This window comes from Theropithecus gelada, chromosome 17 (genome assembly GCF_003255815.1).
Source record: "Theropithecus gelada isolate Dixy chromosome 17, Tgel_1.0, whole genome shotgun sequence".
Classification (NCBI taxonomy): domain Eukaryota; kingdom Metazoa; phylum Chordata; class Mammalia; order Primates; family Cercopithecidae; genus Theropithecus; species Theropithecus gelada.
Genome location: NC_037685.1, coordinates 37,042,901 through 37,187,079, shown reverse-complemented (window position 1 = coordinate 37,187,079; position 144,179 = coordinate 37,042,901). Strand labels below are relative to the sequence as shown.

At 41.5% G+C, this 144,179-nt stretch overlaps 1 protein-coding gene across 3 annotated transcripts; it reads right to left on the bottom strand.

Moving 5' to 3' along the window:
* Positions 1 to 39,368: 39,368 nt before the first annotated feature.
* IPO5 (importin 5) lies at positions 39,369 to 109,972 on the bottom strand. Of its 3 annotated transcripts, XM_025364802.1 has the most exons (29): positions 109,881 to 109,972; positions 109,400 to 109,479; positions 94,739 to 94,849; positions 87,474 to 87,567; positions 81,245 to 81,325; positions 78,197 to 78,389; positions 74,660 to 74,762; positions 73,605 to 73,701; positions 72,972 to 73,076; positions 70,455 to 70,577; positions 70,244 to 70,364; positions 66,143 to 66,230; positions 63,430 to 63,536; positions 60,833 to 60,957; positions 60,648 to 60,737; positions 60,384 to 60,557; positions 57,071 to 57,289; positions 55,603 to 55,686; positions 53,734 to 53,866; positions 53,523 to 53,644; positions 51,313 to 51,409; positions 49,451 to 49,623; positions 48,031 to 48,142; positions 47,890 to 47,945; positions 46,819 to 46,941; positions 44,929 to 45,148; positions 43,810 to 44,038; positions 42,516 to 42,657; positions 39,369 to 41,904 (listed from the first exon to the last, which is right to left on the bottom strand). In XM_025364802.1, the coding sequence occupies exons 3-29, from the start codon at positions 94,786 to 94,788 to the stop codon at positions 41,818 to 41,820; spliced, it is 3,348 nt and encodes a 1,115-aa protein (XP_025220587.1). In that variant the 5' UTR covers positions 94,789 to 94,849; positions 109,400 to 109,479; positions 109,881 to 109,972; the 3' UTR covers positions 39,369 to 41,817. The 3 variants fall into 3 exon arrangements, with proteins under 3 accessions (XP_025220587.1, XP_025220585.1, XP_025220588.1); XM_025364800.1 differs by lacking the exon at positions 109,400 to 109,479 and having other exon boundaries at positions 109,670 to 109,883; XM_025364803.1 differs by lacking the exons at positions 87,474 to 87,567; positions 94,739 to 94,849; positions 109,400 to 109,479; positions 109,881 to 109,972 and adding an exon at positions 87,200 to 87,291 and having other exon boundaries at positions 41,758 to 41,904.
* Positions 109,973 to 144,179: the final 34,207 nt, after the last annotated feature.

Sequence of the window (144,179 nt, the reverse complement as noted above, 5' to 3'; positions counted from 1 at the left end):
GACATGTGCCCAAGGTGGTCGGGGTACAGGTTGGTTTTATATATTTTAGGGAGGCATAAGATATCAATCAAATACATTTAAGAAATACATTGGTTTGGTTCAGAAAGGCAGGACAACTCAAAGCCGGGGGGGTCGGGGGGCTTTCAGGCTGTAGATAAATTTAAACATTTTCTGGTTGAGTTTGTCTAAAGTCCTGGGATCTATAGAAAGGAAATGTTCAGGGTAAGATGAAAGATTGTGGAGACCAAGGTTCTTCTGAAGTTTTATAGTGGCTGCCCTTAGAGACAAGAGAAGACAAATGTTTCCTATTCAGATATTTAAAAGGTGCTAGACTTTTAGTTCATTTCTTCAGGATTGGGAGGGCCTGGAAGAAAAAGATCTAGCTATGTTAATAGAGATTCTTTACAGATGCAGATTTTCCCCCCACAAAGGACGGCTTTGCAGGGCCATTTCAAGATACGGCAGAGAAACATGTTTTGGGGTTAAATATTTTGATTTTTTTTCCTTGTCTCATAATGTATTTCCAGAGTCAGATTGGAAAGTAGGTCACGATATAACGGGTCAAATAAAACCCATCTGATGAGAATTTATGGTTTGTAGGGCATGACTCCCCCAGACCCCGTAGGTAGGAATTTGGGGAAGATAAAAAAATTGGAGCTTAGTCCTCAGAAGCAAGATTTTGCCTTTCATTGCTTTAGGGATTCATGAAAGGCTTTGGGGACCCTGAGCCAAGAGCAGAAATCCGGTGTCATGGTTGGGAAAGCCAAAGGCTCCCAAAAGATGGCAGTGAGCGGAGTGAGAAAGGGGTTCTGAGGCTTGGGAGAGCCAGAAGCTAGAGACGTGCCTTGGGATTCCCCTGAGACAGGGTAGCGTGGAGGTTTGCGGATTTCTGCCTTTAGCAGACAGCCGAGTAGCACCAGCATCACAGGATGGGACTCCACGTGACAGCAGTGTGATGCCAAAGGCAGTGATCTGGGTGGTGGTGAAGGCCTCTCACCCCAGGCCCTTGGCCAGTGAGCACAGCTGTGTCGCTGTGTGGACCGAGCTGAGCTGTTTCCATCCTCTGAGATTTGAGTACTCCGATTTATCATTCCTGGCAGGTTTCTTTAGCCGGGCACTAAAAAGAAAGACCCACAAAAAACAAAGGAATTAGCTGGTAAGAAGCAAAGATACAGTGAGGCTTAAGGATACACAGATTTAATAAATGTGTAATTTAAGCATTTAAGCACAGCTAATCCACACATTCGTATTACACAGTTGTGGGCTTAGGTTTACTGCCAGTTTCCTCTCTTGTGGAATTAATTACCTTCTCACTTTCTTAATTTTTTTCCTGTCTTTTTAAAAAGTTGATTCGATTATTTATTATTTTGCTTGATCTTTTTGTTTATGTTTTTCTATTTTTTGTTAGTTTCTATTTCGTTCAATGCTATTCTGTTGAACAACAACCATTACTTTGTTCCTTTTCTAAATCTTGTAATGAGATCTAGTTTATATCCTCCCTTTACCTTCTTATCAGTATATGTATCTAGCGAAACCTATTTTCTTCTAGATAAAACCTTGCATTCAGGAATTTTGATAGGTGGAGTTTGCTTCTTAAATGGTATGTTATTAATGTTTGTGAATATTCTCTGTGATTTCATTACTATTGGGGAAGTGTTTTTAAATTCAGTGTGGGTATTAAGGCTTTTTGGGTCACTGGGTAACTTAGGCAAAACTAGGAAGTATTGGAAGGATCCCTGGGCAGCTTCCAACAGTAAAGGAAGAGCCCAACAATGGCTCTCAGGACGCAGGTGTCTGGCAGCCCGAGGCCTGAGTCCACTAGAGCCTGTGGCTTTCATGGGGCTCAGCTGGAGACTTGTCAAGCCTCAGGGGCTCTCTGGGCCAGGGTTAAGCTCCTGGAGATGAAATATGATTGGCCCAGCTTGGGTCAGACGTCCACTTCTGGGTCCAGTGGAAAGAGAGAGTCTTACAACACAGACATGGCCCGCCTCTGAGAGTCACCGGGGTCACAGGGTGGAGCACTGTGAACTGGGCGGCTACACCTGTTCACCATGTAGTGACTGTCACTTTCCCAGGGAGGCCTCTGAACAGTTAACTTCTGTCTGCTTCTGTTCTCTCACCTCTAAAATGAGGCTAGTAAAAATAGTACCTACTTTGTGAGGTTATAGTGAAGATGAAATGAGTTAATATTTGTAAACACAGAAAAGAATGCCTGTTACATGATGTGCTCCTTGTGTTTGCTATTCTGTTTCTAATTTGATCAACATATGGCCTGTCTGTATATTCTGTTTTATTTTCTTGACTTTTTTTTTTTTTTTTTTTTTTTTGCAACAGCATCTCACTCCGTTGCCCAGGCTGGAGTGCAGTGGTGTGATCACAGCATATTGCAGCCTTGATCTCCTGGGTTCAAGTGATCTTCTTGCCTCAGCCACTTGAGTAGCTGGGACTACAGACATCTGCCACCACACTGGGCTAATTTTTAAAAATTTTTTGTAAAGGTGGAATCTCACTTTGTTGCCCAGGCTGGTCTCAAATCCTGGGTTCAATCTAAAATCAAGCAATCCTCCTGCCTCAGCCTCCTAAAGTGCTGGGATTACAGGCGTGAGCCACTGTGTCCAGCCCCTTGAAAATTCTTAACCTAAAATACAATTATTTGGGGGGTGAGAGTGTACATTTTAAAAGGGTACATTCTCTAATTATTTATTTTTTTAATTTTTATTATTTATTTATTTATTGAGACAGAGTCTTGCTTTGTTGCCCAGGCTGGAGTGCGGTGGCTTGATCTTGGCTCACTGCAACCTCCGCCTCCCAGGTTCAAGCTATTCTCCTGCCTCAGCCTCCCGAGTAGCTGGAATTACAGATGCGTGCCACCATGCCCGGCTAATTTTTTGTATTTTTAGTAGAGACGGAGTTTCACCATGTTGGCCAGACTGGTCTTGAACTCCTGACCTTAAGTGATCCACCTGTCTTGGCCTCTCAAAGTGCTGGGATTACAAACATGAGCCGCCATGCCCGGCCATTCTCTGATTTTTAAAATGGAATTCTCTGTAGCTGTTAATTCTACCTTATTAATGATGGTGTTCAGCTCTGTAATTTTTTACCATTCTTTTATTTGATTTGCTATATTCTGAAGGCAGGGTACTAAGGAATCCAAGTAGAGTTTAATTCTATTTCTTCTCAGATATCTGTCATCTTTTCATCATTTTTTCTTTTTTTTGCTACCAAATGTGTGGCACTTAATGCTGTGTTTTCATTACTTGCTGTGCCTTTGATCATTCTGATGTGTCATTGTTGATAGCTCCCCACGCTTTAGTGTTAAGTCTGTTATGTCAAAGATCATGATTAAACCTCCTCTTAGGAAAGTCAAATACTGCACTTATAAGTGGGAGCTAAACAATGGGGTACACATGGACACACAGAGTGAAATAATAGACATTGGAGACTCCAGAAGGTGGGAGGGAGGTGAGGGTTCAAAAACTACCTATTGCGTACAGTGTTCACTGTTCGGACGATGGGAACACTAAAAGCTCAGACTTCTCCATGATGCGATATATGCTTGTAAGAAACGTGCACTTGGCTGGGCACAGTGGCTCACGCCTGTAATCCCAGCACTTTGGGAAGCCGAGGCAGGCGGATCATGAGGTCAGGAGATCGAGACCATCCTGGCTAACATGGTGAAACCCCATCTCTACCAAAAACACAAAAAATTAGCTGGGGAATTGTGGCAGGCACCTGTAGTCCCAGCTACTCAGCAGGAGAATGGAGTGAACCCGGGAGGCGGAGGTTGCAGTGAGTCGAGATCGCACCACTGCACTCCAGCCTGGGCGACAGATCGAGACTCCATCTCAAAAAAAAAAAAAAAAAACACCTGCACTTGTACTGCCTAAATATGTACAAACAAAAATTCAATTGTAAAAACTACTGTTTCTTACATTTGCTCGGGGTAACTTTAGTCTGCCTTTTTTTTTTTTAAACTTGTCTTTGGATCCATCATATCCTTGGGTTTGGGTTTTAAAGTCACTCAGGGACTCTTCCTTTTCAGAGAATTTGGTTCCTGTGTAACTGTGACATGGTGCTATCCATCACCATCAAGGATGTTTTGCTTTGTTGAGATGTTCTTTATGGAACTCAGAGGTCACCGGGCCCTTTGTCCCTGTTGCTGGATCTGTGTTTGGCTGTGCACTACCTGGATGCAGAACTCAGCCTTGCCTCAAACACACACACATGCACACACATGCACACACTCATGCACATACATAAACACGCAGACACTCATGCACACATATGCACACACACAATCATGCACATGCACACACATGTCCCCCGTCTCCCCACCACCCAACAAGACCACTAGATATCCATGCATCCTCCCTGATGATCAGGAGAATGCGAGGATGGCCCCCAGGCTCTGCCCACAGCACCACACCACCGTACTCCCCTTTCCTGGTGGGCGTCCCCCAGCAAAGCCTGCGCCCCACACTTCTTTACCTGCTTCTTCTAGACTCACCTCCCACCCCAAGCATTTATGGAACCATTTCTCCCAAAGCAATTCTTTGAGTTTATTCTTCTTCATCTCATTTTATCTCTATTACATTTCAGATGTTATAAATTAGGTATCTACTCATGTCTTTCAGGTGAGATCAAGAAGCACATACAAGTTTGAGAACCACTGGTCTAGTGAACTTTTTAGCACTTCCAAGTTTAATAAACTCAGCACATGACAAATACAATTTAACCATCTTCTTTGCTCCCTCAAACCTCAGCTACCCAAGTAAAAAAAACTTTGGAACAATCTTCCTCCACCCCTGTCGGGCCCCACCTTTCACGTCTAGCCAATGACCATGTCTTGTTGCATCTCTTTCCTTAAAACAACTCATCTCTGTCCCATTGTCTGGTCTCCAACCACTCTGCCTCCAGACCCTGAGATCTTTTTTTCTAGACTGCTACATCGTCTTCCTATTTGCCCTCCCTGCCCCTCTCAATGAAGCTGGAGGACTTTTCCAAAACTCCAAATCTGATCCCATCTCCCCCTGCTGAGAATCCTTCCATGCTCCTCATTGCCTTCAGAATTGGATCCAAAGTCTTCCCATGAAATGCAAGATCCTTCTTATGCAAACCCTGCCCACCTGCCCAGCCACACCCTCCTTCTGTGCTAAGCCCCAGCCACTCGCCTCACTTCCCATGTCCCTGAATGTTGACCTTCCTCCCTTTGCCAGGAATTCCCTTCCCCTCTTTCATTGCCTTGAAATTTTGGTTAAAATCTCCTCCACCCCACTGAGATGTCTTTTTTTCCTGACCGCTTCCTCACCTCTTCCTATAGCTCAAGTAGAGCCCTATGGCACCTGTTACCTGTAACGTCTGTTTGCTGGTTCATCTTCCCTGTAAGTCCTGCGAGCCACCTGAGGGTCAGGATTGTAAACTCGACCTCTGAATGCCAGCTCCTAGAAAGAACACTGGCTGCTAGAAGGCACTCAATAAATGGTTGCTGAATAAATAAATGAATGAGACATTCGTGTTGCTATGTACGGATTTTAAAAAATGGTTTGAAGTTCCTTTTGAGGGATAGTTGGTTTCATTGTCTTCTCCCTGATCTTTGTTAAATCATTAAGGTGGGTGCTTTTAAATCTTTTCAGTTCCCTTTCTATATCTTTGTTGCTATATACCATATTTTCCATGAAGACGAAAGACAATTTGCGCCATGAAACTTTTCCCATTAGTCATACTGACAAATTTATCTTTTCTGAGTCTACTTTTGAAATGCAAATTAAATTGTCCATTTTTAATGATCCTTGAAATGAATGATTTTTAATGGTAGCCCTTTCTGTTCCTGAGGATTTATAAAGGTTGCTCTTCTACTTTCAAAGCAGAACAGCTTGACAAGGGAGCTGACCTGGGATGGCAATGCTTGGTCCTAATTGCTCCGTAAATATCTTCTCTGATTTTTCAGCTGTAAAACTGAGGTTTTCTTGTCTTCGTGTCTCTGAATGGTAGCTGCTTTACTCTGCAGCCTGTGTTAACCTTTTAAAAATATTGTTTAGCTACGGAACATAACAGTAAAAACAACCTCTTTTATAAAGCTGCAAATAAGAGAAACAACTTAGGAATAAATTTAACAAGACATTGCATGTAGGACTGCAATTCCACACTGCCTTGAGATCTTTGGTTCTCAAGGGCCTCAAAGGCTCCAGCATGAGTTCCCCTTATCTTGCAAAGGCTCCCCATCTTCACCCAAACAAGCTGATCACACCCTCCCGTGGGAACCAGGGGGCACCTCCACCCTTTGTCACTATGAAGTCTGCCTCCCACAGTCTCTGCTGGTTCGCTGTTCCTGCGGGCAGCTCCTGGTGACTCTGCATGGCAGGCAGTGTCCTCTTTCCCTGGGCTGTGAGCGTAGGTGACTAATAAGCTGCTCCTCTGTCCAGTGTCAGGGTGGCATGTTTGGTGATCACAGGCTATTTAAGGCAGCGAATCCCTTCTTCACCAATGGGGTAAACAGGAGGAGAGCAGAACAGATATGTGCATAGCTTATATGACAAAATTTTTAAAATACTCCCGAAAGACACAGAAATAGATGAACAAAAAGAAAGATGTCCCCTGTGCTTGGATAGGATGACTCAACATTTTTAAAACGTCAGTTCTGCCTAATTTACAAATTCAATGCAAGCCCTCCCAATAAAAATACCAACAAGCTATGTTATAGAGTTGAACGATGTGATTCGAGTTCTATGGAAAACAAACATGCAAGAATAGCAGGAAATCAGTGCCAAATAAAGGATAGATTCACTCTATCAGACATTAAAGTATACGTTAAAGCCTCTATAATTAAAACAGTGTGGTGCTGATGCATAAATAGGTAAGTAGACAACTGGAATAGAATGGAAAGTCCAGAATTAGTCTCAAATACACAGGGAAATTTAGTGTACGACAAAGGTGGCATCTCAAATCATGGGGGGAAGAATGGACTTTTCAACAAATGGTGCTGGGACTATTACATAACCATTTGGAGGAAGAAAAAATTAAGCTTGTATTTCACTCCATACACAAACACAAACTCCAAATGGGTCAGGACTCTAAATGTAAAATATGAAAACATATAAAGTCTAGGTGAAAAAAATGGAGTGAATTTCTCTTTAAATTTGGTATAAGGAAAGACTTTCTAATTATGACCCCAAATCCAGAGGCAATGAGTAAAGATTAATAAACTTGGCTATATTTTTAAAAATTGAATAACAATAATAACAAAACATAAACAAAGTCAAAAGCCAACTGACAAGGCTGGGTGCCGTGGCTCACACCTGTAATCCCAGCACTTTGGGAGGTCAAGGCAGGAGGGCTGCTTGAGCCCAGGAGTTCAGGCCCAGCCTGGGCAACATGGTGAGGCTCAGTCTCTATGAAAAATACAAAAATTAACCAGGCATGGTGGTGTGCGCCTGTGGTCCCAGCTACTTGGGAGGCAGGCTGAGGTGGGAGGATCGCTTGAGCCCAGGAGGTAGAGGCTGCAGTAAGCCATGTTCTCACCATTGTACTTCAGCCTGGGTGATGGAGCGAGACCCTATCTCAAAAAAAGCAAAACGAAACAAAACAAAAAACAAGCAAAAAAAAAAAAAAAAAAAAAAAAGACTGCTGACCAACTGGGAGAAAGTATTTGTAACATATTACAGAAAAGGCCAATATCCCAATATATTATACTAAAAACAACTTAACAATTAAGGGACAAAGGACTGAAAACACAACAGAAAGAAGTGGAAAGGATACGTGCAGACAATCCACAAAAAAAGGGATATACATTTTTCCCTCAAGCATATGAAAAAATGTCCAAATTCACTCAAATTAAAATAACACTGAAATATTACTTCTTAGCTATCCAAGTGATAAAAATCTTAAAATGTAGCAACATATTCTATTATGAAGGTTGTGGAGAAAGAGGGACCCTTACTTATTGCTGGTGGGCCTGCACTCGGGCATTCTCCTTCTGTCTGACAGTATCTGACAAAACTACATATGCATTTCTACTTTCTTAACCCAGTGATCCAGCAACTCCACTCCTAGGAACCCACACTGCAGATACACCTCCAACAGTGTGAAAATACATATGCCCATGATTATTCACTGCAGCACTGTTTGTAACTGTAAAACCTCAGAAACAACCTAAGTACCCATCCACGGAGGAGCAGTTGAGTACAGTAGATTACATATGGAGTACTGTACAGCTGTGAAAAAGACAGCGGAAGCTCTCTATGAACTGGTAGGGAGTAACTTCCAGGACATATTGTCAAGTGGAAAAATCAAAGAGTAAAAGAATACCTTTGGAATGCTACACTTCATGCAAGAAAGAAGAGAATATGGCCAGGCGCAGTGGGTCACACCTGTAATCCCAGCACTTTGGGAGGCCGAGACAGGCGGATCGCCTGAGGTCAGGAGTTCAAGACCAGCCTGGCCAACATGGTGAAACCCCGTCTCTACTAAAAAAACCAAAATACAAAAATTACCTAGGTGTGGTGGCAGGCGCCTGTAATCCCAGCTACTCGGGAGGCTGAGGTAGGAGAATCACTTGAACCTGGGAGGAGGAGGTGGCAGTGAGCTAAGATCACGCCGTTGCACTCCAGCCTGAGTGACAGAGCAAGACTCTGTCTCAAAAAAAAAAAAAAAAAAAAAAAGAAAAGGGAATACAAGAAAGTACATACATATCTGCTCATTTGTTCAAGGGAAATATAAGAGGAATAAATTACTAAAGACACTGCCTGATGACCTATGAGGGAGAAGGGTGGGATAGGAAAAAGGGGTAAATGAAATGGGGATATCAAGAATAAAAAATGAGTGACATTTCTCGGAGTATATTTTCTGTAGGTCTGACTCTTAGAACTATAGTAATATTTCACACATCCTTCAAATACCCCAAATGAAGTATGAACACCAACAAATGAACCTTAACTGGGTCACTAATTAGTTACTTAACAACACTAATGGGGATGGTTGGGCAAGAAAAGAACTAACCCGTGTAGCTTTGGTAAATAAATCATATCCTTACTGGTTACCACAAGAATCGCACACGTAAATGCTGTGCTCTCGGCCGGGCGCGGTGGCTCAAGCCTGTAATCCCAGCACTTTGGGAGGCCAAGACTGGCGGATCACGAGGTCAGGAGATCGACACCATCCTGGCTAACACGGTGAAACCCCGTCTCTACTAAAAAATACAAAAAACTAGCTGGGCGAGGTGGCGGGCGCCTGTAGTCCCAGCTGCACGGGAGGCTGAGGCAGGAGAATGGCGTAAACCTGGGAGGCGGAGCTTGCAGTGAGCTGAGATCCGGCCACTGCACTCCAGCCCGGGCGACAGAGCAAGACTCCGTCTCAAAAAAAAAAAAAAAAAAATGCTGTGCTCTCATTAGTAAATGTAAAATATGAAAACATACAAAGTCTAAGAAAAGAATGGAGTTAATTTCTCTTTAAATTTGGTACAAGGACTTTCTAATTATGACCCCAAATCCAGAGGCAATAAGTAAAGATTAATATACTTAACTATGTTAAAAAAAACTGAATAACAACAACAACAAAAATGTAAAAAAAGTCAAAAGATAACTGACAAAGTGGGATACAGTGGCTCACATCTGTAATCCCAGCACTTTGGGAGGCCGAGGTAGGATTGCTTGAGCCCAGGAGTTCAAGCCTAGCCTGGGCAACACGGTGACACCTCATCTGTACAAAAAATTAAGAAATTAGCTGGGTTTGGTTGAACACATAATAAATGTGTTCTCACAGGGCTAGAACTTCTGAAATTACTAAGGGTGTACTAGGATTGAGCAAATAAGCAGGTTTACTGCAGATAATGAAAGCCAGGTTTCTCCCTGTTAGAGAAAGAATTTCCAAATAAAAGAAAGGTTAAAATGAACCCATTTTAACCTAGAAGTAGGTTATCATCTTGTGTTTTCCCTGCCCCAGCCTTGGGACTAACCAATTCTCCAAGAAGCCCTGGTTTTTATCAGAGAAAGGTGTTTAGAAACCAAGATCTAGATGCTAGGTGTGCTCTTTGTTACGGAAGTGCCATTGCTTCTAAGTACTCTAAATAGATGGAACTAGGAAATGTGTGTATACAAATCCACACGTTCACACACACACCACATACACACACACACACACACACACCTGTGTCTGTGAACATATTTAAAACCATAAATTTTTAACTGGTGTCTCTGATTCTAATCCATTACCCTACTAAAAAATACAAAAAACTAGCCGGGCGAGGTGGCGGGCGCCTGTAGTCCCAGCTACTCGGAGGCTGAGGCAGGAGAATGGCGTAAACCCGGGAGGCAGCTTGCAGTGAGCCAAGATTGCGCCACTGCACTCCAGCCTGGGCAACAGAGCAAGACTTTGTCTCAACAACAACAACAACATCCACATTAGCAATCCTCTCGAGCCTAATTTATGTGAACGTTCCATTTTGGATCTGGGTCCACTCTTGGATTACATCATTCTGGATCATGCACAGCCCTGAGCAGAGGGAAATCCTTTGCCCTCCAGGTGCCAATGCCCTCTCTGATTCCCAAGCACCAAATTGACAGTGGGGTGTGGGATGGTGTTTCCTAGCCTTGCCCCACTCATCTGCTGCTAGCTGTGTGACCTTACAGGCTTTTTCTGTCCATCGTGCATCGCTTTAGTTGCTCTACGGCAGCTGCTCATGTCTTCACGGTCCATCTCTACCAAGCCCTCCATGCCGTCCACTTGACATGGGCAGTGACTTGTATCTTCTGGTTCCCAGGACCTGGCACAGTGCCAGCACACAGCAGTCACGGAAAACAGTATTTGATGCTTAAATAAATATCCTGCCAGGGTTACAGTCCAACACAGATTGGATCTGTCTGTATGTCAAGGCTTCACTTTGTATCTTGTGTTTGTTTTTGGTGACCCACTTTTGCCACTAATCGGTAAATATTTATCCTCAAAGAAGAAAAGCAATCTCTCAAGAATGACTCTTTAATGGTGTGATGTACTAAAGTATTACAAGTAAAATGTTTCATCTCTGGGATTTGCTTTTGAATACTCAAGAAAAAGTGGGGGGAAAACAAAGTGGCAGAATGTTGATAATTGTGGAATCTGGGTGGCAGTTACACAGGGGTTTATTAGCCTCTTTTCTCTATTTCGGGGAGTCTTTGAATTCTCTATTTTGGGGAGTCTTTGAAATTTTCTATAATAAAAAGTTAAATGCAGCCAGGTGCGGTGGCTCATGCCTGTAATCCCAACACTTTGGGAGGGCAAGGTGGGTGGATCACTTGAGGTCAGGAGTTCGAGACCAACCTGGCCAACGTGGTGAAACTCTGTCTCTACTAAAAACACAAAAATTAGCTGGGTGTGGTGGCACATACCTGTAGCCTGAGCTACTCAGGAGGCTGAGACAGGAGAATTGTTTGAACCCAGGAGGTGGAGGTTGCAGTGAGCTGAGATTGTGCCACTGGACTTCTGCCTTGGCAACAGAGCAGGACTCCATCTCAAAAAAAAAAAAAAAAGTTAAATGCAGGCAGGGCACAATGGCTCACACCTGTAATCCCAGCACTGTGGGAGGCTGAGGCAGGTGGATCACTTGAGGTCAGGAGTCGAGACCAGCTTGGCCAACATGGTGAAACCCCATCTCTACTAAAAATTAGCCAGGCGTGGTGGTGCAGGCCTGTAGTCCCAGCTACTCGGGAGGTGGAGGCAGGAGAATCCCTTAAGCCTGGGAAGGTTGAGGCTGCAGTAAACTGGGACGGTGCCAATCTACTCCAGCCTGGGTGACAAAGTGAGACCCTGTCTCAAAAAACAACAAACAACAAACAAACAAACAAACAACAGATATATTGCCAGGCACGGTGGCTCACGCCTGTAATCCCAGCACTTTGGGAGGCTGAGGTGGGTGGATCGCTTGAGTCCAGGAGTTTGAGACCAGCCTGGGCAACATACTGAGACCTAGTCTCTACTTAAAAAAAAAAAAAGAAAGAAAGAAAGAAAGAACAGTTCCCAGGCGGGGTGGCAGCCGGGCGGGGGCTCTCCTCACTTCCCGGAGGATGTGGGGGCCAGGCGAGGTGCTCCTCACTTCCCAGACGGTTGGGCAGCCGGGCAGAGGCTCTCTTCACTTCCCAGAAGAATCCAGGCAACTTACTGTGAGCAAGTCCATGCAGCCATGCAGGGAGACCCGCGTAAGGAGGGACTGAGGACCCAAAGTCCCTGGCTCACAGACTCAATTGAACTCCAAGTCAGCTCCAACTTGCCAGACAATTGATTGAACAACTTGAAGTGGAAGATTACAGTTCAAATCCAATATTAAATAAGTCAAAGATTGGATAAAATGACTTTAAATTTTGTATGAAAGAGTAAACATCTGGGAATAATCGTTATTTTTCAAAAAGCTGCACTTATTTCCAAACAATGAAAGAGAATGTATATAGTTTCTGAGTTTAAAAAAGCTAACATTTATTTTTAATAATTAAACTATGAAAATTGTGGATAGTATTTATCAGTTACAGTGATGGACATTATTACCATTCACAAACACGTGGTTTTCTACATCCTGGCACACAGGAGTATTGAACCCATCCAACTGAAGTTAGACATGGCCAGGTGAACAGCTTCAGCCAATGATGTTTGAGAGTTCATTGTCCAGTAGAAGTAGTTAATTGCTTTTACTCGACTCCCCACCTTGTCCTTCCACTACCCTGGTGACTATGGAAACGCCTGTAGAGCTGGAAATGTCATAAGATTAAGGAAACTTGTTATGGTAGGACAATATTTAGCAAAGCATTGCCCTGGAGAGTCATCGGGACCCTCAGTAGACTTGGTGTGTTTTAAGCTGCTAAGATACTAGGATTGTTGGTTCACTGAGCTTGACCTAGCCTTACTTGACTATTCCAATAACATTACATCTTGGAAATAAAGTTACTTTTATCTAGTATAATTTATTTTCTCTCTCACATTTTTGTGAGAAATGCTTGGCTTTAAATATTAACTTTTTGAACAATTGGCTCTGAAAAAAAGATGCAAAATGCTTTTTAGTCTTCATACTGGCAAAGGTACAAAGACAAAAAGAATTTGTATATAGAAAGTATACTTTAGACTGTTAAGTAATTATAAAATTGACACCAATTCAAAAGCATAAGTTGAAAAATGTCAATGTTTTAGAAGCAGAAATATAGAATAAAATTAAGAAGAAAAGATGTGACAATATTATAAACATAGTAAATTGAAACAGATAAAAGAACTATCAAAATACAATGTTTTTAGCACTTGGCTACCACATAAATTACATGTGTTATTTAGTACAGAAGTAATTCATGAAAACTAGTATTGTTTGGAATTTTAGGTAGTTTTCTTTCCTTTTTTATGTATTAAAATAAAAATTATACGTATTTAAAAAAAGAAAAAAAAAGAAAATTCAAATAATTCATAAAAATATAAAGAAGAAGAGAAAGTGAAAAAAAAAGTGAGTAATTTTCTCAACACCCTGAAAACAAGGAAGTGCTAATACCAACATCACAAGATTGCTGGACGAGTGTGATGAAGTACACGTGAAAATCTTTAGCACATAGTAGGTCCTCAAAAGCCAGGGTGCATTTACACTAAAGACTATGGAGCATAAGCGACAGGGGTCCCTCCCAGCAGTTCTTTCCAAGACCCCTGCCAATGTGTTCCCCTGTCATCAATTTTTGTAAAATCTGCAAAGGCAATATATTTTTGTATTTTATTTTAAAAAGATCCCCCTTGAATTGTGTAACTTGAAAACCCCAGAAAATCTGGAAGTTCTCCTGCTAAAACATTGTCGTTACTTTCCTGCCTTTGATAAACAGCAACATCATGTTTTCCATCTACTGGGAGAAGCCTGTGGAACATCTGAGGCCGAGGTGACTTTGCAAGGCTCAGCCTGAGGCCACATCTCATTTTTATCTCCCCCTTGAGGATGACAGACTTAACTGGCACATGGCTCCATCTTCATTAGTGAAGACCACTCATTTATTCCTCGGAGCAATCACCACGGCTGGCACCTTCCTGGGATGAAGGCAGCCCGCTGTGCTGGATGCGCTCTGAGAATCTAAGAAGAAAGCATCCCGGCTTGCCTTCTCTGTGCCTGCAGAAAGGAAGTGAAAACGGTTTCCACCGACAGCAAGTCAAACGACAAAATCAGGGATTCTTTCTTCTGTTTTTTTTTTTTTCTTTTTTTCTAAACCACCTGTGCGACTAACCTAAGCAATCCTTATTAGTAAGTCTTATATTGGAGGAAGCTGAGGAAAATAATTCCATTCCAACACAGAAAAAGAATCTGAGTTTGCTTTGTTTCCTTCAGAAGATTGTTTTGGTTATTACAGACCCATGGGAAGAGAGAGGCTGCACCACAAATTATTTTCAGCCACTGACTGTTTCCTTAGCTCAAGCATGGCAATAATGAGGCAGAAGTCCTGGGTTCAGTCCCTGTGTAGACAAGTGACCTTTGCTCCTGACACAAACTGTACCTCGACCTTGGTCATCTTGAAAATGTATGTTGGCCGGGTGCAGTGGCTCATGCCTGTAATTCTAGCACTTTGGGAGGCCAAGACGGGCAGATCACCTGAGGTCAGGAGTTTGAAACCAGCCTGGCCAACATGAAGAAACCCCGCCTCTACTAAATATACAAAAATTAGCCGGGGTGGTGGTGGGTGCCTGAAATCCCAACTACTCAGGAAGCTGAGGCAGGAGAATCACTTGAAACCCGGAGGCGGAGGCTGCAGGGAGCCAAGATTGCGCCACTGCACTCCAGCCTGGGAGACAGAGCAAGACTCGGTCTCTAAATAAATAAATAAATAAATAAATAAATAAATAAATAAAGCCTGTCTAGCTGGACGTAGTGGCGTCTGCTGTAATCCCAGCTACTTGGGAGGCTGAGGCAGGAGAATTGCTTGAACCTAGGAGGCAGAGGTTATAGTGAGCCAAGATCGTGCCGCTGCATTCCAGCCTGGGGACATAGTGAGACTCTGTTTAAAAAAAAAAAAAATGCATGTCACCGGTCCCCTGAGGGCCAGAATGGGACACCATGGGCATGTTCATTGCACGATCAGAAAACCAGTTTACAAGAACATGGCTCATTGATCTTGGGTTTTCAGAGCCCTTTTGTAGATGTGCGAGATTAGATGACTTTTAAGGAGCTGCGAGGGGAGAATAAAATAAGGACTAACAGTAAACACTTGATTGGATGGGGGTCTTAAATGTTTGTTAGAAAGGCAATATACAGCCATTAAAAAGAGCAAATTAGGCAGAGGCTGAAGTGGGCAGATCACTTGGAGGGCTGGAGTTTAAAACCAGCCTAACCAAGATGGTGAAACCGCATCTCTACAAAAGATAAAATAATTAGCTGGGTGTGGTGCCGCACACCTGTAGGTACTGGGAGGCCTGCAGCTATTGGGAGGCTAAGGTGGAAGGAAGGCTTAAACCCAGGAATTCCAGGCAGCAGTGAGCTATGATTGCATCACTGCATTCCAGCTTGGGGCGACAGAGTGAGATTCTATCTTTAAAATAAAATAAAAGGTCAAAGGCCAGGTGTGGTGGCCCACACCTATAATCCCAGAGCTTTGGGAGGCCAAAGTGAGTGGATCACTTGAGCCCAGGAGTTGGAGACCAGTCTGGGTAACATAGTGAGCACTGCCTCTACAGAAGGTACAAAGAATTTGCAGGGTGTGGTGGTGTACACTGTGATCCCAGCTACTCAGGAGGCTGAGGAACAAGAATCGCTTGAATCCTGGAGGCAGAGGTTGCAGTGAGCCGAGATCATGTCAATGCATTCCAGCCTGGGCAACAGAGCAAGACTGTTTCAAAAAACAAAAACAAAACAAACAAAAGAGGATGGGCATAGAAATTTTGGTGAGATCCAATTTAAAAAATGTTTCTTTTATGGTCAATATTTTTGATGTCATGTCAAAGAGCTCTTTGCCTAGCCCTAAGTCCTAAACACATTTTCCTATGCCTTCTTCTAAACGTGTTTTATGTATTCCATTAACATTCATGACTTTTTTTTTTTTTTTTGAGACAAGGTGTCCTTACGTTGTCTAGTAGGCTGGCCTAGAACTCCTGAACTCAAGGGATCCTCTTGCCTGAGTATCCCCAGTAGCTGCTCAAAGCCACCATGCCTGACCATGGCCTATTTTAAAATTAATTTTTTTAAATTTTATTTTATTATTTTTTTGAGACGGAGTCTGGCTCAGTCGCCCAGGCTGGAGTGCAGTGGTGCGATCTCAGCTCACTGCAAGCTCCACCTCCGGGGTTCACGCCATTCTCCTGCATCAGTCTCCCGAGTAGCTGGGACTACAGGTGCCCACCACGCCCAGCTAATTTTTTTGATTTTAGTAGAGACGGGTTTCACCATGTTAGCCAGGATGGTCTCGATCTCCTGACCTCGTGATCTGCCCACCTCGGCCTCCCAAAGTGCTGGGATTATAGGCGTGAACCACCGTGCCCGGCCTAAAATTTATTTTTGAATCCACTATGAGGTTTGAGTCAAATTTCACTTTATACCTACAGATGTTCAATTTTCTGGCATCATTTGTTGAGATATCTTTCCTCTATTGAATTGATTTGCACCTTTCCTAGAAATTCGTTGGGCCTATTGCACTGGTCTGTTTCCAGGTTCTCCATTCTGTTCCACTGACCAATGTTCTGTTCCTCTTCTGCTGCCATGCTGTTTTGTTTTTGAAACAGAGTCTTGCTCTGTTGCCCTGGCTGGAGTACAGTGGCTCACCATCTCGGCTTATGCAACCTCCATCCCCCGGGTTCAAACGATTCTCCTGCCTTAGCCTCCTAAGTAGTTGGGATTATAGGCGCATGCCACCATGCCTGGCTAATTTTTGTATTTTTAGTAGAGTTGGGGTCTCACCATGTTGGCCAGGCTGGTCTTAAACTCCTGACTCAAGTGATCCACCCGCCTCGGCCTCCCAAAGTGCTAGGATCACAGGTGTGAGCCACCACGCCCGGCCATGCGGTCTTCATTACTATAGCTATATTAGGAGTCTTAATATCAGGTAGTATTTCTTCTCATTTAATTCTTCTTTCTCAAAATTATTTTAGCTATTCTAGTTCCTTTGCCTTTCTATATAAATTTTAGAATGTCTATATCTACAAAAAATCTTGCCGGGATTTTGATAGGAACTGTGTTGGATCTATAGATCAATTTGAGAAAAACTGGCATCATTACTATATTGAGTCTTCCAATTCATGAGCACAGAAGCTGTCTCCATTTATTTAGATCTTTGATTTATTTCATCAGTTTGTTGTGCTTTTCAGCATACAGAGCCTGTAGTGTTTTGGGTTGCACAAGATCCTGGTAAGAGGATGAAAAGACACGCTACCAACTGAGAAAGTATTTGCAAATCATGTATCTGACAATGACTTTATATCTCTAATATATAAAGAATTTTCAAAACCTGACACTAAAACATAAAAACAAAGACAAAAAAACTAGCAATTCAAATGCAAAATGGGCAAAAGATATGAGCAGATACCTCACCAAACAAGAGACACAGAGGGCAAATTTGCATATGAAAAGATGTTCAACATAATTAATCACCCCGGCAATGAAGTTAAAACCACAATATTACTACACAATTACTAGAACAGCTAAAATAAAAACCAGTGATGACACCAAATGCTGGTGAGGATGCTGAGAAACCGGATCTTTCTTTTTTTTTTTTTTTTTTTTTTGAGACGGAGTCTCGCTGTGTCTCCCAGGCTGGAGTGCAGTGGCGTGATCTCGGCTCACTGCAAGCTCCGCCTCCCGGGTTCACGCCATTCTCCCGCCTCAGCCTCCGATCTTTCATGCTTTGCTGTTGGGAGCATGAAATAGCCCAGCTGCTTGGAAACAATTTGATAGTTCGTAATACAGCGACACGTGCACTTCCCCTGCACCCTGGCCACCACATTATTGAGCATGTTCTTTTCTGGAGAAGTAAAGACTTAGGTTTACTAAAAATCCTGTACATGGGTGGTCACATCAGCCTCACTCATTATAGCCAACAACTCAAGTGTCCTTCCGTGGATGAGTGGTTAAACCAACTCTGTTACATCCCTACCACAGAACACTAGGGGATGAACCAGCGGCAACCTGGATAGACTTGAGGACATTATGCTTCGTGAAAAAAGTCAGTTTCAAAAGGTTACTAACTGTATGATTTTATTTCTACAACATTCTTGAAATGACAATACTATATATATAAATTTTTTTGGGGGGTGGCGGATAGAGTCTCCGTCACCCACGCTAGAGTGCAGTGGTGCCATCTTGACTTGCTGCAGCCTCCGCCTCCCGGGTTTAAGCGATTCTCGTACCTTAGCCTCCCACCTAGCTGGGACTAAAGGCACGCGCCAATACATCGGCTAATTTTTGTATTTTTAGTAGAGATGGGGTTTTGCCACATTGGCCAGGCTGGTCTCGAACTCCTGACCTCAAGTGATCCACCCACCTTGGCCTCCCAAAGTTCTGGGATTACAGGTGTGAGCCACCATACCCGGGCAAATTAAAATACTATAGAGATGAAAAACAGATTACTGGTTGCCAGGGGTTATGGGGCTGAGCAGAGGCTAGTGTGAATACAAAGAGGGGGCCCAAGGGAGTTCCTCCGTGCTGATGGAATGTTCAGAATGGATTATGGTTGTAGTTAAGCCACAACCTACGCATGTACAAAATTGCATAGCCTACATACACAAATGAAGATTATTTTTGAAGAAGGTGAAGACTGAATAAGGTCTAGTTACTAGCAGTGCACCCATGTCAATTTCTAGGTTTTGATATTGTCCTGTAGATACGTAAGGCATCACCATCGCGAGCAGCTGGGTGAAAGCTGCCTGTATTGGAAAATGCCCCCATCTAGGGGCAAGTGTGCACAGCAATGAGGAGGATAAGGTACAGCCAACTGGCTGGAAAGGAGAGGGTGAGAAACCCCTACAGGTGGTCTAGGGCTATTGACATGGGGAGAACCATGAGGATGAGCTCCTGGGGGCAAGAAGGGAACCAAGGGCTTTGGGACAAAGAGGACAAGAGAAGAAGGTGGTTAAAGGCTGGTGTGCATGAGAATTTCACTGAACCCAGCGGAAGAAGGGAATTCAGTTAGAGGGACTTCTCAGGTTTGGTTTTTTTTGTTTTGTTTGTTTTTGAGACAGAGTCTCACCTCTATAGCCCAGGCTGGAGTGCAGTGTCACAATCTCGGCTCATTTCAGCCTCTGTCTCCCAGGTTCAGGTGATTCTCCAGCCTCAGCCTTCGGAGTAGCTGGGACTATAGGTGCCCACCACCATACCCAGCTAATTTTTTTCCTATTTTTAGTAGAGATGGGGTTTCACCATGTTGGCCTGGCTGGTCTCCAACTCCTTAGCTCAAGTGATCTGCCCACCTCAGCCTCCCAAAGTACTGGGATTATAGGTGGGAGCCACTGTGCCCAGCCCAGAGGTAACCACTTTAGTTTATTATTATTATTATTTTTGAGATGGAGTCTTGCTCTTGTCACCCAGACTGGAGTGCAATGGTGTGATCTCGGCTCACTGCCACCTCCATCTACTGGGTTCAAGCAATTCTCTGCCTCAGCCTCCTAAGAAGCTGGGATTACAGCCTCCCGCCACCATGCCCAGCTAATTTTTGTATTTTTAGTAGAGACGGGGTTTCACCATCTTGGCCAGGCTGGTCTTGAACTCCTGACCTCGTGATCCACCCACCTTGGCCTCCCAAAGTGCTGGGATTACAGGTGTGAGTCACCACATCTAGCCCGGAGGTAACCACTTTAAACAAATTACTTTGAATTTTGTTTAGGTAGAATAAGGCACTCAAAAATAGCACTGTCCAATAGAACTATAATGTTAGGGCTGTGTGTGGTGGCTCATGCCTATAATCCCAATACTTTGGGAGGCCGAGGTGGGCAGATCACTTGAGGTCAGGATTTTGAGACCAGCCTGGCCAACATGGTGAAACCCTGTTTGTACTAAAATTACAAAAATTAGCTGGGCGTGTTGGTACATGCTTGTAATCCCAGCTACTTGGGATGCTGAGGTAGAAGGATCACTTGAACCTGGGAGGTGGAGGTTGCAGTGAGCTGAGATTGCATCACTGCACTCCAACCTGGGCAACAGAGTGAGATTCCATCTCAAAAAAAAAAAAAAAAGAAATATAATGTTAGCCATGTGTGTAATTAAAAACGTTCTGGTAGCCACACTTAAAAAGGTAAGAAGAGGCCGGGCGCGGTGGCTCAAGCCTGTAATCCCAGCACTTTGGGAGGCCGAGACGGGCGGATCACGAGGTCAGGAGATCAAGACCATCCTGGCTAACACGGTGAAACCCCGTCTCTACTAAAAATACAAGAAAATTAGCCGGGCGAGGTGGTGGGCGCCTGTAGTCCCAGCTACTTGGGAGGCTGAGGCAGGAGAATGGCGTGAACCCGGGGGGGCGGAGCTTGCAGTGAGCCGAGATCGCGCCATTGCACTCCAGCCTGGGGCACAGAGCAAGACTCCGTCTCAAAAAAAAAAAAAAAAAAGGTAAGAAGAAAGGGGTAAAATTAATTTTAACAATATATTTTGTTGAATTGAATATATTCAAAATAGTATCATTTCAACATGGAATCTATATATTCCATTATTACTGAGATTCCTTTTTTTCCCATGCTCTGTCTCCTGCAGTCAGATATGTATTTCACACCTGCAGCACATCCCATCCAAAGTGCTGGCCACGTCTCAAGCTCAAGGCCAAATATGCTGGTGGCTGCCGGGTTGGACAGCTCAGCTCTAGAACCTCACCTTCACATTAGAAACCTTTCAAGGGGCTCCCCCTCTTTGAAGAGAGAGAAGCTATCCATTGTCTCTCAATTTGTTAGCTTTCCCCTCTGCATGGAGGTCATTTTTCACTCACTCTGTAAATATTAAAATACCAAGCTTGCCACAGTTTCTCAGCTACTGAATCTATCTCAAAGAGAAAAACCATCACGTCTTTTGAATCTCCCTACCCATGACTTCTCTTTGTCCAGCTGGAAACAGAAACACTGCCCTGACGTTACTGTTCTGTCCAGCTCCTACGCCAGTTCAGCTCTTGGAGCACACCACGTGGTTCCACTGCCAGGCCTCTGCCTGTGCAGTTCCTTCCACCTGCAGCACCCTCCCCACCTGCCTTAGTCCATTCTGGCTGCTGTATCAAAACTACTATAGGCCAGGCGCGGTGGCTCACGCCTGTAATCCAAGCACTTTGGAAGGCCAAGGCGGGCAAATCACTTGAGGTCAGGACTTCCAGACCAGCCTGGGCAACACAGTGAAACCCTGTCTCTACTAAAATACAAAAATTAGCTGGGCATGGTGGTGGGCGCCTATAATCCCAGCTACTCGGGAGGATGAGGTGGGAGAATCACTTCAACCATCTATGAGGGCTCTGTCCTCGTGACCTAGTCATCTCCTGAAGGCCACACCTCCAATACCATCACATTTGAGATTAGGTTTCAACATGAATTTTTGGGAGACATAAACAGCCAGCCTATAGCACAACCTCAGGCCTAGATGTAGGTCTTTTTTTTTTTTTTTTTTTTGAGACAGAGCCTCACTCTGTCGCCCAGGCTGGAGTGCAGTGGCATGATCTCAGCTCACTACAACCTCCACGTCCCAGGTTCAAGCAATTCTCCTGCCTCAGTCTCCTAAGTAGCTGGGATTACAGGCATGTGCCACCATGCCCAGCTAATTTTTGTACTTTTAGTAGAGATGGGGTCTTGCTACATTGCCCAGGCTGGTCTTGAACTCCTGGCCTCAAAGATCCATCCCCCTCAGCCTCCCAAAGGGCTGGGATTATAGGCGTGAGCCACTGCGCCCAGCCACAGCTAGGTTTTCAGATGGAACTTGGGTTCTACCAATCTGATGCCTTCACACTGGGTTTGAACTGAGAGTGGAAGCTAGTGGGGTGAGAGGCAGCAGCAGGCCAGGTCCACACTTTGTGGGGGCAGAATCTGAATGCAGAACAAGTCTGGAGAGAGCAGCCAGGCTCTCAATATTGCCTTAAGGCTGGGTGCGGTGGCTCATGCCGATAATTCTAGCACTTTGGGGGGCTGAGGTGGGAGTATTGCTTGAGGCCAGGAGTTTGAGACCAATCTGGACAACACAGCGAGATTCCATCTCTACAAAAAACGAAAATATTATCTGGGTGTGGTGCTACACACCTGTAATCCTCGCTACTGGGAGGCTGAGGTGGAAAATGGCTTGAACCCAGGAGTTTGAGGCTGCAGTGAGCTATAATTGCACCACTCCAGCCTTGGGTGACAGAGTGAGATCCTATCTCTTAAAAAAAAAAAAAAAGGCCGGGCGCAGTGGCTCAAGCCTGTAATCCCAGCACTTTGGGAGGCTGAGGCGGGCGGATCACGAGGTCAGGAGATCGTGACCATCCTGGCGAACACGGTGAAACCCCGTCTCTACTAAAAAAAAAAAAAAACTAGCCGGGCGAGGTGGTGGGCGCCTGTAGTCCCAGCCACTCGGGAGGCTGAGGCAGGAGAATGGCGTGAGCCCGGGAGGTGGAGCTTGTAGTGAGCAGAGATCCGGCCACTGCACTCCAGCCTGGGCGACAGAGCGAGACTCCGTCTCAATAAAAAAAAAAAAAAAAAAACCAGTCCGGGTGTGGTGGCTCACGGCCGCAATCTCAGCACCTTGGGAGGCCAAAATAGGCAGATCACTTGAGTCCAGGAGTTCGAGACCAGCCCGGGTAATATAGTGAGAAACCCTGTCTCTACAGAAAGTACAAAAAATTAGCAGGGCGTGGTGGTGCACCTGTAGTCTCAGCTATCTGGGAGGCTGAGGTGGGAAGATTACCTGGGCCTGGGAAGTGGAGGCTGCAATGAGCTGTGTTCATGCTACTGCACACCAGCCTGGCTGATAGGAGTGAGACCCTGTCTCAGAAGAAAAAAAAGGCATTTAAACAATAACACTAGATAATCAAATAGCAATTATTTGTCATATATTAATGATGGTGTGTATCCGGCACTGAATGTATACAAAGGGTTTGTAAAATATCTCCCAATTAAAAACACTTTCAGGCCAGGTGTGGTGGCTCATGCCTGTAATTCCAGCACTTTGGGAGGCTGAGGCGGGTGTATCGCTTGAGCCCAGGAGTTCAAGACCAGCCCGAGCAACATACTGAGATACCCCGTCTCTACAAAAAATAAAAAGAAATTAGACTGGTGCTGTGGCCACGCCTGTAGTCCCAGCTACTTGGGAAGCTGAGGTGGGAGGACAGCTTGAGCCCAGGCTGCAGAGGCTGCAGTGAGCAGAGGTCATGCCACTGCACTCCAGCCTGGGTGACAGTGAGACCCTGTTTCAAAAAAACAACAATAAAAATTTCAAAATAACTTTAATTAAATAATAGCTCTGACCTCAAGCCTTACCAATTTCATGTTGTTAGTGAGACTATTTTCCCCAACAAGGGAGGGGGATCAGAAGAGACGGTACAAACACGCTAATAATTAACCCAGGACTGCTTCGTGGGAGACACACTAATAATTAACCCAGAATAGCTCCGTTAGAGAATCACTTGTACCTTTCTTGCCCCTAGGGTTCCACTGTCCATGAGGAGCTGCATTCTCGCCTATCTGTCCTCTGAACTCAGGTGAGCATGGAAGGATGAAGGCAGGGCCCTGACCAGCAGCTGAAACAGCAGCCGCGCAGTACACCTGAAGAGAAGTCCTCAGCTTTGACATATTTCTCATATAATTGGTATATTCTTTAGAAATGCTTCTACATAAGCATTTTTCCCTCAAATGGTGAAGCTCCAGAAGCCGTCGTTCTCTAACTTTTTAAAGCAGTAAGTGATGCTCCTCTGCTGCCCCCTCAAGGTTCTCAGTTTTCTCCATAGAGAAGCTTATTTATTTATTTATTTATTTATTTTTGAGACAGAGTCTCGCTCTGTTGCCCAGGCTGGAATGCAGTGGCACCATCTCAGCTCACTGCAACCTCCAGTTCCTGGGGTTCAAGCAATTCACCTGCCTCAGCCTCCTGAGTAGCTGGGATTACAGGTGGATGGCACCACGCACAGCTAATTTTTGTAGTTTTAGTAGAGATGGGGTTTCACCATGTTGGCCAGGCTGGTCTCAAACTTCTGGGCTCAAGTGATCTGCCCGCCTCAGCCTCCCAAAGTGCTGGGATTACAGGCGTGAGCCACTGCGCCTGGCCAGAGAGACACATTTTAAAATAACCTAAAAGGCCATCCAAAACACAATATGAAAACCATACATAAGCTGCTCAGAATGCAAACTCTTGATAGTCTAACTTGTGAAAATAACCCAGTAATAAGACTTTCCACATACTGATTTTGTGGGGTGGCCATTTCCTTTCCTATAGCATAATTCAGGGATGATGAATCCTTAAAATATATAATAAAAAACACATTTTGCATGCATTTTCTGATAAAAGAGCAAAACTTTTAAAATATAATGTTATTAGGCTTTAAGATAATCACAGTATAAATCAGTCACCACAAATTCCATTTTATTACTTTACTGTGTACACCATCAACCTTTCTGTTACATTTCTGTTCCAAGATAAAATAATTTCGTAGACACCGTAGACGTTAATTTTTAGAAATGGTGAAACTCTCCTTTTCTTAAGGGAATGGAGATGTGAGGCGCAAGGGCCAGGCAGGCCTGCTGCTGGCACAGCACAGCACAAGGGCACCTGCCCGTGGTTCCCAGGCCTTCTGCATTCCTGCCCGCACTCAATTCCCTCAGCAACCACACCAAGGAGGTGTTCCCCCATTTCCCAATGAGCAAACTGAGGCAGAAAATGATGTTAAGTTCACTTTCCAAATCCAGAGATTTGAAAATATAGAGAATCTACATGCAATTCAAATTCAGGCTGGGGCCAGGCGCGGTGGCTCACGCCTATAATCTACAATCTATAATCCTAGCACTCTGGGAGGCCGAGGTGGACAGATAGCCTGAGCTCAGAAGTTCAAGACCAGCCTGGGCAACATGGTGAAACCCCGTCTCTACTAAAATATAAAAAATAAGCTGGGCGTGACGGCATGTGCTTGTAGTTCCAGCTACTCGGAAGGCTGAGGCAGGAGAATCACTTGAACCTGGAAGGCGGAGGTTGCAGTGAGCCAAGATTGTGTCACTGCACTCCAGCCTGGGTGACAGAGCAAGACTCTGTCTCAAAAAATAATAAAATAAAATAAAATAACTAATTCAATAGTTTTACTTGCTGTAGATTTATTCATATTTTCTATTTCTTCATGAATCACTCTTGATTTGCATTCTAGAAATGTGTCCATTTCCTCTAGGGTATCTAATTTGTTAGCACACAATTGTGTAGAGTATTCTCTTATAAGTTTTTCTATTTCTGAAAGCTGGGTAGTGATGTCTCCTCTTTCATTCCTGATTTTAGTATTTGAGTCTCCCCTTTTTTTCCTTGGTCAGTACAGCCAAAAGTTTGCAAATTTTGTTGATCTTCTCAAAGAAACAATTTTCGGTTATTTTTAGTTTCTCTTTTTAAATTTTCTATTTCATTTATTTCCTTTTTAGTCTTCTTTCTCTTTCTTCCTGGCTTTCTTTCTTTCTGCTTGTTGTAGATTTAGTTTGCCCTTCTTTCTTTAGTATCTAAGAAAGTAGGTTATTGATTTCTTCTTTTCTAATTCATAGGGACAGCTCAAAACGTCCCTATAAGCATTGCTATCACTGCTATCCCATACGTTTTGGTACCTTATATTTTCATTTTCATTCATCTCAAAGTATTTTCTAATTTCTCTTGTGATTTTTTTTTTCAATATAGAGAAGGGGTCTCACTCTGTCTGTCACCCAGATTGGAATGCAGTGGTGCGATCGTTGCTCACTGTAACTTTTAATTCCTGGGCGCAAAGGATCCTCCCACCTCAGCCTTCCAAAGCACTGTGATTAGAGACACGAGGCGCTGTGCCAGGTCATCTTGTGATTTCTTCTTTGACCCACTTGTTATTTAGGAGTATGCAGTTTAATCTCTTGTGAATTTCTCAAATTTCCTTTTGTTCTTGATTTCTAATGTTATTCTGTTGTGGTCAGAGAACATACTTTGTATGGTTTCAATCCTTTAACATTGACTGAAGTTTGTTTTACGGCCTAACATATGGTCTATCCTGGAGAATGTTTCATATTCACTTGAGGAAAATGTTTACTCTGCTGCTTTTGGGTGGTGTCTTACGCTTGTCTTTTAGGTGTAGTTGGTTTATCTTGTTCTTTGTCTTCCATTTATCATTGATCTATCCAGTTATCCTATGAGTTATTGAAAGGTGGGAACTGAAGTCTCAAACTATTTTTGGTGGCTTATCTATTTCTTATCTATTCTGTCAGGTTTTGCTTTATGTATTTTGGTGCTGTTAGGCACATGTGTTTAAAACTGTTCTATCTTCCTGATTGACTTTTTTATTATAAAAATGTCCTCTTTATCTCTAATGACATTTTTTGTCTTAAAATTTATTTTGTCTAAAATTAAGAGAGCCATTCCGCCTGCTTTTGTTTTTTGTCTTTTTGAGATGGAGTCTTGCTCTGTCACCCAGGCTGGAGTGCAGTGGCACCATCTCAGCTCATTACAGCCTCTGCCTCCCAAATTCAAACAATTCTCATACCTCAGCCTCCTGAGTAGCTGAGAGTACAGTCGCCTGCCACTATGCCCAGCTAACTAACATTTGTATTTTTAGTAGAGACGGGATTTCACCATGTTGGACAGACTGGTCTTAAACTCCCGACCTCAAGTGATCCACCCACCCCGGCCTCCCAAAGTGCTGGGATTACAGGCGCCTGCCACTACGCCTAGCAACGTTTGTATTTTTAGTAGAGATGGGTTTTCGCTATGTTGTCTGGGCTGTGTATCTGCTTTTGAATACTGTTTGCATGGTGTGTCTTTTTCTATCCTTTTACTTTCAACCTATTTGTGCTCTAAGAAAAAACAGCTAACAGAAATGAAATATTTCTGCTAAGTGTGTATATATATATATATATATTTTTTTTTTTTTTTTTTTTTTTTTGAGACGGAGTCTTGCTCTGTCACCCAGGCTGGAGTGCCGTGGCACCATCTCAGCTCACTTCAAGCTCTGCCTCCCAGATTCACACCATTCTCCTGCCTCAGCCTCCCGAGTAGCTGGGACTACAGGCACCTGCCACCACACCAGGCTAATTTTTTTTGTATTTTTAGTAGAAACGGGGTTTCACCATGTTAGCCAGGATGGTCTTGATCTCCTGACCTCGTGATCCACCCGCCTCAGCCTCCCAAAGTGTTGGGATTACAGGCAAGAGCCACCGCATCTGGCCTCTGCTAAGTATATTTTTATTTCAGGTTTTAAAATGCAACAAATGATTTTTAAAAATCCACTTAATGAAATGAAAACAATTAACATCAAGAAAATAAAAGATACTTTTGTTTTCTCCAACTCTCAACCAGTCTTTGATTTAACTTATAAGGATTTATTCTTCAAAATCAGATGTGGTTTTTAAGAATATCATCTTCAAAATTAAGTAGCATCTAATGGTCTGCCATTCTTTTTCTGTCAAACCAGCAGAGGAAAGAAATTCCTAAGCAAGGAACACTACTCAGAAAGTACTGTACCATGTCTTCAAATGCCTGAGGATCAAGTTGGAAAACTGGAAGCAACAGAAAACACAGTAAGGTAACTGATTTCACCTGGGGAAAAGTCACTTCCTGTTTTGTTTTTGTTTTTGTTTTTAAAGAGACAAGTTCTCACCATGTTGCCCAGGCTGGTCTCGAACTCCTGGCCTCAGGCAATCCTCCCACCTCAGCCTCCCAAAGTGCTGGGATTACAGGTGTGAGTCATCACACCCACCCAAAAGTCACTTCCTACATGTCAATGTACAAAATATGTAGGACACGTATGTGTAGCTAGTTGGCTATTTCAGCAAAGCACCGCCCAATCGAAATATAATACTAGCCACAAATACAAATCACATATGCAATTTTAAAGTTTCTAGTAGCCATATTTTAACAAGTAAAAAAAAAGATGAAATTAATACATTTAACAATAGTTTATTAATAAATATAACTAATATATTTTATTTAACCCAATATATTAACATTTCTACATGTGACCAATATAAAATTGTTATTCCTAATTTCCTACTAAGTCTTTGAAATTTACTGTGTATTTTACACTTAAAGTATATCTCAGGCCAGGCAGAGAGGCTCACACCTGTAATCCCAGCACTTTGGGAGGCTGAGGCGGGTGGATTGCGAAGTCAGGAGTTCGAGACAAGGCTGGCCAAGATGGTGAACCCCCATCTCTACTAAAAAAAAAAAAAAAAAAAATTAGCCAGGCATGGTGGCGAGCGCCTGTAATCCCAGCTACTCAGGAGGCTGAGGCAGGAGAATCGTTTGAACCCAGGAGGCAGAGGTTGCAGTGAGCCAAGATTGTGCCACTGCACTCCAGCCTGGGCGACAGAGTGGCACTCCATCTCAAAAAAAAAAAAAAGCATATCTCAGCTCGAACACGCCATATTTCAATTGGTCAACAGTCATAATGGCTAGTGGATACCATAATGGGCATTGCAACTGTAGTACTGAAAGTCGGAAAGAGCCTTTAAATGCTATGTGATAATCAAATCAAACTTGATCTTTTTCTTAACCACAATTATTATGCATTCCTGTGACATGATCACTTATATAATGGAAATATAAAAATGCAATAGTCTAACAGGTAGATGTCCAATCAAAATTAAAGTTACAAATTTTAGAGGTTGCAATCCGTATTAGCAATGACAGCCACTATTTATTAAGCATTTACTCTGTGCCCGGCACTACTGCCAGGTATTTTAGTCAGTAGTAAAAAATACTTCTATTGGCCGGGCGCGGTGGCTCAAGCCTGTAATCCCAGCACTTTGGGAGGCCGAGACGGGCGGATCACGAGGTCAGGAGATTGAGACCATNGGCACAGCACAGCACAAGGGCACCTGCCCGTGGTTCCCAGGCCTTCTGCATTCCTGCCCGCACTCAATTCCCTCAGCAACCACACCAAGGAGGTGTTCCCCCATTTCCCAATGAGCAAACTGAGGCAGAAAATGATGTTAAGTTCACTTTCCAAATCCAGAGATTTGAAAATATAGAGAATCTACATGCAATTCAAATTCAGGCTGGGGCCAGGCGCGGTGGCTCACGCCTATAATCTACAATCTATAATCCTAGCACTCTGGGAGGCCGAGGTGGACAGATAGCCTGAGCTCAGAAGTTCAAGACCAGCCTGGGCAACATGGTGAAACCCCGTCTCTACTAAAATATAAAAAATAAGCTGGGCGTGACGGCATGTGCTTGTAGTTCCAGCTACTCGGAAGGCTGAGGCAGGAGAATCACTTGAACCTGGAAGGCGGAGGTTGCAGTGAGCCAAGATTGTGTCACTGCACTCCAGCCTGGGTGACAGAGCAAGACTCTGTCTCAAAAAAAAAAAAAAAAAAAAAAAAAAAAAAGAGGAACAACAACAAAAGGAATGACTTTTAAGCCAGGCTGGGGTGAAGGAGAATAGTGGGACAAATTTACCAAAAATGAATTTGCCAAAAGCCATGTTACTAAAAGATCGATTTGCCCACTATCCATGATCTGAATTTACCAAATGAACTGATTAACTAAAACTCGTTATAATGAATGCATTTCTTGAAAATATTTTTTTTTTTTTTTTTTTTTTTTTTTTTTTTGAGACGGAGTTTCGCTCTGTCGCCCAGGCTGGAGTGCAGTGGCCGGATCTCAGCTCACTACAAGCTCCGCCTCCCGGGTTCACGCCATTCTCCTGCCTCAGCCTCCCGAGTAGCTGGGACTACAGGCGCCTGCCACCTCGCCCGGCTAGTTTTTTGTACTTTTTTAGTAGAGACGGGGTTTCACCATATTAACCAGGATGGTCTCGATCTCCTGACCTCGTGATCCGCCCGTCTCGGCCTCCCAAAGTGCTGGGATTACAGGCTTGAGCCACCGCGCCCGGCCTTCTTGAAAATATTAAATGAACATTTCCTTCTTGAATACATTGGCTGTTTTCTTCTTACCAATATGTAAAGGAATGTTTAACTTGTCAAAACCGAGGATCACAGGGTAAAAAATGTATTTTTCTTATTAATTTAGTCATAAAAATATATACATCGCATACACTAAATAAATTGTTGTGTACATTTAGTATCTGTCAAGATTTAATCAGAAAAACAGAAACCATACTAGGTATTTCGAACAGGGATTTAATAGAGCAAACTGGTCATATAGATGTTAGAAGGAGGAGAGAGAGAGAGAGAAAAAAAGAGACAACATATTCAGCCTTAAAAAGGAAGTTCTGACCCATCCTGTAACAGGATGAACCTTGAGGACTTAACGCTGTGCGAAATAAGGCAGACAGAAAGAGACAAATGCTGTATGCTTCCACCTAACGTGAGGTATCTGGAGGAGGCAAACTCATAGAGACAAAGTAGAATGGGGGCTGCCAGGGGCCTGGGTGGAGCAGGGAGGTTACTGTTTAATGGGGAGAGTTGGCTGAGCCAGATTCTGCTTGCTGACTGAGCCTTGTTCATCCAATCCCACAGAATCATTGTATTTCTTTAAACTAAGTAGAACAAAACTTCTCAAAGATATATTTACATGGCTACCCTCTGCAAGAAAAAGGATTTCCTGAACTTCCATCATCAGTACCATCTGCATGATTTTTGCCACATCCTCAGAACAACTGTAACTCTGTTTACCTTAACATTAAAAAGAAATCAACTCACTGACTTTTAGTTTTTGAAGTGTTTGAAAAGAAAATTTTAAATCATTACTACAAATGAAAAACTGGTATTTGTTTTGTTTTTGTTTTGGAGACAGTCTCACTCTGTCACCTAGGCTGGAGTGCAGTGGTACAATCATAGCTTACTATAGCCTGGAACTCCTGGGCTCAAGCAATCCTTCCACCCCAGCCTCCCAAAATGCTGGGACTACAGGGATGAGCCACCGAGCCTGACCCATTTGTCATAAATAGAAGGTAACCATAAAACAAATGTTAAAAACAGAATAATGTTATTAAATTTTAAAAGATGTGATCGTTATAATTTACAAAAATGCATACTTGAAAATATGCTCCCCAATGAGAATAGAACTTCATAGGCTGAATTGTAGTAAAGGAGACTTAGTCCAATGCCACTTAGTTTAAGATGAAATGAGGTTCTAATTCAGTATGGTGATGCTGTTTTTAACATTTTGATGATAACCAGCACCGGGCATACTAATTTATAGGTTGTCATTTATTGAAAAGGGCAAAGGGTATTTAACTTTCTTTTCTTTTTTTGGTATTTTTTTTAGTAGAGATGGAGTTTCACCGTGTTAGCCAGGATGGTCTCGATCTCCTGACCTTGTGATCCACCCGCCTGGGCTTCCCAAAGTGTTGGGATTACAGACGTGAGCCACCGCGCCCAGCCAACTTTCATCTTTAACAGGGTTAAATTTTGAGAATTCCCAGCAAAAATGATTTAACTTTTATTCTGAAAAGTCTCCTAAATATTTATAATCCTGGAGTGATAGATAAGAATTGATCATCTTTCCTTCTGGTTTTTTTTTTTTTTTTTTTTAAACCCTTTTCAGATAATATAGCTATGAGTGTTATAAATTTACTTACAGTAAGTTTCAAAAACTTCTTTTATTGTAGAGATATTTTAGAGGCAAAAAATAAATGTAGTTAATCATTGTTGACTTTTTTTTTTTTTTTTTGAGATGGAGTCTTGCTCTGTCGCCCAGGCTGGAGTGCAGTGGCACGATCTCGGCTCACTGCAAGCTCTGCCTCTCGGGTTCATGCCATTCTCCTACCTCAGCCTCCAGAGTAGCTGGGATTACAAGTGCCCCCCACCACGCCCGGCTAATTTCTTGTATTTTTAGTAGAGATGAGGTTTCACTGTGTTAGCCAGGATGGTCCCGATCTCCTGACCTTGTGATCCGCCCACCTTGGCCTCCCAAAGTGCTGGGATTACAGGCATGAGCCACCACGCCTGGCCTCACTGTTGACTTATATGTTTGGTTAAAGAATTCAGGTTGGGTTACCAGGTGGGCAGGTGGTTTCTTAGAATAGTTCCTACCCATCAGAAAGACATGTAGGCATTTCATTCATTTCCTTCCAGAAGGAGGTTATGAATTACATTAAGCAAAAAGGTTCTGTCAGGATCGAGTTTGTGGACTTTTCCTTTATAAGAGGAGGAAGCTGGGTGGGGATGGCTGAGGAGTAAGAGAAGAGACTTTTCACTGAATAATAATGTTTTAAAAGTCTTGAATTTTGAACTACGTACAGGTGGCCTATTGGGTAAAAAAGTAAAACAATTGAAAAAAAAACCCAAAAAACCCACAAACCGGCAGGGCACAGTGGCTCACGCCTGTAATCCCAGCACTTTGGGAGGCCGACGTGGGTGGATTGCCTGAGCTCAGGAGTTTGAAACCAGTCTTGGCAACATGGCAAAACCCCATCCCTACTAAAAATACAAAAAATTAGCCAGGCGTGGTGGCGGGCGCCTGTAATCCCAGCTACTCAGGAGGCTGAGGCAGGAGAATCGCTTGAACCCGGGAGACGGAGGTTGCAGTGAGCCGAGATGGTGCCACTGGTGCCACTGGTGCCACTGCAGTCCAGCCTGGGCAACAAAGAAGACTCTGTCTCAAACAAAACAAAACAAAAACAAAAACAAAACCCACAAACCAACCAATTACCGCTCTCCCGAATTTATCTTAAAATACTCATATATAGGCTGGTACAGTGGCTCATGCCTGTAGTCCCAGGACTTCGGGAGGCCGAGGTGGGAGGATCTCTTGAGGCTAGCAATTTGAAACCCGCCTGGGCAACAAAGTAACACACTGTCTCTACCAAAGTGTGTGTGTGTGTGTGTGTGAGAGAGAGAGACAGAGAGACAGAGAGAGAAAGAGAATACCCCTACAGTTTATAACATGAAAACAAAAGGAAGATGCATTCCTTCTCTAGACACCCCTAGCAGTGGATTTGAGAAATCTTTTCTCATCTGTTCTCAAGTGATTACAATATTTCCTGCAAAATTTTCAGATGAGTTTAGACATGGGAAGCTCAGATTTCCAGCAGGTTCTCAATCTTGGTTGGCTTTGAGAATGTTTGAATGATTGGGGGCTGGTCCCCGGGATCTGAGCATAGCTGTCACTGTAGCCACTGCCAGTGCTGAGCAGGCACTGCCCTGAGCACGTCAGTTACATCTTTCCATTTAATTCTCACTGGCACCCTCCACCACACATGTAGCAGAGGAAACCAGAGGGACGCCCAGAAGACACTATTTACAAATAATGCATTCTCTTCTATATCACTCCCTCGCTGAAGGCAGTGCTGCTAGGACAGCATGTTTTCAAGGGAAACAGGCCTGAGGAAGGGGCAAATGTTTTCCTGGTGCCATGAAGCGTAAGCAAGGATCAGGAAAACAGCACCTTACCTGAAGGCCGAGGCAGCAGCTCTGGAAGCAGCAGAAAGCCTGCGGGGGCAGTCTGTTGGGGAGTTTGGGCGGGAGAGGCTTCAAGTAATGAGTTGGATGACAGGGGATGGAATCAGCCCTGCTTCTGGGAATAGCCTCTTGGTGTTTCCCACTGCATGGGCGGATTGCTGGGGAAAGACAGCAGCTTTGGCCGAGTGGCCGCTCTGAAGGCCAGCGAGGGCCCCTCACGCACCGTGCCACTAAAGTAACTGGACAGATGATTGCAGCCCCGACAACACGGTCCGAAGACTCTTGAGGATCATATCCCTGGAGCAAAGGGCAATCCATTCTATGAAACAGACAGATCCTCCACGAGGCCTGTCTTGGGATCCTTTGTCATTGCCGCTTGGGCCAGTCATTGCACTAAAGACCCGACTGCAGTCATCGTCTCTGCCCATCACCAGTCTCCACATTAGTGTTGCTGTTTCGTATTTGCACTCTTCTTGAAATATCAGCTACAATGTGAGCCTTTGTCTTTTGGGTTATTGACCATTTGTAGTAATGGCAGCCTTTTCCCGTGAGAACCAATTGGAGAACGCTCAAGATAGTGACGGGCTATATTTTTCTTCAAACACAACTATCTTCTTTCACCCTTCAGCAATAAACTGTAGATTCTTTTTTAAATTAGAAAATGCAATAGGGTCCTAACTGCTTAAATATTTTCACTTTCAGCTGGGCGCGGTGGCTCACGCCTGTAATCCCAGCACTTTGGGAGGCCAAGGCGGGTGGATCACGAGGTCAGCAGATCGAGACCATCCTGGCTAACAGAGTGAAACCCGTCTCTACTAAAAAATGCAAAAAATTAGCCGGGCGTGGCGGCGGGCGCCTGTAGTCCCAGCTACTCAGGAGGCTAAGGCAGGAGAATGGCGTGAACCCGGGAGGCAGAGCTTGCAGTGAGCTGAGATCACACCAGTGCACTCCAGCCTGGGAGACAGAGCGAGACTCTGTCTCAAAAAAAAAAAAAAAAAAAAAAAAATTTCACTTTCAATATTTCCTAATCAGAAGGGACTTTATTTTATTGGCTTTTTTTTTTTTTTTTTTTTTTTTGAGACAGGGTCTCACTCTGTTACCCAGGCTGGAATGCAGTGATGCAATCATGGCTCACTGCAGCTTCAGCCTCCTAGGCTGAAGCTATCCTCCCACCTTAGCCTCCCAAGTAGCTGGGACTACACACCTGAACCACTATGCCTATTTTTTTGCATTTTTAGTAGAGATGGGGTTTCTCCATGTTGCCTAGGCTGGTCTTGAACTCCTGGGCTCAAACGATTCACCTACCTCAGCTTCCCAAAATGTTGCGATTACAGGTGTGAGCCCAGTCTCAATGGCTAAATTCTTTTTTTTTGTTTTGAGACAGGGTCTCGCTCTGTTGTCCAGGCTGGAGTGCAGTGGTGTGATCTTGGCTCACTGCAACCTCCGCCTCCCAGGTTCAAGAAATTCTCTTGCCTTGGCCTCCCGAGTAGCGGGACTACAAGTGCCTGCCACTGCGCCTGGCTAATTTGTTTATTTTCAGTAGAGATGGGGTTTCACCATATTGGCCAGGCTGGTCTCAAACTCTTGACCTTGTGATCCATCCACCTTGGTCTCCCAAAGTGCTGGGATTATAGGTGTTAGCCACTGTGCCGGCTGGCTAAATTCTTAAAACTAGATAAAACATGCCAGTTAATCCCTAAATCATAGAAGGTTTGAGAAAATTCAGGAGTGTGATTAAGCAGCAACAGCACACTTGGGACAGAAACAGACACACCAAAAAGGACCACACACCCCATTAGGAGAGTTCTAGGAAGGATGAAACAAGACAGTAACTGCTTTGGGGTTTGGGGCCAACTTTCTAAATGGCTACCGATAATCTGGCAGGTTCTTTCTTCATTGCCAACCCAATTGTCAGTTGATTGAAAGGGGACTATCTCACAGCAATACTGCCCCTAGGAAGGATCTGGGGTTGGCTGTAAGGCAGTTTGGGAGATCAAAACTTCCTGTTTGCCTGTCTGGCTCCCTCACCTTCCAAGGGAGCACATATTGTGAACTGTCTGGTCACAAATGCCACACTCTGGGTCACCTCTGCAGCAGCCCAAGACCAACCAATTGCGAGTAGCAAGGCTGGAAAATGCATCACCTAGGGAGGGATTTCTCAATGACCAGGAGCATGTCTGTTTTTATCTTTGGTGCAGTTTGCTATAATGCTGAAATTGAAGCAGCTCAACGCACATCCTATTTGCAATATTAAGTGAATTTACTTTGATTTCTTCATCAAAGGGTACACCCAGTGCACCCTTTACTTTTCCTTAATGATGTGCCTCCTGTAGCACAGACCATGTGTTTTACTTGGCCCTTTATCATGCAAGCCTAACACAGTTTTGGTCACATAGCTTAACAAAAGTCAATCAAATTCTTGGTTAGCAAGTACTTCCATTTTCCATGGTTTGCATGTTTTATGACATAGGTAACTAATTTGAAAATTGTCAGAATCAAAATGGAGTCACTAGGCCAGACTCGGTGGCTCACCCTGTACTCCCAGCACTTTGGGAGGCCGAGGTGGGTGGATCACCTGAGGTTGGAAGTTCAAGATCAGCCTGGCCATCATAGTGAAGCCCCATCTCTACTAAAAATACAAAAATCAGCCAGGCATGGCGGTACATGCCTGTAATCCCAGCTACTCAGGAGGCTGGGGCAGGAGAATCGCTTGAACCCGGGAGGTGGGGGTTGCAGTGAGCCAAGATCGCGCCACTGCATTCCAGGCTGGGTGACAGAGCAAGACTCCTCAAAAAAAAAAAAAAAAAAAAAAAAAAGGAATCACTAATGTTAAGAACACCCAGACAAACAGCTGGAGAAGGTCATAGAGAGAGGGTTCTCATATTTGTATGCATGACAAAGATCACAAAAATCATGACTTTGCACAAAGGCCATTGCAGTCTCACAAAAAATACTTCTGCAAGCACACACATCCAACTGTTTGTCAACCTTGGACTGACATCACCCTTGTTACTGACCTGTGCAGTCAGGGATAATTATCTCAAAACAATGATGTAATCCTCATTTCTTCCTTTATAAACCTTTCTCTCCTCGCCTGTAATCTCAGCACTTTGGGAAGCTGAAGCAGGAAGACTACTTAAGCCCAGGAGTTCAAGAGCAGTCTGGGTAACATAGGAACACTCTGTCATCACAAAAGTAAACAAAACCAAAAAAACCCCACAAAAACCTTTTTCTTCCTGAATATACTCATCACCTATGATGGCATGCACATTCCCATTGCAATGCTCTACTCCCAAATAAACATCTTTTCTTCTTAGGGATCCTCTTTTAGGTTGACACTAACAAGAAATGCTATCCAAATGTACTTCCATCTCTTCAGCATGTGTACTCATAATAGCAAATCTACAATGCTAGGCACTGCTCTAGGTGCTTATACATATATTAAGCCTTACAACAACCCTGTGTGGTAGCTGTTAACTTTGTTTTACATAAGAGATTAAGGAGCTCCCGCAAGGGGCCACAGCCAGGCAGGAAGTGTGACCCAGGGGGCAAAGCCTTCCAGCTGTCTACTCCTGTACAATGGCCTCGACAGTGATCTCATCCTACAGATGCCAGATCCATGTCAGCATGGGGGCAAAAGTCCCTGGTGACCTATAGTTCAGTGTACTGAACAAACCAGCTCTTGCAGCAAACTGTCTGAATGTCTTCTCCAAACAGGGACAGACTGCTGCTTTTTAGGGTGGAGCTCCAGATGAGGCAATGGGTGCATTTAGGGCCATGTCTTATGCAGATCAGGCATCTTCAAACACCACAATCACAGTGTCAAGAAAGTAAAATAGTCCACACACACCACATTTATGGTACAACTTCACTGACTTTGCAAAGTTTCCCGGTATTTTCCACAACTTTCTAGGCTTCCTCCCAATGCCAAGGCTGATTAGAGAATTTGAAAAAAAAAAAAAAAAGCTTGCGGCCGGGTGCCCTGGCTCACACCTGTAATCCCATCACTTTAGGGGGCCGAAGCAGGCAGATCACGAGGTCAAGAGACAGAGACCATTTTCGCCAACATGGTGAAACCCTGTCTCTATGAAAAATACAAAAATTAGCTGGACATGGTGGCTCACACCTGTAGTCCCAGCTACTCAGGAAGCTGTGGCACGAGAATCACTTGAACCTGGGAGGTGGAGGTCGCAGTGATCGGAGATCGTGCCACTGCACTCCAGCCTGGCAACAGAGGGAGACTCCATCTCAAAAAAAAAAGTTTGCCTAAATTATCTGGAAGTATTAATAGAACTGAGGTGTAATTCTGATAGCCCATGCTTAATGTGCCTGGCTTCTAAATCCGTTTCAATCCTCTATAAGGTATGTACTATTATTGTTCCCATTTTACAGAGAAGGAAACTAAGGCATATACAGCGTTTAGGTAAGCTGAGTACATGGCAGACTGGGATTTTTTAACCGACGCAGTGATTTTATTCAGAGTTCCACAGCTATGGCTAGCCTGTCTTGGTCAAGTTTCACTGGGATACAGCCAAACCCATTTGTTTACTATGGTCCACAGCTGCTTTCGTACTGCAACGGCTATGCAATGGCTAAGTGGTTTGTGAGACCCTATGGCTCGCAAACACATACTGTTCGGTGATGAGCGCTAAAATATTTACTATCTCGAACTTAGAGAACACATTTGCCAACCTCTGGTCATAAGCACATAGCACCATGATCTTTTAAGGTGTACCTTAAGATCACAGGAGCAAGTTGTCGGGCTGATCCAAACTCTTACATTTTCTACCCATGTGTTACAAAACTTCTAAGGAAACAGGGGAACAAATTTCTGATTCATAGCAAGTGGCACTATTCTGGTTTCCATTACAATCTGAATGCTAGTCAAGAGGACAGAAATGATAGATCAAGAGGAAATACACAATGAAAGATCCTGAATTATGAAAGAACACATTTCAGAATTATACTCTGCTGCCTTAGTGGAATTTAGAAAAAAAAATTTTGTAATGTTTTACCAAAAAATTATTGTACCACTTCTGGATTCATTTTGAGAAGTGAGTAATTTAGCTACAATTTATCTTTAAAATGTTTGTATTCATCCATTCAAATATAATAAATACATAGAAATAATCAGCCCAAATGTTGTCCTGGCATACACTGGAAGGATTACAGCCGTGTGGGGAAAAAGGGTGCAAGTCTAGGGTGGGATGTTGTTAGAATTAACCCCTACTCCCCAGCATCACCCTTCAGAAGTTCCAAGTGCTGGAAGTAAATATCCAAGCTTCCTCCCAAGTGTGATGAGCATACATTGCGGGTCATTCATTTTCTTCTTCTAATATAGTGGTACTCATACTTTCAGGGCTGAGAAAGAAAATCTGCTTAGGAATAGCAAACATGGCAGGTTTTGGCTGTTAATCTTTTGTGGCAAAGAAGGTTAAGAGAAGCAAAGTAATTTCCTTTTTTTTTTTTTTTAAATTTTTATTTGAGATGGGAGTCTCACCCAGTTGCCCAGGCTGGAGTGCAGTGGCACAATCTGGGCTCACTGCATGCCTCCCGGGTTCAAGTGATTCTCCTGCCTCAGCCTCCCGAGTAGCTGGGATTACAGGCACCTGCCACCACACCAGGCTACTTTTTGTATTTTTAGTAGAGATGGGGTTTCACCATGTTGGCCAGGCTGGTCTCCAACTCCTGACCTCAGGTGATCCACCTGCCTTGGCCTCCCAAAGTGCTGGGATTACAGGTGTGAGCCACCGACCCCGGCCCGCAAGGTGATTTCTGTGCAACACAGAAAACTGATGCAACAATACTCCTAGGCAGAATGAAGCAATTAAGTAAAACATTTACCTAGCTCCTGAGCCTTTCAAGTTGCTTAAACAGGCACCCACTCAAAAGATTAGATTATAAAAATATAATGCTTGCAAGATTGTAAGTAAGCTCCCCCCTTTTTTATCATCAGACCAGGTGCACCAAGACCATTTATTTGGTTATGTCTTTACTGATGGTTCTGTCAAACTATAACTCCAGAATTATAAGGTTGCCTCTGATTACAGAAGTGTCAAATTAGCTTTAAGACAATTTTACTTTTCTTTAAAGATACAGCATTTAAAAAATACTCCAAATTGAGTTATGCGAAAGAGTCTAACACTTGTGCGTGTAACTTGTTACAAAATTCCCAGAAAATCTAAGAGCCACACACATTTTTTTCCCTCCAGAAACAGCTTGCATTTATAAACAATATATATCACTTGCTGACATCAAGACCCCTAAATTTGGTACAAAAGCCAAGAAAAAAACTCCACGAATTTTCATCTTGCATAGACACAATGAGGTATTAAAAATGCTTCTCCAAGTCCTTTCAAAGACTTGTTAGTTCATGGTACATCTTGCAGTTAGTTCTGAGCTCTGGATTTCAGAATCATGTCACACTAACAGCATTTACTACCAACCTTCCCTATTAACTTGATTCAACTACAATTACCTCTTTGCTTTTCTGCTTTTATCAAGGAGGATGTTGCCAGTCTGCATCGAACAGAGCACTTCTTTCAGAGCTCTTAGAACCTTGCTCTAAGTCCATCTCAGGTGTGAGCGGCTGACAATAATACCACTAGTGTTTAAACTGGAAGGTAGGAAGTTCTTGCTCCCAAAGCACTTAGCGCGGTGCCCAGCAAACACTAGCTTCTCCCAAACACATCCTCTGACCACACTGTCATCTCAACTCCTGCAGGTATGCCATGTTTTCAACATGTTTCTTTTCTGAAAGTGTAGTAATAAAGTGTAGTCATAATTTAAATTTTAAAAACCTACATTGCTCTAGCTGACTGGCATCAGTATATGAATCGGCTTTGCAGATGCTACATAAGAAAGCAGAAATGGGTTGTCTTGACACATTTTTTACTCCAATTCCCATCTTTTTCTCCCAAGGAATACAGGCTATAAAGCTCCAAATATTACCACACACATTACAAGAGCCCACAGGTATCCATCCACTGAAACCAAGGACTGCGCAGGTGAAGTCATTTAATATTTTGTTTTGCTAGATTTGGAAGCCTCCAGGCAATGGTGTTGTGCTGCAAACGGAAAATATATTTGAAGGGCATCTGCTAACAAGTAAACCATCTGTATGTAATCCATTCTATTTTCTATTCCATTTCAGATTTAGTTTTAATAAAGTAATACAAATCATTTAAAGAAAAAACCTTTAATTTAAAATTCTGATCTATGCATAAAATTCATTTTTATATCACGGTTAAATTTAGTACAAACTATAAAAATGTTAACACTGAAGTTTTCAACAGAAGTCTATTAAGATGCCTTAGAAAAATTAAACAACAGCAAGTCATTTACTGCTATGAGGTTAATACATAAAGAAACATTCACACATTTTACTGAAATTTTCAGCAAATAACTTTAGCCATAATACTTATAAGTTCAAAAGTTGTGTGTGGCTCTACAGCAATTATAATTTGCAATGAAAACAATAAGCCAAATCTTTTTGAGCTAATCAGAACAATCCTAGCTACAAAATTGGCTGAAATTTGCAAACCTTAAAAAGAACACCAATTGTGAATGGAATAGGTATCATAACTTAGCTTACAGTGGAAGATGGTAAAAACTCGATGCTTAAGACTGAATTGCACAAGGAAAATATTAGGGGAAAAAACACTCAGCTATTACTGATAGCTATTACTTTAAAAAAATATTAGATCATTCTTATAGTAAAAACATGAAATGAATCCAAGCCAGACAGTACTGAGTTTTTACACAAGCCTCTTTTGTATTCAATGTTGTTTATTGAGGAGTGAATAAGAGACTACTGCCAGACATGCCAATGACACTTCACATTCAAGGGCTGGAAGCTGGAAAGCTTCCCGACTGAGTCACTGTATAAGCCTTCTGGGAAAAAGAACCAAAGTGACATCAAATATGCCATCTTCATGCTTGTTGTCTGTCATCAGTTTTTTTCAACTTTTGGGTCTAGTGGTTTGCTGGGTAGTAGGCTTCTTTCTACCCTACAGAAAGACTCACACTCCAATTAACAATGAACACTGAGTGCAGAGCAATCTGTGTGAACACACACCTACGCTGAGTAACTGTTCTTAAAGCTGTTTTTCCTTAAATTTCCTTACGTCTAACGAGAAAAATTAATTTGATTTCCCTTTCCCCTTCAGGTGGGTGGGTTATACCAATAGAAAAATACTCTTCAGTGCTACTGCAGGGCTTCCAGGAACTCCTTCACTGGTCTGGTAGAAATCCATGGAAACTCCATTCTGCAACACAGCGCTGCTCTTCCTGCTCATGGCTCTCCAGAATGGCCTACACACAACACTACCGCTCTCTTTTGCTCAAAAACAAAACAAAGAAACCTAAACGAAAGGGTAAGCGTTTATTTGGAGTTAGTTTTCCGGTGGGTGACATTAAGGCCCTTCACGCAGAGTTCAGGAGCTCCTGAATGGCGGCCTGCTGCTCAGGACTGAGCTGTGCTATGCACTCAGTCCACAGTCCTCCAGAAGTCTAGGGAAAGAAACATGTTCAGAGACTTAGACATGGCAAAATGCTCATTTGGAAGGATTTTAATCATCATCATAGGTAGACTGTAATAATGCCAAAATACCTTCTCCCTAGGTAGTTTATTTTGATGAGTATCATTGTAAAAGCAAGAAATCTGTTCATTTTTTTAAAGTTCATTTCATTTACAGTAAGGTTTCTTCATTTTTGCATTGATAAAGCTACACAAAGCAGGTAACATCTTAAAGTAACCCATATACCACATGAATATAGGAAGTAAAAATCATCTATAAAGTTTCTTGGCAGGTGCCAAGTTATTATTACATCTCAGTTTTTTTTCTTCAGATAGGCAGAAAAACTACACATAATAAGCTTGTGTTAAGCACCAACTGGTAGGCTCAAAAGGTCCTAAGCTGAAGGTTTTAATTCTAATAAATAATAAGAACATATGGATGGATTACATTAAGTATAATCCATTTGAGGCTTACAGACAAGAGACTATGAAAATATAAAAATAAAATTCCCTTAGCTATTAGATTTCTAGTTTCTTCTCATAGAGGAATATAAAGACAAAAAGGCTTTATCTCCCCTTTCCCAATTCAACCAAATCAGCTTACCTGTACTTGGCGAACGACATTGGCCAGACGTTTGGCACAAGGATCTTCATGTTTAATTGCCTCATGCATTTCTCCTTCCGCAATTATACTAAATATTTTGGGCAGATTGGTATTGTTTGGGCCAAGAACAATTGGATGATTACTGACAAACAAGAAGAAAACCTTAGTAAGTGAAATTTATAAGGAGAAATATGATTATGTGTTCACTAAGAAAACCAGCCATTCTTACATATGAACTCTTTAGTTTCTTCCTAAATAAGAAAAAAAAAAAAAATACTGGACTCATCTCTCAGGATTGTTTTAAGGGCCAAACACAACAGAATGCTCCAAATACCTTATAAATAATTTGTGATGTCTTAAAAAAATGTATTGTATTACTAAGTTTCTTAACACAAATTTTATTTTGCTACTACAAAATTGCTTCTAAAATAACTCTGAAGTTCAAAAAAATTATATAAACATTTCAAGAACAAACTGGGAAATAAACTCAGGCAAGTTTAACAGGAAAAAACCTAACAGTGAATTTAAGAATTCTAGTCTTTGTCACTAAGAGAATTTCAGAGTAGTCGTTTTCAAGGGAGATGATCAAATAGCATAATTAAGACCTGGTCATTTCAGATGCAGGAGCAGGTCAGGAGCACATAGTCTGCAGGATGGCTGTTACATTCCTTAATGATGTACTCAGTGGAAGACTCAAACCCATTTCTTATGTGAACTTAAACTTAAAACAAGCATGGAGAATATGCCTGTTGGCCTATTGCTACAAACTCCACTGGTTGTAGCCCTTAAATTTATTCATAACCTAAAAATAATAATCAATAGTGACAGAGCTTAGATCTGATTATATTTGGGGGGAACTTGGACTTAGAAAACAGACACTAAACAACATGCCCTTAGGCCAGGTTTGGTGGCTCATGCCTGTAATCCCAGCACTTTGGGAGGCTGAGGTGGGAGAATATCTTGAGGCCAAGAGTTTGAGACCTGCCTGGGCAAAACAGTTAAGACCTTGTCACTACCAAAAAAATTTAAAAATACAGAAATAAATAATTAAAGTGCCTCATCTGTTGAATCTAATTTCATAAAGAATAACTCAAAATTAGACCTTATTATAAGGGCAATGTTAACCGTGATATGGTTTCTTAATATGACTTATAAAGACAGCACTGTTATAAACCTATCCAACTGAGGACTGTGCAGAGATCATCGGTTAAACCTTAAAAGACTGATGTTAAACAAGAAAAATCAGGAAGCACTGTGGAGGGGAAGGAAATAAGATCACAGTCTGCTTTCTTACCTTTCAATCAGGTCACACAGATAATTGAAAGTCTGAACAGCTTCTTCTTTATCTTCATGTAGTGGAAGCCAAGACAACCAGTGTGGAAGGACCTCTTCAACATTTACACAGTCAGGCTTGAACTTCATGATTTTCCCTACTGCTGAGATGCAGTTCTCTGTAGCATTGACATTTTCTTTGGTCTTAGAATCCGCAGACTGAATAACTCTTACCAGCAGGGGAAGTGCTTCTAAAATAAGCATTTCAAAGAAGTTCAGCTAAAATCTCACATTTTCATGCAAATGAATATACATATTTTTGTTTTTGGTCCAGATATTGATTATGGTAAAGAAATGTTAAAATGTATGGCAAGTGTTGTCTTCTTGGCTATGTCATTACAGAATGGTAACAGGGGGGACTGCCACAGCATGGACAGGAGCACTAGTCCTCTACTAACTTAGAGACCCAGAGAGATTAGTGGCCTCCAGATTTACAGTACTCACCACATCACGCGAGGGTACTTCAGCTTTAAAAGCTGCTTAACTATATTCCCCAATAAGTTTTAAAAGTCCTACTCTGCCAGGCATGGTGGCTCATGCCTCTAATTCCAGCACTTTGGGAGGCTGAGGTGGGCCGATCACAAGGTCAGGAGATCGAGACCATCCTGGCTAACACGGTGAAACCCCGTCTCTACTAAAAACAGAAAAAATTAGCCAGCTGTGGTGGCGGGTGCCTGTAGTCCCAGCTACTCGGGAGGCTGAAGCAGGAGAACTGCTTGAACCCGGGAGGCAGAGGTTGCAGTGAGCCGAGATTGCGCCACTGCACTCCAGGCTGGATGACAGAGCAAGACTCCGTCTCAATTAAAAAAAAAAAAAAAATTCCTATTCTAAGGTGATTGTATATCACCAAAACGCAAAGAGAAATGCACCCCGGAAGGCTGGGGGCAGGGGATGCCTTTGATTCTATTTCTATGAGAATAAATCATATCTTTTTATCATCTAAAATCCTAAATGCTACAGATGAGATGTTTGAAAACAGACTACAGCAGAAATAGGCAAATAATGTTTGGGAGTGTGGTAAAGAGTAAAGTAGGGATACACAGGATGTCTGGAATGCACGTAACTGAATAAGCAAAGGTACCTGTACAAAAAGGGCGATAATTATCTCCACCATACTGTGCCATGACTCCCAGGCCATATGCAGCTGCTTGCCTGACTTCTGGGCTGTTGTCACATACATATTGGAGCATTGGTCTTAGGAAATATTCTGCATATTTAAATGAGGCTGGACTACAGTGTTCTATGACATCATCAAAGATGCATAATCCCCATTGTCTGTCTGGCCATGGTCTATGTGGACACTACAAAAGAAATTCTCTTTTAAGCTTCAAATACTGGTGTACACAAAGAATGTAAAGAAATATTCACTATAGACTATCTGCTTACATTGATATTCCTGATATAGGCAAAAGAAAAAAGAAAACATAGTAACAACCACTTCTTGTGACCAATGATATTCAATCAAATACACAGATTTAATAAAATTTAGGTTTCAAAGACATGTGTGATTTGTTACAGAACTCTACAATCTGACACTATCACACAGAAGAACTGACAGTGGCAGCACTGTATATAAATCTACTTTCTAAAAAAGATAATGGTAATGCTACATTAAAAAAATACAATAATAATAAAAGCTGCAAAGATCTTAACATATAGCATTTATTCAACAGGCTAAGTCATGTGTGCCTGAATCTTTTTAAAAATGTAATGTACTATTTAATATAATAAAATGCAAAATTGAAAGCCAAAAAGAAAAATTCCAAATATCTGATGACAGCTGCTAATTTATAATATATTTTTAAAAAACCCAATACACGGCTGGGTGCGGTGGCTCACGCCTGTAATCCCAGCACTTTGGGAGGCCAAGGCGGGCGGATCACAAGGTCAGGAGTTTGAGACCGGTCTGGCCGATACGATGAAACCCCGTCTCTACTAAAAACCAACAAAAAAACACAACTAAGGATACAAAAAAAAAACCCCCCAAAAACTGAATAGGCCATTATATGATGTGTTGATGTAGGCCCATAAATGGAAACACATGTATCTACTACCGTGATGGGGGGTGTTAATGGTGCTGAGGCCATACATGCATGGGGGCACAGGCACGTGGGAAATCTCTGTACCTCCTGTTCAATTTGGTTGTAAATCTAAAACTGCTTTAAAATAGGAAGTCTAGAGCTGGGAGCAGTGGCTCATGCCTATAATCCTAGCACTTCGGGAGGCCAAGGTGGGTGGATCACGAGGTCAGGAGTTGGTGACCAGCCTGGTCAACATGGTGAAACCCCATCTCTACTAAAAATACAAAAAATTCGCTGGGCGTGGTGGCGTGCGCCTGTAATCCCAGCTACTCGGGAGGTGGAGGCAGGAGAAGTGCTTGAACCCAGAAGTCGGAGGCTGCAGTGAGCTGAGATCGCGCCACTGCACTCCAGCCTGGGCGACAGAGCAAGACTCTATCTTGTGAAAAACAAATAAACAAAAGTCTATAAAACATTTTTTAAAACATCAAATATATGGGTGAGAGAAGGTTTAAAAAAAAATATATATATATATATATATATATATATATATATATATATGCCCATTATCCATAATCCATGATTGCTGGTAGTACATAACAAAGATAATTGAACTATCTATGGTCCACTAAAAAAGAAGTAACCATTCTGTTTCCTTTTATTAATTTAGGAGGGCATATATAATCTGAAATAATAAAAAAAAAATCACTTGTATGTCTTTCAGATGTGTTAGAACTGAATTGGCCTATGGAAAACTAAGGTAGGAATCTTCAAGCATACAATGAATGAGAAAATATCCAGGGTAATGCAGTCAACCTGATAAAATCAAAGATGTACAATGGAAACAATCATTTCTGAGACCCATTTTAACTTCAAGCATTAGATTTTATGCTGCAATGAAAACAATTCTAGGTTAACTATCCAAAACAACTACTAAGAAAGGTAACACTTACAATGAGGTTGACAATTAACGGAAGCAGCTGTTCAAACCATGGTAATACCTTTTCTTTGTAGCTACTGAATATTGAATGTAAAATATCTGACACTTTGGTCAGAATATAAACATCATTATCATCCTAGAAAAAAAAACACACACATACATACACACCCATATGGATTAAAAAGTGTATTTTCTATCATCAATAGTAACATTTATAAAAACCTTAAAAAATGCAGAAAATCAATTTCTCATTCCTGAATTAAGGGTAAATCATGAGTCTAGAGACTGAAGTCAAGGGTGGGTTATCATGTCTCTTACTAATCAAAGGCCAGTCTTACTTGGAAAGACAAAGGTGTGTGGCAAGAACTGTATTTACTGCAAAGATTTTCCTCAGAACATAATTAAAATAGATGGGTTGAAAAATTATCTCTAATTTCTACATTCTGAAATGAAGGTGTTTTTACTATTTTTACTTTGTTTTCAGCAGAATAATCCTCATTTCGGGGTGGATGGTGGGGAGAATGGGGTCTCGCTGTTAGTGGCAATTTGGGCCTACAAGCATGTGGGCACCTTCAGGAAGCTGGTACTACCTACATGGTAGCACTGGCCCACCAAGCGGCCACAGATGAGATGCTGGACTCTAAACACACAATGAAGTATGCTTGACAGTCCTAGGTGGTTTGATGAGAGAACTAAGTAACCTGGTGAAAAAGGCCCCAGATGGTCAATAGTGTGACTCTGGGCAATCATTTCACACTGGAATTTTAGGTTACTCATCTTTAAAACAGTGAAAGCACCACAAAATACAAATGGTTGTTGTGATCAGTATGTAAATGAACTAGGAAAACCTCAAGGTGTTTTGCTGAGTGAGGTATTACAACAAAATGCACATAGCACCAAAAGACATATCAGTTTAATTTCAGATTACTCATTCATAAATTAAGAGGGGAAATATATCCAATTCCTCTGCTAAAGACTGATAATTACATCAGAATGACAAGTCACATAAATCAGAAACTGAGGCATTTACAAGTCTTTCAGATGCAAGTGGTCATGGAGGTAAGTTCCAAAGGGAAAAATTTACCTCATCTTGTAGTGACTCTTCGACCTGTTCATCATAGTCTTCATCTTGTCTTTTAACTAAAACACACCCAAATAAATGTTTTTAAATGATCACCAAAATGGTCAAGGATTGTATTCAGAAATAAAAGCATGGAAAACTTACCTTGTCGTAATTCTTGATTTTTAAAATGTTCTTCAAGCTTTGCTTTCAATATACCTCCTAGTTCTTCAAAGTGTTCATTATTAAGGCATCCATCTCCCATTACTTCAATGCACTAATGAGGTTGAGAAAAGAAAACAATCCATAAGATTAGGGGTGTTGAAAGTCTAAAGTTAAACTTCACTAAGAATCATACGGAAAAATGAACACAGTTCAGTATCCTGGAAGATTAGTTATTTACATATGCTTAGCTTGTATTTGTTAGAATGACAGCATTGTAGAGATTGGAGTTAGAAAAAAACATTTTCTTTTAAACATTACTGAGCACACCTAGGTGCCAGGCATCATGCCAGGTACTGACGATTCAAAGATGGAACACACACATGCATACACACACACCAGCTCCTAAGGAACACAACTGCTATATCCATACTCGGTACACACAACATACAAGAACACTGAAGGAAGGGTATTAGAGGTAGAAGAAATAATATAGGCAAAGGTATGGAAGCATGCTTTCTTCGGAAAAACAGAAGGAATTCTGAATTACAAGAGTGTAAATAAGGATACATAAAGATGCTGAGAAATTGTAAATCATCTTCAATCAAGATTGGAGCAAACTACAAGGTGTGCAAAATGGGATGACACTGTATGAGAAAGGAAGTGACTCAATGAAGAGCAAGGCAGTGCTTGAGGAAAGCAGAACGAACTGAGAGCAAAAGAAAGGAGAGATCTGGAGCAGACCAAGGGGGCTATTTCAACGGCATGAAAAAGAGATGGGGCAATGAAAAAAAAACAGAGAGGAACTGAGGAAAGTAGAAAGAACAGAAACTAGAGATGATACCCAAGCTTCTGTAGTTGGATTATTAAGTACAAGACTAAAATACTATTCAGAATTTCTTCTCTTTTTCCAAAGAATGCATGCTTTCGTGCCGTTGTCTGTATCATTCCCTCTACCTATACTGCCCTTCCAAGGCAAATTTACCCTCTTTAAAAGAAACATAATAATACCAAAATATTAAAACAAAAAATTTAACATTTTTATTTTTTAAAAAATCATACACTACAGCATATACAAATTTATTTAGCTGGCCTACACCTGTAATCCCAGCACTCTGGGAGGCCGAGGAGGATCACCTGAGGCCAGGAGATAGAGACCAGCCTGGGGAACATCTACCAAAAATACGAAAAGTAGCAGGTGTGGTGGCACATCCCTGTAATCCCGACTACTTGGAAGGATGACGCATGAGAATTGCCTGAACCCAGGAGGCGAAGGTTCAAGTGAGCTGCGACTGTGCCACTGCACTCCAGCCTGGGTAACAGAGTAATACTCTGTCTCAAAAAAAATTTTTTTTAAACTTTTAGCAAGACTAATAAATGAACATACTACCTTATACATATTTTTTAAGAGAAAAATATTCACCTTTGCAAAAGAATGCATTATTTCTGAGAGGACGTCTGAATCTGGTTCTGTACCAATGGCCTTAATTAGAGCATCACACATAAAATGCCACATCTGTGTGAGATACTCAGGACCACGGACTCTTGCACACTCCAGGAGAAGAGGCATGGATTCTGCTGCTGCCACTCGAACACGTTTCATTGTTAAGGAACCTCAAAAGACTGTTTATTATTTCACTTAAATGTTAAAGGGTTCAATGCATTAATAGGAGTGCTAGGCAACTTCTGTTTATCTAAGATATCCAAGAGCTTGTGTTAAATATAAAGCATGTATAAAAATAGAAAAGACATACCTCCCGTCTCCTGTCACCTATAATAGTGGCAGGAATAAGTCCAGCAGCAGTGAAGGGCTGCCTACTGCTCAAATGTAAACCAAAATACAAAAATGACTATGAAAGGACCCATGACCATTAGCATGCCTCAAGGTGTACCCACCTGAAAACCTCAGGTAGTATGTTTCTAATAAATGCAACTGAAGCATTTCCCTGAAAAAAACTACCGAGGACCTCTTCCTATGCTGGCCTTTTCAGTTTTCAATAAAGATTAAATTGTCTTTCCCTATCTAATCTCATTTACAAAATAAGGTCTTGATAACTTCCTCTTAAAAGCAATTTCACTTTGTCCTCTGGCATCCTGGGAAGTAAGTCTTTGTGGGGTAAAAGCTGTCTTCTGTAAAGGACACCACTATAGGATATCGTAAGAGGAATGATGACAAAGGGGCTTTGGAGTCAGAGAGATCGGGGTTTGTGTCTGGGCTCTAACATTCTCTTGTGTGTAAAGACATAAAAATGTACCAGAAAATATTAATTATGACTACTATTATGTTAAGAAGGATATTGGAATGCAGATGAGGGTGGATCACCTGAGGTCAGGAGTTCGAGACCTGCCTGGCCAACGTGGTGAAAACCCGTCTCTACTAAAAACAAAAAACAAACAAACAAAAAAAACAAAAAACAAAAGTTAGCTGGGCATGGTAGCACATGTCTGTGATCCCAGCTACTCAGGAGGCTGAGGCAGAAGAATCACTTGAACTTGGGAGGTGGCGGTTGCAGTGAGCTGAGATCGTGCCACTGCACTCCAGCCTGGGCAACAGAGTGAGAGACTGTCTCAAAAGAGAATGCAGATGTACCAAGCGACGTTTCCCCCTAAAGGTGCTATCCACATTGGAAATGGAGGATTCTCACTGCTACAGAAAGTTGACTATCTATCGCTGGTTCTCTAATCTATTAAGACAGGTCTTTGCCAGGCACAGTGGCTCACGCCTTTAATCCCGTAACTTTGTGGGGCCAAGGCAGGAGGATTGCTTGAGCCTAGGAGTTTGAGACCAGCCTGGGCAACACAGGGAGACCTTATCTCTACAAAATAATAATAAAAATATAGCTGGGCACGGTGTTGTGCACGTAGGTCCCAGCTACTTGGGAGGTTGTGGTTTCAGTGAGTCCTGATCACTCCACTGCACTCCAGCCTAGGTGACAGAGTGAGACACCATCTTTTAAAATAAAAGTCTTATTTTCTTAACGTTTACCAAAAGATATTTGGGGAAAGTAGCAACTATATATAATTGTAATCATTTGCTAATTATTTATCCTTAAATCCTTAAGTGGGCCACAGAAAGCTGACAAACAGAGGATAGGTGACATTTTCTTTTTCATCTTTTGGCACAAGTGGAAACAAAGGCACACGCAGAGGACCGAGTTTATCACCCTGAAGCACAGTTAGTGCAAATACAATCATGGTGATGTCTACTTCAGTGAACACTGTCTAATACTCCAAGAAACAACTTTACTAAATCTACACGTTTTGTATTCAAAGGTTGTAGGATATCATCGTGGAAATAAAACTTCAGTAAAGGGACCATCAGTTTGACAACCTGTTCGGTGTACTCCACAAAGCCTTCCTTTAACTCCTTAGCATAGCAAACCTGTAACCAAAGTATTGGGAGGAAATAAAGATTCATGTTAGTTTTCAAGCATTAATATTAACAAACAGCAAAATTATTAAGGACCATAGGAGGTTGTACTTTGACTAGAACTACATTTAAAGCTGCATGTAGAACTGTCAAATTAGTCTTCCAACTAAAAAGAGTATTAAAAGGGTCATGAAATGATTGTAGTATTGGTGAGTGACAAAAAGAAAAAAAAAAGGAAATTATTGTCGTATACATTGTCTTTCCAAGGCTGGAATCATTCATATTCTATTCAGCAAGTTTTAGCCAATACATCGAACAAAATGTATCACTTATTAGAGGAAAAATCATTCTAAAAGATACATCACCCCTTCCCCAACCCATCAGTTAATTGTAGCATTTACTTTGTAAATGTGTAGCAAACAGGCTTCTGTTATTTTGTATTTTTAAAAAATCATGGCTGGGCCCGCTGGCTCATGCTTGTAATCCCAGCACTTTGGGAGGCCGAGGCGGGTAGATCACGAGGTCAGGAGTTCAAGACCAGCCTGGCCAACACAGTGAAACCCCATCTCTACTAAAAATAAAAAAATTAGCCAGGCATGGTGGCGGCTGCCTGTAACGCCAGCTACTTGGGAGGCTGAGGCAGGAGAATCGCTTGAATCCAGGAGGTAGAAGTGGCACTGAGCTGGGATCGTGCCATTATACTCCAGCCTGGGTGACAGAATTAGACGGATCGCGAGGTCAGGCGTTCGAGACCAGCCAGGCCAACGTGGTGAAAACCTGCCTCTACTAAAGATAGAAAAAATTAGCCAGGCGTGGTGGTGCACGCCTGTAATTCTAGCTACTCAGAAGGCTGAGGTAGGAGAATCGCTTGAATCCAGGAGGCAGAGGTTGCAGTGAGCTGAGGTCAAGCCATTGCACTCCAGCCTGAGGGACAGAGTGAGACTCCATCTCAAAAAGCAAAAAGAAACCCGAAAAAACCTAATTGTTTCATTCTCTTCTACTACATCTAAAGATTATTTTAAGATGTTATTATTTGTATTTGCTCTCCAGTTGAGAGGGGAAAAAACCCACAAAAATCCAAAGTGTTTATAATTTATAGTTACTAAGTATTGTAGATGACAATAAGAAATATACTTTTAAATGAATTAGAACATGTAATATAAATACAAAATAAAATTGAAGCAACTTTTATTTAGATTTACTTAACTGCTAAATTTGTAATATACCATAATTTCTAAAATCTAACTTTAAAAATAAGTATTAGCCAGGTGCGGTGGCTCACGCCTGTAATCCCAGCACTTTGGGAGGCCGAGGCAGGCGGATCACCTGACGTCAGGAGTTCAAAACCAGCCTGGCCAAAAAGGTGAAACCCCATCTCTACTAAAAATACAAAAAAAAGCCGGCTGTGGTGGCAGGCGCCTGTAATCCCAGCTACTCAGGAGGCTGAGGCAGGAGAATCACTTGAACGCCGGAGATGGAGGTTGCAGTGAGTCGAGATCATGCCACTGCACTCCAGCCTGGGTGAAAAAGAGAGACTCCATCTCAAAAATAAATAAATAAAATAAAATAAAATAAAATAAAGTATTATCCTTCACTTTAAAACGCATGCTTATAAAGAAAACTAGGAACTAAATACACATACGCACACCATAAGCACCATAAGGGATAATAACTGAACATTTTGATTTTCCTGCTGTAGCTATTTTTTTACACAATTGAAATCATACCAGTTTTGTTTTACATTAAATAGCATGAACACACTTCTGTTAATTTGTTTAAAAAATATTTCATGGCCACCAACTATAGACTAAGAACAAAACAAACAAAAATCCTTCCCTTGTGTAGCTTATATTCTAAAGTCTTTGTAATGGCTGTATATTTATCATTCATCTTCCCGCTAACAGGAATTTGGGCTATTTGCTGTTTTTTGCTATTTAAAACAGCACTGATAATGAAAGGTTTATCCACATAATTTCTTTAAAATGGAAAGAAAACTTTGCTTTTTAAGGAATATATTCCTGGCTCTCCAAAGTAATTTCTTTAGCAGCTATTAAAAGCACTCATATAAAATGTATATAAATATAAGATGTAAAACAAAAGTTTAGTAAAAATAGTGCTCTCTTACCAACATCTGGCAAGCAGTTGATTTTTCTTCTAGTCCTGCAGTTTTAATACCAAAGCTTTGCTGATCTCCAAGGTTCACAAATTCCCAACCATCATCATCACTCATATTCTCCATGTCTTGGGCTATTAACGGAAAAGAAAACAAATGCATATGACAAATAATAACAAAGAGAGAACTATTACAACCGATAGGTCCTTCTAAAGACACCTACTATCTAAAAGGGCTACTTCAGGCTTAATTGAAGCCGTCTTCATTAAAGGCCCCATAACCACTGGAAGGTACTGCTGAAATTCTTTTCCAAGGATTTTGCACATTCTGGCCCATGCTGAGATCATGTAAGAGATCTGGGGAAAAAATTTAAAATTAAAAAAATAGATTAAAAACCAATGGGTAAATGTGATAAAGTCATTTCCTTATTTCATAGAAATAATGTTTATTGATACGTTTACAGTACTTAAGCAATAAGAGCATTTCTAAAGGTTATATACTTAAAAGGTTCAGAATCAATAATGAAATCCCTGTGAACTCACCCTACACTGGGATATGGACAGCAGGTGAGGCAAAAGACAAAGACCAGAACCTTGGGTATTTCTTTCTACTTTCAGTAAGTGATTATAGTTTTCTTTCTTAGCATCTGAATCACCTAAATGAAACTAATCACCTAAACAAAGCCAAACATTTCGTCAACTCCCAGTCACAAATTTTTTGAAGACAGAAATGTATTTTATCTGACTCTGTATCCCTATTGCCTGCCACTCCATTCATTAAACATTTATTAAAACCCAAGAAACAAAACATCCTTTTCCCTTAGCTGTTATAATTTTCTCGTTAAGTGGCTGAGTATATTTAAAACACCTCTTCTCCTATTACTGTGTTTACACAGACTTCATCATCTGAAATTACCTAGAGAATCTGGTTCCATTTACCATCCCTGCAACCTAGAAAGTGATTCTTATCCCAGTATCTGTCATCCACCTACCTATTTTATTTATTAAGCATGGATAGACACATGCCCCACCTCTTAATGATTTCATATGTAAAAGTCCACCCACTCTTCAGATAGGTACTGGATGTTTCTCACATGCCAGGCATGAAACTACATGCTGGCTGATACAAAGGTGAGCAACATGCCTTGTCTTTACCACCCTCCCTACTGCTTACAGTCCCCTCAGCCTCCCTACTGTCAGCAGCCTGCTAAGTATCCCTCCTGCCTGTTATCTCGGTACATACAAAACATACATGTATATTTGTATGTCATTTTGCAAAGAAAGCGAACAACAACAAAACACGCTTTCTCTGCAAAATGATATGTTTTCCTATTTAAACTAATACAGTGTGGCTATGTAAAGTCAAAATTTAATTCAACAATTATTTACGGAGTGCCTTGTTATATGTCAGGTGTTGGGAATACCATCAAGAGTATGACAAACATTTATGATGTTACTATAACACAGTGCTGGAACTGCCCACCATTGAGACTGAACAGATCAGGAAAATCTTGTAAAGGATAACAACTGTGAGCAAGCGTTAGCTGGGCGTATATACCTATGTGTGTATGTACATGTGTCGAGAGGCAGGGGTTCCTCCTAATGAAATGCCTTTGTCTGCTCATAGGCAGAGAGGCAAGCAGTGTGTCCTGAGATTCTTGGGTTCTGTATTTTCTGCCAGGGGAGGGAGGTCATGCAGACTTCAAAGGGGTAGGAGACACCTGAATGGAGATGTCTATTACATGCTGGAGAAATGAAACTTCAATTCTGAAGATCTGAAAGTTGCAAGCATACAGAGGAAACCGGAAGCCATGTCTATGAGTGACACTGCTCCATGGGAGTGAGAAGATAAGAGAGCCTTGGACAGAACTCACCAACACCAAAACTCGAGAGTCAGAGAAAGCAAGAGCAACCTACAACAGACTAGAAAAAGTGGCTTGAGAAACAGAAGGAAAATCAGTGAAGAATGTCTCTGCTAGTAGGGGTTGACAGAATGTCAAGAAACCTATCACTCCTTTTGTTTTAAATATATTGAACCGTGTGCTGTCCACAACTCATTAGCAGACCAAGGCAAACGCATTAAGACCACTTACCTGAGGATCATCATCTTCCATGTCATTGAAGTCTGTCTGGGTCTTTAACAATAGCTGCATCACATCTGATGCATCCTGCATGAACTAGAGGAAAATACGTAGAGAGACACTCGTTGCTACCAAATTTTGTTTCTTAATTAGCAAAGCGTTGCCAAAAAATTGACTACATTGCCCACATAGGTCATAACCTCCATAGATAAAACTATCATATTGAAAAATTCTCATCTATATTGTGACAGATTTAGTTCACTTTCTAGAAAAATATATTTTCCACTGAAGGGCAGTGGACTACAGTATAAAGGTACTTCTAATGGCATCAGGTGTTAGTCTATGGTTTAAGCATTTCAAGCAGTAAAACTGAATTCAAATTCAGAAAGAAAATTTTGGATTGTTTACAGAATTCACTACATAAAATTTTGTCTATGATTTTCACTTAACTCTTTGCAGTTCTGGTAATCTCCATTGTATAGACAGGCAGCGTTTTAAAGAGAAAATGAAAGCCAGATATATAGAGTATGGGACACAGAAGTATTTTATTGGTATAAAACATACCAATGTTTTAGTGGTCAGTGTCTCACAGAAACCAGTTCCAAATATAAATTAATACTGATGCTGGTTTTGAAGAAGGCAAGACAGAGGTTCCCTGATGATAATTCTGAGGGTCAGAACATGAGGGTTCAATGACAGAGAAATTTCTTTTGCATTAGCTTGAACAATTCTGAGATGTTGGCTGAGAAACACATTGGCCAATGGTCCTTGGTAATTATTTTCTGAAGATCTATATGCATAGATTTCTCTCTTAGAGAACATTTGATGCGTTTTAGATTAATAGGAAAGCAAGCGACATGTTTCCAAGTGCACATTTAAAGGGAACTAACATGGATACTGATTTCCACACACCTCCCATGAGATACAGTGTGTGTGGCCGGGAAAGGAGGAGGCATCAAGAGCACAGCTGAGCTAAAAAGAAACCTTAATATTAACAATGAAAAGACGGGCTGGGAGCGGTGGCTCACACCTGTGAGCTGATTGCTTGAGGTCAGGAGATCAAGGCTAGCCTGGCCAATATAGTGAAAGCCCACTTCTACTAAAAACACAAAAATCAGCTGGGAGAGGTGGCGCGTGCCTGTAATCCCAGCTACTTGGGAGGCTGATGCAGGAGAATTGCTTGAACCTGGGAGGCAGAGGTTGCAGTGAGCCAAGATCGTGCCACTACACTCCAGCCTGGGTGATAAGAGAGAGACTTGGTCTCAAAAACAAAACAAAACAAAAAACACCAAACCAAACAATGAAAAGATGAAGGCAGGAATTAATTTGTATATAAAACAGGAGCAATGTGAAAGGAGTAAGGAAAAAAAAACAAGCATCCAGAAAACCATTTATCAGAAGGAAAAAATCCCTCTAGTACTCTCAATGCCTCCACAGCCAAGTTATATACAGTAAATTCAACATAATAGAAATTACTTACTTTTTCCTTCCCAACAGCCAGACCAATGAGGCTAATGCATTCAATAGTTTTTCCTCTCAGAAGTCTCAGTTCTTTTTGAACCGCATTCTCAACGATGTGCTTCAGTGATGGCATAAATAAATCATAGTAGGGGACAAATTTTTCTTCTGCAGTATCTGCAACTGACGCAATGGATGTCACGACTTGTTCCAAAACTAACTTGGTGCCTTTTTGAATCAGCTAGAAGGAAGACACACAAATTATTACTTCAAAGGAAAACTGGAAGAAGTATTTAAATTTACAATTACTACTCCCTTCAAGTTCTTGAATGCTTTTCTGAAACAGCAGAATGAGACCACCTCTCCAGAAGCAGAGACTGCAGGTTTTGGAGGAAATTTTTATAAAAAGAATTTATGTTGAACTATTTATGTGAGTTTTTTTTCTGTCTTCTGTTAACACAATACCCCTTACTCATTTTTGTCTTGTCTCAAAGCACAGCTAATTCTTGAGTATAGATATGGACTCAAAATTTTTGTGTTCATCAACTTTAATGCCTACACTTCATACTCATTTTTTTCTTCACTGATTTCCTCTACTTATATTTTGTGCTGTCTTATTATGTCATAAAGAAAATTCCCTCTTTGGCCCCTTCCTTTATCTTCTAACCACCCCCTCCCCAGAAGATCCCACCAAGGAAACTTGCTGCCTTCTCCTGCATCTGTCTTGCTGAAACAGATGAGATGACCTTTTTCTCTGCACCAAAGACCTGGTGTTCTCTGACCCAGCTAGTAACAAATGCTTACTACCTATCTGCTGCTGGGCCTGTCCTGTCACCAGCAATATTTTAAAATAATTCTTCTGTAATCCCAGCACTTTGGGAGGCTGAGGAGGGCGGATCACTTGAGTCAGGAGTTCAAGACCAGCCTGGCCAACATGGTGAAACCCTGTCTCTAAAAAAACAAACAAATAAATAAATAAATAAACAAACAAATAAAAATTAGCCAGATGTGGTGGCACACCCCAGTAATCCCAGTTACTCGGGAAGCAGAGGCAGGAGACTTGCTTGAACCAGGGAGGCAGAGATTGCAGTGAGCCAAGATTGTGCCATTGCATCCCAGCTGGGCTGACTAGAGCAAGACTTCCATCTTAAAAAACAAACAAACAAACAAACAAAAAAAACAAAAAAAAAGGAAGCCAGGCATGGTGACTCACACCTGTAATCCCAACACTTTGGGAGGCCCAGGCAGGTGGATGACTTGAGGTCAGGAGTTCAAGAACAGCCTGGCCAACATGGTGAAACGCTGTCTCCACTCAAAACACAAAAATTAGCCGGGTGTGGTGGTGCACGCCTGTAATCCCAGCTACTTGGGAGGCTGAGGCAGGAGAATCGCTTGAACCTGGGAGACAGAGGTTGCGGTGAGCAGAGATTGCATTACTGCACTCCAGCCTGGGCAAGACTCCATGTCAAAATAAATTAAAGAATAAAATACAATATTTATTGACTCATATGAACCTGACCCAGTTACTACTTCAGATTTTCATAATTCCTCCCATCAACTACACCCACACTCTCAGCAGAGTTCTTTACCTTGTGTTACACATTCAACCATGTCTTCAGGAAGTTCTCTCACTTCCTGCTTCTGCATCTCAACCTCTGCTCCATGTTTAGTATGGACGGTGCTGCTGGCCTCAGAGGAATGTCTTTCCTCCTCCGCTAGGCTACCTTCTCTTCATACAACTCTTCCTCATGAACACTGTCCTCCTATCATCCCATCCCAACAACTCCTTCCACTTATCTTTAAAAACCCACATAGTGCCTCACTGCAGGAAGGAAGGGCAGGGGTACACAGGGCCTCTCACACCACAGCCACCCACCCAAACCTGTAAAGTCACGCTGGATCCATCCATTACTGATTTAACCAACCAACCTATCTGCCTTCAACTTGGTGTCCACCTCGGTCTGCCTTCGGGCACATGCATGTTTCCTTTATCATATTCTTAGTCTGCTGTCATCTGATAGTGAGCACTTGGGCCTTTGTTTTTAAGTCCTCTCTCTTTGGCTTCTGAGACATTGCATTTCTTGTTTGTCTTGCTCTCTGACCAATCACCAGTGCTATGCAAACTGTGGTTTGTTAACTATTTGCTACCAGTTCATATTAAGTATAGGCATTGAGGGCATTAGAAACTTTCACAGCAATTTGAGAGCAGGTTTATATCTTTTATTTTCTATGCCTTTCTATGCCTTCTGTTCATTTCATTTTTATAACAGTAATCCATTTTCATTGCATTTGACAATAAACTGGGCTAAAATCCTTGCTTTTCACATCTACATCTCTCATGCACTGTGCTGGACTAACATCCTTCAATTGTTTTCAGGTTGCATCCCTTACTTCAGCTGTAACTACAATCATTTTTACTTGGATACTCAAAAATGATCTTGTTTCTACAACTTCTGTGTTTCTGTCACTCTGGTTAGAATAGTCAACATTTTAAAATTTATTCTCTTTTATCTTTTTTTTTTTTTTGAAACACAATTTTGTTCTTGCTGCCCAGGTTGGAGTCAAGTGGTGCCACTTCAGCTCATTGCAAGCTCTGCTTCCCGTGTTCAAGTGATTCTCCTGTCTCAGCCTCCCGAGTAACTGGAATTACAGGTGTGTTCCACCACACTCGGCTAATTTTGTATTTTTAGGAGAGATGGGATTTCACCATGCTGGCCAGGCTGGTCTCGAACTCCTGACCTCAGGTGATCCACCTGCCTCAGCCTCCCAAAGTGCTGGGATTACAGGGGTGAGCCACCGTGCCTGCCCCTTTCATCTTTTAAAATTCAAACTGCCAGAAACAAACTGTTAATGCTTCCCATGAAATGTCTTTCAGAATCACCTCTTCCACTATTACTATCTAAGCTTCCTGGACAATGACAGTATGATGGTCTTGCCTTAAATCTTCTCTTTTTTGTGTATGCCTCACCCAATGCTACTACACTAATTTCTTACCATATGATGATTTCCTGCAGCATTTAAGAACATAGAATGGTTTTTCACACTTTACATAAATCAGAGTTCAAAAATTTCTCTGCCTTATTTTCAGGGTGATCCATATACTGATTTTACCTGACCTTTAGCTGTATCTTTCCCAATTTCGGTTATCAGCCCACATTTTGGTCAAATCTGAATTTTTCTACTCATCACTCCACAACTCTGAACATCCTCCTTGGTTTTTTTACTTTATATTCTTTATGGTCAGGCTGCAAGTCCCTCTTTCTCCAGTTCTTACCCATCAAATCAACCCAAATTAATCTACAAAGAGAAGGCAGCCTACAGATCTTAAAACTTACCTCTTGAAGCTTAAGTACCATAATGGAATGCAGATGTTTCACCAAATTATCCAAGTATGGAATAAGTAGTGACTTGGGACAGTCTTCAGTGAAGTTAATGAGGGCAGCAGCTGCATGGGCCTGCACACGTTGATTGCCTTGGTCTTCCATGGTCTGCAGCAGAGCTGCAATCACCTGTGAAATGAAACCAAGTGGGCATATATGGTGAAATGTCCACCCCTCTTCCTAAAGTCTGATTTGAGTGTCTGAGGACTTGTTACTTACCTTCTCATGAAATTTCTTTTGGAAACCAGGTGCAAAATCTGTAGCCATCTGTCCCACGGCATTACAGGCTGCATACCTCACTCGTGGATGCTGGAAAACGTTCCCTTTCATTAGTAAAAGCAATAAGGTTTCCACCTGAAGCTACAACACTAATCATTTTCAATCATATATTTACTGGTACTTACAGGATCCTGAAGAAAAAGTAAAACAAAATTTACTATCTCATTTAGAATTCCTTCCATTTGCTGGTGGCACCCTTCACCAATGGCAGATAAGGCCATCAATCCTGCATGCCGATATTTCCAGTCAGCTACAGAAAAAAATTACAGATGGAATACCAATTAGACACTATAAACATGTCATGCTGGTAGAGGGAGATGTAAAAAAGTTCTTATTTGGGAAAGAGTAACAAAATTTTTTTAGAAAGGGTTATATGTATATATAATGTAATATAAAAACATTTGTATATTTACTTTTTAGAAAAATGAACAGAAAAAGTGCCCAACTAGACTACTTGATTCTAAAAGTATGTATCAGGCCAGGCGCGGTGGCTCACACCTGTAATCCCAGCACTTTGGGAGCCTAAGGCAGGTGGGTCAGGAGTTCAAGACCAGCCTGGTCAACATGGTGAAACCTTGTCTCTACTAAATAATACAAAAATTAGCCAGGCGTGGTGGCAGCGGGCACCTGTAATCCCAGATACTCGGGAGGCGCAGGTTGCAGTGAGCCAAGACTGAGCCACTGCACTCCAGTCTGGGTGACAGGGCGAGACTCCGTCTCAAAACAAAAACAAACAAACAAAAAAAATCCTGTATCAATGGTGTGATCTTCATGTCTGCTTTTTAAATCTACTCTATAAAAATATTCACACAAGGTAAGCCAGAATTCCTGTAGAACAGTGTTTACATTATTATTTGTAATCAATAAAAACAATTAGCATGGAATAGGGATTGTGGAATGTATGTGGCAATTAAAAAAAAAATGAGGTAGGCTGTTATGTGGTGATACGACAAACTGTTGAGCAAAAGCTTAAAAAATATGATGTGTCCATACAGTATATTCACTTTAAAAATCCCCTCCGTATATGCATAAATGAGGTCAGAGGAAAGTCTCAGAGAGCTGTTAACAATGGTTACCTGTGAATATGAATTTAAAACCTTGCAAGTTGGCCGGGCACAGTGGCTCACGCCTGTAATCCCAGTACTTTCGGAGGCCGAGACAGGCAGATCACTTAAGGTCAGGAGTTCAAGATCAGCCTGGCCAACATACTGAAACCCCATCTCTACTAAAAATACAAAAATTAGGCCGGGTGCAGTGGCTCATGCCTGTAATCCCAGCATTTTGGGAGGCCGAGGTGGGCGGATCACTTGAGGTTAGGAGTTTGAGACCAGCCTGGCCAACATGGAGAAACTCCGTCTCTACTAAAAGTACAAAAATTCGCTGGGTGTGGTGGTATATGCCTGTAATCCCAGCTACTTGGGAGGCTGAGACAGGAGAATTGCTTGAAACTGGGAGGTGAACATTATAGTGAGCCAAGACTGCACCACTGCACTCCAGCCTGGTTGACAATGAGATTCTGTCTCAAAAAAAAAAAAAAAAAAAAAAAAAATTAGCTGGGCATGGTGGCATGTGCCTGTAGTCCTAGTTACTCAGGAGGCAAGGGCAGGAGAATCGCTTGAACCCAGCCGGTGGAGGCTGCAGTGAGCTGAGATCACATCACCCTGGGCAATAGAGTGAGACTCCACCAAAAACCAGACAAACCAACAAATTTCTAACTTAAAACGTCTGCATTTTAATTTAAGAAAAGAACACATTAATTTATAATTAAAAAAGACAAATGAAAATAAAACACATACAATAATCAACTTTGGGATTGATATATATTATAGGTACAAAGGTAACTGACCAAATAGTAGGGAAATATTCACAGAAATAAAAAAGGATGGCCGGGTATGGTAGCTCATGCCTATAATCCAAGCACTCTGGGAGGCTGAGGCAGGAGGACTGCTTGAGGCCAGGAGTTTGAGACCAGCCTGGGCAACATAGCGAAATCCCATGTCAACAACACCACCAGCAGCAACAGCAATAACAGCAACAGCTGCCCTCCAAGGCAGGTGGGCTTCCACCATCACCTCAGTCAGGGGCAAAAAAAGAAAGAAAGAGTTTCTTTTTTGATAACATTAGATAGAATTTCTTCTTTTAAAAATAAAAGATAACGGATGAAAGAAGATTATATGATTCAAACATTCTAATATTTCTTAAAAGTTCAAATAATGTCACTTTCAAATTCAAATCTAAATATTTTTGGCAAGGAAGTAAATCTGTACATTTTCTTTGGGATTGACAATTTCATGTCAATGAATTGGGTTAAATATGGATGGTAAAAAGACAAGATTAATTTTTTTTTTTTTGATGGAGTCTTGATCTGTCGCCCAGGCTGGAGTGCAGTGGCATGATCTTGGCTCACGGCAACCTCTGCCTCCTGGGCTCACGTCATTCTCCTGCCTCAGCCTCACAAGTAGCTGGGACTACAGGCGCCTGCCACCACGCCTGGCTAATTTTTTTGTTTTAGTAGAGACAGAGTTTCATCATGTTAGCCAGGATGGTCACGATCTCCTGACCTCGTGTTCCGCCTGCCTTGGCCTCCCAAAGTACTGGGATTACAGGTGTGAGCCACCATGCCTAGCCAAGATTAATTTTTAACAGTCTAAATATATCTTAGAATTTAAGCTTTAGAAAGGGCACAACTTCACTATTCTAGCATTTGAAGGACATAGCTTACGATTTTGAAGCATTTGCATAATGTGTTCCTTGATCATCGGCAGAACGAGCTTTCCACCAAGTCCACAAGCCATTCGGTCTAGAGCACTCTCGCCTGCAACTGCATTGCTAAACACATAAACAAAATTATGTATTCAATATATCTGAAATACAAAATAAATAGTAGACTCTACAGACATACGTCTAATTGTATTATTATTAAACTAAGACTGAGAAAGAATTCAAGCTGTCTTTAAATGTGGAACTGAAATTAGGGGTTTAAAAACCCTATAGCTTAGTAAAGAAAAAAAAGAGTAATTGCTTTTATCATGATCCACCATAGTTTAGAAAGTCATGTCTGAATCTTATTTTTCTTTTCTTTTCTTTTTTGAGACAGAGTCTCACTCTGTCGCCCAGGCTGAAGTGCAGTGGCGCTATCTCAGCTCACTGCAAACTCCGCCTCCTGGGTTCACGCCATTCTCCTGCCTCAGCCTCCCGAGTAGCTGGGACTACAGGCGCCCGCCACCACGCCTGGCTAATTTTTTTGTAGTTTTAGCAGAGATGGGGTTTCACCATGTTAGCCAGGATGGTCTCGATCTCCCGACCTCGTGATCCACCCGCCTCAGCCTCCCAAAGTGCTGGGATTACAGGCGTGAGCCACTGTGCCTGGCCTGAATCTTATTCTTCAAGACCATCCTCACCCCCTACCGGCTAAAAACTGTTCTCAGAAACAGCTTCTGACACTTTCAACACTCCAGTAAAAGCAGTGTTGAAAGAGCCTTGTGTATTTCATTTCCTAGAAATACAGTCTTCAAACTTGTCAATGAACAGAACATGGAAAACCGAAAAGGGTGCAGAGAATGTATCATTTTCCCCACTGAGTTTATTCACCTTTAAAGGGGTGCAAACTGCACTGCCAGAAACTATGCATAGTTATGTAAACACAATTCTACTGTTTTCTCTGAAAGCTGAAGGGATGTGGGCATAAAAGCATTTGGACTTATCCTGGCTTAGAACTGGAAGATCAGTAGTGAATTTCACATGCATTATCTTTACTGTGTAAAGACAATACTATAAAAATGAAGCTATAAATTACCTTCAGAACAGGTTTTTAGACTTAAAAAATCTCCCCTTGAAAAAATATTCATGCCCTGTTTACTCACAAATTAGAAAATCTTATTCACCTAGTCTAGAAAACAAAGTTTCTTAAACTGTATAAATTTAAGTGCCATTTACAGGGCAAATTAAAGGACAAGTAGCAGCACATTACAGTAACTGAACCAGAAAGGAAATTCAAGCTAGCCCTGGTCTTCTCTTCAGCCATTATCAGGTGTTTCCAGTGAAAGATTACTTTCATATACTTCAAAACAGTATTAAAGCCAGAAATCAGTCATTTTTAATAATGGGATTAAGTATCAAAAATGCACCATACATTCTAAAGACAAATGTCTTTAATTTTTTCTTTTATTAACCTAGTAGTTTATACTGACTCCAAGTCTTTCGGGCGAATAATTTCAGCTCCTTTTTTTTTGCGACAGAGTCTCGCTCTGTGGCCCAGGCTGGGGTGCAATGACGTGATCTCAGCTCACTGCAACCTCCGCCTCCCGGGTTCAAGAGATTCTCCTAGCTCAGCCGCCCGAGTAGCTGGGATTACAGGTGTTTGCCACCAGGCGCGGCTAACTTTTGTATTTTTAGTAGAGATGGGGTTTCAACATGTTGGTCAGGCTGGTCTCGAACTCCTGACCTCATGTGATCTGCCCGCCTCTGCCTACCAGAGTGCTGGGATTACAGGCGCGAGCCACCACACCCGGCCAATTTCAGCTTTTTTAAAGAAAAAGTGGTAGGATAATGCACTGGGAAGAATGAAAGAAATAGTAATTAACCCCAGTACATTAACTGGCTACATAACCTCAGACAAATCACTCAATCTTCAATCTCCCTTTCTGCATCTGTAATATACCTCTGGGACTACTAATAAAGTTGATTAAAGTAACAGAACTCTGAGGTGCTATGTTTCAATATACATTCATTACTACTGCACAGTGAGTACAGATTTTGGTTTACTTTTCCTGTATTCATGGGACTTCCTAAGCTGAAATAAATAAGCACAATAGTAATTCCAGTGTTACTGTCACCTGGTGTGACTTTTAATCTTTTCACCACTGGATCCTGTCTATCCTGAAGTTAAACTACTTTTTACTAGGAAAATATGATGTGTATCGCAGGGAATTTTGTTGAAACAATTATTCTAAGGGAAGTCTTTGCCTATAAAAGCATTTATCACAAAAAAGCTTCTTTATACATGTTTTAAAAGATACTCAAACTAAAAAAAAAAAAACAAACAAAAAAACCCTTGGAAATAATTTAGAGTAAGACAGTTAAAAACACAGCTACTTTATTTGCTGTTTTCATGTCATACTTTTTTAAAAAAACTTCCTTGTTTGTTGTTGTAGGTATCTTTCCATTCCTGATTACAAAATACAACTTTATGTATTAACTATTAAAGTATTTTTATGAACTTTCAAGGAACATAAATTTTATTAATATGTTATATATGAAAACTAAAGAAAATACTATCTATAAAATGTGACACAGCAATACATACAACAGCAAGGCAAAGTGCCCCATATTCCAGGCGTAAAAGTTTACCTTCAGGTTACAGGGTGCAATGGTGAAGAGATGGGCCTTGGAGCTCTAGGGCTCTCACTGCCACCCTGGACACTATGTTTGATTACCTGTCAAAATCATCATCTTCTAGTTCATCTGCATTTGCCCAGTCCTCATCTTCTTCCAAATCAACCATCATTGCTAACATCTGAGGAACTAAAGTAAACAATTATTTCACATCTGAAGACTGTGACTTTATTTTACCCATACCACTATTTATAAACAAGAATTTTAATATTTCACTTTGCCTCTAAGAGAGTAAGACAGAACAATTATTTGTCTGTGCCCCCAAAACCTGCTTTGTTAAATTTTAACCTTTTGTCATATTTGCTTTTATCTTTTCTTTAAAAAGTAACATTCATAAGTCAAACCCTCCTATGAAATTCCCAAATCCAATTACATTCTCCCCCGGTCACCAGAGGTAAGAAGCAACATCACAAAACAGATGTTTCACATTCCTCAATTGTTTTTTTCACACTTGAACTACAGATCTATATCTCTATACAAAATTACAGTACTATTTCAAGATTCGATTTTTTATATAATAAATGGTTTCATAATATATGCACCTTGGCAATTTGCTTTTTTCTCAACACATAAGCATTTCAATTTAATTAATAGCATTCCATTATATAAACATACTACCCACTGTCCAGCTGATAAACATTTTAGTTGTTTCCAATTTCTTCCTCCTATACAATTTGCTTTGATGAGATTATTACATCTTCTCTCTGACAAGCATGAGTCTAGGCATGAAATCGTTATTACTACCTTCAAATAGTACTAAAAAATTACCAAGCAAGGCCAGGCGCAGTGGCTTATGCCTATAATCCCAGCACTTTGGGAGGCCAAGGCGGGCAGATCACAAGGTCAGGAGATCGAGACCATCCTGGCTAACATGGTGAAACCCCAAATACAAAAAAATTAGCCGGGCGTGGTGGCGGACGCCTGTAATCCCAGCTACTCGGGAGGCTGAGGCAGGAGAATGGCGTGAACCTGGGAGGTGGAGCTTGTTGTGAGCCAAGATCACATGAGCCACTGCACTCCAGCCTGGGCGACAGAGTGAGACTCCATCTCAAAAAAAAAAAAAAAATAATAATAATAATTACCAAACAAGCTGTGCTCTGCACAGCTGTTGCAGAAACTATGTGAGGTTTCAGTGGAGGTCTGTATTATTTCACAAAAATGTGTGAAGTGCCCTGTGGCCGGAATAAGCGTCCTCTTGGTTCTACATCTTTCATCAACAATTGATATTGTCAAACTTTTGGGCAACTTGTATTCCACAATTACACTGGTTTTTATTGAGACTTAGCAGGGTTCATTAGATATCTCAGATCCCTCTTTTATGAATTTCCTGGCTGGGCCTGCTGGTGCACACCTGTTATCCCAGCACTTTGGGAGGCTGAGGTGGGAGGATCCCTTGAGCCCAGGAGTTCAAGATCAGCCTGGGCAACATGGTAAAACCCTATCTCTACCAAAAAACAAAAATTAGCCAGGTGTGGTGGCATGTGCCTGTAGTCCCAGCTACCTGGGAGGCTGCAGTGAGCTGAGATCACGTCACTGCACTCTAGCCTGGGTGACAGAGCGAGACCCCGTCTTAAACAAAAAAAGCAATGAATTTCCTCTTCTCAGCCTTTGTGTATTCTCTAGATAACAAAACTGTTGATTGTGTGCACTGTAATTATTTTCTTCCAGTCTGTGGCTTTTCAGTTCGTTTATGGTATATCTGATTGGTCAAAAAACTGTTTTAACATTTACAAATTTGGCAATGTTTACATCAATGGTTTGTGATTCAGTCTTAAAATGCTTCAGTCTTAAAATGCAGTCTTAATCTACTATTAAGCATTACTTATAAAATGTATCTGTAATATTTAGTTCTTAATTTAATTTTTTTAACTAGTTCTAGTGTGCAAGGTGATATTCAGGTCTTCAGTAGAACCCAAATTATTTTTTTTAATAAGCTGTCTAGAGTTGAAATTTTTTCTCCATAGAAATAACCAGTTATATTCTCAACTCTTAAGTGGGAGCTGAGCTATGAGGATGCAAAGGCATAATAATGATACAATGGACTTTGGGGACTCAGGGGAAAGGTGGGGAGGGGAGTGAGGGATAAAAGACTAAACACTGGGTACAGCGTACACTGCTCCCGTCATGGATGCACCAAAATCACAAAAATCACCACTAAACCAAACACCACCTGTTCCCCATAAACCTATTTAAAAAAAAAAAAAAAAAGAATGAACCAGTTATTCCAGCAACTTTTTTTTTTTTTTGAGACAGGGTCTCGCTCTGTCACCCAGGCTGGAGTGCAATGGTGTGATCTTGGCTCACCGCAGCTTTGACCTCTTGGGCTCCAGCAATCCTCCATCTCAGTCTCCTGAGTAGCTGGAATCACAGGCGTGTGCCACCATGCCCGACTAATTTTTGTATTTTTGGCAGAGACAGGGTTTTGTCACGTTGCCCAGGCTGGTCTCAAACTCAGGAGGACACGCGATTTGCCCACCTTGGCTTTCCAAAGTGCTGGGATTACAGGCCTGAGCCAGTATGTGGGGTCCTAAGAACTTTCGATCAATTATCTTTTTAAAAATGGCTTTGTTCCCAGGTGAGTGGATCCTCTCCTACACTCTATCCTTTGTTCCATCCAATCCATTGTCAACACCCGCATCATCAATGCATTCTAAATTCACAGAGTTGATGGGGCAAGATCTCCACTTTATGTGTCAAAATTGTCTTGGCTACTCCAGGCCCTATGTTCTTTCAGAAGAATTTCAGGATTGTTCTATCATAACCCTAGATTAATTTGAGAACTGACACTTCGTTCTTCTATTAGTCTTTCAATATGTTATTCAACATTCTCCATATAAGTCTTATATACCTTTTGATTTATTCCCAGTTACAACTCATGCCTATAAAATTTTCTAAGTGATTACTACATATAATGGAACACTTACAATAAAATGCTCTCATATCTAAGGATCTTGCTTAACCCTTTGATTAGCAGTTTATCTGTTTAGTCTTTAAAATTTTTTGTAGACGATAACCTCATAGCCTACAAATAAGCAATACTTTTGTTTCTAATTCTTTTTTTTTGAGACAAGTTTCGCTCTTGTTGCCCAAGCTGAAGTGCAATGGTGCAATCTGGGATCACTGCAATCTCCGCCTCCTGGATTCAAGCAATTCTCCTGCCTCAGACTCCTGAGTAGCTGGGATTATAGGCGTGCACCATCACACCTAGCTAATTTTTTGTGTTTTTAGTAGAAACGGGGTTTTAGCATGTTAGCCAGGCTGGTCTCGAACTCCTGACCTCAGGTGATCTGCCTGCCTCAGCCTCCCGAAGTCCTGGGATTACAGGCATGAGTCACCGCACCCGGCCATCATTTCTAATTCTTATAACTTATTTTTATCTCTTAATGCATCAGCTGGGGCAGTCAGTACAACACGAACAGTGATAAAGGAGATATTTTTCTTGTTCCTGACTTTAATGGGAATGTTTCTAAAATTCCAACCACTACCTCAGTGTAAGACAAAAGGTAGGTACCACTACGAAATAAATCTGGTGATGTATTTACCCTCTAAATTAAGTGTTCAAGTACTCATTAGCTCATTAAGAAATGGCTAGGCCAGAAAATGATCAGGTTAGTTCTCAAGTCCTTATCCCAGCACAATGAAACTTTAAAGTAGTATTTCCATAGCACAATAGCCATTTAAGTTTCTGCTGCAATGAGGGTCTATAAAACAAAAGCAATGTAATATAGTGAACAGAGCCACGACTAGAGTGTTAGACCTTGTTCTAATCCTATCTTCACTGGTAACACACATTATTTTGGTTTGCAGTTCGCTACTGTATATCTATATATCCCTGCTTAATTGTTTTTGACTGTATTAACTGTGCCCAATATTTAACATATAAATGATAGAATCTGTCACGGTTCACTCTAGAAATGTTATTTTTAACACCAGATTTCAGGGTGCCTGCAAAGTCTTAAAGGCATAATCACAATGTGGGGGTCCACGCTTGCATGTATTGAGATGCATTTTCCCAAATTCATCTGATTCTAAAAGGATATTCATTATATTCTCAACAATCTGAGAAATTACACAACCCTCAGCAAATTTATCCAAAAATTTGGCCACATTACACATAAACTATCTGAAGACTGTTGACTTACTAGTCTGTGCAACAATATTGGTATGTTTTCTTAACATAGCAGCTGCAGTCTCAGAGAGGGTGACAATCACTTCAAGGGCAAGCTGGCGTTGCATATTGTTGAGGCTAGTGTCTCCACACAACTACAAAGAAGACATATTTGTATACATTTAATAGTTTAGATTAGTCCCTGCAAATAACAAACAGAACGTTTACTAACGTACTTAATTTACCTTTAGACTTAGCTGTAGAGTTGCTTCCAAGTGAGGACGCAAATACTTTGGAACAGTATCTGCAATCTCAACAAGGGATTTTAGGACAGAATCATCATTCTGGTAGCACGAGTCATTTACAGCCTAGAAAAGATGAAATAGAAAGTCTGTGTTGAAGATTCACTTTACGATGCCTCCTTAGCCAAAACATTCCTAAGATGCTGACAATAGAGAAATATTACTAAACTATTTTTCACTAAGTAATTTAGCAATCTATATTATGCAAATGTTCTACCTGCAGGCACATATATACCTTCCTTTCAATGGATGTTAACCAAAACATACAAAACAGACTTACATTTAAGTCAAAATGAAAATCAGTGAAACTATAATAACCATTACAATACTTAAGGCTGCCAAGGAATTACTTTTTTATAACCAGGAGTCCCTTTCCTTTGTCCTTTTATTTTTTCAGCAATAAAGTCTCGCTCTGTCGCCCAGGCTGGAGTATGGTGGCACGACCACAGCTCACAGTACCCTCCAACTCTTGTGCCTCAGACTCCTGAGTAGCCAGGACCACATGTGTGGCCATGACACTCAGCTCTTCTGTCCTTTCTTATATCCATGTCCTAGTTGTTTTCATACGCACAGTAAGTACTAGAACCTATAAAGTGTCCAATATTACCCATTTTATTTATCTTGGATGTTAAGTCTGGTCACTGTGGTATTAAAGTATGCATTTTGTGTTTATCATTATCAATTTCAGAATAACAACTCTTAAAAGTTGTGGTAAACATTTTAACTTACTCTAAATCCAGAGGAAGAAAACCGGGATTAGATTTCAAAAGTAACTAGAGATTTCAGATAATAAACTACTAAAGCAATAATATGTTATAGTTAATGTTCTGTCACAAAACTATCTTTTAATTGTGATAGCATGGGGAGAGAAGTTTCACTAAATCCTTTAAATAAACCTTTATCATGTGGAAACCTTCAATTTTAGCTCCTCTAAATCCTCTGTAACTCAGTGGTTCTCAAGGGGAATGGTTTTCCACCCAGGAGATATTTCCTGATGGTCACACGGTTGAGGATGGGCAAAGGCCATGGATACTAAATGTCCTGACCTGAGACACAAGCACAAGGGACTTACATGATCTTCTCATTATGCATTTCACATTTGTACAAACCCCAGACATTTATAAAAAGGAAAAACTCTTTATAGTGATCTGAACCTAGAGCCTAACTCACCAATTATGTTTTGTCTGCTTTCAACAACTGTTATCCCCCCGCAATGTAACTACTGTATCAATCAAGAATGGATACATACAGGTGGAACATCCCAAATCCAAAATGCTCTGAAATCCTCAACTTTTTGAACACAGACACGTCACTCAAAGGAAATGCGCATTTGAGTATTTCGGATTTCTGACTTGAGATGCTCAACTGGTAAGTATAACACAAACACAGTGTTTCAAAATTTGAAAAAATTTTGAGATCCGAAACACTTCTATTCCCAAGTATTCTGAATAAGAGAGACTCACTCTCTACATTGCTTTGTTCAGAACCTTACTATTTTAGGAAATCTTATCACCAATTCTAATGGGAACTGTGGTGTTTGACTTACCAATATCTTTGTTATCAGTCCAGTTTTAGCTATTACATTTGTATAGATCACTTGGAAACCACCTAGTCTGTTATGTCTTTTAGTGTAGTCTTGTCTGACCATTCACATAAGGAAAAGCAAGCCATTTTATTATATGTTTTCTTTGTAGTTCTTTATATTTAGTTAAGGCCATACATATATTCTAAAAAATTGTGCACATATATGTTACATTACTTATGCATTTCATCTTTAGAAGAGTATTTGAAAAATTACTAAAAATTGTCATAAAAAAGGAGTTTGGAGTCTGAAGATTGGGAACCACTAACTTGTACAATCTTTTAAATTTTATTTTAATTAATATAAATTTTTTTTCCCCAGGAGCATAGACTCAACTTGCCCTGAATATATACTCTATCTTGTCTAATCTTATTTTGCTTTCTGATTAAAGCAGAAAGTATCCTTAAAACATTAACATCCTTAATGATAATGTGAATTAACCATAAACTTACATTATAATACAAACTTACACACCCTGTAGTTAAGAGTAGTTTCTCCTTATGTAAAATGGACCTTAAATCTCACAGGTTATTTGACTGATTTAACGGAAATAATCTACATGACCATATATTCAATAATAAGCATATAACTGCTTACACCATTTACTTTACAGGAAAATTTTATAAGTATAAATATTTAAGAGACTAAAAATGTCTTTCAAAGGCAGTAACCATAAGCTCAATGGAGACTGAGATCTGCATGTTTTGTTCACTCTTGTATCCCCAGTGCCAGAACATAATAAGCAATATGAATTTATTGCTTATAAATATTCATATATAAATTCATAATAAGCAATATGAATTTATTGCATAAATGATTGAATGCATTAAAGAACCAAGTAAGGTATAATTATGATTTATTCTATACTGTTTTCATACCTGTAGAAATCCTGGTAGCAAGTCTGCAAAATGTTTGAACAGAGCAACATTATGCTCATTTGCAAGTATAAATGCAGCTGTAGCTCTAGCAGATAAAGTTCTAATCTAAAATGAAGAGGAAAAAATGTCAAGTATGAGAAATTTTTGATAAATGCAAATTCAAGCTTTCTTACTCAAGATCAAATTATTCTTTATCAGTAAAACTGGTGTTTACTTTTTTTTTTTTTTTTTTTTTTTTTTTTTAGAGACGGAGTCTCGCTCTGTCGCCCAGGCTGGAGTGCAGTGGCCGGATCTCAGCTCACTGCAAGCTCCACCTCCCGGGTTCCCGCCATTCTCCTGCCTCAGCCTCCCGAGTAGCTGGGACTATAGGCGCCTGCCACCTCGCCCGGCTAGTTTTTTGTATTTTTTAGTAGAGACAGGGTTTCACCATGTTAGCCAGGATGGTCTCTATCTCCTGACCTCGTGATCCACCCGTCTCGGCCTCCCAAAGTGCTGGGATTACAGCCTTGAGCCACCGCGCCCAGCCGGTGTTTACATTTTAAAGTATAAAAGTAAAAACCTCCTAATATACTAATTTCTTTCACAAATTAGATTAAAATAGATGGCAATATTAATAGGATTGAAATTATTTACCGATGGGTGTTCCTGATCTTGCATACACTGAACTAACATCCGTTTGATGACGTCTAAATAGTGCTGCTGCTGGTTCCCAAAAATTCCAGGGAAGTTCCTAAAAGATAATCCAAACATTCTTTAAAAGCTACATTATATTAATATCTTGGTAAAGTATGAGCTAGAATCTCTAATGAACTGTTTACCTGACTCAGTACGCATTAATCCATAGGTTGAACATCATCTACCCATTTTCTAAGCAATCCTGTTTTTGGGTTAAGTGAATGAAAACATACTGGAGAAGTCTGGGCTGGGAGTAGAGGCTACTCAACAGCCCATTCCCAGCTACATGCTTTTATCCTTATTACTCTGTCTCAGTCGAAAGCTGACCTGGAGTGCAGGATGGGACAAGAGCAACCACAGGTTTTCAGATGAAAACTACAGTAACTATGCTCTCTGACCATCTGCATTCTCTAATCTGAATTACTGATATTAACAAAGATACATAAGACAACTAAAGTAGAAAATGATATAATGCCTAAAATGTGTATGATCTTGATCACATTTTAGGTGTAGTAGAAAAATATAACACAGTGGGGCAAAGAATAATCACTTAATTCTAAACTTAGACTATTTGTTTATAAATATACATGTTTGTTAAAATATTATAAAATTTGGCCACAGAAGATCCAGAAAACATAATGGGGATTCACCTGCATTCTCCTTCTCCTCTTCAAGACACCATTATTAATGTGGTTTTTGAAAAGCTACATTCAGTATTGTGTTAATCTCCAAATAAACGAGAGGAAACTGTTCAATAAAACTTTCAGAATCATAAAAGACAAAGAGAAAGCAAGCAAGCTGTAGAGAACCTTTGTGTACAAAAAAGATCACAACGTGAAATAAAAGGCCCTTTAAAAAAATTTTTGCTTCCAATACAAATACAAACAAAGCTTATGTAAAGGCATTATTTTCATTTTAAGTATAAAGTTAAATTAGGCTAAAATAATCAATTAAAAGGTGTTTAGGGCATTCATGAAATCAAATGTCTCAAAAAACTAGATGAATGTATATACCAGAAAATGTGAAGGGCAGCTTCCCGCAGTCCCACATTTTGAGAGCTGACCGAATCAAAAAGGAACTTCAAACCTTCGGGCCACTGGTTATTGCCATCTTCATCTAAAAGTAAAGAAATCCAGACATGAAGTGTGTAAGTCAGAACTTCAATATTATAGGAATAAATCCTTTCATTTCCTAAGCCTCATTCAAAACATGGCGTAGCGAAAAATGTCACTTTTGCCATTTTTAAGAACTCCATAACATTCTGTCCTTTAGCCATAAAAATGGCATCATAATTGTGTTAAAAAAAAAAACAACAACAACAAACCAAACAACTCTGTATTTGGGTTAATCAGGTATCAGCAGAGGTTCTTTCTTTTGAGATGGAGTTTCGCTCTTTTACCCAGGCTGCAGTGCAATGGCGTGATCTTGGCTCACTGCAACCTCCACCTCCAGGGTTCAAGCGATTCTCCTACCTCAGCCTCCTGAGTAGCTGGGATTACAGGCACCTGACACCATGCCTGGCTAATTTTTATATTTTCAGCAGAGACGAGCTTTTGCCATGTTGGCCAGGCTGGTCTCAAACTCCTGACCTCGGGTGATCCAACTGCCTCTGCCTCCCAAAGTACTAGGATTACAGGCATGAGCCACCGCGCCTGGCCCGCAGAGGTTATTTCTAAGGAGTGGAATTTGAAGAGAAGGCAGCACTTTTAACTGTACAAATATCTGATTGCTTGACTCCTTTATATATACCATTGTCATTAAAGGGTTGAAAAAGTAGGCAAAGCTAGTATTTGGTGGCAAGGTCTTGAAATCAAAGTAACGATTACTTTGGAACTTGAGAAGAAATCAGGGTTAGAATCTCAGGACTCACACAGGGTGCTCACACTTTGCAGTTTGGTGCAAATAGTGCCAGAGGATGTTATTAATATGTTTATTATTTAACAAGATTAGGAGATTTTAAATAATACTTTATAATAAAAATGAGTTGACCACAAAAATCTACTGTGCCATTTATGAGACTATGGTTAGATTGTTGCAAAGACCTTAAGAGTTACACAACTCACAGATGAATTACAGATGTTTTCTTTTTAAACTTCCCCCCATATTTGAACTCTTGTGAAATGACAAGTGTGCTGCTAAGCTGACATTAAATGTCTCTTCAACCTAAAGATGATACTTTGAGGGGAAATAAAATAGTAGCTTAAAAAAAATCTATGAGAGCACTTTGAACACTTTGGAAAGGTTTGCATTGTTAAGTGTTTCTGAATAAGAAATGATGTCACCTACAAAAATTCATATCTACATACTTAAAACTGGAAAGTAGTTTTCTGAACAATTTTAAAATATTCAAAATTAGGGCCAGGTGCTATGGCTCATGCCTATAATCTCAGCACTTAGGGAGCCCAAGGTGGGCAGACCATTTGAGGTTAGGCATTCAAGACTAGCCTGACCAACAGGGTGAAAGCCAGTTGGCACCATCTCTACTAAAAAAATACAAAAATTGCTGGGCGTATGGGAGGCTGAGGCAGGAGAATCACTTGAACTCGGGAGGTGGAGGTTGCAGTAAGCCGTGATCACACCACTGCACTCAAGCCGGGGCAACAGAGCAAAACTCTGTCTAAAAAAATTAATTTGAACTCATCTAAAATATAAAGAACTGACACATTCCCCATTAGTTTCTAAGAAATGGTTGATATAAGAAAGCATACAATCTGCTAGCTGAATTGAACAAGAACTTACTGCATTACTGGTTGATGAGATTTTAAAATTAGTGTCATAATGTACTAAGCTCAATCAATAATAATGTTCCATTTAACCTTGATCTTCATTTCAACTATTAAAAATGCCATCTAAACAAGCTGCACTTACAATCACACTTATAAATGCCTGTCCAAAAAAAAAAAAAAAAAAAAAAGAAAGTGGTGGCCACACTCTCTTCTACGAGCAGGAAGTACAAAGATGAGTGGGACAAAACCCGAGACACCATGGAAGCTGTCATGGCCCTGGAGAAGAACTTGAACCAGGAACCAGGCCCTTTTGGATCTTCATGCCCTGGGTTCTGCCTGCACAGATTCCCATCTCTGTGACTTCTTGGAGAGCCACTTCCTAGATGAGGAAGTGAAACTCATTAAGATGGGTGACCATGTGACCAACCTCCACAGGCTAGCTGGCTCCTAGGTTGGGCTGGGCAAGTGTCTCTTCGAAAGGCTCATCATCAAACAACACTAAAAGCCCAGGAACCTCTGAGGGTCCCCCTCAAACTATCAGGGCTTCTGTCTGAGCCTCTCCCTCCAGCCACCACGCTGGAGACCTCTCCCAAGCCCTAGACCAAATGGAAATAAAGCTTTTTGCAGCAAGATAAAAAAGTAGCATGTTCAATTACATTATTATTATTTTTAGTTGGCCAAAAAGGATTTTTACCTTTAGTAAAATGCATTTTATGATGTTTGCCTTTTACCTCACTTAAAAAAATATTTTTTGGGCAATAAAAATGTACACAGTAGGCTGGGCACAGTGGCTCACAACTATAATCCTATCACTTTGGGAGGCTGAGATGGACAGATCACCTAAAGTCGGGAGTTCCAGACCAGCCTGACCAACATGGAGAAACCCTAAAAATACAAAAAAATATTAGCCGGGCGTGGTGGTGCATGCCACCAGCTAATTCCAGCTACTCAGGAGGCTGAGGCAGGAAAATCACTTGAACCTGGGAGGCAGAGGTTGTGGTGAGCTAAGATCGCACCACTGCACTCCAGCCTGGGCAGTAAGAGTGAAACACTATCTCTTAAAAAAAAAACAAAAACAAAACAAAGACAAGACATAGTATATGGCTGCATAACAGTATATGTATATATTTATCAGCATACATATACAACAGCAAAAGCACTGGAGTCACTGATTTTTAGTTCAACTGGCAAGTTTAATGTACAAAGTAGGTTATACCATTAATTAGCCCGTGCTTCTAAAACATTATAGATTTAGAAGGAAATATAACTGTCCATTTTCAAGCAAATTACAAAATTACTTTTCCACATGGATTTTTTTGTTTTTTTTTTTTTGAGACAGAATCTTGTTTTGTTGCCCAGGCTGGAGTGCAGTGGCATGATCACGGCTTACTGCAGTCTCCAGCTTCTGGGGTGCTCTCCCATCTCAGCCTCCCAAGTAACTGGGACTACAGGTGCACACCATCATGCCCACTAATTTTTTGTAGAGATGGGGTTTTGCCATGTTGCCCAGGCTCGTCTTGAACTGCTGGACCCAAGCGATGTGCCCACCCTGGCCTCCTAAAGTGCTGAGATTACAGACGTGAGCCACTGTGCCTAGCCTCACATGGGTACTTTGAATACCAATAGTAAGTCCTATGACTGGATTTCACAAACATCTGTCTGTAATTTCTGGCTCTAAATGCAAAATCCACAAGCACACTCATTTTAAACAGAATAAATGCTACTCAGGTACTTATGAGTCTTACTCTAAGATTCCACTAAAAAAAAAAAAAAAGGAAGGATATACCCATGTTTTTGGTAACATGAGTGCACCTGCATACACACCTATTAAATTCCTGGCCAGTTCTGCCGCAATATCACAAACTTTTTTCCTCATACTAGATTGTGTTTCCATCTGAATAATCATGAGTAGCTCACTCTTGATGGCAGTCTGAACATCAGAGGGAAGTGTTGGATAGACTTCATCAAATGCAGAGGACAAGAGACGTCTTAGGAGAACGGCGGCCATTTGTCTAGCCTATAAATAGATAACATTGTTAATAACTAGATTCACTCTGCCATTGATGTATTTCACTATTGTATTTTTATATTTCAAAAGCGCCTTGCTAATTTTCTAAAGAAGTAAATATAACTATTTCTAATTACATTATCTATTACATAGACTTATTTTCTTAGTGCCACAAAATAAGCCATTGGTACTCAAGGTGAGGAGAACTCCTAATCACATTACAATTCAATTAGGAACACATATCTTAGCAATGACAAACCTGTCTTTAATCCCTATTTTTAACACATTATTTGGGAGAAAAACAAAACTTAAATTGTAAACCCTATAATGAATGCTCTTTTCCTACCTCTCTGTCTGGTCTCATTCTAGAATATCAAGTGCCTTTCCCACCCAACCTTAGGCTCCCAGACTGACTTAACTTGTTACATAACTGCCCTTTGATTAACATCTTAGATAAAATGCTTCTTTCATGCAAACAAACATTACAAGATCCCAATACCTAAAAAGTGCTAATCCATCTCAACATGTGTATTCTTGGATTTTCATTTTCAAATCTGTGTAGTTAAGTTTGGCATTTTCTGTATAACATTTCTTGAGATTATCAAAAGAAAAGCTAAGACAAATGCCATACTCAAATTTTATCAAATCGAACCAATAAACTATTGGGAATACTGCACCTAACCTTTCCTGCTCTTGATTTCTCCAAGTTGATGTTACTCATTATCACTATAATTACTTTGGGAATTTGACCAACAAAAAATGTTAAGCTATACAAATAAAATTGATAATTTTTTTTCTCCACTACTTTTCACTGAAAAATCTTTTTATTGAAACATTTATGGTAGGTAGAAACCTTTACAAATACTTAACATGTTCTAGAAATAATTCAAAGTGGTTACAATTCTTATAAAAGTGGTTAAAACTCACGTGCAATTCTTCCCACACATACACCAAAAACTAAAGATATAATCAAGATGCTGTCACTAATTCACAATAATCATCTAATTCTTAAATCAAGTTAAGATTTAAATAAGGTGGCCGGGCGCGGTGGCTCAAGCCTGTAATCCCAGCACTTTGGGAGGCCGAGACGGGTGGATCATGAGGTCAGGAGATCGAGACCATCCTGGCTAACCCGGTGAAACTCCGTCTCTACTAAAAAATACAAAAAAAAAACTAGCCGGGCGAGGTGGCGGGCGCCTGTAGTCCCAGCTACTCGGCAGGCTGAGGCAGGAGAATGGCGTGAACCTGGGAGGCGGAGCTTGCAGTGAGCTGAGATCCGGCCACTGCACTCCAGCCTGGGCGACAGAGCGAAACTCCGTCTCAAAAAAAAAAAAAAAAAAGATTTAAATAAGGCTTAATACAAGTTTTTAAAATTAAAATTCAATAATTTTCATTATTATTCTTGGCTTTAAATTCTGTTTACTAGCTAACTTGCACTAATCTTCAAGAATTAAAACAGTCATCTGTTTTTAGTGATAGAAGTCACCCTACATAGGGTTATTCACATTTGACATCCATTTTGAGTTACAGAAAAAAACATGCTACAAAAGCAAAAAAGCACCTCTTGTCATCTAGGAAAAAAAACCTGGGATACTTTCATATGGCTTTTAAAGTGGTTGGGAGAACATGAAGTTGCTAGTCGAAACTGATTGACTATTCATCTGCTTAGAGAAAATTGATTGACTGGAAGAAGTCAGGTGAAACATAATGTAAAAGTTTGGCGTGACTTATTTCCATCAAGGATAAGCATTTTACATATAGTTTGACTGCTAGCAAAAAATTCTTACACTATGAACTCTAAATGTAATGTTTTGTAGGCAGAATAGTTTTTTAGACTTGGGTATTTTTATACCTTTTCCAAAGTAAACATATTCAATGGCATTCAATATTTATGAGGATATTAACTTATAATTGGGGGTGGGGGGAAGAAAATTAGCTACGAAATGCCTCAATCAGAAGTATGAAACTATAAAATCCCAGAAAACAGCCTTGTTTTTACCATAGGGAAAAATAATTCTTAAAATGAAAACAAATTTGAATTTGGTATAGGAAGTAGGTAATTAGCTAAAAACCATGATTCTAATAAAATATTCTAGAAAATGTCTCCATTCCTAAGTATATCTTTAGTACATACACTTCATCTAGAGATGGTTATAAGCATAAATTTTTAAAGATTGGAAAAAAATGTTTTTTCAAAACATTGATAACACATCAAAACACTGAACTAATTTACTTCTTCAGAATAAATTGTTTCAAGGAAAGATTTTTAGCTGCAAAAAGCACTTCAATTAGGCTGGGTATGGTGGCTCATGTCTGTAATCCCAGCACTTTGGGAGGCTGACGGGGGTGGATCACTTGAGGTGAGGAGTTCGAGACCAGCCTGGCCAACATGGTAAAACCCCGTCTCTACTAAAAACACAAAAATTAACCAGGCGTGGTGGCGCAGGCTTGTAATCCCAGTTACTACTCGGGAGGCTGAGGCAGGAGAATTGCTTGAACCCAGGAGGCAGAGCTTGCAGTGAGCCGAGATGGTGCCAGTGCACTCAAGCCTGGGCAACAGAGTGAAACTCCATCTCAAAATCAATCAATCAATCAATCAAATCAAATCACTTTAATAATTCTTATGCAATTTATAAAACCATTAACCTTCATCTACCCTAGACACATTATCTTATATGGAAAAAAGGCAATTATCATTAATACAAAGTACTTAAAAAATTACATTATAATTCCTAGGTAGCTTTTAGTAAATAATAAGTACAAAGTTCTAGTAAAGTCTATGTGATAAATCACAATTCTCATTTCTACTACGATCATCATCTTATTTTCCAAGAATGTAATAGTCACAAATATTAAGGTAGTACCTCTTCAGCAGCTGTCGTATTTCTGATGGCTTGTAAGAGGAATGTGATCTTTGACTGGCCTGGGATATTCTCATAGGTTTCCTGCGTGGGAAGAAAAAATGGTTAGGAAAGAATGTTAGAAAACTTCATGAGTAAATCAATGAAAGAAATGAAGAGTGGGAAGGATGCACGAGAAATTATTTAATCTAGGTCTGGTGTTAACACCTTCTGTGACATGAAATACACTTCAGATATGTTAGGAAAGAGAAGATGTCCAAAGGGTTGTTCTCAAGTTCCTTTCTACCTATATCTCTTAAATAAATGTCTCTAATGTGTGTGCATGTTTTCCCAACTTATGATCCCTGGTTAACAAAACTCAAGGTCTAAGAGGGCCAAAAAATTGCCAAATGTGACTTAAGCCATTGTGCTGCCAATATTAGTGCTCACTTAAAAATCACCTTACATCATGAGAAACTGTTTTGTTAACATTTTTTAGACTGGATGATGTACAACTGGTTCAAATTACCACTACTTAGAACCACCAGACATACACCTGGAAATAAGTCAGAGAAACAAAGTATTCAAATCCTTTATGCTACATTTTCTTCCAAGCAAGGATCATACTAAAACCATACTACATAGATAAATGAATGTGGTCAGGATCAATTTGGCCAGGAGGCTTTAATGTCTTTTGTAAATCTATTAGCAAGAGGTTTGTGACTCAGGACACTCTATACTCTGTTAATAATGTAAAATCACAACAAATTGGTTAACAACAAAAAGTTGACATCAATTAAAAGACAGATGATCAGAATGGATTAAAAAACAAGAACCAACTATATGCTGTCCAGAGAAGTGCAGATTCATATGCAAGAATTCTAATTCGTTCACCGTGGAAAAGAAATCAACTTAAGTACACTTGGAACTGCTTCCTCTAAGAAGCCTCCTAGTAAATAGATAATCCATTCTTATCCAGCAATTTAGAGTTGAGTCTTACGTGGGTAACATTAATTTCTTTAGAGCTTACCTGCTCTCATTGCTACCATATCTCTATATCTACGCGGCTTCTCTGGAACGAAGTGACAAGGGAGGAAAAACAAGGCTATTTTGAATCTGTATCTACCTTAAACCTTTTACTAAGTGTCCCATGGCATCCATGAGATATTAACAGATAAGGAAATAAAAGCTTATAAGTTAATGACTTGCCCAAGATCACAGACAATGAATAGCAGACAGAACTCTGGTCCTCTAAGGCCAACCATATTCAAAATCTCTCTGGTATTGAAAGCTGTTTCACTTCATTAAACAACCATTATATTTATGCAGTGCTACAGTTTTCAAACTTTTCAAACATATCTGTCTGGGGAAGAACAGATTTTGGGGGAAAGGAGAATTCAAGATCTTCTCATAACCTCAAGTTCCCATTCTAGTAAAAAGCACATAGGATCATAACAATGCTGAAAACTGTGCCAAAAAGTATTCACAGCTGAGAAGATGGTCTGAATTTACTTATCCAGAAGAGATAACTTATGTAAAGATATTCACAAGCTGAATGCAAAAATGGTTATGTATCTTTGTTTTCTTTTCTTTTTTTTTTTTTTTTGAGACGGAGTCTCGCTCTGTCGCCCAGGCTGGAGTGCAGTGGCCGGATCTCAGCTCACTGCAAGCTCCACCTCCTGGGTTTACGCCATTCTCCTGCCTCAGCCTCCCGAGTAGCTGGGACTACAGGCACCCGCCACCTTGCCCGGCTAGTTTTTTTGTATTTTTTTAGTAGAGACGGGGTTTCACCGTGTTAGCCAGGATGGTCTCGATCTCCTGACCTTGTGATTCGCCCGTCTCGGCCTCCCAAAGTGCTGGGATTACAGGCTTGAGCCACCACGCCCGGCCCTGGTTACGTACCTTTGAGACTTTTCACTTAATATTTACCTTATACCAGCAGTATAATGTTTTCATTTAAAAAGTATCTCACTATACAATAAAAAGCACCCAGCTTAGCCACTTATACATTGGTAATGCGAACAATGTTTAACACTTAAATTTCCAGTAGTCTAAATCAAGTTTTTGCAAAAACTTTTTTTTTTTTTTTTTTTTTTGAGATAGAGTCTCACTCTGTAGCCCAGGCTGGAGTGCAGTGGCGCGATTTTGGTTCACTGCAACCTCTGCTGTCCACGTTCAAGCGATTCTCCTGCCTCAGTCTCCCGAGTAGGTGGGATTACAGGCACCTGCCACCATGCCTGGCTAATTTGTTTGTATTTTTAGTAGAGACGGGGTTTCACCATCTTGGCCAGGCTGGTCTTGAACTCCTGACCTCGTGATCCACCCGCCTCGGCCTCCCAAAGTATTGGGATTACAGGCATGAGCCACTGTGCCCGGCCAAACACTTCTTTACTAGGCTATCACTCTCAGAAAACCTAATATAAATCCTGAAGCTCCCTACTCTTGCCCAGGGGGAATTGTTGGTTTGACTATGTAGACTGTTGGTCTAACTGTAGTAGACTCAACATTGGGTCAAATATTAAACTCTACTCCATAATGAATTAGAAGCCAATGGTGGGAGAGTTTAGTATGAGTGACAGATGACTTCTGTTGAGAGAGGGTTCTCTCCATCTGATATGTTCCATTGTGGTAATCCAAATACAGTATTACATCAATACCATCACAATGGTCAAGGATAATGGTTAGACGAGTTGATGGGTGCAGCACAGCAACATGGCACAAGTATACATATGTAACAAACTTGCACGTTATGCACATGTACCCTAGAACTTAAAGTATAATAATTAAAAAAAAAAAAAAAAAAAGGATAATGGTTAAACAGTCTAAGTTCCACACAGACAGGAATGGTAACTCTTTATCTTTGTATCTGAGTACCTAGCACATCAGCACAAAAGATTTATAAAGATTGTTTCTAATACTATTCTTAGCACTAGTCCTTAGGTTCAATGAATGTTACCAGTGTTGTGGCAAAAAAAATTTCAATTCTATCTGATTCCACCTTATACAATTTACACGATGCAAAGACTTCTCCTCTGCCTCTTCCCTGCCCATGAAGAAATGCTCATATGTACTCATCTCATTCCATAAATATTTATAGTGAGCCTACCTTGTATGAGGAAAAGTAAAAGGGGATGCATGACTTTTATCTATTAACACCCTGGTTCCTCAACAATCAGGTATATTTTTCACTGTTATCCGCTGTCTATTGAAATCTCAACAACGGGCTGGGTGTGGTGGCTCATACCTGTAATTCCAACACTTTGGGAGATGGGAGGATCACTTGAGGCCAGGAGTTCAAGACCAGCCTGGGCAACACAGCAAGACCCCATCTCTACAAAAAACACTCAATGAAATTCTCTATTAGAATCAATGAGGAACAAATTCTGTATGGAGAACCTTAGTAAAAAAACAAAATCCAAGCATATGATTAATAAATACTTAAGCTTATGTCATATAAAAATGTCTAGTGATAAATACCATGAATACTCTGTACTACTTGTCAACTATTTATTCAATAGTTATTGTATTCTGAGACTTAGGGACATTCACATATGTTTCTTCAAATGAGAAACATTTTCTATAAAGTTAATATCCTTACAGGTTTTAAAAAATAGAAATAAACTATAAAGCCTATTGAATGGCGTATACGATGAAAAAAGTTTTAACTTTTTAGAGTTTTGACATCCCTTCAATGATATCAACCAAATATATAACCATATTTGAATACAAAAGAAGTCACCTTAGTCAACAGTTTGGTATTTATGTGTCAACTAAGTATTTTTATTTTGAATGAGTAAATTACAAAGATATTTACTGAGCCCTGGCCAATTTTTCAGTTCATAGAAAATATTTCTATATTTGCTGTATCAGACTTAACGCTAATTTTATTTCATTTGATTTGTTATAAAACGCTTATTTCATTAGGCAAAAAAGAAAAGAACATTACATGGCACCAGAGAACTTCTCTTAACATTTATTTTTTGGGGGGTCAAATTAGAAAATTCTGTATCACAGTAAGTACTGTGATACTTACTTTACATATTAATATATTCTCAGGATATACAAAGAAAGTAAAATCCTAGTATCTGAATGTTTTCACTAGGAATAAAGAGACTAAGAGAATAACAGTACTTATTTCCAATTATTCTTTATGAGAAAATGTGCTGAATGCTGATAACTATCCCCAATGTGATGTAAGTGATAAAAGATTTACAACAGGCACCAACTGGAATTCAAGCTAAACCAGACACCGGTATTTAGTTCAATAGAAGAGAGATTCCCCACTAGGCTTGACAATAGAGACTTAAGCAACTGGAGGGAAGAGGGAGAATTAAACTAGCTTACTAATTACAATGCTGTTCTGCTTTGTAACACATGGAAATTTCTATTATACGTTGGGATTAAAAACTTATTTTGGTGAAAAATTATCTCAAGAGTTAGCAGAAAGCATTAATTTTTTCTTTTTAAGCATCATCATATCCCCAAGGCAAATTGATGCAATACATGCATATTACTTCTAGGAACAAATCCTACTTTTCAGTATTCTCCAAGTAAACCTGGGAAAGTATGCAAAGATAGGTATATATGTACTCCTGTGCATAGCACTATTTTTAAAAGAGCAGGTCACTGGAAACCACAATATCCATTTCATAGAAGGTTGCTTATATAAATATCTATCCATATGATGTATAATCTATAGCTGACCAAAAAACTCACCTATGAGGCAATGTGAAATATACTGAGTGAAAAATTCAAGTTGCAAAATAGTGTAAATAGTATTATAAGCCCATTCAAGTAAAAAATCAATGTGTATGTTAAAATTTCAGGAAAGACTCACGAGACACTTAAAAGTGGTCACCTTTGGGAAATGGGATAAGAACCTATTCACTGTTTGAATTTTCACCCTGAACATGTATTACATATATAAAATAAAGTGAATAGTTGAAAATGCCTCTTCGTATAGAACAGAATTTTGGGTGTGTTTACTTCACTTAATATAAAACCTCTAAGTATAACCAGCACATCCACCATCTATTCAAAACAAGGATTAACACTTGTTTTAAGGACACCTGGAAAAGTCTTCAGGCCTGAGTTCAGAAGAGGACCTGTAGTCAATTTCATTGGCTATATGCAAAATTAATTTTTGCTCTTTAAAAATATCCGGCTGAACATCCTTCATTTAATCTTATAAAACTCTTCAATCTCATGGTTGCAAAAAAACCCATATATAACCAAGTTTAGCGGTCAGCTAAGAAACTGGAAAGTTTCTCCCTCCCCTGGAAATATCCCGTAATAATCGTGGTCTCAACGCTGACGATGTAACATCAGTCTTCCAGTGAACCCGGTAAATGAGCTTACAGATATATTTAAATTACTGTCACTTGAAAGTATCTCCACATTTTGGAGGCCAGGAACAAGAGGTGGTTTGAAAAAACAGATTACGGTTATATTTAATGAAGTTGAAGACTTAAACATATGGTACTGGCCCAGTTAAACAACGGAAGTCCCACTACATCCCATTTATCCCACGATTCTCTAGAGAGCAAAGAAAATTTGTCTGAAGGAAGAGCAGAGTAAGTGTATTACAAGCCCAGAGTAAGGTGGAAACTGCATAGAAAGAAACCCTAAAGGCAACTTCACAGAACTGGGGGTGGAAAGGGGTAGGGAAATCTGGCTTCTGATGTTAGGAACTAGAATGAGAAAGAACTAAATGAAAAAAGGCAGCAGCGACAAGGAAGGGCACACATTTAAAAAGAGAGGGACAGACGGTGTGGGAGATGAGCAGGGGGTAGAAGCAGGCGTGACGGGTAAGGTAGCAGCCAGGGTTTGGGAGACCCACAGCGCTAGGCTGGGTGGAGACAGCAGCTGGAAAGGCGGTGGGGGCTCCCGCTGGGAGAAAGCGGGAAAGGGGCGAGCGGGGAGCTCGGAAAGGGGGTGGCCAGCGAAGTTGGGGCCGCGGGCCCGCCCTGCACCCCACACCTGGACTGGGGCAGCGCGTCGGGAGCGGCCGCACGTGGGTGCGAGCGGCGGCAGGGAGGTAACTGGTGTCGGGCACCGCGGCAGCAATGGCCGGAAAAGCCCGGGGGCACGACCGGGAGCCGCGGGCCGCCTCACACGTGGGCTGCGCGGCCGCCGCCCGCCGGGCCCAGCCTGCGCGGCCGCCGCGGACCGGCCGAGGCCCGGCGCTGCCGGCGTCGGGAAAGGGTCGGCGCGCCGGCCAAGGCGCGGAGACGGGGGCGGTGAACTCGGTTACCTCTGCCTGTTTCCGGACCACATTGTCGGGGCTGAGCAGGTTTCCCAGGAGCAGGTAGAACTGTTGCTGCTCCGCCGCGGCCGCCGCCATTGCGCTAGGCGTGAGAGAGAAGGAGGGAGGGGAGACAGGAGCCGTGAGGCGCGCTCGCGGGCCGCGGGAGGGGCGGGGGCGGGCCCAGCGCGGGGACCGGCACCAGCGGCGGCGCGGGGCTGTCGGGGGGCCGGGCGGGAAGGGCGGGGCAAAGGGGAAAGGGGAGGACGGGGCGGGGCCTCGCGGCCTCTCACCCCGTCGCGGCCGCCGGCGCCGGCGCCTCACTGGCCCTGGGCGCAGGGGGGCGGGGCCGAGGCCGCCTCCTCGGGGGCCGCGCTGATTGGCCACGCACCCTGCGGTGCCGTCACTGGCCGCGCGCCGTGGGCCGCCGGCTGTGCGCGGGTGGGGTGGGCTGGCGGCTACGCAGCCGGGCCAGGGCTGGGATCGGGGTCGTGGTCCGGGTCGAGGCCTGGGCTGGGGCCGGGGCTGCGTCGCGGGGACAGCGGGAGGAGCCGGCCGGCGGGCCCGGCCGCGGCGATGGGCCTGAGGCCTGGCCGGGAGGAGGGGCCAGCTCCTGAGCGCGGGAGATTTCGGCGCCGCGGGCTGGTCGGCCTCCTTCTCGCGGACCCCCGGCCCCTCCCCGCGGCCGCAAGAGCAGGCCCCACCCCTTCGGTCCTTCTCCCCCTGGGATCCAGCCCTTTACCCACATTTAGGAAGGCAGCAGCCCCTTTAGACCCACTTCCTAGGTACCTTCCACCCACAGACTCCTCTTGTTGTCAGACCCTCCGACCTCCCCCAGGACTATGGACTCAGGGCGCCCCTTCCTCCTGCCGCGCCCGCCAGTGACTCACGCCTGGGGCTTTCGCGGAAGAGGGGTTACTCAGTCCGGGGCTGTCCCGCCAGGCTGCCCGTCCCCAGCCCGCGGTCGTCTTCGCACGTCCACGTAGCAAAGATGCCTCCACCCGAGGATCTGTGACTATTCCCTTGAATCCCTTGTTTAGGGATGCTGTTCTCGCAATGATTTGGGAACGTCAAGAAACACCTTTCTTCCTAAAGGAGCCCTGGTTTACAGGGTTGATATCTCAATCTGGTCTAGGAACCCAGAGGCGTAATTTCAATTTCAGCATTCTAATGCGTAGATAATACACGCAATGTTCTTTAACTGCTGGGGCTGCCAAAGGCAGAGAGAGGGGTGTACAAATCAAAGGGTACTTCTGTTGAGACCCTGTTGTATCCAATACATCGGGCTAAGGGTGTCAGTGGAAGCCTCGCTCTGTCGCGTAGGCTGGAGTTCAGTGGCACAATCTCGGTTCAGTGCAACCTCTGCCTCCCGGGTTCAAGCAATTTTCATGCCTCAGCCTCCCAAGTAGCTGGGATTACAGGCATGTGCCACCATGCCCAGCTAACTTTTTTGTATTTTTAGTAGAAACGGGATTTCACCATGTTGGCCCGGCTGGTCTCGAACTCCTGACCTCAGGGGATAACCCTCTCCACCCCCCGCCTCGGCCTCCCAAAGTGCTAGGATTACAGGCACAAGCCACCGTGCCCAGCTACGAAAACAATTCATTGCTGCCCCAAAGGGACGCTACATCTCTAGTGAGGAGGTTTCATATTGGGTGAGACGGAGAGTAGCTCTACACAGCTGGCAGTACATAGTATTTAACTTAGGGAATTTAATTTCCTGTTGGCTATTCTGCTGCAGTTCTGCTCTTTGAAAGTCAAAGCATTTGCTCTTTGGTGAATGATTTTAAATCTTGGCCACTGTGTCCAGAATCTGGGCTGAGCCCTGGGATCCACGTGCAATTGTGATGGCCAGCCAAGATTTTTTCCTAACGGATTCTAATTGATTCCTAGAGAAAATTCTCTTAGAAAGTTTTGGGCCATGACAATGATGGGTTCTCTACAGGAGGTCTGCAGACCTATCTTTGTTGAATTTCTATTTCTTAGATGTGACAAGTTTTCATTCTCATGCCACGTTATTTCTTCTAGACAAACCACTATGCACATTACTTTGGGGCAGGTTTTTTTTTGTTTGATTTTGGGTTTTTGTGTGTGTGTGTGTGTGTGTGTGTGTGTGTGTAGTTGGGGTGTCTGGATTCTGAGGAGGTTTCATCATCAGCCAAGGTTATTAAGATTTTAAGGCTGGGCATGGTGTCTCACGCCTGTAATCCCAGCACTTTGGGAGGACGAGGTGGGCAGATCACCTGAGGTCAGGAGTTCGAGACAAGCCTGGCCAACATGGTGAAAGCACGTCTCTACCAAAAATACAAAAATTAGCCAGGTTGGTGGTGGGCGCCTGTAATCCCAGCTACTCAGGAGGCTGAGGCAGGAGAATCGCTTGAACCTGGGAGGCGGAGGTTACAGTGAACTGAGATTGTGCCATTGCACTCTAGCCTGGGTGACAGAGCAAGACTCCAAATCAAAAAAAAAAAAAAAAAAAAAGAATTACAGACAAAAACAACTCATTCAAATGACTAGGTCAACAGCGAAATTTGATAAATTGCCTAGGGGCTTGCTTAGGGTATGGCCGGATCTCCAGTTACTTTTTAACACCTGTTGTGGTATGTGTTTTTATTGGCAATGAGTCTGTAGATTACATATATTTGCTTAATAGTTACTAAATGATAGAAATTTCAATCAAGTTTGCAGATTTTTGTTACTATTATTATTGTTATTGTTATTATTTTGAGACAGAGTCTCGCTCTGTTGCCCAGGCTGGAGAGCAGTGGTGTGATCTCAGCTCACTGCAGCCTCCACCTCCTGGGCTCAAGCCCCTCCCACCTCAGCCCCTCCAAGTGGCTGGTCTGCAGGCACAAGCCACCACACCTGGCTAATTTTTGTAGTTTTGGTAGAGATGGGGTTTCGCCTTGTTACCCAGGCTGGTCTCAAACTCCTGAGCTCAGGTGATCCTCCTGCCTTGGCCTCCCAAAGTGCTAGGATTACAGGCCTCAGCCACCACACCCGGCCAGGAGCTTGTTTTTTTAATGAGGCAAAGCGTAAACCTAAAATTATTTCAGGCAGTCTAAAAACAAAACAATTTTGTATTAGTGGTGACATCAACTGCTAGAACACAAAATCACAGTCCAACCTTATTTTAACATTTTAAATATCCAATTAAAAGGGAAGGAGAAGCATTTTAAGGTTAATGAATGAAGAGACCACCCACCCCCCTCCAAAAATGGGAGAAATTCCAGTAAACTTGGGGTAGATAGCAGATGTCCTGACAATGGAGACTGGTTCTGGTGTCCAGAAAACCTCCTAGGTGGGGACTGTATTTTTGGTAGCAGGCTCGCCATTCTGGAGAGTTTATAATGCTCAGCCTTCTGGGAAGCTTACTGCACTTAGAAGCCCATTTCTCATAGAGAGTGTCCTTATAGTTTATGAGAGTATCATTTTCTTATAAGAAAATAACTCAGGGGCCGGGTGCGGTGGCTCACGCCTGTAATCCTAGCACTTTGGGAGGCAGGTGGATCCCCTGAGGTCAGGAGTTTGAGACCAGCCTGGCCAACAGGGCGAGACTCCGTCTCTACTAAAAATACAAAAAAAATTAGTTGGGTGTGGTGGTGCATGCCTGTAATCCCAGCTACTTGGGGGGCTGAGGCAGGAGAATCACTTGAACCCAGGAGACAGAGGTTGCAGTGAGCCAGTATCATGCCACTGCACTACAGCATGGGCAACAGAGTGAGACTCCTCTCAAAAAAAAAAAAAAAAAAAAAAAAGAAAGAAAGAAAAGAAAATAACTGAGATATTGCATAAAGGCAGCCTGCAGCAGTATAGATTTATTTATTTCCCAAGGAGATCAAATGGTGGAAGGTAAAGAGCCTTGAACTTGAGTCTAGAGGATTTGTATCTTTAGTCTCTTACTAGCTGTGTAACCTCGAGTGCTTAATGTCACTAAGCCTCAATTTCTCATCTATAAAATGGGGATAATAAAAAGTATAATATTATTAATCATAAAAGTTCTTCTAGCATTAACCTATAATTGGAAGTAAAAATGCAAGGATAGAAAACTTTGAGTTTTGCTCACTCCGTATTCGCTGCCATTGCTTTGGCCACGTTAAAATAAAAAAACAAAAACAAAATTGCCCCAAAGTAATGTACTTAGTGGTTTATCCTGTGAATGGCCAGCTCCTTTCCCTTGCAATTTATTGGACTTGACATTACTTCCATTAAGTGCTGGAGGCAAATTTGCTTGGAGCATTTGCAACCCCTTAAAACGAAGTCTCTCTCAACTGGTACGTGAAATCTAGGTAGTTTAGGATTTTTGCTGTTAGGAAGTACTGCGCAGCCTGGGTGTGACCTGTTTGTAATACTGCAGGAGACAAGGCTCCTTAACTAGAGTGCCTCAGAATCCTCTCCTGCTACTGCTCTTAGTTTTATGGGCTCCCATGTTGATGGGCGTGTTCTGGAAATGGGAGAAAGTTGGAGAAGTTAGGCTTGTAAGACCTCTGTGAAAGCTTTTCTCAACTGGGATAGAATTTGGTTTTGTCTGCCCTTTCTGGTTCATAGAGTGCTGAATGCAAATAACATAAGATTCTCCCAAGTGAATAATCTAATTTTTTTTAAGTTGCCTCGGGTCTCTATGACTCCTCATCTTGGTATTTGTAAGCTCTTATGCTTTTGATATCACAATTTATTATGAGGGTCAATTTAGATGATATAAATCAAAGTGTTATAATCTGTAACTACACCAATGTAAGCTGGTGGCATTATTATTTTTATTAATAATTAACCCGGTACAATGAAAAAGAATGCTGGCTTTGCTTTCTCATCTGTAAAATTGGAATAATAGTTCTTCATAGGAGTGTTTTGAAAGTTAGGACAATATATGTAAATTCACATAGTATGGTGTCTGCATAAGTAGATACTCAATAATTATCATCTTTTATTAGTAAGATGGATTTGGGAGTTAAATGTGACCTTAAGCAAGTAATTACTCTTTTTGTTTGTTTTTTTAGAGCTGGGCCCTTGCTATGTTGCCCAGGACAGTCTTGAACTCCTGGGTTCAAGCGATCTTCCCACCTCGGCCTCCCAAAGTGCTGGGATTACAGGCTTGAGCCAGCATGCCTGGCCTTAAACAAGTAATGACTCTTAAAGCTGCATCTGGTGCATAGTCATGTGTGTCCCATTTGTGTTTATATAAAATCTACTTGCATATTTTCTATTGGTCTCCCAATTGTGCAGAGTAAAATGGTATATGGAATGGATTACCCATATTCAGTAGACACTTGGCTGATAAGTAAGATTTCTGACTCTAATATTGATGTTTTCTACTGCCTAGATAAGAGCCACAAAAAAATTGGGAACGATTGAAAAATTGTTTATTGAAAATATGCTGAACTATTCACATTTTTTTTCAACTGCTTTTTTATCAAAACTTTCAAGTTCCTGCTCTGAAGCAGTCTGTTACGTACAGTCAGTGCACCCCAGCCAGGGGCAAGTGGGACCCTATCAGTCCTGAAGGACATTGTGCACAATAGGCCCTCAGTAAATTGTGGAATGGAACACAGGCCAGGGAAATTTTGACTTGATTGTCTTCTTTTGTGCCCTTTCTTAGTTTTATATTTGAGATTCAGCGGATATCTGCAGGTGGAGGGACTGATTTTAGGGAGGCTGGGAGCAGAGGCTCCAGAGCCGGCCAATGTGCAAGTTCAAATGATAGCTTCACAACCTACATGCTGTGTGATCTTGCCCAAGTTACCCTTCCTCAAGCCCAGTTTCCTCTTCTCTGAAGTGGGCGTAATAGAAGGTTTTTTTTTTTTTTTTTTGCAACGGAGTCTCGCTCTGTCACCCAGGCTGGAGTGCAGTGGCCGGATCTCAGCTCACTGCAAGCTCCGCCTCCCGGGTTCACGCCATTCTCCTGCCTCAGCCTCCCGAGTAGCTGGGACTACAGGCGCCCGCCACCTCACCCGGCTAGTTTTTTTGTATTTTTTAGTAGAGACGCGGTTTCACCATGTTAGCCAGGATGGTCTCAATCTCCTGACCTCGTGATCCGCCCGTCTCGGCCTCCCAAAGTGCTGGGATTACAGGCTTGAGCCACCGCGCCCGGCCAATAGAAGTATTTTTTACTACTGACTAAAATACCTGGCAGTAGTGCCGGGCACAGAGTAAATGCTTAATAAATAGTGGCTGTCATTGCTAATACGGATTGCAACCTCTAAAATTTGTAACTTTAATTTTGATTGGACATCTACCTGTTAGACTATTGCATTTTTATATTTCCATTATATAAGTGATCATGTCACAGGAATGCATAATAATTGTGGTTAAGAAAAAGATCAAGTTTGATTTGATTATCACATAGCATTTAAAGGCTCTTTCCGACTTTCAGTACTACAGTTGCAATGCCCATTATGGTATCCACTAGCCATTATGACTGTTGACCAATTGAAATATGGCGTGTTCGAGCTGAGATATGCTTTTTTTTTTTTTTGAGATGGAGTGCCACTCTGTCGCCCAGGCTGGAGTGCAGTGGCACAATCTTGGCTCACTGCAACCTCTGCCTCCTGGGTTCAAACGATTCTCCTGCCTCAGCCTCCTGAGTAGCTGGGATTACAGGCGCTCGCCACCATGCCTGGCTAATTTTTTTTTTTTTTTTTTTTAGTAGAGATGGGGGTTCACCATCTTGGCCAGCCTTGTCTCGAACTCCTGACTTCGCAATCCACCCGCCTCAGCCTCCCAAAGTGCTGGGATTACAGGTGTGAGCCTCTCTGCCTGGCCTGAGATATACTTTAAGTGTAAAATACACAGTAAATTTCAAAGACTTAGTAGGAAATTAGGAATAACAATTTTATATTGGTCACATGTAGAAATGTTAATATATTGGGTTAAATAAAATATATTAGTTATATTTATTAATAAACTATTGTTAAATGTATTAATTTCATCTTTTTTTTTACTTGTTAAAATATGGCTACTAGAAACTTTAAAATTGCATATGTGATTTGTATTTGTGGCTAGTATTATATTTCGATTGGGCGGTGCTTTGCTGAAATAGCCAACTAGCTACACATACGTGTCCTACATATTTTGTACATTGACATGTAGGAAGTGACTTTTGGGTGGGTGTGATGACTCACACCTGTAATCCCAGCACTTTGGGAGGCTGAGGTGGGAGGATTGCCTGAGGCCAGGAGTTCGAGACCAGCCTGGGCAACATGGTGAGAACTTGTCTCTTTAAAAACAAAAACAAAAACAAAACAGGAAGTGACTTTTCCCCAGGTGAAATCAGTTACCTTACTGTGTTTTCTGTTGCTTCCAGTTTTCCAACTTGATCCTCAGGCATTTGAAGACATGGTACAGTACTTTCTGAGTAGTGTTCCTTGCTTAGGAATTTCTTTCCTCTGCTGGTTTGACAGAAAAAGAATGGCAGACCATTAGATGCTACTTAATTTTGAAGATGATATTCTTAAAAACCACATCTGATTTTGAAGAATAAATCCTTATAAGTTAAATCAAAGACTGGTTGAGAGTTGGAGAAAACAAAAGTATCTTTTATTTTCTTGATGTTAATTGTTTTCATTTCATTAAGTGGATTTTTAAAAATCATTTGTTGCATTTTAAAACCTGAAATAAAAATATACTTAGCAGAGGCCAGATGCGGTGGCTCTTGCCTGTAATCCCAACACTTTGGGAGGCTGAGGCGGGTGGATCACGAGGTCAGGAGATCAAGACCATCCTGGCTAACATGGTGAAACCCCGTTTCTACTAAAAATACAAAAAAAATTAGCCTGGTGTGGTGGCAGGTGCCTGTAGTCCCAGCTACTCGGGAGGCTGAGGCAGGAGAATGGTGTGAATCTGGGAGGCAGAGCTTGAAGTGAGCTGAGATGGTGCCACGGCACTCCAGCCTGGGTGACAGAGCAAGACTCCGTCTCAAAAAAAAAAAAAAAAAAAAAAAAATATATATATATATATATACACACTTAGCAGAAATATTTCATTTCTGTTAGCTGTTTTTTCTTAGAGCACAAATAGGTTGAAAGTAAAAGGATAGAAAAAGACACACCATGCAAACAGTATTCAAAAGCAGATACACAGCCCAGACAACATAGCGAAAACCCATCTCTACTAAAAATACAAACGTTGCTAGGCGTAGTGGCAGGCGCCTGTAATCCCAGCACTTTGGGAGGCCGGGGTGGGTGGATCACTTGAGGTCGGGAGTTTAAGACCAGTCTGTCCAACATGGTGAAATCCCGTCTCTACTAAAAATACAAATGTTAGTTAGCTGGGCATAGTGGCAGGCGACTGTACTCTCAGCTACTCAGGAGGCTGAGGTATGAGAATTGTTTGAATTTGGGAGGCAGAGGCTGTAATGAGCTGAGATGGTGCCACTGCACTCCAGCCTGGGTGACAGAGCAAGACTCCATCTCAAAAAGACAAAAAACAAAAGCAGGCGGAATGGCTCTCTTAATTTTAGACAAAATAAATTTTAAGACAAAAAATGTCATTAGAGATAAAGAGGACATTTTTATAATAAAAAAGTCAATCAGGAAGATAGAACAGTTTTAAACACATGTGCCTAACAGCACCAAAATACATAAAGCAAAACCTGACAGAATAGATAAGAAATAGATAAGCCACCAAAAATAGTTTGAGACTTCAGTTCCCACCTTTCAATAACTCATAGGATAACTGGATAGATCAATGATAAATGGAAGACAAAGAACAAGATAAACCAACTACACCTAAAAGACAAGCGTAAGACACCACCCAAAAGCAGCAGAGTAAACATTTTCCTCAAGTGAATATGAAACATTCTCCAGGATAGACCATATGTTAGGCCGTAAAACAAACTTCAGTCAATGTTAAAGGATTGAAACCATACAAAGTATGTTCTCTGACCACAACAGAATAACATTAGAAATCAAGAACAAAAGGAAATTTGAGAAATTCACAAGAGATTAAACTGCATACTCCTAAATAACAAGTGGGTCAAAGAAGAAATCACAAGATGACCTGGCACAGCGCCTCGTGTCTCTAATCACAGTGCTTTGGAAGGCTGAGGTGGGAGGATCCTTTGCGCCCAGGAATTAAAAGTTACAGTGAGCAACGATCGCACCACTGCATTCCAATCTGGGTGACAGACAGAGTGAGACCCCTTCTCTATATTGAAAAAAAAAATCACAAGAGAAATTAGAAAATACTTTGAGATGAATGAAAATGAAAATATAAGGTACCAAAACGTATGGGATAGCAGTGATAGCAATGCTTATAGGGACGTTTTGAGCTGTCCCTATGAATTAGAAAAGAAGAAATCAATAACCTACTTTCTTAGATACTAAAGAAAGAAGGGCAAACTAAATCTACAACAAGCAGAAAGAAAGAAAGCCAGGAAGAAAGAGAAAGAAGACTAAAAAGGAAATAAATGAAATAGAAAATTTAAAAAGAGAAACTAAAAATAACCGAAAATTGTTTCTTTGAGAAGATCAACAAAATTTGCAAACTTTTGGCTGTACTGACCAAGGAAAAAAAGGGGAGACTCAAATACTAAAATCAGGAATGAAAGAGGAGACATCACTACCCAGCTTTCAGAAATAGAAAAACTTATAAGAGAATACTCTACACAATTGTGTGCTAACAAATTAGATACCCTAGAGGAAATGGACACATTTCTAGAATGCAAATCAAGAGTGATTCATGAAGAAATAGAAAATATGAATAAATCTACAGCAAGTAAAACTATTGAATTAGTTATTTTATTTTATTTTATTATTTTTTGAGACAGAGTCTTGCTCTGTCACCCAGGCTGGAGTGCAGTGGCGTGATCTAAGCTCACTGTAACCTCCGCCTCCCTGGTTCAAGCAATTGTCCTGCCTTAGCCTCCCAAGTAGCTGGGACTATAGGCACACACCACCACACCCGGCTAATTTTTATGTTTTTAGTAGAGACAGGGTTTCACCATATTAGTCAGGTTGGTGTTGAACTCCTGACCTCAGGTGATCCACCCGCCTCGGTCTCCCAAAGTGCTTTGATTACAGACGTGAGCCACCGTGCCCAGCCGAATTAGTAATTTTAAAAGTCACAAAGAAAAGTGACTTTACTGGTGAATTTTACCAAACATTTAAACAGCAATTAACACCATTCCTCCTCAAACTTTGCCAGAAAATAGAAGCAGAGTGAAGATGTGCTAAATCATTTTATAAGGCCAGTTGTGCCCTGATGCCAAAACCAAAAAAAACTGTAGACCAATATTGACACAAAAATTCTAAACAAAATACTAGCAAACTGAATTAAACAACATATAGAGAGGATTACCTACCATGACCAAGTGAAATTTATCTGAGGAATGAAAGGTTGGCATAACATATGAAAATCAATGTAATATACCATATTAATAAAGCATAAAAAGTATATGAGCATCTCAATTGATGTGGGATAAGCTTTTCACAGAATCCAATCCCTTTTCATTATTAAAATACTCAACAAACTAGGAATAAAGAGGAATTTCCTCAACTTCATAAAAGCCATCTGTGACAGACTCACAGCTAATATCATATTTAGTTGAGAAAAACTGGATGCTTTCTCCCTGAGATGAAGACAATAATGTCTATTCTCACCATTTTTATGCAATATTTTACTGGATGTTCTGTGTGTGTGTATATTTATATATATATGTGTGTGTGTGTGTGTGTATATATATATATATTTTTTTTTTGAGAGGGAGCCTTGCTCTGTCACCCAGGCGGGAGTGCAGATCTCAGCTCACTGCAACCTCCGCCTGCCTGATTCAAGCAATTCTCCTGCCTCAGCCTCCTGAGTAGCTGGGATTAAGGCACGTGCCACCACACCCAGCTAATTTTTGTATTTTTAGTAGAGATGGGGTTTCACCATGTTGGCTAGGCTGGTTTCGATCTCTATCATGACCTCATGATCTGCCTGCCTCGGCCTCCCCAAAGTGCTGGGATTACAGGTATCAGCCACCGCGCCCGGCCTGGTAGTTCTATCTCTATTCACAGGTGACGTGATTTCGTATAGACAGAATCCTAAGGAATTCACACAAGCACACACACACACACACAAACTATTAGAACAAACAAAGCAAGTTCAGCAAGGTTGCAGGAGACAAGATCAATATATAAAAATCAATTGTAATTCCATATTCTAGCAATAAACAATTCAAAAATGAAATCAAGAAAACAGTTTTATTTACAATAGCATCAGAAGAGATAAGACTCAGTAACAAAGTAACAGTGACTTTCACAGAACTGTAGAACTTGTATGCTGAAAATTATAAAACATTGGAAGAAATTAGGAAAGATCTAAATAGATGGAAACACATTCTATATGCATGAATTGGGAGATTTATTATTATTAACATGGTGATACCCCCATCCCTTGATCTATAGATTCAAGGTAATCCCAATTTAAATTTCAACTGCCTGTGTTTTTCAGATATGGACAAGCTGATTTTTTTTTTTTTTTTTTAATTTGACTTTCAGTTCTGAGATACATGTGCAGAACGTGCAGGTTTGTTACAAAGGTATACATGTGCCATGGTGGTTTGCTGCACCCATCAACCCATCATCTAGGTTTTAAGCCCCATATGCATTAGGTATTTGTCCTAATGCTCTCCCTCCCTTTGTCCCCCATCCCCTGACAGGCCCTGGTGTGTGATGTTCCCCTCCTGTGTCCATGTGTTCTCATTGTTCAGTTCCCACTTAGGAGTGAGAACCTGTGGTGTTTGGTTTTCTGTTCCTATGTTAGTTTACTGAGAATGATGGCTTCCAGCTTCATCCATGTCCCTGTAAAGGACATGAACTCATTCTTTTTTATGGCTGCATAGTATTCCATGGTATATATATGCCACATTTTCTTTATCCAGTCTATCATTGATGGACATTTGGGTTGGTTCCAAGTCTTTGCGATTGTAAATAGTGCTGCAGTAAACATACGTGTGCATGTGTCTTTATAGTAGAATGATTTATAATCCTTTGGGTATATACTCAGTAATGGGATTGCTGGGTCAAATGGTATTTGTGGTTCTAAATCCTTGAGGAATCACCACACTGTCCCTATTTAAGAAATGGTGCTGGGAAAACTGGCTAGTCATATGCAGAAAACAGAAACTGGACCCATTCCTTACACCTTATACAAAAATTAACTCAAGATTTTAACACCTAAAACCTAAAACCATGAAAACCCTAGAAGAAAACCTAGGCAATATCATTTAGGACATAGGCATGGGCAAAGACTTCATGACTAAAACACCAAAAGCAATTGCAACAAAAGCCAAAATTGACAAATAGGATCTAATTAAACTAAAGAGCTTCTGCACAGAAAAGAAACTATCCTCAGAGTGAACAGGCAGCCTACAGAATGGGAGAAAATTTTTGCAATCTATCCACCTGACAAAGGGCTAATACACAGAATCTACAAAGAACTTAAACAAATTTACAGGAAAAAAGCAACCCCATGAAAAAGTGGGCAAAAGATATGAACAGATGCTTCTCAAAAGAAGACATTTATGTGGCCAACAAACATGAAAAAAAGCTCATCGTCACTGGTCATTAGAGAAATGCAAATCAAAACCACAGTGAGATACCATCTCATGCCAGATAGAATGGCGATCATTAAAAAGTCAGGAAACAACAGATGCTGGCGAGGCTGTGGAGAAATAGGAATGCTTTTACACTGTTGGTGGGAGTGTCAATTGGACAAACTGATTCTAAAAATTCATCTAGAGTTGCAAGAGAGTCTGAGTAGCCAAAGCAGTTGAAAAAAACAGAATTTGAAGGATTAAGAGTTGCTGAATTCAAGGCTTACTATAGAGCTATAATAATGGCCAGGTGCAGTGGCTCACACCTATAATCCCAGCACTTTGAGGGGCCGAGGTGGGCAGATCATGAGGGCAGGAGATCGAGACCATCCTGGCCAACATGGTGAAACCCCATCTCTACTAAAGTACACAAAATTATCTGGGTGTGGTGGTGCGTGCCTGTAGTCCCAGCTACTTGGGAGGCTGAGGTAGGGGAATTGCTTGAACCCGGGAAGTGGAGGTTGCAGTGAGCTGAGATTCCATCACTGCACTCCAGCCTGGCGACAGAGCTAGACTCCGTCTCAAAAAAAAAAAAAAGCTATAATAATTACACTGTGTTACTGGCATAAGGATAGACATATAGATCAATGGAATTGAATAGTGACTCCAGAAATAAACCTTACATGTGTTGTCAGATTGATTTTTGACAAGGGTACTGTGATGGTTAATTTTATGTTTCAGCTTGGCTAGGCTGTTGGAGCCCAGTTGTTTGGTCAAACAGCAGTCTAGATGTTGCTGGAAAAGTATCTGTGGATACAATTTAACATTTATAATCAGTTGACTTTAACTAAAGCTAATTACCCTCCACAAGGTGGGTGGGCTTCATCTAATCAGTTGAAGGCCTTAATAGCAAAGATGGAGGTTTCTGGGGGAAGAAACACTTCTGCTACAAGACCACAGCACGGAAACCCTGACCGAATCTCTACCTGCTGGCTTGCCCTTCAGATTTCAAACTCAAGACTGAAACATCAACTCATACCTGAATTTCCAGCCTGCTAGCCTGCCCTGCAGGGTTTGAACTTGCCATCTCTCATAATTATGTAGCAGAGTCCTTAAAATAAATGTCCATCTATCTACCTTTTTTTTTGTTTTGTTTTGTTTTTTGAGACAGTTTCACTCTGTTACCCAGGCTGGAGTGCAGTGGTGCAATCTTGGCTTACTGCAACCTCTGCCTCCCAGGCTCAAGTGATTCTTGTGCCTTAGCCTCCTGAGTAGCTGGGGCTACAGATGTGCCTCACCATACCCAGCTAATTTTTTGTATTTTTAAAAGAGACAGGGGTTTCACCATGTTGGCCAGGCTGGTCTCGAACTCCTGATCTCAAGTGATCTGCCTGCCTGGGCCTCCCAAAGTGCTGGGATTGCAGGTGTGAGCCACTGTGCCCAGCCTATCTATTTCTTATTGGTTCATTTTCTCTTGAGGACCCTGGCTAATATAGGAGCCATGACTGTTCACTGTGGAAAGATTGTTGCCGGTACAACTTGATATCCACATGCATTAAAATGAAGCTGGACCCATACTTCACATCATAAAAACTTCACAATGGATCAAAGACTAAATGTAAGAGCTAAAACTATACAATTCTTACAAGGAAATATAGGACTAAATCTTCATCGCTTTGGGGTAGGCAATCATTTTTTAGCTATGACAGCAAAATCACAAAAGGCTGAAGAGAAAAATAGATACATTGAACTTCACAAAATTAAAACCTTTGTGCTTTTAAGGACACCATCAAGAAAGTGAAAAGACAACCCACAGAATGAGAGAAAATATATGCAAATAATATATATTGTTTGAGACAAAGTCTCACTCTGTCACCCAGGCTGGAATGCAGTGGCGTAATCTCAGCTCACTGCAGCCTCCACCTCCCAGGGTCAAGCGATTCTCCTGCCTCAGCCTCCAGATTAGCTGGGATTACAGGTGTGTGCCACCATGCCCATTTAATTTTTGTATTTTTAGTAGAGACAGACTTTCGCCATGTTGGCCAGGCTGGTCTTGAACTCCTGACCTCCAGTGATCCACACTCACTTTGGTCTCCCAAAGTGCTGGGATTACAGGCGTGAGCCACTGCGCCTGGCCACAAATCATATATCTTATAAGGGACTTATATCGAAAATATATAAAAAACCCTACACTCAATAGAAAAAAGACAACCCAAGTAAAAAATGGGTGAAACATTTGAATAGACATTTCTCCAGAGAAAATATACAAATAGCCAATAAGCACATGAAAAGATGTGCAACATCGTTCATCATTAGGGAAATGCAAATCAAAACCACAATGTAAGATACCACTTCATACCCAATAGAATGGCTTTAATAAAAAAAGCAATAGCAAGTGTTGACAAGAATGTGGAGAAATTCAAATGCTCATACTTTGCTGATAGGAACATAAAATGGCACAGCCAATTTGGAAAACAGTCTGAATTAGCTGGGTGTGGTGGCGCATGCCTATAATTCCAGCTACTCGAGAGGCTAAGGCCTTTTGAATCACTTGACCCTGGGAGGTGGAGGTTGCGGTGAGCCGAGATCGCATCATTTGCACTCCAGCCTGAGTTACTGTTTGACTCAGTAATTTCACTCCTACATATACATGCAAGAGAAAAGAAAACATATGTCCACATAAAAGCTTGTACATGCATGTTCATGGCAACATTATTCACGATAGCCAAGAAGTGGAAACCATTCAACTGTCCATCCACTGGTAAATGGATAAACAAAATGTGGTCTAACTGTACAAGGAAATACTACTTAGCAATAAAAGAATAAAGTAACGATACATGTAACAACATGGGTGAACCTTAAAATCACTAGATTGCCTGAAAGAAGTCAGACACAAAGACCACACATTTTTTTGGTCCCACTTATGGGACCAAATGTCCAGCATCAGCACATCCATAGACAGTTGATTGGTGCTTGCCATGTGCCTGGGCATGGGGTGGGTAGGGAATCAGTGAGTGCAAGTAGGTATGGGGTTTTCTTTTAGGGTGAGGAAAGAGTGATAGTGATGAATGCGCAACCCACTGAATATACTAAACACTCCATTGTACAGTTTAAAAGGTTGAACTTTAGGCTGGGTGCGGTGGCTCATGCCTGTAATCCCAGCACTTTGGGAGACTGAGGCGGGTGGATCACCTGAGGTCAGGAGTTCGAGACCAGCCTAGCCAACATGGGGAAACGCTGTTTCTACTAAAAGTACAAAAATCAGCTGGGCGTAGTGGTGGGCGACTGTAATCCCAGCTACCCAGGAGGCTGAGGCAGGAGAGTTGCTTGAACCCAGGAGGCAGAGGTTGCAGTGAGCCGAGATCACACCACTGCACTCCAGCCTGGGTAACAAGAGTGAAACGTCATCTCAAAAATAAATAAATAAATAAATAAATAAATAAAAATTAAAATAAAATAAAGTAAAAGTTTGAACTTTATGGTATATGAGTATCTCAATAAAGCTATTATATTAAAAATAGATTTCTTTGGAGAGCTGAGGGATATTGATTTAGACCTCAATTACTGATTTTTTCCCCCTATCTTTCACAGTATTTTTACCTCAGTTCTGAATCCCTGGATAACCATTCATAACCTTCAAACCTCGGAGAATTCCTAAAACAGTGTTTGTGGAGAGGGAGAATGGGGAGATTCAGATATGATTTGGCCTGTAGACTTTCCTTCCTATCTTTTTGCTACTTATAGCAAGTATCTTACAATTTGGACACATGACATACACATTTCACCTCCTGCATTATGAGGACGTACATAATGGAGTCTGAATTGTGACACTGATCCGCATCTCATAGTTGCAGCTATTGGCAGGATGAATTTTTAGTCATCCACAGTTAATGAGGAACAAATGAAAAGGACCTTATAATGGTTCATAGGCTTCAATTCCACCCACCCTATGTGTAGTACTGCTTGATGCCACACTTAACTGCAGTAGTATTTGTTTAATGAACGTTTCCTTCATTCATTTGTTTAGAAAAATATTAGGCACCCCCTCTGTGGGAGGTGCTGCTAGGCTGTGGGGATTCCAGGGGGAGCATGCAGACAGGGTTCCCACCTTCAGGGAGCTTAGCTCTTTTGAAAGAATTCAGATAATAAACAAGTAAACTGATAAGATACTTACGTATAGTTATAGGTGAAAAAAGAAGATAATGGAATCACAAATGACTGGATTGGGGGTGGGGTCATACCCTAGGGACACAGTCTTTTTTTTTTCTTTCTTTGAGACAGAGTCTTGCTCTGTCGCCCAGGCTGGAGTGCAGTGGTGCTATCTAGGCTCACTGCAACCTCCGCCTCTCGGGTTCAAGCGATTCTTCTGTCTCAGCCTCCTGAGTAGCTGGGACTACAGGTACGCACCACTGGTTAATTATTTTTTTATTTTTATTTTTTTTTGTATTTTAATAGAGACGGGGTTTCACCATGTTGGCCAGGCTGGCCTTGAACTCCTGATTCATGATCTACCCACCTTGGGCTCCCAGAGTGCTGGGATTATAGGCATGAGCCACCGTGCCCGGCTGGGACAGTCTTTTGAGAGGAGGTGACAATGAAAGATGAGGCAAGTGAAGAAATGGAGGAGGCTCTCTCAAGGAGAGGTGACAATACGAAGGACAGAGGCAAAAACAAATTGGGGTATTCCAGGAGGGAAAGAAGGGGATAGCTAAAGCTAAGAGGGTTGGGAGGCCAGCAGAGGCCAGATCACCCAGGGCACTCTGATAGTTCAGCAGTGTGTTCTGCTACTAGGGCATTGTGATGGTCCTGTAGTGTGACTTGTTCTCTCTCTCTCCCTTTTTTTTTTGAGACAGAGTCTTGCTGTGTCACCCAGGCTGGAGTGCAGTGGCGTGATCTTGGCTCACTTCAACCTCTGCCTCCTAAGTTCAAGCAATTCTCCTGCCTCAGCCTCCCGAGTAGCTGGGATTACAGGCGCCCGCCACCTTGCCTGGCTAATTTTTGTATTTTTAGTAGAGATGGGTTTCACCATGTTGGCCAGGCTGGTCTTGAATTCCTGACCTCAGGTGATCCACCCACCTCAGCCTCCCAAAGTGCTGGGGTTACAGGCATGAGCCACTGTGTCCTGCCTTTTGTAGTGTGACTTGTTCTAGGGGAAAGGGGAATCCAGTGGAGGGTTAAGAAAGAGATCTGACCTGAAAACCTTTCAAATTTCAAAGATCATCTTGGCTGCAGTATGGGGTGGGGTGGGATGGGGTGGGATGGGGCTTGGACGCCTTTTTTTTTTTTTTGGAGATAGCTTTCTTTTGGAAAAAGAGCTGGACAGAGGGTGCGGAGGCCGATCCAAGGTTTGTGAGGCCTAATCATACAGTTTAAGGGCCTTCTATAAGAAAAATTAAAAACTAAACACAAAGTGAGATAGAAGACCCTGCAATGAGATAACACAAAAATGAGATAGAGGGTCCTGAGCAAGGGAGAGGCTCCGACACTGAAGCTTCTGGAGTTTCATGGTGAGTCCCCCCAGCGGTGGGGGTGAGGTCGGGAGAGATCAAGAATGCCCAGGTTTTGTGACTGAGCAACTCGTGATGCCATTAAGCTGAGAAAGAGGTGTTTGGGGTAAGGTCTGGAGGGAAGAGCTGGGTTTCCTTTGTGGCACTTTTGTGGTACCCAGGAAACAGCCATGTGGCTGAGGATAGAGGGACAATGGAACCCAGGAAGAGGGCAAGGCTGGAAATGGCAAGCCATCATTTTCATGGCATTTAAAGTTGTGGAAGTGGACGACATCAGGTTGGAAAGAGAGAAGAGAGCCAAGCAATCAGCCGCAAGACGACTCCACCTGAGGCCAGGCCATGGCGGTTTCTAGTTTATATCTAGTCCAAATATAATAGCATATTTAACATTAGTCACTTTAAGTTCTAATTCTCTTTTTCTCTCTGATTGCAAGGATTTCTTTCTTTACTTTTTTTTTCTGAGACAGAGTCTCATTCTGTCTCACTCTGTCACTCAGGCTGGAGGGCAGTGGCACGATCTCGGCTCACTGCAATCTCTACCTCCTGGGTTCAAGCGTTTCTCCTGTCTCAGCCTCTAGAGTAGCTGGGATTACAGAAGACAGGGTTTCTTTAACATTTAAGGAATCCACTGATCTACTTCTGGAATCTTCAGATATAAAAAAGAGAAGGAATCCACTAATGCATGTAAGGATAGTGGGCTGAACAAGTAGGCACTAATGATCAAAACTAGTCAATTCAAAAAATTATTTGATCAAAGAATTGTTTATTTTTATTGTTTTTATTTTTATTTTTTCCTATACTTCAGGAGTAGTAGGGTTTATTTGTGCCAAGGAAATAACTAGTTTTCTGTAAATTGTCTTCAACCATTCAGGCCTCCTACCAGCTAATGTAATTCTCCACCTCTCACTGAGAAACATTGTTTAACAATATGGAATGATCATTTAAAGAACTTAGATCAGGCTGAGTGTGGTGGCTCATGCCTGTAATCCCAGGACTTTGGGAGGTAGGTGGATATCACCTGAGGTCAGGAGTTCGAGACCAGCCTGGCCAACATGGTGAAACCTTGTCTCTACTAAAAATATAAACAAAATTAGCCAGGTGTGGTGGTGCAGGCCTATAGTCTCAGCTACTCAGGAGGCTGAGGTGGGGGAATTGCTTGAACTGGGGAGGTGGAGGCTGCAATGAGCTGAGATCACGCCACTGCACTCCAGCCTGGGCAACAGAATGAGATGCCATCTCAAAAAAAAAAAAAAAAAAAAAAGATGTTAGATCAAACTAATATTAAGAGGTCAAAAGACCATCTTCTTCCCATCTTAATCTAAAGATTTGTCTAGTTTTGTTTATACACTTAAGTTTTCATTTGATTATTCAGAGGGATAATAAACCCTACCCTTTTAAAGAATGTGGGAGTGAGTGGGAAAAGTAGGAATGCGTTTTAAAGTCTATCTGCCATGTAAAATCAGTGATATTGGACCCGTGTGATAAGAATGCTTGTTTTACATGGCTTCAGCTATCCATAGACCCAGCATTTTCTCTTCAAACATAGCTACATTTAGAAAATCTTAATATAGCTTAAAATAGGAATTTTGGTATTTGGACCTGGACACTGCCACTATAAAGGGATCCCATTATGTTATGATGTTATTATTCAAGCTGGTTGGAGTCAGTTTGCAGAGACTCCTATTCCACCAATCACTTGGCTTGTGTGAATTGACTATTTAGTGGCTGTGAGATTGAGGATAAGGGCTAAATCTTTTCTAATAAGAGGACTATTTAAAAACCAGAAGAAAATCATACATTTCAGCTGTGAACTTTAGGAGAAAGTTTAGAGAAAAGATTCTGTACATATCTTTAGTTTCATATGGTAATAGGTTATAAAACATATGAAATCAAAGTAAAGAGCTAGAAGTGATGGGGTACTGTTAAAATAGGGTGCTCGGGGAAGACCTTCCTGAGGGTGAGATCCAACAATGTATTGCTTTATGAAAATTAATTTTCTGGCAGAGCAAAGGTATTTAAAAGATTAGTATTGAAAATGCTCAACCTACTTTCTTATGACTTCTGTAAAAAAATACTTTTTTATATGTCAGATTTTTAAGTTATGATAACACAACATTTTGATTTCTTTCTGTGTTTGAGTGATAACCTTCTATGCTTTATCTCATTTAATTCTCATATGTAACCAATGATCCTTCAACCATTTTGTCAAGAAAACTCTTTAAACATGTATTCATTCCTTCCTGGCCTTTTGAAACCTTTTGAAACACTGAATTATTTTTCACCTTTCCAGAGCGGGGCATATAGGATAGAAGTTGGCCCTTGGGGTCAGGGGATCCTGGCTGTAGTTGCAGCTTCCCCCTTAACTAGCTGTGATTCTGAACTGAGTTCTCCATGCTTCCCAAGGCCTCATCTGTAAATTTCCTCATCCGTAAATTGGGAGAGTTGGACAGCTCCCTAGGGGACCCTCCCAGCTCCAGTGTCTAGGGACCATCAAGTCGGTTATGTCACAGGGTTGTAGGAGAGTGGTGGATACAGAGGACACTTAGGCTTGCTTGCCCTGAAGTGAAATTGTTCTGGAACTCTGGAATTTCAACTCTTATATTTCTGCCTGTGTTTTGGAAGTGTTTTCCCTGCTCATTTTCTCCATCAGATAGTGTCGTTTATTGTAGTTGCCAACATAAAATGACAGCTGTCTCCACTTGTCAGCTGCTCTTATCATCTGGTTTGCTGTGTGCTTTGGAAGGCAGATGACCAAGCACGTATGAACTAGGCACAAGAGCATATGAACCTGACACAGAGAAGACAGCTGAGGATATTTCCTGTAGAGTAGCATGTGTGAATTTGGTAAAGTATTTGGCCACTTAGGTATTTTTCTTTTTCTTCTTCTTTTATTTATTTTTTTTGAGATAGGGTCCCACTCTGTCACCCAGGCTGGAGTGCAGTGGCAGTCATGGCTCACTGCAGTCTTGACCTCCCCAGCTCAAGGAATCCTCTCACCTCAGCCTCCTGAGTCCCTGGGACTACAGATGCATTCCACCATGACTGGCTAATTTTTTCTATATTTTGTCTCACTATGTTACCTAGGCTGACCTCAAACTCCTAGGCTCAAGTGATCCTCCCACCTCAGCCTCCCAAAGTGCTGGGATTATAGGTGTGAGCCGCTGTGCATGGCCGGTATTTTTCACTTGGAGGTTTATAACTGCATTCCAGAATTTTCACTCTACTGGAAAACGAACAGAATGCTCCAGTACAATTCTGTCTCATATACTAGTTAGTGTCTTTGAGGTTCCATCACAGACAAATGACAGAGGAAAGCAAAGCTGTTTAGGAAGGTCTAAATTGAACATTCGATAATAAAGGCGTTCCCATTTGACAAGTCCCTGGTATCTAATACTTTATAAGATGACATTGAGCCGTTTTTACCCCTAGTTAGAGGATTAAGTTCTAGGAGAAGTTAAGCAGGTGGTTCCTTAAGTAAGTAGTCTTTGGACTACTTAGGGATTGATTTTGTTTTCCCATAATGAAAATGAATTCTGTTTTCCTTTGTTTACTTGACTTTAGTGATCTCTGAAAACTAAGATAAAATATACTCAGCCTCTGAGGGAATACAACCTTAATGTACAGAAGACAAAATAGGGACTCTGAAGATTTTAAACAGAACATCTTGAGATTTGAGAAATTAAAGGCAGTAAAAACCAGACTGCTTGTAAGCACTTTTTTTTCCTCCATAGGAAAGCAGGGTCGATAATCCTGATGGGTTGGATTTCAATTAATTGGTGAATAGAAGGTAAAATGATCAAGAAACAAATATCGTAATTGTAGGAGAAAATAGGAACTTTTTTGTTTTAAAGGAAATAAAGAATAGAATTCACAGTGAACAGAGACAGCATAAAATCTGATAATTCTAGACTCACTTGAGTACCACAAGGATCCCGATCAGGGAAAACAGCTGGGCCTACACATGGGTCCCGGAAAGGCTTCTCCCCAGAACCACCTAAGTGAAATAAAAACTCATTTCTGACTGTTTCAGGATGGTCACACAGACCTTTAGGATAATAACCAACATTCTTTCGGGCAACTCTAACCAAGTGATGCCTCCTTAAGGTTTTGGAGTGAGTCCCTAGCTCATGTAAGGCATGAACCAAAGAACAATGAGCCGTCATAAAACCGTCATTGTTTCATACTTGGTTTTTGTGTAGAATGTTCTCCAAATCATTGTCTCTGACCTTTCCTTCCTCTTGGGTATGACTGTGGTGACTCCAGGAGATGAACTAAAGGGACCTCCTGGATCTCACAGGGAAAGCCTTTCCCTCCAGTACCATGCTAATTTGTTCCTTGGTGCAGATGAAATTCTTAAATGGTTTCATCTGGATGTGAGGTTTTGGGATGACTTACTGTGGTCAGAGCTGTTCCCGGCACTATGGCTGCTCCAGTTGTGGGATGTCATCAGTCCCACAGTTCTGACCTCCTGGCTCAGAGACGTCACCATGGAGACACCTGGCTGCTATTGTGACCCGCAGGAGGTCAGCTGGCTCCCGCTGGTGGGCATTTCTACTGCCCACCCTGCCAGCTTCACGGGCCCACACTGCACAGGCATTTTGACGTTACAGGCTAGCCCAAGCTCCCGAAGCTGTGAAAAGGAAAGGGAGCTATCTATAGGCCTTTGAGAACTTAAAACCCATGTTGCTGGGGGCCACTCCGATTGGGTACAAATATGTCATCAAATTCCGTTTTGAAACTGTCTGAGTAGCTTCTTTACCTACAGATTTTGATTCTATTCACTACTCAATACTGAAAAGAGAAATTGATCTCTCAAATAGACAAAGATAAATTTGTACGGAAACAACAGGAAATTCCGTATTACATAAATTTATGTCAACTGGGTTTGTAATTCAATTACTTTTTCTTTTATTTTAGTGGACATGTAATAATTACAAATATTGGCTGGGCGGGGTGGCTCATGCCTGTAATCCCAGCACTTTGGGAGGCTGAGGTGGGGGGATCATTGAGCTCAGGAGTTCAAGACCAGTCTTGGCAACATGGCAAAACCCCATTTCTATGAAAAATGCAAATATTAGATGGGTGTGGTGGTGCACACCTGTAGTCCCAGCTGCTCAGGAGGCAGAGGTGGGAGGATCATCTGAACCTGGGGAGGTTGAAGTTGCAGTGAGCTGTGATTGCACCACTGCACTCTAGCCTGGGCAACAGAGTGAGACCTTGTCTCAAAAAATAAACAATAAAAAATTGTAGATATTTAGGGGATGTAATTAAATTATTATATGACAGATTAACATCAGTTTTGCCCTGTATTCTCGTGGTTCTCAATGCCCTAGCTTTGTACATTTAGTTTGTTTTTTTGAAACAGATTCTCACTCTGTTGCCCAGGCTAGAGTGCAGTGGCGTGATCTCGGCTCATTGCAACCTCTGCCTTCCGGGTTCAAGAAATTCTCCTGCCTCAGCCTCCCAAGTAGCTGGGATTACAGGTGCCCACCACCATGCTCGACTAATATTTGTATTTTAGTGGAAACAGGGTTTCACCACGTTGGCCAGGCTGGTCTCGAACTCCTGATTTGGTGATCCCCCTGCCTCGACCTCCCAAAGTGCTGGGATTACAGGTGGGAGCCACCGTGCCTGGCCTAGTTTTTGTATTTTTAGTAGAGATGGGGTTTCACCATGTTAGCCAGGCTGGTCTTGAACTCCTGATTTCGTGATACCCCTCTTTCGGCCTCCCAAAGTGCTGAGATTACAGGCATGAGCCACCGCACCCAACCAGGAAACTTAAAACCATCAGATCTCGTGAGACTAATTCACTATCATGAGAACAGCACAGGAAAGACCTGCCCCTATGATTCAATTACCTCCTACCAGGTTCCTCCCATGACACATGGGAATTGTGGGAGTTACAACTCAAGATGAGATTTGGGTGGGGACACAGCCAAACCACGAGTGGCCTTATTTGCCTTTTATTCATTCTACTTCATGTAGCTATAGATGGGCTGTGAGAATCTTGGATAATTGGAAAACCCCATGGTCTTTTTTTTTTTTTTCCTCTTATAAAATGTCCACCCTCTGATGATCATTTAGATATGTTGATATGTTGTCCTTCAGTTAACATTATTTTAGGATCTTTCTTTCTCTTTCTTTCTTTTCTTTTCTTTTCTTTCTTTCTTTCTTTCTTTCTTTCTTTCTTTCTTTCTTTCTTTNTTTCTTTTCTTTCTTTCTTTCTTTCTTTCTTTCTTTCTTTCTTTCTTTCTTTCTTTCCTTTTCTTTCTTTCTCTTTCTTTCTTTCTTTCTTTCTTTCTCTTTCTTTCTTTCTTTCTTTCTTTCCCTTCCTTCCTCCCTCCCTCCCTCCCTCCCTTCCTTCCTTCCTCCCTCCCTCCCTCCCTCCCTTTCTCTCTCTCTTTCTTTCTTTCTTTCTTTCTTTCTTTCTTTCTTTCCCTTTCTTTCTTTCTTTCTTTCTTTCTTTCTTTCTTTCTTTCTTTCTTTCTTTCTTTCTTTCTTTCTTTCTTTCTTTCTTTCTTCTTTCTTTCTCTTTCTTTTCTTTCCCTCCTTCCTTCCTTCCTTACTGCTTCTGCTTCTGCTTCTGCTTCTGCTTTCTTTTTTTTTTTTGAGATAGAGTCTCACTCTGTCGCCCAGGCTGGAGTGCAGTGGCATGATCTTGGCTCACTACAGCCTCCACCTCTCAGTTTCAAGTGATTCTTCTGCCTCAGCCTCCCCAGTAGCTGGGATTACAGGCACCTGCCACCATGCCTGGCTAATATTTGTATTTTTAGTAGAGACAGGGTTTCACCATGTTGATCAGGCTGGTCTCGAACTCCTGACCTTAGGTGGTCCACCCGCCTCGGCCTCCCAAAGTGCTGGGATTACAGGCATGAGCCACCAGGCTGGGCCCAGGACATTTCTTTTAATTCTGTTATACTGTTAAGGGCAGTGGTATCTGTGTTAATGATGGATAATAATGTACATTGTTTTTTGTTTAAAAGAAGAGAAAGGGGGCCAGGTGCAGTGGCTGACGCCTATAATCCCAGCACTTTGGGAGGCCGAGGGGGGTTGGATCATGAGGTCAGGAATTCAAGACCAGCCTGGCCTACATGGTGAAACCCTATCTCTACTAAAGATACAAATAATTAGCCGGGTGTCGTGGTGCGCACCTGTAATCCCAGCTACTTGATAGGCTGAGGCAGGAGAATTGCTTGAACTGAGGAGGCGGAGGTTGCAGACAGCTGAGATAACACCATTGCACTCCAGCCTGGGTGACAGGGCAACTCCGTCAAAAAAAAAAAAAAAAAAAAAAAAAAGGAAGAGAAACGAAGAAAAGTGTTTGTCCTTATTTCTTAAAATATTCAGTGAATATTGTGTTCAAGTGATTAACTGTGGTGCCTTCAGCTGCCCCTGAAGTAGTCATAACTTTTTACTCTAACTCCTAAACGTAACACCACATCTACCCATATACAAACAGGTACATACTTATTTATTTTTTAACATCATTAGTCTTAGTTTTTTGAATGTTGAACCTGCAGGCTTTAAAAGTACAACTTAGGGCCAGGCACGATGACTCACTAGCACTTTGGGATGCCAAGGTGGGAGGATTGCCTGAGCCCAGGAGTTTGAGATCAGCCTGGGCAACATAGCAAGATCCTGCCCATACAAAAAATAAAAAATTAGCCTGGTCTGCTGGCACAAACTTGTAGTCCCAGCTACTTGGGAGGCTGAGGTAGGAGGATTGCTTGAGCCCAGGAGGTTGAGGCTGCAGTGAGCTGTGATTACTCCACTGCATGCTAGCCTGGACATTGGAGAGGGACCATGTCTCGGGAAAAAGAAAGAAAGAGAGAAAGAAAGAAAAAATCCAACTGAAAAAATAATTTAGCTGGGTGCGGTAGCTCACGCCTGCGCCTGTAATCCCAGCACTTAGGGAGGTCAAGGCAGGCGGATCACTTGAGGCCAGGAGTTTGAGACCAGCCTGGCCAACATGACGAAACCCTGTTTTGAGTAAAAATTCAAAAATTAGCCTGCTGTGGTGGTGTGCACCTGTAATCCCAGCTACTGAGGAAGCTGTGGCAGGAGAATCACTTGAACCTGGGAGACGGAAGTTGCAGTAAACCAAGATTGTGCCACTGCACTCCAGCCTGGGCTATAGAGAGAGAAACCTTGTCTCAAAAAAAAAAAAAAAAAAAAAAAAAATTAAAGTGTTCACAACATAAATGAAGCAGCTCATTTAGAGAGGAAGGGAAATGCCTGGAAGCCAAGTGTTGGCGTTTCCACCAAGGCTGAGCATTCTTATATGGAGAGCCTGCCGAACTGCCTTTCTTGGGATGCATATTTTCATGCTACATCATACATTTGGTGAAGCAATTCAGCTACACCCTTTCAGTGGGGGCTGAAGATGAATCAGCTCATCATGTTGTAATTCAGAAAAAAGCGAGGTTTATTTTTTTTCAGGCAATCATTCTAAAATGCCGGAGGAAATGAAGCCCCTTAGCCCACTGGCCCCGATCTGTGCCGGCTTTTGTGCTAAAATGGAGAGGCTGTTCTGCAGGACTTGCTCCTCAAACAAAGGATCTTCCCGAAATGCATCTCCACAGACCTTCTACTCAAAAATTCATCTCTGTGGGAGAGGGGACATTTTGTAGCATTTTGTCTTCAGCTTGTACTCTACAAAAATCAAACTTCAGATATGAAAATTCTTTTCAACTATAGATTCATTGAACTAGAAAGGGCCAGAAGAACTCTAATTGATACAATTAGGACTTACATAATTTATGTTAAGAGAAGATTAGATATGAAGCAACCCAGAGAATAAGAGTCTAATCTGCACTTAACCTTTTATTTTTATTTTTTCTTTTCTTTTCTTTTTTCTTTTCTTTCTTTCTTTCTTTTTGTTTTTTTCTTTGAGACGAAGTTTTGCTCTAGTTGCCCAGGCTGGAGTGCAATGGCACCATCTCAGCTTATCACAACCTCTGCCTCCCGGGTTCAAGCAATTCTCCTGCCTCAGCCTGGGATTACAGGCATGTGCCACCACGCCTGGCTAATTTTGTATTTTTAGTAGAGAAGGGGTTTCTCCATGTTGGTCAGACTGGTCTCAAACTCCAGACCTCAGGTAATCTGCCTGCCTCAGCCTCCCAAATTGCTGGGATTATAGGCATGAGCCACCGCACCTGGCCTAACCTTTTAAAAAGAAATTTTTCACGGGCAAAAGATCTGAATAGACATTTCTCCAAAGAGGGTATACAAATAGCTAATAAGCCCACAAAAAGATGCCCATACATGGGAGGTTGAGGCAGGAGAATCACTTCAACCTGGGATGTGGAGGTTGGAAGTTGCAGTGAGCTGAGATCATGCCACTGCACTCCAGCCTGGGTGACAGAGCGAGACTCTGTCTCGGGGGGGGAAAAAAAAGATGCCCAACATTAGTCATCAGGGAAATGCAAATCGAAACCACAATGAGATACCACTTCATACAAACTAAAATGGCTATAATCAAAAAGTCATAATAATAATGTTGGTGGGTATGTGGAGAAATCGGAATCCTCTTACACTGCTGGTGGGAGTGTGAAGTGGTGCAGCTGATTTGGAAAACAATCTGGCATTTTCTTGAAAAGTTAAACAGAGTTCCATTTGACCCAGCAATTCTGCTCTTTGGCATATACCCAAGAGAAAAGGGAACTTGTAGTCCCAGCTACTTGGGAGGCTGAGGTGGGAGGATCACTTGAACGTGGGAGGTCAAGGTTGCAGTGAGCTATGATTGCACCACCGCAATCCAGCACGGGCAACAGAGTGAGACCCTGTTTCTAAAAAAAAAAAAAAAAAGTGCGAACAACCCAAATGTCCATCAGCTGAGGAATGGATAAATGAAATGTGGTATATGCATACAATGGAATATTATTTAGCAATAAAAAGAAACATGAAATACTGATATATGCTCCAACATTGGATGAACTTTAAAAACAGTACACTAAGGGAAAGAAGGCAGTCACAAAAGATTACATATTATGTGATTTAATTTATATGAACTAGAATAGGCAAATCTATAAAGACAAAGTTGACTAATGGTTGCTTAGGGCTAGTGGAGCTGTTGGGGGGTGGGGCAGGAGAATGGTAGCTAAAGGGTGTGGTTTTTTTAATGGATAAAAGTGTTCTAAAATGGATTATGTTTATGGTTACCCAGCTATGAATATACTAAAAACCAAGAAGGGTACTTTAAATGAGTGAGTTGTATGGTATGTGAATTATATCTCAAGAAGAAAGAAAGAATGAAAAAGAAATCTCTCTAGGTTTCTTCCTGGTTGCCAGAAAATTCTTTTTTTTTCTTTTTTCTTTTTCTTTTTTTTTTTGAGACAGGATCTTGCTCTGTCACCCAGGCTGGAGTGCAGTGGTGTGATCACTGCTTACTGCAGTCTTGACCCCCCAGGTTTGAGGGATCCCCCCACCTCAGCCTCCCAAGTAGCTGAGACTGCAGGTATGAGCCACCATATCCGGCTAATTTTAACATTTTATTTTTTTTGTAGAAACAGTCTCCCTATGTTGCCCAGGTGGTCTTGAACCCCTGGACTCAAGTGATCCTAATACCTTGGCTTCCCAAAGTGCTGGGATTACAGGCATGAGCCACTGTGTCTTTCCAGAAAATTCTTTCCCATATTTGGTATTTTTCTTTTGCTCACTCTAATCAACACTTGTTTTGTTTTTGGTGGAGACAGAGAAGGGTAAACACTTCCTTGTCTTGAATCATAAATCTTCTAATACTCAAAGGCCATTAGTATATTAGCCATTTGGAGGAAGTGATTTCAGTGCCTTTAACCTTTCCTTATAGGATTCATTGTTATGCCATTATTTGCCTTTCTACCTCTCCAGGAGCTTTTTAACCATTCTGGGCCTCAGATTCTTCACCTATAAAATGAGACTGGTGGACTAGATCTCAAAGACCCCTTCCAGGTCTGAAGTCCTGTCATGAATGTCGGCATCCTTTGAGAAAGCATGAACATGTACAAATGAAAACAGTTTTCTGAACCATGGAAGGCAAAACTGTAATCAGCTATGAAAAGAAGCTGGAAACAGACTGAGGTAGACAAGTTTTACAATCAGTGAACACAGCATGAAGTGGGCACAGCAAAGGCCTGAGAGTCAGGAAACTTAATCTCTGCTTTGATGACTCATGGTAAGATTTGGGAGAAGTCACATGACCTCTTGAGTACATTTTCTTTTCTATAAAATGGGCATCATATAACCTGCCTACCTCTCTCTAAGCAATGTTCTCACTGAGTGATTAAACAAGTAAATATTTTTGTAATGCACAGATTATAATATTTTATATATGATTCACAACAAAAGTGCTGTCATTGAAACAATTCTTTCCTTGAAAGAAAATTTACGATACGTATTTTTTTTTAATTCATTTCATTTTGGTTTTATCATCTCCTCTTAAAACTTAATGAATATAGGCTGGGCGCAGTGGCTCACGCCTGTAATCCCAGCACTTTTGGAGGCTGAGGTGGGCAAATCACTTGAAGCCAGGAGTTTGAGACCAGCCTGGCCAACATGGTGAAACCTCGTCTCTACTAAAAATACAGAAATTAGCCAGGGGTGGTGGCACAGCCTGTAATCCTGGCTACTCAGGTGGCTGAGGCACAAGAATTGCTTGAGCCTGGGAGGCAGAAGTTGCAGTGAGCGGAGATGACGCCAGTGCACTTCAGTCTGGGCGACAGAGCAAGACTCTGTCTTAAAAACAAAACAAAACAAAAAACTTAATGAATATGGCATAGTAAAATGTAAAGAAATATAAAAATAAAAGCTTAATGAAATCATGATTAATGTGAACAAAGTTTATGAGAACATTAAAAATTAATAAGAAGTATTTTTCTTCCAAATTTGGCTTTGTAAAAGCCTATGTTAATTATAAAAATTGTTAAGCATTTTTCTAGTTGCCACTTCTCCCACATCTATATTGTTCTCATTGTTAAGGTGTCTTATATTGCTTTTTTAAAAATTATACTTTAATTTCTGGGGTACATGTGCAGAATGTGCAGTTTTGTTACATAGGTAAACACGTGCCATGGTGGTTTGCTGCACCCATCAACCCATCATCTACATTAGGTATTTCTCCTAATGCTATTCCTTCCCTAGCCTCCCACCCCCTGACAGGCCCCAGTGTGTAATGTTCCCTTCCCTGTGTCCGTGTGTTCTCATTATTCAGCTCCCGCTTATGAGTAAGAACATGCGGTGCTTGGTTTTCTGTTCTTGTGTTAGTTTGCTGAGAACGATGGTTTCCAGCTTCATCCATGTCCGGTGTCTTATGTTTCTGAGTAGAACCAGAGGTCAAGGGACCATGTCAAATCTCTCCATTGTTACACCTTAATGCATGTAACAATGCCATGCACCTGGTATTTCCTCATTAAATACTGATGACATTTATTGCCTGCTAATGGAAGAGGTTGAACTGCTCAATATAAATAGGACATTGAAAACTTGCAGTCCAGACAGAAGTTTTTTGTGTGAGTCTAGTGATTTCTGAGAACCATAAAGCTAATTTAAAGCATCTTAGGCAATAACAAATATCTCATGGTATTCATGAGATCAATGACATCATGAAACTTAGGAAACTGAACAATCGTTGCATAAGTTGACACACTTAAAAGAGAGATGGTCTTCCAAGCATGGAGAGCATATGATTTTCCAGGGGTACCACCTTTGCTCAAAAGAGCATGGAAATTCCCCTGTTTGGAATTTGGAATCTGTCCAGAGTCAGATTACCATCCCTCAGGAAAGTCAACCTCATTTCTTATAGCCATACAATGTGATTAATGATGTTTGCTCTTCCTCTCTTGTAAGCTATTGAGTTATCTTCAAATAGGATGCGTTGCATAGGTAACAATGGGATCATGCCAATTACTGTGTAATTGGAGTTAGAGATAGGTCTGCTTAAAATCAAGAACAATAAACATCCATAGAGCTGAGATTGCCAGTGTCCCAGATACTTTCAGGTGTGTTGTTACATCCTTAAAACTACCCTTTGTGACAGGTGGTACTTTCCTCAGGAATACGGGACATTCAGGGATATCCACACAGATTCTGGGCCATGGGAGAGTCCAGATGGGCTGTACAGTCTGAAGTTGCTGATAGCTGTCACTCTTGCTGGGGGTCACCTGGCACATTGCTTGTTGCTACTGGGATGTCCACTCAGGGCACAGCAAACCACTGTAGTTTATTAGCACAGCAACAAGCAGTGCTCACTAAGGGCTATGAAGTTGCTGGCTTTGGCCAAGGTCCCAGCTTGCTTTCTGGGGCTGAGACTAAGGGTGTTCACATTGACAGGGTTCAGGCCATCTTGAGGCCACTCTCTGCTCCTCCAGGAGTGGAGGGCCCACCTTCTTTCCTTCTCAACTCCTCCTATTTTTTCTTCCTCCCCAGGATGCTCTAACTTCCTCCCAAGCTCTTTTTTTTTTTTTTTTTTGAGACAGAGTTTTGCTTTGTTGCCCAGGCTGGAGTGCAGTGGTGTGATCTCAGCTCACTGCAACCTCTGCCTCCTGGGTTCAAGCAATTCTTGTGCCTCAGCCTCCTGAGTAGCTGGGATTACAGGCGCCCACCACCACACCTGGCTGGTGTTTTGTATGTCAGTAGAGACAGAGTTTCACCATGTTGCCCTTGCTGGTCTCAAACTCCCGAGCTCAGGCAATCTGCATTTCTCAGCTTCCCAAAGTGTTAGGATTACAGGCGTGAGCCGCTGTGCCCGGCCCCAAGCTCTTGTTTAAGGATGAATCTTATAGGCTGCCTCTTTAGAACCTTGCCTTTTGACTCTTTAAAAACAAACAGACAAACAAACAAAACAAACAAGCACCAAAATGCCAAACTCAGGTTTGGCTTTAAAACGATTGTTATGTGTTTAGCTCAACTGGAAAAACTGAATGAAAAAATGTATAGCTCATGTATACAATAAGGTAGATTATCAAACACATACAGCAGAAAGCTCATTTCAGATCAGAAGTTCTACATTCAGTGTCACAGTGAGGATGGTAGAAATGAAAACATTTTATTCATTATTTTGCATGTTGCCTATTTTTTTCTAATTTTTAAAATACACATATTGCTTCTTTCTCTGTTAATGAAAGGTTATTTTAAATGACTGCACTAATACAGTTTGTATTGTGATAAAATATACATGACAAAATTTACCATCTTATCAAATTTTTTTTTTTTTTTTTTTTTAGATGGAGTCTCTTTCTGTCGCCCAAGCTGGAGTGCAGTAGTATGATCTTGGCTCACTGCAATCTCTGCCTCCCAGGTTCAAGCGATTCTTGTGCCTCAGCCTCCCATCCTGAGTAGCTGAGATTACAGGCGTGAGTCACCACGCCCGGCTAATTTTTTGCATTTTTAGTAGAGACGAGGTTTCAGCAGGTTGGTCAGACTGGTCTCAAACTCCTGGTCTCAAGCAATCTGCCCGCCTCGGCCTCCCAAAGTGCTGGGATTACAGGTGTGAGCCACTGTGCCTGGCCCTGTCTTACCAATTTTTAAGAGTACAGTTCAGCAGCATTAAATATATTCACAATGTTGTACAGCCATCGCCACCATCATGTCCAGAATTTTTTTGGTGTGAAACAGGGTCTCACTCTGTTGCCCAGGCTGGAATGCTATAGCACAATCACTGCTCACTGCAGCCCCGACCTCCCAGGCTCCAGTGATGCTCCCACCTCAGCCTCCCGAGTAGCTAGGACTGCAGGTGTGCACCACTATGCCTGGCTAATTTTTTAAATTTTTTGTAGAGATGGGCTGGTCTGTGCCCTATGTTGCCTAGGTTGGTCTCAAACTCCTAAACTCAAGTGATCCTCCTGCTGTAGCCTCCCAAAGTGCAGGGATTACAGGTGTGAGCCACAGCACCCGGCCCGGAATTTTTTTCATCTTGCAAATCTGAAATTCTGTATACATTAAATGCTAACTCCCCATTCTCCCCACCTCTAGTCCCTGATAACCACCATTCTACTTTCTGTCTCTGTGAATTTGACTAGGTACCTTATATAAGTGGAATCCCACAGTCTTTGCTAAGATGTTATTTTTTGTGTGTCTGGTTTATTTTACTTAGCAATAATAATGTCTTCAAGCTTCATCTATGTTATAGCACGTATCAGAATTTCCTTCCTTTTTAAGGCTATATAATATTTCATTGGATGGATATACTACATTTTGTTTATCCATTCATCCATTGATGGGTACTTGGGTTGCAGACACATTTTGATTATTGTGAATAGTGCTGCTATGATCACGGGTGTAACTAATACAGTTTAAAGAATTTATTTAGGAGATAAAAATAAACAGTATTTAGATTTTGGTTATATTCCTATTACTGATTTTCTTTTTACCTAAACCTTTGGCTGAAGAAAGGAAGGGCCATGCCTGCTGAATTGGGAAAGAAGAGCAGGGAATGAAGTAAAAAGACAGCCACAGACTAAGGGTTAGTGTTCAGAACATACAAGAATTCTTACAAATCAGTAAGGAAAAGATGTGCCACTCAATAGAAAATGGTCAAAAACTTGAACCGACATATCATAACAGAGACAATCCAAAATGAAAAAAATGCTCAACCAAAAAGTAATCAGAGAAATGCAAATCAGAACTACAACAAGATACAATTATGCACCCACCAGAATGGCTAAATCTGTTTTTCAAAGCTAAACAAAGCAAGAAGAACTTACTTACACAGCCAATGGAAGTGAAAAATGGTACAAACCTTTGGAAAATAATTTATTGTTCTCTTGTAAAGTTGAAAATAAATAAACCCCAGGAGCCCGCAGCTTATTTCCTGGGTATATTCTCTGGAAATCTGCATGCACAGATGCACCAGGGTGCAATAATGCTCCTGATAGCGTCGCTCATAATAGCCCCAAACCAGAAACAACCAAAAAAGTCATCTGCAACACAATGGATGCATTCATTGTGGTGTATTCATTTGATGGAATACAGAATTACAGCTACACGCACCATGGATGAAACTCACAAATATGATGTTTAGTGAAAAAGTTTAGTGAAAAAAGGCAGAGTCAAAAGATTTCATATGATTGCTTCCATCTGTATAAAGTTTAAATTAGGCAAAAAATAATATATTTTTAGGAAAGCATGTGTAGGTGGTGCTATGGTTTGGATGCAGTTTGTTTAGCTCTGCCAAGTCTCATGTTGAAATTTAATCCCCAGTGTTGAAGGTGGGGTCTCGTGGGAGGTGTTTGGATCCCTCATGAATGGCTTGGTGCCATTCTCTTGGGAGTGAGTTCTCACTCTCAGTTCCCGAGAGAACTGGTTGTTGAAAAAAGCCTGGTACCTTCTTCCTCGCTCTGTCTTGCCTCCTTCTCTCTCACCATGTGACCTGCACACGCTGGCTCCCCTTCCCCTTCCGCCATGAGCGGAAGCAGCTTGAGGTCCCCACCAGAAGCAGATGCTGGTGCCATGCTTCTTGTACGGCCTGCAGAACCATGCACCAAATATCTTTTCTTTGTAAATCACCCAGCCTCAGATATTCCTTTGTAGCAACATAAACAGACGAAGACAGGTGGTCAATATATAATAGGAAGCAAGGTGTCAATGGGAAGGGTTTTGAGTGGGGAGGAAGGTGTGGGACAGGGGACACTGTCCTATCTTCTGACTTAGGTGGTGGCTACTTTATAATTAGAAATATACGTATTTCAAAATAATTATAAAATTCACAGGAAGATGCAAACACTGTGCATAAATGTCTTGTATACCTGTCAATTCCCCCAATAGTTGGATCACACATAATGGTAGTCTAAATTGACATTGGTCCAATGTATGGATCTAGTTCTGTGTCATTTGATGACACAAACAGTTTTGAGTGTCTGCCACCACCCACATGATACAGTACTAGTCTATCACCACAAAGCTCCTCGTGTGCGTCTCCTTCATAGTTTCCTCCCTCCAGCCCCTCCCACCATCCCTAGACCCTGGCAACAACCACTAGTCTATTTTCCTCTTCTGTAATTTTGTCATTGGAAATGTTGTATAAATGGAATTGTATAATGCATGACCTTCTGAGATTGGCTTTGTACAATCAGCAGAATCCGCTTGAGATCGACGCATGTTCTTACCAATAGTTTGTTCCTTTGTGTTGCTGAGTCGCATTTCACTGTATGGATGCACCTTTTTTGATGGACATTTCAGTTGCTTCCAGTTTTTGCCTATTACAAATAAAGCTACTATGAGTACTTGTGCATAGGTTTCTGTGTGTATACACATTTTTACTTCTTAAATAATTCCCAAGAGTGCAATTGCTGAGTTTTATGGTAAGTGTATGCTTAGTTTTAAAAGACACCAACACACCATTTTCCAAAGTGACTGCACCATTTTACATTTCCACCAGCAATGTATGAGAAATGCAATTTCTCTGCATCCTTGCCAGCATTTACTATTGCTGCTATTACACTTTTCCCCCCCATTCTGATACATGTGTAGTGTTAGGTCATCATGGCCTTAATTTGCACTTCCTTAATGGCTGGTGATGTGAAACAGTACTGTAGGAGGGGCAGCGTTCTATCTTCTGACTTAGGTAGTGGTTAAACTGTGAATGTTTTGTATTTCACAGTAAAATAGGAAAAGAAGTGGCCGGGCGCGGTTGCTCACGCCTGTAATCCCAGCACTTTGGGAGGTCAAGGTGGGTGGATCACTTGAGGTCAGGAGTTGAAGACCAGCGTGGCCAACATAGTGAAACCTTATCTCTACTAAAAATGTGAAAGTTAGCCAGGCATGGTGGCGGGCGCCTGTAATCCCAGCTACTTGGGAGGCTGAGGCAGGAGAATCGCTTGAATCAGGGAGGCGAATGTTGCAGTGAGCCGAGATCATGCCACTGCACTCCAACCTGGGTGACAGAGACTCCATATCAAAAAAAAAAAAAAAAAAAAGAAGAGCACTGAGATTCATATTTTGAGATATTATCTCCCTACTTCCATTAAAAAAAATAAGGCAACCACGTGTGGGGCACTGAAGTCACCTGGCTAGAGGTAGAGTAGGCAGGCAGTGGACCCCCCCGTGAAGCCTGGGCTATTTTCAGCTGCCCACAGCACCTCCGTGTAAAACCGACTTTCATAAAGCAAATGTCCTTCCAAAGCAGTCTGACGTGGAGTTGTTCAAACACTAAAAAAATAAAATTTATTATGCATATGCATTGCATAGGCGTTTCGTGTGCTCCAAAGTGGAACATTCACATCAGAGTACATGGATGAGAAATGAGAAACTCACACTGCATTTCCAGGTAGTTGGAAAGGCTTTAAAGAAGAAGGAAATTTAACAGCAATTTAAAAGGCTCTTCAGATTGTAACTGAGAGGGACTAGGGATGGGGTAGGGAATTGTTACTTGTTATTATAAGCACTTCTGTACTGTGTCTTCATTTAGAAAAGAAGTCTGCTGGGTGCGGTGGCTCACGCCTACAATCCCAGCACTTTGGGAGGCTCAGGTGGGCGGATCACCTGAGCTCAGGAGTTCGAGACCAGCCTGGCCAACATGGTGAAACCCCATCTCTACTAAAAATACAAAAATTAGCTGGGCATTGTGGCAAGTGCCTGTAATCCCAGCTACTTGGGATGCTGAGGCAGGAGAATTGCTTGAACCTGGGAGGCAGAGGTTGTAGTGAGCCAAAACTGCACCACTGCACTCTAGCCTGGGTAACAGAGCGAGACTCCATCTGGAAAAAAAAAAAAAAAAAGGAAAAGAAGAAGTCAGAAAAGATAGTGCAAATTTACATAATGTGTTTTGTGTTAGTTTCCTAGGGCTGCTGTCACAAAGACCCACAAACTGTATGGCTCGAACAACAGAAATGCATTGTCTCATAGTTTTTGAGGCTAGACGTCTGAGATTAAGGACCTTAGATTTCTATATTTTAGAAAGATGCTAATGCAAAAAAAAGTTTCTGGAGTCAATTTGAAGTCATCGAGAAATCCAGGCATTAGAAGTACTGCATTTCTTCCTCCCGGACTCTTGGATCATTGAGAGTGTATTCTAGCCATTTCTGTTCCTGTACATGGTAACATTTTTTCTTTTTCTCTCATCCTCCTCATTCACTGTTTTTGACCTAGATACTAGTCATTGAAATTAAACAGCACGTTTACAAGCGTTTTACATGAGTTAACCCTTTTACTTCAAATAACACAGTAAGCCTATGAAGTAGGAATGAATAGTATCCCCATTTTGCATATAAGGAAACAAAGGCTTGGAGAGGCTGAGTAACTTGCCCCCACATTTAGGGCTAATTAGCAGTGAGCTGAGCTGTAAACCCAGGTTGTCTGTCATACAGTCTGTTCCTAGGCACCAGGCTGTACTATTCATCGTGAAATTAAAGCAGTAGCAATTGTTATTATTTATTTATTTTTATTTTTTAGACAGAGTCTCACTCTGTTGCCCAGGTTGGAGTGCAGTGGTGCAATCTCAGCTCACTGCAACCTCTGCCTCCTGGATTCAAGCGATTCTCATGCCTCAGCCTCCCGAGCAGCTGGGATTATAGGCGTGTGCTGCCAGGCTTGGCTAAGTTTTGTATTTCTAGTAGAGTCGTGGTTTTACCATGTTGGCCAGGCTGGTCTTGAACTCCTGGCCTCAACTGATCCGCCTGCCTTGGCCTCCCAAAGTGCTGCGATTACAGGCCTGAGCCACGGATCCCTGAGGTAACTGTTATTTTTTTAATGTAACTTTTATTTTGAGTTGCAGTAGCAATTATCATAGGGTTTTACGTAAATATCAACAAAGTTTCTACAGTTCCTTGGCGTGTGGTAGGTGAGCTATGAATGCTGCTTCTCTTTTTTTCCTCCTTATGTGTCTAATCTTTTTTTTTTTTTTCTGACTTGTTATTTTGTAATGCAGACATTATTTGGGAGTCATAAAGATTACAGTGTTTGTTCAGAAACTCCATAAAGCATTGCAGTTGGCAAGTTATTGGAATTTTTCTCTTGCTAGATTGGTAAGTGATCCCACAGATAAAACTTCCTGAAGAGAATACATGGTTTTTGACATTGCTATAATATTTCATAGGATCTTAGGCTAGGCTAGCTCTGAGGTCACACAGAAACATGAGCACAGAGGTGTTAATAGGATTTACTTCCATTTCTGAATTCTGACACGGTTCTGAAGTTTTAAAAATGCTATGAACATAATTTTCCCTCCAATTCTATCTCAGGGCAGTGAGTTTTTCTCAGGTCACATCCAAATTTTGGTAGTGTTAACTCGAGGTCTGTTGGAAATTAATCTGAGAATACCTTCTGGAGATGGAGACTGTTGGATCTGGGATTTGTTTTTTACCTACTTACAAGCTGATAAGTGAGCCTGTGCCTGTTTCACGGATGCTGGCGCTAGACAAAGATTCCTGTGTCAGAGATAAAAGCCTTTATTATTCATGGCAGAGCAGGCAGCATGGGCGTCAGCATATTTGCTTTGGTTTTCTCTGCCTCTGAGTCCTCTGGGGACGATGCAATGTGACCTAGATGAATGCCACCCATGCGGGTCTGAGATGCCACTAAGAAGCACTGAGCTTTGGGACTCCACCATTTTCAGAGCAAGCAGTTGGCAGTCTACTGTTTGTCCTGGGGGAGACACCATCTCATCTCTCAAGGTTACTAGCTGAATAAGCAATCCTGAGAAATGACATGGGGAAAAAGAACAGACAGTAATGATAAAACTTTTCATCAAGGCTGTATAAGTGGCAAACCAATCATTAGCGGAGATTGGAAAAGCAATGAAGAGGCGGCTCCAGCAATCGGGGTAAATGACAGAGCGATCTGCAAGACTGTTTTCTACAATAACTTGGAAAACAGCAAATGCTACTAATAAACTTTTGGATTTCATTAAGGAAGTCCCCAGGCAGAAAGTTGAAAGTGTCAGTTTGTTGGTCTAAAATACATATATGGTAAGGTAGAGAGATGAAGTCAAGAAGTAGCTGTTTCATTTGCAAGTAGAATTCAGAGAAAACAGAAAGGATCCAAATCATTACACATTGTATACATGTATCAAAATATCACATGCGCCCCCTCCCGCAATGTGTACAACTATGACATATTAATAAAAAAAAAAAGGATCCAAGATTTGGTGGGTTGGAAGATAAAACTGTTTGATCATCCCTGGTCTCCACAGCTCATAGAAGATTCTCAAAATGAAATGAGACCTGGGGCCAAGTCCCAAATTAAGTGTACAGCTGTGACGTCATATTTAAGGTTGCCGAAAGAGTCAAGGCAGCGTCTCCTGAACACCCTCAGTAGACAGGGAAGCATTGTTGCATTCAGCCTGACTTATGACCCAAAGTAGAAAAAGAAGAGTCTAAACAAAAATTACCAATGTGACTTTTGCCACATGAAGATCTGTAGCAAAGTCACAAGAAATCCAGAAAAATTTTAAGATAATTTTCCTGGTAAAAGCACTGCCAGCTTGCACTAAAAGGAACAGACTGTTCAAAATGAAAAAAAAAAAAATGACCTGTGGGCTCCTGACTTTCTATAGGTAGGAGGCAGACTGAGAAAGCTACTCAGTGGCAAAATGGGCCATTTCTTATAGAAATGAAAAGTTGTCTCAGAGGGCTGAGCTAAGGGCCCCTCGTACAGTGTAGAACCAAGAGCCACTCTGAGATATGAGCTGGGTGGTTCCATGCCAAAGGAACAGCAATGAACCCTAATCAAGAATTTTCCCAGGGCCAGGCACAGTGGCCCACACCTGTAATCCCAGCACTTTGGGAGGCTGAGGCAGGCAGATCACTCGAGGTCAGGAGTTCAAGACCAGCCTTGCCAACATGGTGAAACCCTGTCTCTACTAAAAATTCAAAAATTAGCCAGGTGCAGTGGCACACACCTGTAATCCCAGTTACTCAAGAGGCTGAGGCACAAGAATCACTTGAACCTGGGAGGCGGAAGTTACAGTGAGCCGAGATTGTGCCATTGCACTCCAGCCTGGGCGAAAAGAGTGAGACTCCATCTCAAAAAACAAAACAACAACAACAACAACAACAACAACAACAAAAAGAACTTTCCCGGCTTCCAGTTTAGGGGGACCTGGCAACATGTGTCCAGCTGTATTTGAGAACTGCCATGGAAAAATGACTTCTATGTCCCTCCATCCTTCCCTTTTAAATAGGATTATTTATTGTGGTTATCCTGCTTTACTATGCTATTTCAGGTATGTGTTGGGTGGAAAACTTGCCTTTTTATTTTGTAGGTGTCCAGACTGAGGGGTGCTGCACCTGAGGATAAGTCCTCCAGGAGCCTCACTTGGACCCAATGCAGATGACTAGCCTTGAGCACGATGCCATAATTGGATGAGGCACTTATGAGGCCCTCGGTGTTCCTAGGGTGGGGCAAGTGTACTGTGCATGGGAGAGGAAAATAAATAATTGTGGTCAGATGAAACATGATGGGAGATTGGAAAAAAAATGGCCGACTTTTTATGCTGACTTTCTCATCAAGAAGTGGAGTTTTGGGAGCAAAATGGCTGACTTTTTTTGCTGACTTTCTCATCAAGATGTGGAGTTTTGGGAGCTAAATGATGAGAACACATGGACACATAGAGGGGGACAACACACACTGGGGCCTTTTGGAGGGTGGAGGGTGGGAGGCGGGAGAGGATCAGGAAAAAGAACTAATGGGTACGAGGTTTAATACCTGGGTGATGAAATAATCTGTAGAACAAACCCTCATGACACAAGTGTACCTATGTAACAAACCTGCACTTGTACCCCTGAGCTTACAATTAAAATTAAAAAGAAAAAAGAAGTGGAGCATATCCCCCATATTCTCTGAATGTGGACTGGCCCTGTGACCGGCTTGGACCTGTGGAATGCAGCTGCAGTGGTGCTGGGCGGCTTCCTGAACGAGGACGAGGCCTCAGGAGATCTTAGTGTCTGCTCTCTTCCTCTTTGTATGCCACGCTAATGTGAAAAGCCCACGCTGACCTGCGGGAGACATGCGGCTCAGTCAAGAGCCAGAACCAACCGCCAGACATAATGAGGTCGTTTTTTTCCATCCAACCCTATGGAGCTGCAAGATAACTGCAGCTACGTTAGTGACCTCAGCAGAAAACCTGACTGGCATAGCCACCTGCTATGGTCTGAATATTAGTCCCTGCTGAAACTCACATTGACACAGTCCCCACTGCAACCATATTAAGAGAGTGGGGAATCTGACTGGGGCATTTGAGAAGAGGGACCTTTGGGAAGTAATGAGGATTAGATGAAGTCATGAGGATGGGGAATTAGTGACTTTATAAGAGGAGAAAGAGTCCTGAGCTAGCATGCTCAGCCCCTTGCTGCAGGATGCCCTGAACCGCCTTGGGACTTTGCAGAGTCCTCACCAGCAAGGCCTTTACCAGATGCAGCCCTTGACCTGAGGCTTCCCAGCCTCCAGAACGGTAAGAAATGGATTTCTTTTCTTTATGAATTACCCAGTCTCAGGCATTTAGTTATAGCAACAGAAAATGGACTAGGGTGCCAGCCAGATTGCTGACCTACAGAATCATGAATGACAAAAAAGAGTTGATTTGAGCCACTAAGTTTCAGAGTGGATCATTATGGCCCCAAAAGTAACCAATATAAACGCTTTTGATGCAAATTCACCACAGGCATAAAAATCCTTCCAAAAGAGCCTCCCAAGGACTTTGGGAAACTGAGGTAGTACCACTAAAAGCTGTCCACATAGACCTAATTATTTAATAGTTGTGCTCTTAGGTATACACAATAGAAATTTGTGCATGTACTCACCAAAACACATGTAAAATAAGGTACACAGCAGCAATTTATAACAATCCCAAACTGGTAGCACCCCAAATTTCCACCAACAGTAGAATAGATAAATCAGTTGTGATATACAGTAGAATGCTATACAGAAAGAAAATGCACAGATATACCTCACAAACATAATGTTAAGTTAAAAAAAGCCAAACACAAAAGAAAGCATGTTGTGTGGTGAACAATCAGGATAATGGATATCTTTGCAGTGAAGGACTAATGACTAGGAGGCGGCCCATGTAAGCTTCTGGGGGGCTGGTAGTTTTCTATTTCTTGGCATTGGTGGAGATTACAAATGTGTGTTCATTTTGTGAGAACTCATTGAGCTGTAAACTTATGATTTATGAAGTTATTTGTATGTATTTTATACTTAAATAAAAACATTTCTTTTTTAAAAAAGAGAATCCTAAGATTAATAAAGGAATTTGAGAAAGGACAAAATTCATGTGTTTTTTTTTTTTAAATGCAAAATCTGGAATTTCCAATTTGTTTATCCCAGTGTCTTCAGGAAGGAATTCACTTTTATTTTGTCTTATATTCTCTCTGTTGAAACAATCCCCATTGATCTGATTGCCATTTGATAAACTCTTTTCTCTTATACCTGAGTCCTGTTTTTATTTCAGTAATAGTTATCAAGTATGACTAACATCCTTTAATAACTATTATATGTTATGAATTTCAGGAGAAAACACATTTGCCACTGAGGATTTTGGATGATATCATCTTGTAGCCAAAGCAAAAGTTGTGGGAGGAAGCAGCAGAAGATGAAGATGAAGTAGGTTGGGGCTGATTACGAAATACCGTGAAGGTATGCAAGATGTCACACTTTATGCAAGAATTAAAAAAGACAACCATTATATCTGGATTTTACAAGTCATGAGATAGCTGGGTTTAAAATGGCATAGTAAGAGAGTTCTCCTGCAGCCTCATCTCTAAAAATGCCACCATACAAAAATAAACAGAAAAGAAAACTCCATGTTTGAATAAACAAGGGGACAGCTGTGGTGCAGAGCACAGTAGATGGGGGAGGGTGGCCAAATTCAGTGACGACAGTAAAACGTGGGCTTGATGTCCACAGAAGGTGCCTGGAGTACAGATCTCTCAGAACTGTCAGCAGAGCAAGACAAAAAATATGTAATTTGGAACAAAGCGAAACACACAGACCCACCATGTTTGCTAGAAGCAGTTTGCCAGTGGAGTGGAGGAAACTGTATCACATGCAGTGCCAAAGTTATCAGTCTGAATTTCCTGGGGGAAAAGTGGACACTGAAAAATCCTCCTGCAACCCAAAACCTCGCTCAGGGAACCTAATTGTGATTCTGATACTCTGGATATTATCCCCCGGCCCGTCTTTCATGATATTTCTGCAATTATTTGATATAAAAAGAACTGAATAATTCAACAATGACCACTAAGAAACATTAGACATTTGTAACTTGTAACCTGCAACAAATTGTAGCAACTAGTAATGCGAACCATACAATGATACTATAATTTAAAAAGTGGGGAAAGGAGGAACACAAATGCTGGCTGAAAATACACGATCAGAAAAATGTTACCGCAAAGCAAGTGAACGTTGCGGCCAAACAGCCCCATTCAAAACCTAAAAAGGAAAAAGAAGTAATGTTTGATTCAATTGTGTCTATAAAACAAGAGCTTAAAGAAGAAATATAGGAAATTCAGGAAAAATATAGCAGGGCAACATAAGGAGATGAAACATAAACTAACAGACTAAAGGGAAGAAGAAAAAATACATATTCACTATTACAGAAATAAAAGTGTCATTAAAAGTAGCTCAAAGGAGCATATAGATGGCATATTGAGAAAAGCAAACAAAATGTAATGTAAATGGGCACACTTAAGAAGGATTAGAGAGAAACTGATCTATGAAAGACAAAAGATGTTTAATATATGCGTAAGAGGTGTACATGACAAAGATAAAAATAATGGAACAGAAAAAAATTGGAAGATATTTAAATGTTAAGGCTGGGCACGGAGTAATGCCAGCACTTTGGGAGGCTGAGGTGGGCAGATCACTTGAGGCCAGGAGTTGGAGACCAGCCTGATCAACATGGTGAAACCCTGTCTCTAGTTTAAAAAAAAAAAAAAAAAATTAGCCAAGTGTAGTGACACACACCTGTAATCCCAGATACTCCGGGGGCTGAAGCAGTAGAGTTACTTGAACCTAGGAGATGGAAGCTGCAGTGAGCTGAGATCACACCACAGCACTCCAGCCTGGGCAACAGAGTCTGTCTCAAAAAACAAAAAGATATTTAAATGTTTAATAAACATTTCCAGGAGTAAAAGGAAATTTGAATGTGCAGTTGTCTCAGAAAATTAGAAAAAATATTCCATATATTTATTTAGTAGAAATAGAAGACATGAATCTGCAGTTTGAAGGGACCCAACTTATTGAAAAAATTGATACAGACTAATCAACAGCAGTAACATCTGGTAAAGTTACCAGTCTACAAAGATGAAGCCAGAGACTTTGGCATTTTGGTGGGGAGGAAATGCTCGAGCCACCTCTAAGGGGGAAATGTAAGGCTGGCCTCTGACTCTTCAGGAAACATTCAATGTTAGAAAACAATGGAGTTTTGCTCACAAAGCTTAGAGAAACAGAGTGTGACAAACATTTTTTTAAAACTGAGCTAAAATTTTCCAATATAAAGGCAACATACAATTTTTTTTTTTTTTTTTTAAATACAGAGTCTCTGTTACCCAGGCTAGATTGCAGTGGTGTGATCTCAGCTCACTGCAACCTCTGCCTCCCAGGTTCCTGTGATTGTCATGCCTTAGTCTTGCGAGTAACTGGGATTATAGGCGCATGCCACCACGCCCAGCTAATTTTTGTATTTTTGGTAGAGAAGGGGTTTCACCTTGTTGTCCAGGCTGGTCTTTAACTCCTGGCCTCAAGCTATCCATCCGCCTCAGCCTCCCAAAGTGCTGGGATTACAGGCGTGAGCCACTGCACCTGGCCCCCATACACATATTTTTTAGTCACCCAGGATGCAAGTACTATAGCTTTTTTTTTTTTTTTTAGATGGAGTCTTGTTCTGTTTCCCAGGCTGGAGTGCAGTGGCATGATCTCGGCTCACTACAACCTCCGCCTCCCAGGTTCAAGCTATTCTCCTGCTTCAGCCTACCGAGTAGCTGGGACTACAGAAGCGTGCCACCATACCTGGCTAATTTTTGTATTTTTGTAGAGATGGGGTTTCCCTATGTTGGCCAGGCTGGTCCGGAACTCCTGACCTAGTGATCTGCCTGTCTTGGCCTCCCAAAGTGCTGGGATTACAGGCGTGAGCCACCGCGCCCAGCCTAAGGACTATAGCTTCTGTGAGCCCTTCTTAAAGAAACTACTATAGACAAACTTCAGCCAAATAAAAGCTCAATGAAAAAATTGCAGTATAACATCAATTCTACTTGCAGGATTCAGACCAAAACAGATCTCATGCTATGGTTGAAAATGAAAAGTTAAATCTGTAAATTCTGATGATGTAGAAGTGATGTAGCTATTAAAATTTTGGAGGGTGAGATAGTGAGAAGGTATGAGATGACCTAAGTACTATGATTTCTTTAATAGTTAGAGATTGAGATACAAGAAACATTGGAATCTGGTATAAAAATAATAGATGGCAAATATATTTAAGGATAAAAGTAAATATTAAGATAATAAACAAAAATCAGATAATATGGGAATGTGGAAACAAAGGAAATATACTAACATTATTGTTCATAATGGGAGTAATTTGTACTATCTAAAAATAGATTAAGTATTAAACAATTATAACTATCAAAAACTTTGTAACAATAAACGCCTCTAAGATGGAGAACTGGGTACCCGGGAAGACAGGAGAAACATATTTTTCTTTTGCTTTGAGACAGAGTCTTGCTGTGTCATCTAGGCTGGAGCACAGTGGTGTGATCTCAGTTCACTGCAGCCTTGACCTCCAGGGCCCAGGCAATCCTCCCACCTCAGCTTCTCGAGTAGCTGGGACTACAGGGCTCATGCCACCACTCCTGGTTAATTTCTTATTTTTTGTAGAGACGAGGTCTCCCTATGTTGTCCAGGCTGGTCTCGAACTCCTGAGCTTAAGTGATCCTCCTGCCTCAGCCTTCTAAAGTGCTGGGATTACAGGTGTGAGCCTCCTTGCCCAACCAAGACATATTTTTCAATGTATATGCTTATATCTTTTAAAATTTGTACCATGTTCATATATTAGCTACTAAAACAATAGAAAAACACAAAATAACAAAAAAGGTGAAATTACAAATGTAAACAGAACAAAGCCACCAGATTTTCCAATTATCATAAAAAACACACCAGGCCAAGTATGGTAGTTCATGCTTGTAACGCTAGTGCTTTGGCAGGCCGAGGCGGGAGGATCACTTGAGGCCAGGAGTTCAAGATCAGTCTGGGCATCATAATGAGACCCTATCTCTACAAATATAAAAAAATTAGCCAGGTGTGGTTGTGCCCACCAGTAGTCCTAGCTACTTGGGAGGCTGAGGTGGGAGGATCCCTTGAGCCCAGGAGTTTGAGGCTGCAGTGAGCTATGATCACTCCAGCGTACTCAAACCTGGGTAAAAGAGCAGACCCTGTATCAAAAGCAAGACAAAACAAAACGAAACAGCACACACACCAAAACTATAAAGAAATCACAGCCTATAGAAAGTATTTTTTAAGGGAACAAAAATATTAAAAGCATAACAAAATAGGATGACAGAACTAAGATCAAACGTACCTCCCATGTTTACGTAGGTGGGTTAATCTCACCTGATAACAATAAAAAGACTGATTAATTACTATGTAAGACCTAACTATCTGTTGTATACAAGAAACATCTGAAACAAAGTGGAGCAGAAAAGTTGGGAATACAAAGATGAGCAATGGCATTAACTTAATATCAATTATTAAAAGGCTACACCCTTGGCCGGGTGCGATGGCTCACGCCTGTAATCTCAACACTAACACTGGAGGCCAAGGCAGGCAGATCACTTGAGGTCAGGAGTTCGAGACCAGCCTGGCCAACACGGCAAAACCCCACCTCTACTAAAATACAAAAATCAGCCAGGTGTGGTGGCATGCCTCTAATCCTAGCTATGTGGGAGGCTGAGGCAGGAGAATTGACTGAACCCAGAGGCAGAGGTTGCAGTGAGCCAAGACTGCACTACTGTACTCCAGCCTGGGTGACAGAGTAAGACTCTGTCTCAAAAAAAAAAAAAAAAAGTAAAAGGCTACACCCATGGAATATTGTTATCAGGTGAGACTTCCCGAGTAGCTGGGATTACAGGCCACCACACCTGGCTAAATTTTGTATTTTTAGTAGAGATGGGTTTTCACCATGTTGGCCAGGCTGGTCTGGAACTCCTAACCTCAAGTGATCCACCCGCCTCAGCCTCCCAAAGTGTTGGGATTACAGGCGTGGGCCACTGCGCCCGGCGTTAATTTAGATCTTTTCAATTAGGAAAGAGTTGGAATTTTCTGGTACAAATTGGTCATTTGTAACTCTTACTTTCTTAATTGTTATTCAATGACTTTGACTATTTTTCTTCAATCCATTATACTGTAAAACAAAATATGTAAGTATTGAATGTCAATGAACTTTTCAAGCATCAAGAAGTATGTAGGACTGGGTGCAGTGGCTCACGCCTGTAATCTCAGCCCTTTGGGAGGTTGAGGTGAGCGGATCACCTGAACTCAGGAGTTTGAGGCAAGCTTGTACAAAATGGCAAAATCCCGTCTCTACCAAAAATACAAAAACCAGCTGGGTGTGGAGGTGTGCACCTGTGGTCCCAGCTACTTGGGAGGCTGAGCTGGGAGGATCATTTGAGCCGAGAGGTTGAGGCTGCAGTGAGCTGTGATTGCACCAGTACACTCCAGCCTGGGTGACAGAGTAAGACCCTGACTAAAAAAAAAAATAAAAAATAAAAAATAAATAAAACAGAATAAAATAAAAGACGTACCTAGATTTTGTTTAATTATCATCTCAACTTTGGAAGGGCATAGCGACCTGAAAAAAACTGCACAAGCTTGCCATTCAGATTTTCTTTCCTAAAGAGATGCTGACAAGTATTAAATAGCAAAGAACAGATGTGATTCCCTTCAGGCTCCATGTGCCTAATCAGGAAATTCTAAATCATCTAGGAAAAGGCAAGGGAAAAGGGCTGCTCTGCATCTTTCTCCCCTTGCTGCCTTTTGTACCATTTCTGCTACAAGAGTGAGGGTCAAATTGTCTTGATAACTAAATCTAGGTACAGCAGGAAAGCAAGAAGCAGAGTTAAGTCATGATAGAAAACCTTTCATACTCCCCTACACTGTCTTTATTGAATGCACGAAAACATGAGTAAATGCATCTTTTAAGGGTGCAGAAAACTTAGGTTGCTGGGTTTCAGTTTAGTCAAAGTATAGTTGCACAGCCAGGAGTGACCTTTAGACAATAACGTTGGTAGGAAGGCTTCTACAGCAGCTCGTTGAATGGACTTATGTTCTTAGCCTCACTTATTTTTAATTATTACATTATTACATTTTATTGCAGGTATTTAATAAGTTCTTGATAAATACAGATGAATGATAAATATTGCCATTTTACAATTCTCATTAACAATATATTTGAGATTATTCATTATTCTTTTCACTTTATTGATAAGGAAGTGGTGCCCAGAGACTTGTCAAAGTTCATACAGTTAGCAATGAGATTAACCAGGCCTAGAACCAGAGACTTTAAATCCATGCCTTTCTCTCAATGCTGTATACAACCGTAATTTCGACTAGATTACTGCCTAACTTCCTAATAATTATGTTAAGCTCCAATTCTTCAGTCTGCTGTTAAAGGTTCTCCGGAATTCGGGTTAACCTTATCTTCCAGTCTTTTTGTTTTTTTAGACAGTCTCACTCTGTTGCCCAGGCTGGAGTGCAGTGGTGCACTGCAACCTCCACCTCCCAGGTTCAAACGATTTTCCTGCCTCAGCCTCTCAAGTAGCTGGGTCTACAGGCACATGCCACCATGCCTGGGTAATTTTCAGTTTTTCAGTAGAGATAGGGTTTCCCCATGTTGGCCAGGCTGTTCTCAAACTCTTGACCTCAAGTGATCCGCCCACCTTGGCCTCCCAAGGGTTGGGATTTCAGGCATGAGCCACTGCACCCAGCCTGAATATTCTTGTATATGGCTTTTTGTGGATATATATTTCTTGGGAGGATTCCTAGGAGTGAAAATACTGGACATTATGCTCATTAAAATTCCTAGACAGAGAAACCTTGAATTCTGGACAACTGCGGCACTTACCTAGCTCAGAACTACTTTACGAGATTATGATGGAATTCTGAACTCTCCTTGTATTTTATTTTTACAAGAAAATTAATCACTATTAAATTATCAGGATATCATTAACATGTACCTAATATACACTCTGGGCACCTTGCATCATACGTCATCTCCTATGCTGTTATTTGTCAGCTGTTCAACCTTGGGCAAATTACTTAGACTTCCTGATCGTCAGTTTCCTTATATGGAAAATAAGGATTAAAAAGAGCACCTACTTTGGAGAGTTTTTGTGAGAATTAAATGAAATAGTGCATATAAAGTCCTTATTAAATTGTCTGATACATGCAAGTCCTCAAAATTTTAACTCATAATAATCATTATATGACATCTTACAACAACCCAATGAGAATTACTACTAATTTTCAGAAACAATAAACAATTTGTTTTATTATGGTTACAGAATGAAGAGTGGGATGCAAATTTAGGTCTACTTTGGCCCCTAAATTTGGCACCAGGCTGGACACGGCGGCTCACGCCTATAATCCCAGCACTTTGGGAGACCGAGGCAGGCGGATCACCTGAGCTCAGGAGTTCGAGACCAGCCTGGCCAACATGGTGAAACCCTATCTCTACCAAAAATACAAAAACTAGCCAGGCATGGTGGTGCATGCCTGTAATCCCAGCTACTCGTGAGGCTGAGGCATGGGAATCACTTGAAACTGGGAGCTAGAGGTTGCAGTGAGCCAAAATCATGCCACTGTACTCCAACCTGGGTGACACAGCGAGACTTTGTCTCAAGAAAAAAAAAAAAAAAGGCACCAAAGCCTGAACCTGTTCCACTATATCATTTTGATGAGATAGATTTTTTCCATAGAGCATGTCATTTAATCTTTTTTTTTTTTTTTTTTTTTTTTTTCCCTGGGACAGGGTCTGACTCTGTCAGGCTGGAGCACAGTGGCACATTCTTGGCTCACTGCCACCTCTGCCTCCTGGGTTCAAGCAATCCTCCCACTTCAGCCTCCCCAGCAGCTAGGACTACAGGTGTGTGCCACCATGCCTGGCTAATTTTTGTATTTTTTGTAGAGACGGGGTTTCACCATGTTGCCCAGGCTGGTCTCAAACCCCTAGACTCAAGTGATCTACCTGCCTCAGCCTCCCAATGTTCTGGAATTACAGGCATGAACCACCATGCCTGGCCTCATTTCATCTTCACAGCAATTCTGTGAATGATTTCTGCCAATTTGAAAAGAACAAGAAGGCTTTGATGGAAAGAAAATCATCAACTAGAAAAAAAAGTGGTATGAGACAACGTCTCAGAGAAACTTGGAATGTGATTTCGTTTGCTGTGGTTTTTCTCAAACAAAACACAGATACCCAGAAGTCTTTTCGAGCTTTCTCGGGTTCCATGGGGTTAGTCTGCCAGTAAAGGTAGGATTGAGGTGGATTTTTTTTTTTTTTTTTAACTTTTCTAAAAATTTACCGGTAGATTTCAGTTCTCTCTTCTTTCTTCTCTTTCTAGTGCAACTGGTCTGCTATTTTAATCACAGCAGGATTACAAATGGCACACTCAGAGAGTGTGGGAGATTTTAATAAAGGAATTATTTATACAAGGGTGGGCAGAGTGAAGGCAAACCCACAAGGCAGAGTAAAGGACCATGGGGATGAAGAGTGGGAAGGTGTTCCCACCCCTGCATTTGCAGATGCCTTGGAAGGGCAGGGCTATGGGTGTACTATGGAGAAAATAGTTCTGTCTGTAGGAGAGGACTGCCCAACAGTGTGTCCCTTGGTGGAGGGACTCGAGATGTTTGTGATGTCCTGGCAGAGTGGAAAACAGGGAACCCCGACCTCCCTCTGTCTTTCTCGGGTCTGTGAAGGGTGTGCAGGTGATGGTGACATACTCTGCATGTGACTAGTGCAGTCAAATATTTCAATGCACATTTTACAGTTGTGGAAGTAGACTCAGAGAGTCTTAATAACTTGCTAGGAAGTGAAAGAATTGAGATTTCATTGTGGGTTCAGGTCAGTGGTTCTTAACACTGGCTGAACGTAAGTATCACCTGGTATATATCACTTCAGTATTTTAAGAAAATACTGAAGTCTGAGCCCCATGCTCCGAGATCCTGATGTAATTGGTCTGGCTTGGGGCCCAGGCAGTGTATTAAAAGCTCCCCAGATGATTCTAATGTGCAGCAGGGGTTGAAAACCATGGTTTGGTTGAACGCCAATATCTGTGCTGTATTTACTGTAATATGAGCGGCTATGGGCGTAGGGCTAGTGACAGAGAAGTCACTGAACTGAGGAAACCCACTGTCTTATGCTAAGAATACCACCATAATATGGTGAAACCAGGGAGTGCCCTGAGACGCTGGAGGCAGTTTGGAGGAGTGAGGGGAGACTCCTCAGAGGAGCTAAAGCTTGCACTGAGCTGGGTGGCAGTGACAGTAACAATACTTACTTAGTGTGGTTTTCATAGGCAAGCCATTACTCCAAGTACTTATTAGTAGTAGCTAATTTTATTCTTATCACTACCCTATGAATAGGTGCTATATTGTCAGTAATTTATTTATGATCTATTAGTTTAATTAACATTTTATTAATGTTTTGTCCATCTTACAGATAAGGGTGCTAAAACAGAGGTTAAGTGTTATATTAGTCTGTTCTCACACTGCTAATAAAGACATACCTGAGGCCTGTAATCCCAGCACTTTGGGAGGCTGAGACGGGCGGATCACGAGGTCAGGAGATCGAGACCATCCTGGCTAACACGGTGAAACCCCCTCTCTACTAAAAAATACAAAAAACTAGCCAGGCGAGGTGGCGGGTGCCTGTAGTCCCAGCTACTCGGGAGGCTGAGGCGGGAGAATGGCGGGAACCCGGGAGGCGGAGCTTGCAGAGAGCTGAGATCCGGCCACTGCACTCCAGCCTGGGCGGCAGAGAGAGACTCCGTCTCAATTAAAAAAAAAAAAAAAAAAAAAAAAAAAAAAAAAAAAAGACATACCTGAGATGGGGTAATTTATAAAGAAAAGAGGTTTAATTGATTTACAGTTCCACATGGCTGGGGAGGCCTCACAATCATGGCAGAAGGCAAAGGAGGAGCAAAGTCATGTCTTGCATGGCGTCAGGTAAGAGCGAGAGCATGTGCAGGGGAACTCCCTTTTATAAAACCGTCAGCTCTCATGAGACCTGTTCACTATCATGAGAACAGCATGAGAACAACCTGCCCCAGTAATTCAATTGCCTCCCATCGCGTTCCTCCCACAACACGTGGGAAATATGGGAGCTACAATTCAAGATGAGATTTGGGTGGGGACAGAGCCAACCCCTGTCAAGTGTCTTGCTTGAGGTCACACACAGATATAGGCGGGTTTAAATCCAAGCATTTTGACTTGAGAGCCCATCTGTGTTAACACTATTAACATAGGTGAGGCTGGGGGTCGGGGAGGAGAGGAAAGATGGAGGGTAGAGAATGTGGTGTTCTAGGCAGAACCTAAAGCAGGTGAAAGACGGAAGCAGTCAGACATAGAGAGCATTTAGTGGATCTTTGCTGGAGCTTGGGGTGAGTGGTGGGGGTGGGGGACAGGGGGCAGGGGTAGTGCATTTCCCAGAATGAGGTTGCATCATGTGCCTTATTCTAAAGGCAATAAGCAGCCAGAAGAGAGTGACTTGGTCAGATGATCTGCTGGTACCATTTACAGTGGGGATCATTGCAGAAAACCTGTGTACACCAAGGCCAGCAGCAGCAAGGGGTTCTGGGGAGGCAGCTGTGCTCTTCAGGGTGGGTCACTGACAGACCCCGGCACCTGTGTGACATTTAGAATATACCCAATGCTAGAGAACCTGGGCAGCAGCCCAGAGGGAGCCCCAGCCATGAGGTGAAAGCTCTGGCCTAAGGATCAGCCCTCCTCCTGGTTCTCTGGCACCAGGATTCTCTATGCAGCCATAAAAAAGGATGAGTTCGTGTCCTTTGTAGGGACATGGATGCAGCTGGAAACCATCATTCTCAGCAAACTATCGCAAGAACAGAAAACCAAACACCGCATGTTCTCACTCATAGGTGGGAATTGAACAATGAGATCACTTGGACTGTGGAAGGGGAATATCACACACCGGGGTCTATTATGGGGAGCGGGGAGGAGGGAGGGATGGCATTGGGAGTTATACCTGATGTAAATGACGAGTTGATGAGTGCTGAGGAGTTGATGGGTGCAGCACACCAACATGGCACAAGTATACATATGTAACAAACCTGCACGTTGTGCACATGTACCCTAGAACTTAAAGTATAATAAAAAAAAAAAAGAAAGAAAAAAATTCTGTGAAAAGTAGGAAGAGATCCTCTCTCATGTTGAGAGAGTGGGTGAGGCAACTCACAGTGCAGTGGGTTTAACTGACTTAGAGAAAGGAAGAAAAGTGAAGTTTCTCATATTTGAGTACTGAAGAATAAAAGTCTCATTTTGCCACTGAAAAGGAGACGTGTATTAGTCCATTTTCACACTGGTATAAAGAACTTCCCCAAAGTGGGTAATTTATAAAGGAAAGAGGTTTAACTGACTCACAGTTCTGCATGGCTGGGGAGGCCTCCAGAAACTTACAATCATGGTGGAAGGCAAAGAGGAAGCAAGACACCTTCTTCACAAGGTGGCAGGAAGGAGACATGCCGAGTGATGGGGGGAGGAGACCCTTATAAAGCCATCAGATCTCGTGAGAACTCGCTATCATGAGAACAGCCTGTGGGAAACCACCCCCATGATTCAATTACCTTCATCTGGTCTCTCCTTCAACATGTGGGGATTATGGAGATTATAATTCAAGATGAGATTTTGGATGGAGACATGGCCGAATTATATCAGGAAGGAAACATTTTTTTAAAAAATAGAGATGCGGTCTCACTGTGTTGCCCAGGCTGGCCTCAAACTCCTGGGTTCAAGCAATCCTCCTGCCTCGGCTTCCCAAAGTGCTGGGATTACAGGTGTGAGCCACTGCACCCATTTTTTTTTTTTTTTTTTCAGAGCCCAGAGGAAAGGATTTGAGGGTAGGATTGATGCGATGAATCTTCCAGTGGAGGACAGACTTGGAGGTTCAAATCTCAGCACAAAGAAATTTAGGATCTGGCAGCAATGTGGTTGAGGTAAGGGAAAAGGAATATGAAGTCAGATTGACGACATCAATATCAATTGAAACTGTGTAGGTAAATTCTAAGTTTTGCAAAAATCCTCATCAGAAGGAAGAAAATGGCAACAATCCATCCCTGCCCTGCTTCCTCTACATTACCTTCCCCTTAAGTATCAGCGGATTATACCTGACAATTGCTTGGTGGTAAACATGTAATTACATTTGTTTATTTATTTGTAGTCTTCACAGCCAATGAGACTGGTTTCGATCTAGGCCTCCTAGCTTAATGAAATCAATGAATTGAAAGCTTAAATCTGTACTTTGGTTTAAACTTCTTCTTTCTCAGCTCACAGGGTATCTCAGTCCTTGGACCTCGTCTCAGGGATAGAGGTTTTTTTTCTTTTAAATGAATTGATTGGATGTAGGTTTAAGGACTGTGTGAACAGACCTTTTCACATAAAATAATAAAAGTGATATTGACCCTGGCTCTGAGACTGGAGCCTTGTGGCTTTGCTGAAGAGTATTAAGAAGAGCAGACTGCAAAGGCCTGAGGCCGCAGAAACTACTTAAGAATTATAAGTGGCCTATTTTACCCACAAAAACAACCAGGGAAACATTTTAATCTTCTTCTTGAGTCCAAAATAGAGATCTGATTTTATCTCCTCAAGGCAGAATAATTTCATATGGCCATAAATAAGCAAAAGGGCTTTCCTTTTGCTCCAACTAATTGCTGTAGAATAGCTGAGTTTTTTCCTGCATGGATAGAAAGGTAGAAAGAACAGTATAAAAAGCACCAGTTTCTTACCACCTGGAATTAATGTAGGATATTTTTGTCACATGTATCTTTTTATTTTTATAATGAAAGGAAGTATTATGGAGAAAACTTAAGTCAGGGTTCCCCGACCCCTAGGCCACAAACCGGTACCTGTTAGGAATGGGGGACCACACAGCAGGAGGTGAGTGGCAGGCGAGTGAGCTTTATTACCTCCTGAGCTCCACCTCCTGTCAGATCAGCGGTGGCATTAGATTCTCATAAGGAGTGCGCAACCTAGATCCCTCACACACACAGTTCACAATAGGCTTTGCACTCCTATGAGAATCTAATGCCTGATGAGCTGAAGTGGAACAATTTCATCCCCAAACCATTCCCCCCATCCATGGAAAAATTGTCTTCCGTGTAACTGGTCTCCGGTGCCAAAAAGATTAGGGACCCCTGCCTTAAGCGACATTTGACCTTGTGTCTCATTCGTCTCAGTCATGTTCCCACCACCACCACCACCACCATGAGTTTTGTAGGTATCCTTTCAATTAATTCTATAATTTCTTTTCATATGCATCTATATAGGTTGTGAGTATTCTTTTTTTCTTTTCTTTCTTTCTTTCTTTCTTTTTTTTTTTTGAGATGGAATCTCACTCTGTTGCACAGGTTGGAGTGAAGTGGCACAATCTCAGCTCACTGCAGCCTCTGCCTCCCGGGTTCAGGAGATTCTCCTGCCTCAGCCTCCCGAGCATCTGGGACTACAGGCGTCTGCCACCATGTCTGGCTGATTTTTGTAGAGACAGGGTTTCACCATGTTGGCCAGGCTGGTCTCGAACTCCTGACCTCAGGTAATCCACCTGCCTCGGCCTCCCAAAGTGCTGGGATTACAGGCGTGAACCACTACGCCCAGCCCAGGCTGTGAGTATTCTTAATCCGAAAATCTGAAATCCAAAGTGCTGCAAAGTCCAAAACTTTTCGAGTGCTGACATGACACTTTAACAAGCATTTCAGGTTTTGAATTTTGGGGTTAAAGATGCCTAATAGTTAAGTATAATATTCCAGAATTCTAAATATTCAAAAACCTGAAAATGTCTGAAATTCTAAACACTTCTGGTCCCAAGTGTAAGGAATGCTCAACCGGTATGTATGTATGTATGTATGTGTGTGTGTGTGTGTGTGTATTTATATAAATATAAACATGCACAACCAGTAGGTAATATTGTTTTGTGAGTGGATTGTTGCTTTCAGTGTACATAAATAGTGTCATGCAAGACATATTCATCTACGTGTTGATTTTTCCACTCGACATTGTTTTTCAAACATAGTGTGTTCATACAAATAGATTTAGTTCATTGCTTTTAACAGCTTTATAGTCAACGTACCATATTTTATTCAGTTTCTATCTTTAACAGCCTCATTATTATCAACAATACTGCAATAAACATCCTTATATATGTTTTCTTGTGCAAATGCATGGTGGCTTCTGTATGTTATATACTGGAAATGGAATGGCTAGGCTATAGTACATGGACATTTTCCATTTTTTTAAGCACCTATTGATATGATCTGGCTCTGTGTCCCCTCCCAAATCTCATCTTGAATTGTAATTCAAATAGTAATTCCCACATATTGGGGGAAGGACCTCGTGGGAGGTGATTGAATCATAGAGGCAGTTCCGTCATGCCGTTCTCATGATGGTGAGTGAGTTCTCACGAAATGTGATGGTTTTGTGAGGGGCTTCTCCCCTCTTCTCTCTGCACTTCTCTCATTCTTCTCCTTCCTGCTGCCATGTGAAGAAGAACATGTTTGCTTCCCCTTCTGC

Coding starts and splice junctions, on each gene's coding strand:
- IPO5 (XM_025364800.1), bottom strand. CDS start 109,701: ATGATTTGGAGAACATTCTACACAAAAACCAA. Junction 60,558..60,647: donor AAAAGAAATTTCATGAGAAG/GTAAGTAACAAG, acceptor TTCATTTCACAG/GTGATTGCAGCTCTGCTGCA. Junction 53,645..53,733: donor TGAAGTAGCCCTTTTAGATA/GTAGGTGTCTTT, acceptor TTCCGTTAATAG/CCCAAGACATGGAGAATATG.